Here is a 121,896-nt window from a genome sequence, read left to right as displayed (position 1 = left end):
GATAAGGGAAGGAGACAAAGGCAAGCATTTTGCCTTCCGCCTCTCTATCTCTAGTTCAGATCTGGCTTGTGGGAATAACTCTCCAGGCCTCAGGGGGAAAAAATGGATGCCCAAAGTAAACTGGGGGAGTCATGCACTCACTCATTTGTTCAGTGAGCACTTCAGGACTTTAAATTGAATTCTGGGACACTAGCTTAGAAGAAACTCCAGAGTTGTGTTTGGTGTCTGGGTAGCTCATTTCTAAGCCTCTCAGACCTGTCTTGTTTCAGGGGGGTCTGCTGGCATCTGTGTTATTCATGCAGGAGAGTGTACACTTGGAGACCTACTGTGATGGTAATTCAGCTCTAAAACCATGTAGGAGACAAGACACTGGGCATGTCTATGGGGGTGGGGGTATTTTTCTAGATTGGGAATGTTCTTTCTGTTTTTAAATTAATTTTATTTAAATTTAAAACAATCTTATTTTACATACCAATCCCAGTTCCCTCTTCCTCCTGTCCTCCCATCCCCCCACCAACCGCCTGTCCCACCCCCTATCCACTGCTCAGGGAGGGTGAGGCCTCCCATGAGGGATCATCAAAGTCTGTTACTTTTGGGGCTTGAAACTAGGCCCTCCCCCGTGTACTAGATTGGGAATCTTCTAATTGGGGTAGCAAGATGCCCCCTAAATGTTTGCACCATGCTATGGGTTGGGATCCCAGTCTAAATAAAGAGAATGCCAACTGAGTGCTAGCTCCCATTGCTCTACACTTCCTGACTGAACATGCAAAAGGTCTGCCCCAAGCTGTCTCCATATAGTCTCCACCATGGTGGACAAGACTTTCAAGTCTTGGGCCCACAGCATCCCTTCCTATTCGGAAGATACTTTTGTCCCAGCAACCACCAAAGTTCCCGATATACCTGCCTCCACTTGGGAAGGTTTCCTGGAGAGCCTGAGACCAGAAGGGGCACCTGTGAAGGTCAAGCAAAGGCAGAGGAGAGCTTGGGCTGACTGGGGAGCCATGGAGGTTGGAGACCAAGGTGACTGTGGAAGAGGGATAAGCTGACAGGGGTCTGCATGCTGTGGGAAGTGAGAAAGATGGTCATGTTGGGGAAATTACATCTTAAAAACAATGACATCTGGACCACCTCCGCAGCTGTGGTGCATAGGAGGAGAGAGTGGATTAAGTTGGATTGGAGAGGAAGAAGGAAGTATTTTGTGACTCATCTGCAGGCAGCAGGGACCAACCTCCCCTGGGTTTTGTGGGTTGAGGGAGAGGAGGGCCTTGGAAGTTCCCAGCTTGAGCAGCTGTGTGTCCAGGAAGGATGCAGGTTAGAGGAGGAACTTAATGTTGCATTTGACCTGTGAAGTCACAGAGGCACAGATGTCCCTGCACTTCTAACCCTGCAGTCCCATCAGAATCGTGGCAGTAACATCTTGTCCTTTCTCTGCTTCTCATCTTCCGTTTGCTCTCACTTCAGTTTCTGTGGGACTTAGGAGCCACGCCCCCTATTTAAACCCTACCCTTGCTCACATTTTAAGCTCAGTGTTTACCCAGTGTTAAGGACTCCCACAATTCTCACATCTAAGCCCCAACCCCAGGCACCTGTACAGAAGTAATTAAAATGGGATCACTGAGGGTGGACTCAAATCCAGCACGAGGCATTTTTGTACAAACTGGAAATTAGGTCACAGGCTGTACAGCAGGGACCTCCTCAGCTAACACAGACACAGAAGAAGGGACAGTCTAAAGGCCAAGTGGAGAGGCCACAGAAGGAACCAGCTGTGCAGACACCTTGATCTTGAACTTCCAGCCTCCAGAACTGCAAGACAACAGATTTCCTTTGCTTAAGCCACCCAGTGTGTGATGCTCTGCTCTGACACTGCTAGCAGACAATTACTGACCCAGCTGTGTCCTTTTTCCGGTTTTTGTCTAAGCAGTGGGTGTGGCTGGACAAACACACACTAGCTCACTAACTGGCCTTTCCTTGAACTTTTGACCATTTAATGATACCCTGAGAACTCTTCCACTCCCCAGCCTGATTAGTCCCCATCAGTACATCACTGTACCCACAGGGGCTTTCTTTTCAGCTCATGGGAGAAGCGATCAGGAGAGAACATCCTTGTGTGTCATCACCAAGTCCCCAAAGTCTCAATCTCCAGCTCTTTTTTTTTTTTTTTATGTGAGAGGCTGGAGCTCCCGCCCACACCCCCACCATGCCTTGGATTCCTCTCCCCCTCTCCTGCATTTGTCAAGTGTTACTGGACTAGTGAGTCAGCTTATGAACCTCCAAAAGTGCTGGGATAAATCTAATTTCAGAACAGGATGCTCTTTCCTGAGTCCCAGGGTATTACTTCCTTTCTCATCACTGTGAGAAAATCGCTAACAGAGTCACTGAAAAGAGGAAAATTTCACTTGGGTTTAGATCGAGATCTCTTGGCTTTATGCTTTTGGTAGAATATTGTGGCATAGGGGAGTGATTCGCTTCAGGACCAACCAGGAGGCACAGAACTGAACAGGAAGTTGTCAGGGACAGCATTTAAGACGTTTATCCAGTGACTTGGCTCCTCCATTGTGGCCTCTCCTCCTAAATGCATATAACCTTCCAAAACAGCATCCTGCCCCAGTAACAAGAGTTCAAAGTCAAGAACTTGTAGAGGGTGCTACACATCCAAATTGTAATGCCCAGCATTGTCCACTTACATCCTTTCTCTGTTTCCTCTGCCATTATAAAAACAAACAACAAACAACTCCTCCTTTTAACACAGCTGCACTCTAACTTACTGATACCACACACACATTCTCTTGAACCTTCTGTGCTAGGCTATGTCCTTCTCATTCTCTGAAAATGTTCTCTCTTGTGCATGGGAAGAAGGATCAGCATTTGTGTGTTTGCTGTTCTTGCAGAAGACTGGAGTTCGCTCCTAGCATCTACATGGGGCAGCTTCCAGTCATTTACAACTTCAACTCTGGGGGACCTGATGCCCTATTTGGGCCTGTGTGAGCACACCACATATGAGCATGAACACACACACACACACACACACACACACACACACACACACACACGCACACATGCGTGCACACAAAATGTGTTTTGTTTTTTTTAAAGTTCCCTTTTGTCAAGAAGAACTGAGCTGTTCTTCCTTCTTGTTCAGAAGCCACCCTTCCAAGCTCCCTTTTCTGGGATTCCAGCACTTTTCTGGCTCCTGCCTCAAGCATGTGCCTCTAAACTTTGAAACTTCTGCCTGTTTCACAGTCTCTCTGTGACTTTATGGTCCTTTTTACAAGCCTGAAGCTCAGCTGAAGAAACAGCACGTACCAGGTCGGTCTATAACAGTGGTTGCTTGTCATTCCTCTGTGCTTGTCTCCTTTGACATCTCAAACTTACTGCATCTGAACAAAATTCTCCATGTATGCTTTTCCCCCCAAACTAGAGCTACTTCATCCCAGCTTTCATAATTTTATAGCTGGCAGTAGAATCCTTCCTTCGATCAGTTCTCAGACAGGTGGCTCACTGACCTTAACTGGTTTAATACTGAGGGGTGGGCTGGTGAAATGACCCAAAGGGTACAGTCCTCTGTTGTCAGGCCTGATGACCTGAATTCAACCTCTTGGACACACATGGTATAGGGAGACAAATAACTCCTCAGAGTTGTCCTTTGACCGTCCATTTTTATGCTTTGGTATATGTTCATACACACACACACAGATGCACACCAAATAAATAAACAAAATGGCAATAAAAATTTTTAAGAAATGAAATGCATACACACACAAAAAAAAGTCTTCCTGTCTTACATAGCTACAGAGACTTGCAGCTCACAACTTGCCTCCCTTCCCATTCTCTGGTCTAGCCACAATGACTGCCTTTCTATACCTTAAAAAGGGACAAGGGGCTTTCCAGCCTCAGCTCTTGCATCTAAAAAGCCCTCCGCCTGGAAAAAGAGTGTCCCATGGAACTCCTGTGTTATGATCTGTTATGTAACAAGCCTCTGTTTAAGTAATAGATGTCCTCCTGGGAGGGGAGGTAGGAAAAGCCACTGTATTTTGGGGTTCCCACTTGGGATGAAGCATTACTGCATGAGATGTGTTGCAAATATCCTGGGAGGGGAGGTAGGAAAAGACACTGTATTTTGGGGTTCCCACTTGGGATGAAGCATTACTGCATGAGATGTGTTGCAAATATCCCATCAAGTATAAAATCCCATCAATTCAGCAGCTCTCTTGAGCAAGCAGTAAAAACTTAACATTTGCTGAGCAGTCGCTTATTATGGCATAGGGATTATGCTAAACACCTAGGAGATATCAGCCCATCTAATCATAGCAAGCCATGATGGAATGAATGTGAATAGCTGCTTCAGAGAGGCGGGTTAATTTAACACTTTAACAGCCAGGACTGGGTTTGAAGTGAGACCCTGGAGAGGAGAAACAGACTGAAGCTGCCGTTTTAAAGATGTTGGGACAGGGTTGTATCAAAGTTCAGAAGTAGAGGTAGGGTATTCGTTGCCAGCCATTGGGTGAACTGGAAGGGGGGAGGGGGGAGGAGAGAGAATGAATGTTGGGCAGATCTTACCCTCCAGGGAGCACAGGTAGCCAAAGTGTCAAATGTACAAGTGACAGAAGGTGCTGCCCAGGAGTATGCCCAAGCTGTTTGTGCACCTGAAGAGGCTAAGGTACCGGCTTCGGGAGAAGGAGGCTCTGGGCTCCAGGGTCTGGAAGAAAGCAGCTGGAGTGTCTATTGACATCCTTAAAACCTTATTGGTCCAGTCACCCGCGCAACTTTGAAGCAGGGGTAAGGGGTGGGAAAGGAAACAGATAAAAGGCAAGTGAAAGAAAGGAGGAGGGGCAGGCTTCCACCCAGTCAGCACTGAGCCCTCTTCCCGCCTAGCCTAGGCTGGTCTCCAGGAGCCCCATGGCCAACTATGAATTTAGCCAGGTGTCTGGGGACAGACCCTGCTGCCGCCTCTCTAGGAAAGCCCAGATCTGTCTCGGAGTAGGTCTCATACTTCTGATCGCGTCCATAGTGATCGCGGTCATCTTTCTCTGGCCCCGAGCACCTCTGGTGTGGAGAGGGGAGCCTACCACGAAGCACTTTCCTGAGATCTTCCTGGGACGGTGTCTCATCTACACGCAAATCCTCCAGCCTGAGATGAGGTGAGTTGGCATTTGAGGCACTCACTTGCTGGGCGCGGTGCATAGCTGGACACCGGGGAGGGGAGGCAGGCTGTGACCCAGCTGGAGTTCGCGCGAGGGGTGGGGGTGGAGGGAGCGTCCAGACTGTCCCAAACAAAGAATCGTGTATTGCGGGTCAGCTGGGAGTCCAGAGGCAGCGCTGAAAAGGAGTCGGATGAGCCCTAAGCCCCCTGTGCAAGTTACCAGAACCCTGCCTCCTGGGGCTGTGTGTGGGAGGTTGTAGTGCCTGCAAAGGGGTGGCTGATCCGTGCTGAGTTCTGCCAAGATGCTCCCCTCCCATGGCGGGAGTCTGAGCAGGGACAGAATATGACTAGCAGGCACAGGGACTTTACACTGCCATGTGACTTGTGGTTTCGATCTGCCACACTCCATGCCCAGAAAGTTATGGTCACAGGTCACACTTGACCTGAGCATGCTGTGGGGGTGGAGGGAGTCAGAGAGGACAGATGCCTGCCTGGAGTTCTATTTATCTTTATAAAGTCAGCATCGTGGAGTAGTAGTTCATGCGAGTAACTCCAGCACTAAGGAGACTGGTACAGGAGGATTGCTGTGAGTTGGAGGTTGGCTAGGGCTGCCCTGCTACATTGTAAATTCTGGGACAGGCTTGGGTCGCTCAGGGAGACCAGCCTTAAATTAAATACAGTAATGAATTAAAACACAAACCAAATAAAACACAAGCCCAAACAGCATCCTCATCCTTTTTGTACCTGATATTTAGTAAAACAAACAATCACAGACTATAAAACTGAAATAGTACCCATCAGATAACTGGATCAGCTTGGTGAACCTATGCAGATTCCTGGGAACAGCGCCTGAATCAGCCCATAGAAACCAGCCCTCATACCCACTTGCACCTACTACCTGCCCCAAAGGGAAGGAGGGCGTTTTTGCACCTCCCACCCCCCATCCTAGTATAGAACTGATTTCTGAAGTCAAACAGGAAGCACGACCGGCTGGAAAGGCATGCCCAGAAGCTCAGTTTAACATTCTGCCTTGAGCTGCACAAGTTTCCCGGAAGCTCAGTGGTTTGGGTCTTGGTCTTACTTGAAAATGTTCATGTCAAAACAATCTCAGAGTCCTGATGAATATTTTGCTTACAGATTTTTCAGTGATAATGGCTGTTCAATCATTTTGAGTAAATCCACCATGATTAGCAAACTGGATGTGAGGAATTGGCATGATGTGTGCTTAGAATTAACCCTGTGGAGTGTAGATTGACAGATTGGCAAGCTCTTTTCAAACTGTCCATTCAAATGCATGTATAAGCAGTTAGTAAGTATTTAATTATTTGCATTAGTCAAATCATAATCAATTTGAAGATAACAGGATTAACTGATAACATTGCACGTATTTAATGTGTGTGTGTGTGTGTGTGTGTGTGTGTGTGTGTGTGCGCGCACACACACTCATGTGCTCTCGTGCACATGTCCCACCATATACATGTGAGGGTCATGGAATCAGGTCTGTCCCTCACAATGTACATTCTGGGAATCAAATTCAGGTCCTTGGGTTTGGAAGCAAGCATCCCTACTGACTGGTCCACTTTATTGGCCTAATCTGTTAATATTATAATGTTCATCTTATCAGACGTCACACAACACACACACACATACACATGTGTGCAGGCTCACGTGCATATTTTATGTGAATAGATTAGTGATAGATATTGTGTGCCAGGCACTTAAAAATAACCAATTGTGTAGTCCTTTAGCAGCCACAACAGAGCTGAGCTGTGTCTCAGTGGCAGGGTTCTTGCCTAGTTTACACAGTGCCCAGGGTTCATCCCCAGCATCACAGTAGATGAATGAATGGAAGAGACTAGAACAGAAGACAATCACATAGAGGGAGTTACGACTGATATACCCTCTTTACAGATGAGCAAAATAAACTTTGAGTAAACTGTCTACACGTGGTTGTAGGCACTGAACTCCCAAGGCACTAAACTAACTGCTATGCATGCTTTGTATGTAGAGTGGCTGTGAGGTTTATAGGCCATGTGTAGAGAGACCTTTGAAACAGGAAAGAAACAATAATTATAAGCATAACGAGTCAACAAGTTTAGCCTGAACCCATGGCACTTTTATCCTCCCATGGTTTGAGAATATGAACTCTGAAGCCAGATCATTTGAGCTTGAATCTTGGTTCTGTCACAGTACCATCTTGGAACAGGGCCTCAATGTATATTTGCTCTAGTGTGTTCTCTCCATGTAAAATGGAAACATTAATGACTATAGCCAGCACCTGGAGAAATGAAGAGGACTAAGAGGAATAATCTTGTCATGGTAAATGCTCGAAATGTTACTGCTATGTAAATGTAGTGTTTCAGACACCTCTCCACAGTGACAAACACAGATTAAGTTGGATCATTTGTGTATTAAATCACAGTCCCATAATTGAGTCCAATGCTGAAAGTTACAATGTTTTTAATTTATTGAGCAATTTTGTTAGCCCAACACTTAATAGTTGGGGTCTTTCATATTGATGCACAAAAATCTACCTCATTCTAATATATGGTAGATGTAATCATTTCTGGTTGACAAACATTTAACTTCCAATTTGTAATTACATATCTCTATTACATTTGGGGAGCATGTGGGCAGCTGGAGGGCAACTTGTATGAGCTTTGTCTCCCACACTGTGTAGGTTCTAGAAATCAAACTCAGGTGTTCAGGCTTGGCAGCAATCCCCTTTATTCAGTGAGCCACCTTGCTGGCCCATTTTATAATTTTTCAGTCCCATTCATTCATTCAATAAGTGTTTTTGAGCCCCTACTGTGTTCCAGGCAGTGATCTGGCTACTAATGGCAGAGGAGTAACAGGATTCCAATTCTTGTGCAACCTTCCTTCTGCAATGAACATCCTCAACTTCTGCCTTCACGTTTCTACTGGAGTGTTATGTATGACAGATCCAGAGATTGAATTCCTGGGTAAAATGAGATATTATGACTGTTTTAGTTAGGTTTTCTATTGCTGGGAAGAGATACTATGACGACAACAACTTATTTGTTTGTTTTGTATTTAGAGACAGGGTTTTTTCTGTATTGCTTTGGAGGTTATCCTGAAACTTGCTCTGTAGACCAGGCTGGCCTCGAACTCACAGAGATCTGCCTGCTTCTGCCTCCCAAGTGCTGGGATTAAAGGCAGGCGTGAGCCTGGCTACAGCAACTCTTATAAAGGAAAAAAAGTTTAACTGGGGCTGGTTGAGAGACTTAGTCCATTATCATCATGGTGGGAAGCAGGGTGTCACACAGGCAGACATGGTGCTGGAGAAGGAGCCAAGAATTCCAGGCTTGGCAGGCAGCAGGAAGAGAGAGAGAGACAGTTGGCCTGGTTTGAGCTTCTGAAGCATCAGAGCCCACACACAGTGACACTTCCTCCAACAAGGCTACATCTCCTAATAGTGCCACTCTTCATAAGCCTACGGGGATCATTTTCATTCAGACTACCACAGTGTATATTTTAAGTTTCAGTTGTTTTTGAATTCCAGATGTTTCCAAATCTTTTCTGAAATAGTTTTATTATTTCACACTCCTGTATCAGTTTACAGGGCCTACTTCTCCACAATTTGACCATTATTGAATATCTTAAACTTTTTTTTTTTAGTTAGAAGAATAGAAAAACATTACCTAAGTTTCCCTGTTTGTCAGCAAGCCTTAGTTCTTGTCTGACTTTTGTCCATTTAAATTCTGTTCAGATCTTCACCCTTTCTTTTGAGTTACCTACATATGTGTTTGGGGGTTCTTCATGTTTCTAGATAATATTTACACACACATACACAAAGTGCCTTGCAGCCACATCACTGAGACCTCCGCCCTGCGAACACTTTTTTTTCTGACATTTTCATCATTATCTTGCAGTTGTTTCTTATTTTGATACCCTTATCAAGAAACAGAGAATGGCAATTTTATTTTCAAACCTAGCTGACTGGAAGTGTTTGCTTCAGATTCTGCACTGAGAATCCAGAATTCTTCCCTTGCTGTATCTATGCTTTCTCTTGTACAACTAAAAAGGGGAAAAATAATTTGGCTTTCAATATTCTACTCTAAGGCTTCTGAGGCAAAGCCTTGGGTTCCTGAGGGGTGTCATGCATCTTCACTTTTGCAGTTGACAGGGTTACAACATCTTGTAACACTTCTGCAAGGGGCTGCCTTGTTTCCAGCCTCTAACAACCACTTCCTGTGTGTCCATCAAGTCAGCATGATAGTCTCTCCTTGAGACCTTTTGTCTTCTGTCTGACATCCAGTGTCAGTGCTGATGTCACAGGATCTCCAGAGAAATAAATGCAAGTAGTGTGGGGGAGGGAGTTGGGAAGGGTGAGGTAGAATTGGTCCATGTGATCAAGGAGGCTGGCAATTCAAAACACCTGCGATCTAAAGTGTCAGGTTGGGAGCTCTAGAGTTGCTGATGCTGCAGCTTTAATGTGAAGGAGGTCTGGCTGGATCCCCTTACCTCCTGGAACCTTACTTAGTCTTTTTGCTTAAGGCCTGACAAGATGTGACCCATTCACAATTATGGTGGGTGATGTTATTTCTACCAGGTCTATGTTTTAATGTCACTTCCATGTAATTGAACACATTCATAGTGGCAGGCAGACATGTTTGAGCAAACGTCTGTGTCATGTATGGTGATGACACTTTCAATGACTTGTCTGTCTCCAGATTTTATAAATTCAAAATCTTATTGCTAGACACCATTTTTTTCTATGTCTCTATAATAAACCACCATTTCCCAATTCAATGACTTACACCAAGGATCATTTACATTCCATGCTTCTGTGGGAGAACAGGGATCATCTTGGGGCCAGCCTCATTCAAAGTCATCTGGGTCTGCTATCACTCAGGGCATTATTCAAGATGTCTTGCTTTGACGACTGACATCTTTGCAGAGATGGGATTTTGAAACCTCAAAGCCCACTCTTAATGACACACCTTCTCCAACAAGACCACACCTCCAGCAAGGCCACACCTCCTAATCCTATCCAAACAGTTTCACCGACTGGAGCCTGAGGGGCCCATTTGCATTCAAGCCACTACAGGACTCACAGGTTTAGAGGGTTAGAGTCCATGACCATCATGGTTTGGAGCATGGTACATTGTGCTTGAGCGTTAGCTGAGAGGTCACATCTTGAGACACAACCATGAGGTAGATGGAAATATACACACTGGTAATGGAGTGAGATTTTTTTTTATAAACCTCAAAGCCTGCTCCAGTAACACACCTCCTCCAACAAGGTCTTCCTAATACTTCCCAAACAATTCCACCAACTGGGGTCCAAGTATGCATACATGTGATTCTATGGGAGCCGTTCTCTTTCAAACCATCACAACCTTGCTAAATAACCTAGACTAGCTGGCCAGGCAATCTCAGGCATCTGCCTGTCTCTGCCTCCCTTGCACTGTGTTGCACGCCACCACACTTGGATTTTAACAGTCATTCTGGAGCTATAACTCCGGTCCTTATGCTTGCAAGGCCACTACTTTACCAGTGGAGCCATCTCCTTAACATTGCACCTTTTATGATTTTTATCTTTCTCACCTGCTCTTCTCCTTCCTGAACTTTTTAAAAATCTTCTTATCCTGACAACACTCACCTACCAGTTTATCTGTTCTGGGCAACAGGATTAACTTCCACTATCAACATGACAGGGTTAAGGTTTGTGTATTATAACATTGGTGAGATACACCCTGTTTTCTTTTGTTTGCTTGCTTTCTTGTTTGTTTTTTGCAGTTTCCAGAGAGCTTTAAGGAAGAAGGAAGATCCATCCTAAACATGTGGGAGAGGAGAGGGTGGGACATCACCCTTTGTGCTGGGATCCTGGGCTGGACAACAAGCAGGGAGGGAGGAGAAAAAGAATCAGCCATGTCCTGGCATCACCCTTCCCCTTTCTCTGCTTCTTGGTCAGGGTCACAGATTTAGCTACTCCTGCCTCCATGCTTTCCTTGCTGTGGTGGAGTGAGTGTGCGCCAAAGCAAACCCTTCCGTCCTTTCATCCTCCCTTAAGTTTGGGTTTTGCTTTACTTTGTGCTTTATTTGGTGTGCATGTGTGAATTGTAATGGTTAATAATGAATGTCCACTTCACAGGGTCTAGAAGACAAATTTGTGGGCATGCCTGTGAGGGGCTTTTCAGACTTGGTTAACTGAAGTAGGAAGCCCCAGCATGAATGTGTTTAGTAGCATTCTAAGAGGTTTGCTTTTGGACAGAATAAAAAGGAGAAAGCCAGACAGGTACCCACGTTAATCTCACTATGCTTCCTGACTGTGGAAGCAGTGTGATCTGTCTCTTTCTTGCGCTTCAGCCACCATGATAGACTATGACCTCAAAATATGAGCCACAAGCAAGCCTTCCCCTTAAAAGTACCTTTTGTCAAGTGTTTTCAAAAGTAAGTCAATGAACACATCAGTTATTTGTTTTCAGTGACAAGAAAAGTAACTAATACATGGGGTTTGAACCCAGGCTCTTGTGTGTGCTAAGCACACTCCCCAAAGCTTGGCTTTGAAGATAAAACTCAACTCTCTAAGTTGAACCAGGAACATTGAATGTAGAATATACTTGAAGAAGAATCACCCTTGGTCCCCCTATCTTGAAGGCTACACTTAGGAGCTATCTTCTGACTAAGATGGCCATTGACATGCTGAGAGACACAGCTCCAGGACTTACCAGAGTGTTCACAGGCTGTCAACACTGCCAGCAGCTTCTGGCACTGTGGGAGAGCATTAAATGTTCATGAGACGTTTAGGATCCAGAGTATGTACAGAGATAGGAGAGAGCCTGATGGTGGGTTGCAGATCCAGCACACAGAACAAGATGGGTCTCTAGAGAGGGGCTTGGTTGGTGTGACTTAAGTCGCATGACTCTCCCTTCTTGGTGAAGATCAGCTTCCCCTTGGATTTTGGGGATGTCGGCCACTGGTGACAGCTGAAGACACTGGAGGTTAGGCAAGAGTACATGGGTATAAATAGCATATGAAAGATCCCTCCATCACAGCCACAGGGGATGCTGAGAGCCAGAGAGGTGGGGTTCTAATTCACCTTACCACCCCTATTTACCTCATGTGTTGCTCATCATATTCTGGTCTCTTTGTCAAAGCCTTTCAGATCGAACACACTTATGTTAATATCAAGATGGCTGGACTGTAAATGATTAAAGAGTCAGAGAACACTCCTGTTTTTCTGATTAATTTCTTTTTCACATTTGGCTGACTTTCCTTATTCCTTTGTTTTCAGATGACAATTTTTAAGATTATCCTTTGCTTCTTCTTCTTCAAAATTTCTGGGTTTTCTAGGAGGCCAAGTCTGTGCATTTTACTTCCCTATGACTTCCACTTTGATAGTCTCAGCATTTTATTTAAGTCATGATGAAAGCAGAAAATTGGTACAAACACAGGGTAAAGACTTTGTGATCTGAGATGGAACTGCCAGACCATTGAACCCAAATAAACCCAGCCCCTTTATGTAAGAATGTGTCAGACATTGCATTACAGTGACAGAGAACTGATTAATCAGGGGGAAAGGCTAGAACAATTAACAGATTCAGCAGCAGGTGACCCATGTCATCACAACTTGGGAATATTTTCAAAGTGCAAGTTTCTACAGGAGTGTGACTTTCATAGCTCAGAGATCTACACACATTAGAGGTCTATGTATTCATTTGTGACATGCTTGAAAGAGAGCATGTGAAATGTAATAAGAACAGGACTTGGAGCCAGAGAGACAGGGCTTTAAATATTCCCTTATGAGGGAGTCAATAAAATGATAAATTCACTTCAAAAATATTTTGAGACACTTTGTATCTGCTAGTACTTAAAATAAACATTAGACTAAGATAGCTATGTTAGATATAAAATGAGCTAATGTTCTAGAAGGCAGTATGAGGCAGAAATTCCATGATTATCTTGTTGCCACACACAAAATTATTTGTGTCTCTAAGAGACAAGAATGGCAATCTACCCTCTAACTTAAAAGGTTGGATCTATAACTTCATATGAAAAGGAATGAAGGACATATTCCACGAGGTAGCTGTTCTTTTAGTAAATCTTTCCAACAGTACCTGTCATAGTCTATTGTTACTGGTATAATGAAGTACAGGATGTTTGGAAATAGATGAAGGAAAGAAAAGTTTGGCTCACAATGTCAGAAGTCTAAGAACATAGTGCTGCATCTCCTGGTCTGGTCTGCGGAGAGGACTTTCTGGTTACATCATAGCATGGCAGATGGCATCATGATGATGATAGCTGCAGAAAATATGGCCCAGTCATACAGGAAGCCAGAGACTAGAGAAGAACTGCCCGGTCCTCACAGGAACTAACCCTGCCTTCTGAACAGGACTGATTTATTTGGAGAGTGATTAGCCATGACTTAAGCATCTTCTATGAGGTCCCATCTCTTAAAGGTCCCAACCTCTACACTGTCACATGGTCACGCTCCCATCATAGAAACCTTTGGAGTGCAGGCACAGACCATTGCCAAACTCTGGCGACACTGCAGTATGGCACTGCAAACAAATGATGTCTTTTGGCCCTATTTTAGCTTTCCTTCTCAGTTTTAAGTATTCTGTAACATATTTATCCGTGAAAACTGTCACTCCTCTGTATATACGGGAAGTTGGTCTTAGGATGCCTGGGACTCTCAGAAGGCTACAAAACTCTGTATGCTAAAGTTCTTTCGTAAGACCCTGAGATAGTTGCATTATCATCTTCACTTTGTCACTCATTTTATGTCTTCTGTGGATTTCTAATACAACACAAATGCTACATTAAGTGTTATCATATCACTCAGCCCAGGGAATGATATCAAGGGGACAGAGTGTGTATATGTTTGGTATGGAGGCAACTTATTCTGGATATTTTCAATTGGCAGTGCTTTGGATTCCCAGGTGTGGCAGCCACAGTACAGACGGCCAGCTGTACTTCTGAACTCTTGCAGCTTCTAACAGGGAACAAATCACACAGCACTCTTCCAGACCTTAAATTCTCACAGGCAGAGGTAGGCGGGAAACAAAAGAGTACATACGCCCTCTAGTAAGTGTAAGTGGCGGGGAAAGCTGAAAAGGATGTGGAGGAGAATTTATATTCTCAATTATGGGAGCGGAACAAGGGCAGCCCGTGTTTGTTCTTCCAGGATGTCCATGAAGAAACAATATAACTTTGATTTGTTCTAATGCACAGTCATGTTTTACACTGTATGGGTGTATTATAAGTTTTCTTTCACCTATATCAGTTAGTATATGGAACAGAATGGCCATTTGGCTCAGGATTTTCCACCCTCTGGGTTTGGATGGTTACATTCTTGTGGTGCTCCTTGTTTGTTTTTATGCTTTCATTGATTACTATTGAATGTGTGTGCATGATGCGTGTGAGTGCACATGTGCATGGGTGCACACGTGTTATGGAGCGTGTGTGGAGGTCAGTGTTCTCCTTCCACCTTCATGTGGGTCTCATGGAACACAGTCAGGTTGTCAAGCTAGCTCTGGGGTCTGCTGCGTCCCCTCACTGGGCTGCTTAACACACTCTTTGGGAGCAGTGCTGCCTGTGAACTGACAGCCAGGTTAGAGTCGCCTCGCCTTCGGAATGCAGCGGGAATATCTCACAGAGGCAGCTTTCTTTCTAGCATCACGTCTAAAGCCCCAGGATGCCACGTGGTCCCACCATGTGAAGGTTATTAGAGCTGGGTGCTGTGTGCCTGGGCCCCGTGTTCTCAAGTTCCACACTGACTTTTCATCCTGTCCCTTTGGTAGTATCTGATGATCATGGCCAAGATTAATCAGTTCAGTGGGGGTTATCGAATCAGAATTATTGTACTGGAAAAGTCCTTTGCTGGTGTATTTGCTATACTTCTTCTAAGCAGAAGGCTTTCTTCACTGGTTGTCCTGAAAGAGAGGTCATAAAAAGAAAGGCTTATAAGTGCCCGATTCTTTATTTTTATCAATCAGGTGGCAAACGTATTAGTCAGGGCTCTTCATAGAAACAGAGCCAGTAATAAATGTAGATGGGTAGACAAGAGGGGAATTTGCTAGTAGAACTGGCTCGTGCGATTATGATGACTTTTAAGTCTGGCGACCAAAGGATGCCAGCAGTATTGCTCAGTCCCAAGTCTGGGGCCTCAGAGTCACAGTAGCCAATGATGTCACACTAAATCTGGGACCAAAATCCAGAGGATCAGGCTGGCTGCTGGTATAAGGCCAGGACTCCTAGGACCATAGAACCTGAACCACTGATACACAAAGCAGGAGGGCACACTCTCAGGGCAAGAACCAATCCTCAGTCCTCAGTGTTCCAAACTTACCTTGTACCTGTCCTGCCATAGAGATGGGATTGTCTATGTTGGTAGAAATTTAGAGGGTGTGTTAGAGCCACTCAGTGCAGCCTGGTATGATCTTTCTAGATGATAGTAGATAGTTCTAGAAGATAGTATTTTTAGTATTTTATTTTTTGAAATTGTGTGTGTGTGTGTGTGTGTGTGTGTGTGTGTGTGTGTGTGTATGCATGTGCGCATCTGCACTTGCATGTAAATTCAGGGCCTTTGGAGGTCAGAAAAGATTGTTGGATCCCTTGGAGGTGAACTTATAGGAAGTTTTCAGCTGCTCAATGTGGGTGCTGAGAATAAAACTCAAGTCCTCTGGAAGAGCAGTAAATGCTCCTTAACAGCTGAGCCATCCCTCAGGCCACTGGAAGACATAAACATTATGAGGTCATGTGTATAAATCCAGAAGAAAAGTACAAGGCTTTGATATTATTAATTTTATGTTTGCATTTCATGTCTCTTATACTGAAAGTCTTAGCTCCTTGTAACAATATAATTATGTGTTTGCTTTATTTCTGGCTATGTGATGTATAATTGTTACATATTTATTTTATGCTTATGTCATCATTCTTATTAGCACACTATATTTTAAGTGACATGAGCTATCTTCAAGGTCCTTTTTTGACAAGACAAAATATATGCCACTAATAATGTGTATTGAAAGTACTATGTACTGGCTGGCATGTCACTACATAATTAAAGAAGACATCATGTTAGCTGTCTCACTGAGACTAGATAGTAGCAAGACAAGAAAGTCATTCAGAGGCTGTTGAGTTAATTTTTCTTTAGTCCATTCCAGTATCACTGCTATTCACCTTAACCAATTGTTAGTTTCCCGTCTTCATCTCACTTGACCAATCAGAATCACTAGACAGAACTGATTTCACCCCCTCCTTGTGGAGCTCTCAACACACTGTTTGCTTCCAAATTCATAACCTCACCCAAAACTTCACTGCCCCAAGACTCACACAACCCAACTTCCTATTGCAAAATTCCCACTTAGAAGGCAGTGGGGGGTGGGTTACAAAACTCATTTGTACAAATTCAAATCGCTGGTGCCTTTCTCAATTTGTTTCACTCCACTCTTTCCTCTTTTGAAATAGCAACTTATTCTCTAGTAGTTCAACTAAAAAAGAAAAAAAAAAAAAAAAAAAAAAAACCAAAAAACGTTGGCATCACTTCTCTCTCCCTTTTTCCCCTTCACATTCCACATATAACCACATACTTAATGAAATGGGCTCTACTATCAAAATATATCCAGCTGCTGTGGGTACCTGTGTTCATCACATCATTAAGAAGCTGAGGCTCACTGTTTTAAGGTCAGCCTGGGTTATATGGTGAATCTGAGGTCAGCCTGAGCATGAGTCTTGTCTGTCTCCTGTCCCAAATGTGCCCAGAGTATGTCCACTTCCCACCACATCTGTCACTATCTACCCAAATCACAGTCATCTTTCATCTGGATTTTTTCCGGGAAGAACAAAAATAGGATACAGCTGGTAAGCAAAATGGAAGAAACCAGGGAGTCATTGGAGAGGCTGAACCTTTTAAGTAGGTTGAGAAATCTTCTAAGTGAAGAATGCCTCTAAAAATCCACAATGTTCAATGGTCATTACGATTGCCATTTCAATATCAAATGCAGCATTTTTTATTTTTAGTAGACATTATTTACTGAATATATTTAGTGGTCATTATTTACTGAAACAACCAATTTTCATAGGAAACACAGCCTAATTTACTTACATGCAGTTAAATGGAATTACATAATCAAAAATACAAAACATACATGTATTTACAAAAAAGGTAAATGCACATCCAAGCAGATGAAAACAGAAGTCCTTGCCTGTGCTCTAGAGGTGTCTGGCAGCTGAGGCAAAGACAGTTTCTTTTACAAAGTGTCAGACACGGTATATACACATGGGAGAAGGTGGTGTTGCATATATGATTTCCTTTCTCTGCTTTCTGTTGCTGGGATAAACACCATGGCCCAAAGCAACTTGGAGAGGAAAGGGTTTATTTCACCAAATTGGTGTGGAGTAGGACACGGTTTTCTGGCAAAGTGACTGCAGAATTGATTCTTGTTCTTTGAGAAACTACTTGGAAATTGATCGGGTCAGGATACTGAAAAGATCAGTCTTCTCAAAGGAGAAGTGAGTGGTAAGAATAGATTTAAGATGCTGAGAAAAAAACAAAACAGGAAACAGTGAAGATGAAGAATGGGTCTCCTGTGCACATGTGTTAGGAAGGGTCCAGAAGGGGAGGGTGGTTATATTCATACGCTGATATGGATGGGAATGAGATTGTTTTTTTTTTACTGATAAATACCCACTCTGGAGGAGGTGATGATGAAACAGGAAAGTAACAACTGAAGTCAGAAATATGGAGTCAAGCAAATGAGAGACTAATACTTTCCTTCCCTTTAATGACTGACTTTTTTCTTTTTTTCAAACAATGAAAAGGAAGCCTGCCCATTGTAGAACACTTGCTTAGAAATTTAAAATACAAGATGAAGAATGTTAAACCAATTAATACCCAGTTAGAATCCTAAACAGGGGTAGCCCCACCCTTTCAAAACTGCATAAAATTTAAAATGAACAAAGCAATCCATGCATTGAAAAAAAAAAAAAAAAAAAAAAAAAGGACAAAAGCAACCCATGCCTGCTCAAGCAGATATCTTCAGCACTAAGCAGTTTAAACAAACAATGCACTTAAAATATTTTGTAATGAAAATCATTTTAGTTGTTACAGTGTTTTCTCTTCACCAGACTGTGTCAAATGTGGCATACACACACACACACACACACACACACACACACACACACACACACACACACACCCCTGGGGGAAGTTTGACTCTGCAAATATTACTGTCCTGGTTTGATTTTTGTTGCTATCATAAACACCATGACCAAAAGCAACTGAGTGAGACAGGGGGACTGTTTGCTTTTCTAGGTCACAGCACATTACTGAAGGAGGCAGGAACTCAGAGTCACATCAAGGCAGGGACTGAAGTAGGGCCATTGAGAAACACGGCCAGCTAGCTTGCTCTCTAACTTGTGTGTTCTCATTTACCAAGTTAGCTTTTCCTCACTCTCCTACACCAGCTGATTCTCTCCCTGTTTCATTTACCTCAGCCAGCACCTTCTGTCAATGTCTTAAAGATAAGGACGTTAAATCAAGAACAGTTTAAACACATTAAGATGTCCATGGGACATTAGGAACTTCCCTTTTGGATCAATAACACATTAGAAAAATCAAAGTGCCATACCTTTCTTTCTGTTTTCAAAGAAGTGCTAGTTACAGATGAATAGTTACAAAAACACCTCCCTCAATTTCTTTTCCCCTTTTCTCAGAGACTAACCGTGCCATTTGTTTCCTCTCATAGCTTTCTAGAAACACTCCCAGCACAGGGGCAGCAAGTGCTCTTGTTTTCAACATATTTTCTCTGTGTGTCTTACTTCCCTCTTCCTCTACATTTAACAGTGATCTTGACAAAGAGCATAGTTAACAGAGTCACACTTGACGGATTTACTATACACAAGATTTACATACAGGGACACTTTCAGTTCTTTCGTTTTCCCAATATTTCCTAAGCAATGCTAGAATAAAGTCTGTGTATGTATATGTGTGCTTGTTCAAGATAGAATCCTAGGAGTAAATTAGTTAAGACATATGTTATTTTTTATTTTTTAAAATGCCAATTTCTCTTCTTGGGGCAGCTGTCTTCTTGACACAGGGAGTGTTTCCGTTTTCTCACGCCTTGACTCTGCCTTGTGTCCTCAACTTGCTGATCATCAGTATGATATGAAAAGGTACCAACTCCTCTTCTTAATGTGTGTTTATTGCACACGTTTGTTCTGTGGAATTAACTGTTTTTTCAAGTGAAGGGTGTTTTACAATTTCAATGGCATTTACCTATGCCCAAATATGACTCACGGAATGTACCATGGTTACTTTCACTGTTTTTTTTTTTTTTTTTATTTGCTAGAGCTGCCATAGCAAGGTACTTACTACATGTGTGACTTCAACAACAGAAATGTGCTATCTGACAGTCTGGAGGCAGAAGTCAAAAGAGGAGATCTATTCAGGGGCGGCCCCTGCAGGCTGTGAGGGACTCTGATCCATGCCTTGCTCCTGGGATCTTCAGACATCCTTGGCAGGGTAGGAGGGGTTCCCAGGAGCTCTTCATACTGTGTTCTCTCTGTATATACCTGTTTTTACACCTAACTTTTCCTCTGTGTGTGCGCATGCACATGTGGGCCAGAGAACACTGGGTATCTTTCTCAATTTTGAGAGACAAGTTCTCTCACTGAACCTGAGATTTTGGTTAGAGTGGCTGGCTACTGAGGGCTGGTGATCCTTGTCTCTGGTCCCCATATGCAGCTGTGCCTAGCTTATACAGGGATTCTCAGGTTCTCATGTACTTTACCCAGGGAGCCACCTCCACAGCCTCAATTTCTTCCTTTTTACATCCTCCCAGGCCTATGGGATGTGGGAACTGCCTCGGTGTCTTTATATAAAATTGATCATCTACAAGGATGGTTTTTAGCAGTTCAATTTTTTAGTCTTTATTAAAATGTTTAGAATGAAAATATAATTGTGTCACTTCCTTTCTTTCCTTTCCTCCCTTCTACTCCTCCCTTGTTTCTCCTCTAATCCCTGTCCAGTTGATGGCCTCTTTGGGTGAATTAGCCTTTCTCTTAAATGGGGTCCCTAATTGATTATCCAATACAAAGTGGTCAATCCTGAAATTATTTAGTCCCAAGCCACATGAAATGTACTCAGCAGGATATATATATATATATATCCTGCTGAGGTTCAGAAATACTAGGGTGAAGATTTCAACATCTTTGTGGGGACACAGTTCAACCCATGACACAGGGTACACCAATTAAATGGCTCTGGGCTGCATGCACAAGAGACTCAAAACAGACTTTAAGTGAGGGGTGTATTGTTAAGAGTAGGTTTTCCCGCCATTCTGGTCCTACCACCATGCCAGCCCCAAATAACACACAGAGATGCTGTATTAGATATAAAGCTGTTGGCCTGTTTCTAATGTTTCTTATTGGATATCTATCTATCTGTCTGTCTGTCTGTCTATCTATCTATCTATCTATCTATCTATCTATCTATCTATCTATATCCAGAAGTGAAGTGACCGCAGGGTCAGTAAGAGTCCGGCTCTTCCTTTCTAATCTTTCATCTCCTGAGCTGTCTTTTTATACTCAAGCTTCTTGTCAAAGAACTTCTGTACCAATCCTAGGCATTGCGTCCTCGTATAATTACATCTAGGGAACAAAGATCAGGGAGACAGGACTTCATTTTCAGAACTGTTTCAACAGTTAACAATGTTTCCCACCAAAATCCCTCCATCGTGCTTTTGGTTTCTCCTTAAATTTCATTGGCCAGGAGTGGCCTGCATGGCTAGCCCAAGGTATAAGGAGGTTTGAGAAAGGCTTAATATTTTTAAATCTTCACTGGAGACATGCTATTCACAGAAGAGAGATGAAGGAAGTCTGCTACATCACATGGGGACAAATATTTGCCAAACTTGTAGAGTCAAGTCTCTTTGCATAATCACTTGAACTGTCTTTGAAATCCTGACACTGAGGAGTTTTGACTTCATTTCCCTGATGACACAGGCCAACTGATGATCTTTTATGCATTCATTGGTCATCCCAACTTCTTTGTCCATCTTTCTAGTCTAGTTCCCTGTCCTAATTCCCTGTCACTTATTTGGGTGGCAAACATATTTTCCTAATCTGCAGCTTCATTCTTGACTTTATTTGTGGTACCCTTCATCCTGAAAACCTAAATGTCATTACAATTGTATTTTCTTTCATGCCTGTGTCTTTGTGTCTTACTTAGGAATGTATTTTTTTTTTATGTGACATTATAAACAGTCAAATGGTTTTAAAAATGTTAAGTACTACTTTTCACAGTTAAGTCCTTTAGCGATCTGGAATTTGACTTTGTGTATTGTAAAATTAGAAAATAATTTCATCCCCGTCTTTAGGTGTATAATCAGTTCTATGAATGCTATTTGTTGAATATGTCACTTAATTCAGAGTTGATAATGCCACCTCCACTGCCCGTTTGGGTTCAGATCCCAGTACACATGTGAGAAGCTAGACATGGCTGCACTAGGGCCTATAACTCAGAGCTGTGGGGAGTGGAGACAGAGTCATTGAGGTTTGCTGGTCATCCAGTTCAGTGAAAGACCCTGTCTCAAGAGAATAAAACTAAGAGTCATAGAGCAGGACACACTGTCCTCCTTGAGCTTCTGTGAGTGTATGCAAAAGTGCATACATCTGCACACATGTGCATGCATACACTTCACACACATACATCACACCTGCACATGCACACACACATATGTACACACACACACACATACTTTATCCTAAAGACTGGTTCCTTTTTATTACTAAGCCAACTGTATGTGCATACCATAACTTGTTTATCAACTTACTGGATGGTGGACATTTGGCTTATTTTCACATTTTGAATGTGATAAGTAAAGGTGTCCTAGACATTTGTGTATAAATTAATATATGTGCACACAGTTTTATTCTGGGGGCAAATATCCAGAAATAAAGAACTGGGCCAAATGACAGATGACTAGTTAACTTTTTGAGAAACCACCAAGCCCTTTTCAGTGATGCTGGGGATAGTTTTTAAAGGATAATGCTTTAGAAGGGATAGTGAAGGCTTGAGTACATTGCCCAAGAGCTTGTGCTCTAAGCTTTGCTCTCATTGTGGTGATGTAAGAGGTGGGAAATCCTTTAATAGGTATGGCCCAGTGGAAGGTGACAAAGTCGTTAGGATACTGCTCATAGAAGAGACTCTGCCTATCTCCTCCCAAGGGATAGTTCCTAAGATGATGTTATAGATAGGACAATACTATGGGATAGGGATGCAGCTCTCTTAGAGTGCTTGTCTGATATGCACTAAGCCCTGGCTTCTATCTTTAGCACTCCATAAAAATTGATGTGGTATAATCCCAACACTTGGGATGTTGAGGCTGGAAAATCAGAAGTTCAAGGTCATCCTCAGCTACACCATGAATTCAAGGTCAGCCTGGGCTACATGAGATCCTGCTTCTAAAATAAGAAGGAAAATAGGAAAGGGGTATTTCTGGACTCCTTTCTCAGAATATGATCTTTTCCACTGTTATACTGTACTGATATAGTGTAAGTATAAATTTGCATTTATGACATTGATGAATTGTTGTTGGTTGTGGGTTTTTTTTTCCTTGAGACAGGGTTTCTCTATGTAGCCTTGCCTATCCTGGAACTCACTCTGTAGCTCTGTAGATCAGACTGGCTTCAAACTCATAGATATCTACCTGCCTGTACCTCCCAAGTGCTGGGATTAAAGGCATATGCCACCATTGCCCAGAAGACATTGGGAACTATTAAGAGAAAACGATTGATAGGTTTTAGAAAATACCAGAATTTGAAGAGGTTAGAAATGACTGTCACAGAATTGCCAAGCCTAATTCTTTTGATGCGTCATTCTGATTTACACTTTCAGGAAAATTTCCAACCAAACCGATGAGTGGCAAGGCACCTTTCTTTTTTAATTCTGCCATGTGTTACATCCTCTCTCTCTCTCCCTCCTAATCCTGCCCCCTCCCACACACACTTTCTTCTCCCCCAGATCCACTCCTGTTGCTTTCCCTTCAGAAAAGGGCAGGCCTCCCAGAGGTAATTAGTAAACAAACATGGCATATCTAGTTACAAGAAGACTTGGCACATTCCCTCATAGTAGAACTGGATGAGGCAACCCAGTAGGAGGAAGAGGATCTCAACAAGCAGGCAAAAGAGTCAGAGGTAGTCCCTGCTCCCACTCTTAGGAATCCCACAGGAACACCAAACTACACAGTCATAACATATGTAGAGGAACTAGAGTAAACCTATACAGGCTCCCTGATGGCTGTGAGCCCCTAAAGAGCACTGGATAGTTGATTCTGTGGACTGTTTCCTTCCTTCCTTTCTTTCTTCCTTCCTTCTTTTTAAAATTAATTTTTTCTTATTTTCATATCAATCCCAGTTCCCTCTCTCTCTCCTCTCCCTCCCTTCCATGCCCTCCAACCACTCTCCCATCCTATCCCCCCACCCCCACATACACACTCCACATGTAGGGTGATGCCTTCCAGGAGGGATCAACAAAATCTGTCAAGTCATTTGGAGTAGGGCCTAGGCCCTTTCTCCTGCCTCTAGGTTAAGGGAGTGTCCCTCCATGGGGAATGTGTTCCCAAAGTCCTTTTGTGCATCAGGGATTCATCCTGGGTCCACTGTCTGAGGTCCCTTAGACTGCCCAGGCCTTCTAACTGAGACCCATGTTCAGGGGGTCTGAGTCTGTCCCATGCTGGATTCCCAGCTATCAGTCTGGGGGCCCATTAGCTCCTCCTTGTTCAGGTCAGCTGTCTCTATGTGTTTCTGCAGCCTGGTCTTGTCCTCCCTCTCTGCATCTGGATTCCAGTTCAGCTCAGTGTTTAGCTGTGCATGTCTGCTTCTGTTTCCATCAGCTACTAGATGAGAGCTCTATGATGGTGGATAAGTTAGTCATTGTTATTGTTTTGCTGCAGCTATTGCCTATGAAACGTGGAGTTTATTGAGAGAGGGGAGAGAAGGGGGGTGGGGTAGCTGGTGGCCAACTGAAAGCAGGGGAGAGAGAGAGAGAGAGAGAGAGAGAGAGAGAGAGAGAACAGGGAAGAGAGAGAGCATGCCTAACTGAGTCCCCTGGCATCCAGGTAAAGCTTGAGCAGCCAGGTAAGTCATGGCATAGAGAAGAAATGGCCATGAACACCCTGCCCATCACCAGGGGGCGGGGTCAGCAGACTGCTGGTTCCCAACAGTCATCAGTCTCATTATCAAGGAAGGGCATTTAAGGTAGCCTTTTCACTGTTGCTCAAATTAGTTGGGGTCAGATTTATAGGTCTCTGGACATTTCCCTAGAGTCAGTTTTCTCTTCAAACCAACGGCTCCTTCTTTTATGCTCTCTCTCTCTCTCTCTCTCTCTCTCTCTCTCTCTCTCTCTCATCTCTTCCTCCACTGACTCAATCTTCCTAGTCCGAAATGCTTTCCTCTCCTCCCCTTCTCTTTTTCCTAGCTTTCACTCCACTCACTGCCCCCCCCCCCAACACACACACACTCCCAATATACTCAGGAGACCATTTTCTTAAAACTCCTCCTTGCTTCCTTGAGTCTCACCAATCACCCACTTTGCCCACAAGGTGGCAGTCTTTCCTTTAAATACAGGTTGTGGTGGCCTCAAATTCAAGAATGAAGCAGGTCAGTGAACCTGCTTGGGTTTTTGTTTGTTTGTTTGTTTTGAGCAGGGACAGCTTGACCTGGAGGACCACAGCTGAAAAGTTCATAGAATGTGTATCCCTACCCCTCCAGAGCTAAATGTATGGAAGGGATGGGGGTTTAGGGTGTGTACGCCGCCCATGGGAGCAGCACATGGCAAAGGTAGAAATGTGGTTATTATGGGAAGTGGTACACATTTATAGTGGCGATAGAATCGTTCTGGCTGGCCACATAAAAACTGGGTCTGACAATCAAATACATATGTATGTACCCACTCAGCATAAAACTTGACCTCTTCCTTCTCGACTCATGTTATTCTAGCATCCAGAAATGACTGTTCTAATCTTGAGTTTCTCCGGTGGTCTAGAGACACAACTCTCCTCGGAATCATAACTTTCCTTCTAGAAGCCACTCTATTTGGAACATTAACTGCATCGGTTTTGATTTTCCTGTGGGAGGCAGCATTGTATAGCAAAAAGAAGGCTCTGGCCTGCAAGCCAGTTCTGGGACTGGCTAATTGACGCTGGACAGGGGCTAAAATACTCTGAGCTCTGAGCCCTTTACTTTTTAACTTCGAGGCTAGAATCCCTCTCAGTGGCTGGTGTGAGACTTTGATGTAAGCAGCGAGCGTTACATCTTGTGCAGCATCTGGCTCATAGTAGCACAATGGCATGGTCACGACTGCCCCTCTTGTCCTCGGTTGTTTCTGTCCACCTTGGGCCACCTGGAACCAGCCAACCCTGAGTATCTTAGTGGAAAGGGGAGGGAATTGCTTGTGGTGGACTGAAAGTATTGAAGATGTGGTTGAGGTGTGAGGTCATGTTGTTCAACCTCTCTGAAGTCAGAGCTGCTTCTCCCTCATCCCCTAACATCTCCACAAACAATCTATTCACTTCCTGTCCTAGGCAGGAGGAGCCAAGGCAACCAGCTTGGCACCAATGACTCAGTTTGGGAAGGAGTGTCCCCAAAGGAAAGAAAGAAACCAAGGGGCTTGCCTGGTTTCCTTGTCATCTGGACCCTGCATAGACAGGCTGGCCATTGCAGCCAGAACAGAACCTTATTTCTTTTGCCTTTAAGCAGGATGCCCTTGAGTGTATTATGCTTTAGCATCATTTCAAGAAAATATATTCAGAGCCTGTAAGGCATGGATTTTAGGAAAGTCACACAAAATGAAGAACCCTGGGGGAATAAAATGGGGCCATTTTCTTCTGACAACATGTAAAAAAAAAAAAAAACCCAAACAAAACAAAACAAACAAACAAACAAAAAAAAACAATGTGATCTTACCTTCTATTCCTGCCTAAAATGCATGAACCTTATGTAGGAGGAAAAAAAAAAAGGGGGCGGGGTGGGGTGGGGTGGGGGAACTTAGCAGAGTGGCCCATCTTTTCTTTGTTTTGTCTGAGATGTTCCATCACCCATCTCCTTGACCTTGTTGCAAAGTCTGGCCTTGGAGTTCGTCTGTGGTTTGTGTGTGACTTAGCAGGGAAGCATTTTAATGTTGAAGGGAATAGTTCATTTTGAAAGTCTGCAGGTCGCCATGTTCCTTACGCTGGTTTTCATATCCTTGATCTTCAGGATGAGGGACAGACACCTGTGCTCAGTATTAGCTAATTATGTGGTCCTTAACTGGGTAATGGGTGTGAAGAGATAACGGATTATGGAACCATAGACCCTGTGGTGAAAGCCAACATTCAGGCCAGCATCAAGCATACTTGCTCCAATACTGAGTAGTGTTTTTCCAGTGTATGTTCAAGTGCATCATGGACAGAAATGTTTATCTTGATAGCAGCTGGGACACATTGGGGGGACTTATGGACTCCTTCCAGAAAATATGGGGTAAAAGAATGTATAGAAGAAACAACCTACATGTCCACTGACTGATGAGCAGACAAACTGGTATCGTTCGTTATACATTACACAAGGAGATATTTTGTTTTTAGCCTTTAAAAGGGAGGAAAGTCAATATATACTGTGTGGTGTTTTGAATGGGGATGGCCACCACAGGCTCATATATTTGAATATTTGGTTTTCAGTTGAATGGTGTAGGAATTATTTGGAGGTGTGGCCTTATTGGAGGTACACCTCTGCAAGTAACATTTATGGTTTCAAGACCCAGCCTTGCTCTCTGCCTGCTGCTTACCAATCAGTATATAAGCTCTCAGCTACTGCTCCAACACCATGCCTGCCCACCTGCCACCATGCTCCCCACCATGATGGTCATGGACTCACCCTCTGAAACTCTAAGCAAATCTCCAATTAACAGCTTTCTTTTATAAGCTGCTTTGGCCATGGTGTTTCATCATAACAATAGTAACCCTAATCAATATACAATACAGTTTGAATATCCTAAGATCATCATGCTAAGTAAAGTCAGCCATACATAAAGATTCCACTTGTGTGAGATCCCCTGCATAGTCAAATTGAAACAGAAAGTGTTGTGGTAGCCAGGGGTGGGGTAGAGGAAGGCCAGGGTGTTATTGCTAATGGGTTACAAAACATCATGACTGTATTTATCTGTACATTTAAAAACAGTAAAGGTGGGGCCAAATTTCAATGGTAGAGAACTTGCCTAGCATTTGTGACACTGTGATTTTAATTCCTAGCACCACAAAACCAAAGTGAAGCTACCTAGTGACACTATGGTTGCGGTGTTACATGTCTGTAGTACCAGCTACTCAGAAATTCGGTAATATAACAAAAGTGGAGTTTGCATCTTGATGAGTGCAAACTAAAGACAAACATAGCTGAGCAATAAGGTTGCAGAAAGATTCACTGCAAAGAGCTGGTTCAAGACGGAAAAAGATGGTACACACACACACACACTTGGGGGCATGCTTAGGTAAAGATGATGAAGCATATGTTTGCACGGTTAAAATGGTGGTCAGGAGTGCTTTTGGGCGTGCTCAGCCTGAATAATAAAGATGGCAACAGTAACACTTCTGGGCAAGCCCAACTTTTTAAGAGATAAAAAGGAAAAGAACAACAACAACAACAAAAAAGTTAGTTGATAAAAGGAAAGGACACTTTATTTTTTATATATATTTATTATTTTTCTTATTTTACATATTGATCTCAGTTCCCTCTCCCCCCATCCCATGCCCCCTGAGCCCCCTCCCATTCCATCCCCTCACCACTCCACAGGGAGGGTGATGCCTTCCAGGAGGGATCATCAAAATCTGTCAAGTTATTTGGAGTAGGGTCTAGGCCCTCCCTCCTGCCTCTAGGCTAAGGGAGTATCCCTCCATGGATACTTTAAAAGTGTGTTACTTTAGGAGTTTGTCCCTAAAACTTGAATCCTAACATTATTGTTATTTTGCTACAAGTGAAAAAAATGTGTTAAAAGACTTTAAATAAAAGTAATGTTTGTAATGTATACAATATGATGCGTGTGTTTTTCTCTTTGAATTGCAAACACTTACAAGTAGGACCAACTCTTCCAAGTCAGGCCCAACAATATTGCTCCAGCTCCACTCCAGAACAAAGAACTCCCCTCAGGTTTTAGACTGGGGTTTCCTGAGTCTTTACTATAATTTGAATTGGAGTATAAGACCTAAGGGAAGCATAAAAACAGTTTGGGAGCATTGGGAGGTTTGGAGATTAAATAAGAGCTTGCTGATGAAACATTGTGATGTGTGGCAGGTTCTCAGTGCTGGATAGCTTCTTCCCACCACGCCTTTTTCAAAGTGGAACACTCTCTGCTCTCAGCCTTCCATTGTATGCTTCCTCAGTCTCCCATCTTGTTCTTCCTCAAGTCCTGAAGATTCTTCCAAAGAAAAAGTAGAGGAGCTTTAAACAGTTAGAATTAGAACAGAGTTCTTGAGAAGGCCACTGCATCAATTATTGGAATTAAAGCATAAACTCTACTGAAAGCAAAGTAGCTGCCAAATGTCTATTTTCTAAATTGCCTGTGACTGCACTCCATAAATTTTGATTGACATTAAAGTACATAGCATCATAACTTTTTCTTTTTGTGTATGTAAACAGTATGGAAAGAGAGATGACTAATGGTTTTCTGTCATAGTTTTCAAAGGCAGGTGCTGATGGACTTAAACTACTCTGTCTAGACTTTGGAAGGAAATGCTATTGAATCTTTCAGTTTTCATTTGTATCCACTGATTGTCAAGCATAACCAGGGTCAGAATTGCCTGGGGGCAAGGGAAGCCATGGATGGACAGACTGTTGAACGCCGTCCTCCATTAGTAAGTTCAACTGCAATAGTCCTACTTATTTAAAGTTTTAATTGACACATAGAAATTGGACATATTTATGGGCACAACACTGCATTTTGGTTCATGTATACTCTACTGTATAATGACTAGATTAGAGCAATGGGTATGTCTGTCATCTCAGGCATTCATGACTCCTCTGTGTTGGGAACATCCAGTCCTCTCTACTAAGTATTTTGAAATCTTGTCCTTTCTGAAGGCACTGAGAAACCTTAAGTGATTTTATATAAGATGCAGATGAGAAAGGAAAAAAAACTAGCATTCTTCATATTTTCTTCCTAATTTTATCCATCACTTGGGTCAGTATAGAGGCTGATTTCCATCCCAGAGGAATGTGGTGCACGTGCCACTGAGTATGTGATTTCCAGATGAACAATGTTTGTTGTTATCGATGCTCCAAAATAAGGTTTATTCTTCATTTTATGTGTATCCTTTTTTTTTTTGCCTATATGTGTGTTCATGAACCATGTGTGTGCAGTGCCATGGAGGCCAGGCGAAGGTGTCAGGTCCTCTGGAACTGAACACAGAGTTAGGAGCCACCATATAGGTGCTGAGAATCAAACCCAGGCAACAAGTACTCTTCGCTGATGAGCGGTCTCTCAAGACCCTTCCAAAACATTTTAAAAATCTGTTTCCCATGTTTTCTATTATAGCGATCAGGACTGCAAGAAGATACTGAATACATTCAAAAGAGCCTTCGTGTCCAAGAATCCATGCAACATCACAAGGGAGGACTATGAGCCACTAGTTCAGTTGGTCACTCAAACCATACCATGTAACAAGGTAACAGGTATTCCTTACATATTTGAGAACAAAAGCCAAAGGGAAGAGGTCCCAGGACCAAAGTTAGGATGCAGAAAGAGAGGAAACCTTGGTATTAGACATCATTTGATATGGTTGATGGGGTAGTATTGGTAGAGGGCGGGTGTTGAAGACCTAGGATACCATCAGGGTTTAGGGTATCTGGAGAAGGATGATACCAGACAGATGGGACACAGAGAAAATCTAATATCAACCTTATCCCACACGAACAAAAGTAACTGAGGTTTGTATAATTATGGAACTTTCCCCTAGCTACTGATAGTATTAGGCAAGTAAATGATAATACCAGGCCAATTTACACTCCTAACCCTCACCTTCTTAGTTCCTCAGAGACATCCTATGGAGGAGGCAAAGCAGGAGTCAGAGTCTTTGTTCACCAGTGGGGAAGCTCAGGCTTGGTGAAAAGAAATTGCCTAAGTATATGAGGCTTTAAAGAAACACAAAACAGTTGACATGCAACAAGCTGATTCTGGAGTCAGAGAAGCCTACTTTTCAGTCCATTGAATATACTAGAAAAGGTCTGTCATGAGGTATAGCTCTTCCGGAGTCTGTATTTAAAGCACATTTCACATATGTGAAACTAAGTGAAGCCTTCCAACCCATTCACAGTTATTACCCCTCATCCTATTGGCAGTGAGCTGGAGATTTCTGTGGATCCTCCCCCAGGAGTACCAGTACAGAGCTCTGAACAGAAGGCGTAGATGGTAGACAATAGTCAAACTTCTCTGAAAATTTACTGTGTGTGTGATTTACTCTGATAGTTTCCACTCTATTTTATTTACAAAAGGTTCATTGATTGATTGATGATTGATGATTGATTGATTGATTGATTGATTGATTGATTGATTGAAGTTCTGGGGATAGAACCTGGAGCTGCATGCATGCCAGCATTCATTCCTCTATTGAGCCACATCCCCAGCCCTTGGATTTATTTTTCAGCCTACTAAATTGTGTGTTTATTCCTTCTCAGACTCTCTTTTGGAGCAAGTCCAAACACCTGGCCCATGAGTACACCTGGGTCCAAGGGAAGATGTTCACCCTGGAGGACACTCTCCTGGGCTATATGGCTGATGACCTCAGGTGGTGTGGGGACCCCAGCTCTTCTGGTAAGGATATGAAGCACCTGGGCTGGCTCGGGATGCCTGGGAGTGGAGCTTTGAACTGAACTAAGGACCCTGTAGGCTAATATCCTGATGATCATTGAGGCAGGTAAGGGACCTTGAAAGGTCAATAGGCACATATGCTAATGCCATCAAAGCCCTTAATGACAGGTCACACTCTTAGAAAACAGCAATCCCTGTCCTCTGGAAGAGTAGAAAGTGCACATGTGGAGGAAATGGCTGACTCTGTAAGAGAGGAAGCAGAGAGAGCCAAGAAAGGCTAATTGCTCATTTTTGCCAATCCAGTCCCATGATATCTAATACAGTCTAGAGGAAAATCTCCCATGAATGTCATTAATCCATTCACGAGGATAGAGTCCCTCGTGATCTCAACTCCTCTTAGCGGTCTCATCAATTCAAAATACTGCAATTGAGAATTAAACTCAGTCTGAGTGTTGGAGAAGCAAGCTGTGTCAAACCATAGTGTTACTTTATAATGCTGCTGAGGTAAGACATCCCTCACTTGCCCTCTCTACCCTCCTTCCCTGCCCCTCCCGCTCTCCTTTCCTCCCTCACCCACTCCATCTTCCCTCTCCACTTCCTCTTTCTCTTCCTCTCTTTCTGCAAGGAATGACCCCCTTAACCTTGATATGTCATTTCATTCTGCATTATGAATTCTTGAACATTACTATGAACCACTTTTCAAAAACGTTTTAGAATTATATATATGTATATGGTATGTGGTATAATGTTTACTTTTAAATAGACATGGTGAATTGATTGTTACATTTGAGATATTTAGCATGGGCACCTTAAGGTATTATCCTCACTGTTTATTGGTGGTCTTTCTTTCTCTCTCCTTCATAGCCAATCATCTATTTGCCGAGTGATACATCTATTCTTCATCTCCACTCATACTGCCTGAGTCCAGTGCAATAACACCCTCTCTTGCTGGGAGAATTGTAATGTTATACTGACCACTCTTTACCCCTTTAGGCTGGCCGCCATCTGACACTGCAGACTTTTTCTTTCAGTGAAAATGTGACCGTGCCTGTCTCTTTTTGAAAATCTAACAATCTCTCTCTACCTCTAGGCTGGTTGTCTTGGGTTCCTCTGGTTAGCATGCCTCTGTGTTTCAGGTGCCTCGTCTTCCATCGTTCTCTTTTTCTGATCAGGGTTCATCACAGCTCTTTGCCTCCGCATCTACCCATTTGCACAAGGCGCCCTTCTCTTTAGAGTCTGAAGACAGTGATTCTTGTCCAAAGCAAAATTCAACCTGAAGTTTTTTCCCTGTAATATTGCATAATACAAGTTAATCTTTCTCTGGTTGACTTCCCTGCACGACATGCTACCTGAGGCAGGGCTCTCTCACCTGATTCTACCCTCTACCTCCAGTAAATGTTTATATATTAAGGCAGATAACAGTGTCACAGAAAACTACATATCCACACTCAATGCTTTGTTCCATGCTAAAGGCAGAGAACAGTGTCACAGAAAACTACATATCCACACTCAATGCTTTGTTCCATGCTAAAGGCTGAGCCTGTTTTGATGGGGTTGGCTATAGAAAGCCTGGCCACCCGAGCCCCCAAACTTCTGGAGGATGAGAAGGAAACTCTCCGCAAGAGAGAATTGCCGGGAACCAGAGAAGTGTCCAGTGAATGTGTCTTCTTCCCGAAAAGGCCTGGCCTTCTCTCTAAGTGTTCCTGGACTCCAGGGGAGTGATGGGGGCTGGTCTCTTTAGGGCAAACTTTTGTTGCCATTTCCCAGAATGGTGAGTCGAAACCCATCACACTATTCTTGTCTGGGATCTAGAGGCAACGGCAAGGAGTTAGAAGGAATTCAGGGAACACTTAGTTAAATTTGATTGAGATGTGTCCATTCTCCAGCCTCTGCCTTGGCACAGATGCTACTGGGAAACCCTCCCACTGTGGTTGGACAGCCAAGAATGAGCCAGAATGTACACTTCCTTTTCCACTCTAACTATTTCCTATAAACTATGTGTTTTAGACATGAACTATGACTCTTGCCCACATTGGAGTGAAAACTGTCCCAACAACCCTGTTTCAGTGTTCTGGAAAGTGGTTTCCCAAAAGGTAAGTTCCAAGCAATTCGATTCTAGAGTTTTGACTGAAGATAGATACTCTTTGGTCAATGGTTGGTTGATCTTGAGATTTTTTTGGGTCACACATCCTTGTAGGGGTAAAAGTGTGGAAATCTTCACTGGGAACAAAAGCTCAGAGATAAACGCTAGAAGACTTTGCCACCCAACTTGAGGACCACCCATGGAGGCTTTGCAAGCTCAGAGAAAGAACCCTACACCCAGTGTGAGAGTAACATTCAGTGGCTATGTCTATCAGGAGGAGGCTAGGTTTGGCTTAATCCAAGGACCCAGACATTGGTTGGATTTCTGGAAGAGTTTTAATAATCTGCATTCATAGGCCACTTAATATGTGCCCACCTCTTTGCAGGAGTTAAGATTTCTATCTTCATAACAACCATTCGAAATATCATGAACATCATGGCCACTTTAGAGGTAGCAAGATAGATGGAGGTGCAAGTAGACATGGAAGCTACTAGCTGATTCCAGATCTAGAATCTGGGGTGAGAAACATGAGCTCACTCACCTGCATCTAACTTCACTTGAAGTTCCTTAGGAATTTTTATATTTACTCACTAGTTGTGTCTCTGGAAGAAAATGCCCTTTGTAAGTAGCCCTTTCCCACAGTGGGGAAAGAATGAAAATAATCAGGAAAAACAAGTGAAAGGAAAAGAGAAAAGCACAAACATATTGGTTATAAGTTCGAATTCAATACACATCTGGGGAGGCGTGGCAAATGGAAACTTGAATTTGCCAATGCATGTGCCTTAGTCCATTTTCGATGCTCTAGCAAAAAGCTATGGTCGTGTAATTTAGAAAGGACCTCAGTTAGGATAAGTGCCAGCAGGTCAAAGTGGTAGTGGATTTGATGTCTAATGAGGGCTGTTCAGTGTTTCTCAGATGCCAACTCATTGCTGTGTCCCCGCATGTCAGAAAACAAAGGATGCTTAGAGAACTTCCCTGAGCCCCTTCAGAAGGGTGCCAATGCTATTCATGAGTGCTCTTACCCATTCCCATGATCACAATGGTCCCCGTTTCCAATTTATGAATTAGGGGCGGAGAGTGGAAGAACACACATTCAAACCATAGCAACCCAATGATTTCAGGCTCATTGAGCCCCATGTCTCTATGCCATTCCCATTTCTCTCTCCCAATAGGTAGTATGAGAATTGAACGAACTGTCACATTCGAGGTGAAGAAACTAATATTCTCAGTTTAAGAGACTCATTGCAGAAGAAGGAGAAGAAAGATTGTAAGGGTCAGAGGCAGTGAATGAGTACAAGGAGATCATATCTTCTGCACACAACAGGGCAGATGCACACACAAACTCACAACAGTTGCAAAAACATGCACATGACCTGTACAAACATAAGAACGACCCTGAGCATGGAGATGGGAGGTGGGCACACACTAGAAGGGGATCTCCTGGCAACTGATGGCTGCTTGGAGAGGAGCCCGTTTTCTTTAAGAGGGCTGCCATGCTCTGGGGACAGGCCACACAACCACAAATATCTAGCCAATAGAAGATGGATATGATAGGGAGGGGACAAAAAGAGGACACAAAGTTGGGTGGTGGTGGTGGGTAGATCTGGGACGAGTTGGGCAAATGGTGAATATGGTCAAAACTCATTGCAACAAACTCTCTAAGGAGTAATAATTTTTTTTAAAGAGACTAATCCAAGGTCATTGGCTGTCAAGTAGCAGAGCTGAGACCCTAGTGTAGATCATCCTAATTTTAGAGCTATAGTCTTTACTTCATGCGGTCTGCTTACTGGTTATGTCATTTAAATGACAGGGAATTAGATCAGTGATAGAACACTTGCATAACTACAGGTGTGTTCTTTATTTCCCTGTATCAACTAAATTCCTACCTTAAGGGACTTAGGAGTATAGTGGTGTAGTAAGAAAGAGAATTTACGTGGAAGTGAGGGGACACTTTTTTTTTTTAAAGTAGTAAGTAGTTTTTTTTTTTCATTTTATTGAAAATAGATTCTTTTTTCATCCAATATATCCTGGTTATAGTTTCCCCTTCCTCTGCTCCCCCATCTCCCCTCCTTCCTCTAGATATACTCCCTTTTTGTCTCTTATAAGAAAAGAACAGGCTCCTAAAAGATAGCTATCAATCATGACAAAATAAAATATAAAGGATGAAGCAAAAATCTATTGCACTGGGGCTGAATATGGTAACCCAGTAGAAAGAAAAGAGCCCCTAGGGCAGACAAAGGAATCAGAACCCACTCATTTATATGACCAGAATCCTATTTTTTAAAAATGCTAAGCTGAAAGCTATAATATATACTCAGAGATCTTGATGTAGATTCATGTAGGCCCTGTGCTTTCTGCTTGAGTCTCTTTGAGTTCATGAGCATTACTCAGTTAATTCAGATGGCCTTATTCTTAGAGGACATATTTTAATAAGCTATTTCCTTAGACATTCTGATCATAGATTTCTCATTTCATCTCCATCAAATTTAGATCAACACACACACACATACACACGTAGTATTGTAGGTGCATCTAAATAAAATGCCACTATCTTATTAAGTAACAGAGCCCTTACCTATTGAACAAGTACTTGTTGAACGCTTACTACATGTTTGCCACTAAAGGTGCTAGAAGAACCACAGAGTTCTTCATACTGATGGCTAAAGCTGACAATGAAATGTATTAGACACTGAGCATAGATGTCACAGAAGGAGTCTGGGTCTGTCTCCAGAGGAAGTTGGACAGTACTCTGTTCATATTGTTTGCTCCAGTTCTTAGCAAATTTTCCAGATGAAAGGTGGTTGCATGAAGAAATAAAACTCCTTCCCTGTGAGTTCGAGGACAGCCTGGTCTCCCTTTTCCTTTGAGCCTTTTTAGAGTCTCCAGATCGCTGACTCTTGCCTAAGTTTCTCTTTCAACAATGTTCCTTTTCTCATACCCCTAAATTGTCCACCTTGCTACTAAATAAGATGTGGCCTTTGTGTCCTTCCTCTAGAGATACTCTTTTTCCCATTTTAGACTTTCAACTTCTTCATCGTTTACAGGCTGGCATGGCTGTGTCAAGAACCCACGCAAAGCCAATACTTCCAGTGACCTGGACTATTGGATAGATTCACCATTCCTGTGTTGAAAGTATAGAGACTAGTAAATACTACATACTCTTTTGAATGAAATTACTGAATGGAGAATAATGGTGGACTTCTTTTTTAAGTTTGCAGAAGCTGCCTGTGGTGTGGTCCAAGTGATGCTTAATGGGTCCCTCAGTGAACCATTTTACAAAAACAGGTACGTCTTTCCTTTTTTTGTATCCTGCTTGCAAGGGTTAGTTATTGAGGTTACTGTAGTCTCCTAATGGATATGGCATTCCTAAAAAGGATGTGCCTTTTTTCAAGTCCTGAAGAGCTGAGCTCAAAAAGAGCAAAGATTTTGTATTCTCTGAAAATATTTTTCTTCCTGGGCCAATGTTTGGTCTGGTTTTTCCTTTGTATAAAATCTTGCATCACATGGTTTCTAGCCATCGCTCTTGACTTTTTGAGGTCTCACATAATTTTCTCAGCTCTCTTTCCCCCTCGTATTCTACCCTCCTATTTCATCTGTACTGTCTAGCCTGCCTCCCCAATATATCCTATCTGCATCTTCATCATTCAGGAACGATGGCTCACTCCTCTCTCGCCTGTGAAGAGTGGGAATCCCACTTGAACAATAGAAGTATCACTGGGACATCAAAAGCCATGCTGGGCTCTGATCTTTATCCTCTGTTGGCAGCATTGTCAGCAAAGAACACCAGAGATTGTTACACATACCTTGTGTGACCTTGGGCAGGCATCCACCCTCTGGGAGTCCCTGTATACATAAGTGATAAAGTGAGGAAGCTATAGAGATAAATCACGATATTCTGTGGATGGTACTGAGCTCCATGCCTGATGAAAACTCCCCAGCGCATATCAGCTATTATTTTATCATTTATTCCTCAGAACTGAAATGGCCCACACTCAAGCTTTCCATCTCTGGCTTCCTTTTCATGTTGGTTCTACCACATCCATGGCCTTTGTTCCTTAACCTTCTCTGATAAAAATCTTCTGAAGGCGGAAGCACATATTAATTTTCTCTGGGCACTCTGGGTTCCTCTCTTCTGTTTTTAGTATTTAATTGCACAAAGCAGCATTAACCCTTTTGTCTTCTTCTGACCCTCTTTTCCTATGGCAGTCTGGATGAAAGGGCTAGCACTCAGAATCTAAGTCTCTGCCACATGTGAGGGAGCTGTTCACACTAACAAGGAAGAATTTGAGAAAGGTGTTGGTGAGTGGAGGCTCTGGTTGTAACCAGCTCTCTGTAATGCTACTCTTTGAACATCAAGTGTCTTATTTATAAACATTAGTCAGCACCAAAGTATAGTTAGATTCTTACCATGAGCTGGGCAGTGATGGTGCACGCCCAGCATGGGAAGCAGAGGCAGGCAGATCTCAATGAGTTTGAGGCCAGCCTGGTCTCAAAGAGAGTTCCAGGACAGCCAGAGCTGTAACACAGAGAAACCCTGTCTTGAAAATAAAACTTATTTTTGGACATCTGATAACCAAGAGTCATATTGAATGAAGAAGGGTGAGAGGCAAGGTAGGCTCTATCAGTGGTGTCTGGCTGGATGGTGGCAGGAGGTATGGATGGCCTGCATTTTGGCCTGGGGTCAAAGATGTTATTTATCTCTTCTGTTTTAGCACCTTTGGAAGTGTGGAAGTCTTTAACTTGAACCCAAATAAGATTCATAAACTCCAAGCATGGGTGATGCATAACATCGAAGCAGGTTCCAGGTATGTCACTACTTAGTATAACCCTGTGAAGAAATCCAAGGTCACAAGAACACACTGGGAACAGACAGGCTCAGCAGATGAAAGGGGATTACTTTGCACTTAGCCCTCCTTGTAGAGTCTTAATTCTGTCTCCACAATGGACAGGGAATGCTTCACACCCTCGTTCCTGCTGACTTGAGAACCCCAGAGGTGGACATATGATTCACCTCTATTCAATGCTGTTCCCTGCAATAGTTACACAGAGGAAGTAAGACACTCAGAGAGTGTTTGAAAGATATTATTATTTAAATATTTTCTTTCTTCCCTAGTAACTCATGTTCAGGCTCCTCCTTAAATGAGCTGAAGTTGATTTTGCAGAAAAGGAATATTACTTTTGCCTGCCAGGATAACTACAGGTAACTGATTTTTCTTCTCCTTCTCCTCCTCCTCCTCCTCCTCCTCCTTCTTCTTCTTCCTTTCTTTTTTCTTTTTTTTTTTTTTTTTTTTTTTTTTGCATATAGAGTATTTTTTATTTAATTTTATATAACAAAGTCCAATTAAATGAAAACAAACATTTATACACAATATTTGGGAATTTGGGCGTCGTTCTTTCCAAACTACTTCCTGCTGGTAAGGGGCGCTGTCTTGGGGGATTCGAAGAAGATTCAGATATCCTAGCTGTAGTCTGTAGGGCTGTTTTGTCCAGCTGTTTGGAATGTAGGATCAGCTTGTACTCTGTTTCAGGCGGTCTGGTGTGATCAAACCACATTAGTCTGGAAGGAATCCACATCTTTTCATTTTCTGTGGAAACAAAAATAGAAATACTTTCCCAGTAACTTGTTCTTCAACTCTTTTTTCTTAAAGACTGATTTATCGTGTATACAGTGTTCTGCCTACATGTATGTCCACATACCAGGAGAAGGTGCCAGATCTCATTATAAATGTTTGTGAGCCACCATGCTAGGAACTGAACTCAGGGCTTCTGGAAGAGCATCCTGTGCTTTTAACCTCTTTGCTATCTCTCCAGCCTCTTAAATATATTATTTTTTTTTAAATGTATAGGTATTTTGCCTGCATCCATGACATGTGCCTGGAGGCCAGAAGAGGGTATTAGGTCCTTTAGAGTTGGAATTATAGATTGTTGTGAGTCACCATGTGAGTGTGTGGAATTGAACTTCATCCTCTGAAGAACTGTCAGTGCTCTTAACCACTGAGCCATGTATCCAGGACAGTAGTTGATTTCTTGTGAACAAAACAGCTCTGAGAGCTGAGAGGACTTCGGGGATCCCTCTCAGGCCTTGGTAGTGTGTGATGTATGATGACCTTTGCCCTGCCACCAAACCTAGCTTGTTTCCCTAGCCAATAACTTAAATCTGATTGCCTGACCATTCATCCCCTTCCTCCTTCCTTGCCAGCCCTAAGCAGTGGCTTGCTCTAAAAGCTGACTGACCCTCGGAGGACACGCTTCCTGCTTTACTGCTGGGCTTCAGGGGAACCAAACATGTCTCACCAAGACTTTTCTCCCAAGTTTTAAAATTCTGTGACTGGCTATGACTGGATGTGAGATCTCCTTACTTAGATTCAAATGTAAATGCCTATTATTTGGTAAATTTCCACATGACAGTCTACAAAGATTTATCTTTCAAGATTAAAACCAAAACCAATAATGCAAATTCTTAACCCAAATTTACCATTACTATAGGCAAGTATATATCTTTAAAGCTACCCATTACTTCAAAACTGGGGGCCCCTCATTGTTTTTAATTGGTTATGGTCAATGATACAGACAAAGACATCTGCCTCTACAAAGAATCACTTTTGGAGCTTTTTCTATGAGGACTAGCTTCAACCAAGGCAAAAGCATAGAGAAAAGGCTTTGTAAAGAATGCACAAGCTGAAGAGATGGAATGTTTCTGTGTCTCTTCACATCACCTACCATAGCTCAAAGGCAGGAGGACAGATCTAAAAGATGGATGGCCCATTTCCCAGGTGACCGGAACTTCCCATCAATCAGCTGGCTGTTCTTTGGAAACTGTCAGAAAAAAAAAATCCATCAACATGCTGCAGAAGTTAAATGAAAAAAAAAAACAACAACAACAACAGAAGAAATGACCAACTATAGAAGAAACCCTGTAGACTGCTGACTTGGCAAGTCATTCTAAGTCATTCAAAGATGCTTTGTATGGAAAAGAGTACTAGAGGACTAGGAGAAGGTTGCAGAACACCGTCTCCATGGTTTTGTTAGCTCACAATTACGAAAATGACAGTCTTTTTAATTTGCCAGTTAGATACTGAACGTGTGCTATGTGTACAGGGAGCATGGTCCTCTGACAGTCCATCCAAACCTCTTAAGGACAGTCCCCGAGTTGTGTGCTGTCTCATGCTTTCACCCAAAAGTCATTGGGAAGCTTCCTAATGAAGAAAATCAGAATCCTCAAAAACTGTGGGTGGGCCTGGTCTCAGCGGTCACATCTGCTGTCTCATGAGCATCAGCTGTCATGTACTTGGGACATATTTGAACTACATGTTCTTTTTTCACATCCATACATATTCTGATCACACACCCTCCTTGGTATTTATTGCTATGGCCTTACAAGTGAACTGCAACTAACCTGGGGCATACTTTTGAGTCATTTACTCCTGGGTTAGGCATGCATTTCTCAGTGCTGTTGCTGAGGGGAGGCATGTGTGTGGATGCTCAGTGGTCCATTTCCCTTTGGTTGCCAAGGAAGGTCTTCCTTCATTGATGAGCTGAATAATGGGTGCATCATTCAGTCTCTTTCCTCTTAAATTTTTGTTACATTTTTATTTATTTATTTATTTATTTACTGTATGTGTATGTGTCTGCACATTTGTGCACACACTATAGCTTTCGCCATGTGGGCATATGAGAACAACTTGCAAGACTCAGTGTCTTGCTCTACCACATGAACTTTGGAGATCAAATGCTCAGGTCATTGGGCAAGGCAGTGAGTGCCTTTAGTTCATGACCCATCTTTCCAGTCCTCATCCTGTCCCTTAATTTCCTTTCTTGTTTATCTCCCACAGGCCTGTCAGGTTTATTCAGTGTGTGAAGAATCCTGAACATGCATCATGTAGTCAGATATCTAAACAATTTGGCTCTTAGATCCCCTGTAGCATCATCATGATGAAAGTCTCAGACACTGAAATTCTCAGACGCTACCCTGATGTAAAGCTGACGGTGTCAGGGAGAGCCCTCTATTCCAATGTCAACGCCAGAGATGGAAGAAGTTCCCAACAAATTTTGGCAGCATTACATGGTCAGCTCAACTCTTCCTGTATATGACCATTGCTCAAGAAAAACCTATTCCATACAGCAGTTAAAATTTCATATTGTTATTTCATTTTAACATTCTCATGTGGTGTTTTTATATTTTGTATATTTGCTAACTTCTTTTTTTAATGGAACTAATAGCCTGTATTATTGTCCATCAAATGTTGTTGTATTAAATTGAATGTAATAGAATCTGAAATGTGATTTTTTTTTTTCAAGACAGTGTTTTTCTGTAAAACAGTCCTGGCTGTCCTGGAACTCACTCCACATCAAAGATCTGAATTAGAAGTGGGCCTTCCTACTTCAAATGCTTTAGTTAAGAAAATAAACAAATACCTCAACGATGTGGCCAATCCTTTAGGTTTCATTTAATTCCAGATGTAGCCAATTTCACAACCAAGACTATCCGTCACACTCGTTTCTTTGTCTTCCTCTGGTTAAAGATCCAGTTCTTTTAAGAGCACTCTTTTGCTTTTTAGTGATAGTTTTTGGAAAACCAGTTGTAACTAACCTGACACACTAAGGGGACGTTTGGATACAGGAGAAAGGGAATCAGGAACTTGGGAGTCTGAGTCCGTGCGCGGCCAAAGAAAAGAACCATAGATGTTCTTCTCACCATCCACACTTCCCTGGTTTTTGGATACGGTCTTACTATGTAGCCCAGGTAGGTCTTGAACTCATTGCAAACCCCTGCCTCCTGAGTGCTGGCATTACAAGCATATACAACCCAGCTTTCCTTCCTTTTTGGGATCTGCACTACACTTAGTGTTTTTAACATAGTTCATCTCTCACCGAAGGCAACTGGACTTGAAGCCCCCGTGAGCAGTCCAGTGGTTTGGAGGAAGCGAACGCCTGCACCATTGCACGAGGAAGGTGGGAGCTCGTTAACTTCCCGGTAACAGTTTATCAAAATGTTGCGCATAGTAAGCTGGAATGTCAATGGGATCCGGAGGCCCCTGCAAACTCCGGGATACCAGGTACCCAGTAACTGTTCAAAGGCCTTGCGACACATTTTGGAAGAGTTGGACGCTGATATTGTCTGTCTCCAGGAGACCAAAGTGACCAGAGATGCACTGACGGAGCCTCTAGCTGTTGTTGAGGGCTACAACTCCTATTTTAGCTTCAGCCGCAGCCAGCGTGGTTATTCTGGTGTTGCCACGTTCTGTAAGGACAGCGCTACCCCAGTGGCTGCTGAAGAAGGCCTGAGTGGTCTGTTTGCCATTCAGAATGGGGATGTTGGTTGCTATGGAAACATGACAGAGTTCACCCAAGAGCAGCTACGGGCTCTGGATAGTGAGGGCCGGGCTCTCCTTACACATCACAAGATCTGTATGTGGGAAGGGAAGGAGAAGCCCTTGACCCTTATCAACATGTACTGCCTGTATGCGGATCCTGGGAAGCTTGAGCGGCTGACCTTCAAGATGCATTTCTATCACCTGTTGCAAATCAGGGCAGAAGTGCTCCTGGCAGCCGGCTGCCATGTAATAATCCTGGGGGACGTGAATACAGCTCACCGTCCCATTGACCATTACGATGCTGGCAGTCTAGAGTGCTTCGAAGAAGACCCAGGGTGTAAATGGATGGATGGCTTGCTCAGTGATTTGGAGTACCAGATTGGGCCTTTTATGGATAGCTACCGTTATTTCTATCCAAAACAGGAGAGCCTTTACCTGCTGGTCAATGATCGCTGGTGCCTGCTGTCTCAACTACGGTGCCCGACTTGGCTATGTACTAGGAGATAGGACTCTAATCATAGACACGCTCCAAGCAGCCTTCCTGCTCCCTGAAGTGAAGGGCTCCGACCACTGCCCTGTGGGAGCTGTCTTGAATATGTCCTGTGTTTGTGCCAGCAAAACAGTGCCCCGCCCTGTGTACGAGTTTCTTCCCTGAGTTTTCAGGTACCCAGCTCAAGATTCTTGGTTTCCTAGTCCCTCATAAACAAGAACCTACATGGGGACAGCAAGTCCCGCAGCCCAGCCGTCAAATCCAGGTGCAGAAACAAAAAGCACAGAACCACAGATACTCATCCAGGCTTGAAATACATCAAGGTGGCTCCAGAAGATGCCAGAAAAACCTGATGAATTATTTTCTGCCTTCTAATTGCCTTCCCCGAACTTCTCCTGATGTAGAATTTCCTAGGCTGCCTCTTGTGGGCACTCTTGGTACCCCAAAGACTCCAGAAGAGGATGTGATAGCCACAACAGTGAATCAGCAGACCAAGATCTCTGAGGTCAAAGATAAGAAGGTGGTACAGATCTTGTTCTGGAAGTCTGTGTTGAGTGGGCCCTCACCCTCACCCCTCTGAAGAGGCCACAGGGAGTCATGTGTGATGCAGATTGTGAAAAAACCAGGACCCAATATGGGCCGGCATTTCTACATATGCGCAAGACCACAAGGTCCTCCTAATGACCCCTCATCAAGCTGCAACTTCTTCCTCTGGAGCAGGCCCAGCTGAACCAACTGAGGCCTGAGGATGTCTGGCTTGGTCACCCATACACAGGGTCTGATGCCAGGCCTTCTCCCCCTGAGGCTGGCTCTCTTCCTTCCTGCCTTCCTTCCTTCCTTCCTTCCTTCCTTCCTTCCTTCCTTCCTGCCTGCCTTCCTTCCTTCCTGCCTTCCTTTCTTCCTTCCCTCCTTCCTTCCCTCCCTTCCTTCTTCTGCTTTCTTCTCTTTCCTCCTGCCCTAGCTTCTCTTTTCCCCTAAGACATTCCTCTTCTTGCTCCTCCCTTTCTTCCTCTTGGTCCACACAAGAACCAGCTACCCTGGAAGTTGTCTTTTTAAACTCCCGGTGCCCTTGATGTACAATGTATTTGTTCATGAACAAAGTCTGAATCTTTGTTTCAGTGCTTAAAAGAAAAGTATTGGGTATGGGACTCATGAAATGGCAATCTTCTCTCTATGAGGAAAATCCACTCGTGCGCCTCTAAGGATGCTATACAATTATATATAACAAAGAGGTGGTTCTTGCTAAGTGAGACAAATGTGAGACAGCACTTAAATGCTTGGTGCAAGAGCAGACCAATGGAGAAGAGAGAACTATCAGTTATTGCATGAGGCTCTCAGCAAAGTGTAGCTGTCAGTCATCTCCGTTGTAACAACAGAACTCTTTGAGTGTATATAATTTTTTTCAATGCTATTTGGATTTTATGAGTTCTCCAGGAGGGCAAGGAACAGATTTGGGAGTCACCCAGGCAAACATAACATCCCCAGTTACTCCACTACCCAAGGGTGAGGTAAAAGATTCTGCTTGGCTTCTTGATATTGGTATATCCTTCAGTGCTAGAGAATACACTCATGGCTATGTCTGGAAATAGATTTAACAGAGGAGGACAGCAGGTAATGAATGGTCCTGATACTTAATTGCTTTATCAGTCCCAAAAGTGTTGCATACATCTGTCTGATGTGAAGAACCAACACATCACTCCCTACAACAAGCTCCAATTCTCCTTGTGAAATGGGGGTCATAATAATACCCATTGTCAGGGCCAGCTTGAACTGTGAACTTGACACAGCCTGTAGTTATGAGAGGAGAGAGTTGGTCCAGGAGCTCCCTAGGTCAGATGGGCCTATGGGTATATCTGTGGCAATTGTCTTGAGCAATAATTGATGTAGAAGGGTCTACTCCATTGTGGGCAGCATCAGTCCCTGTGCAGATAGTTCTGAACCATATCAAAAGCTAACTTGGCATAAGGCCTGTCTGTGAGCTACCAAGCGGTGTCCTCTGTGGCTCCTGCCACACTTCTTTGTCTGTGTAGTGGATTCCTTGGTTGACGATAATGTATCATGGAATGGCAAACAAGTATGCCTTCAAGCTCCTGCCTTGAGCTCCTGCCTTGACTTCCCTCAGAAATGCAAGTCAGTTTGGGCCAGAATATTTTATCACAGGAACAGAAAGGAAAGTAGAATACCCGCTCCCTGTTGCACTGTTTTGTGCATCCTACAGGAAGAGATGTGTAAAAGTTTTATGAAACTGTTTAACACTTGTGAGAACTCTACCAGTTCTGTTTTTAAGAATGGTGTTGGGGCTTGAAAATCCCTTGACAAGCACGCTCAGATTAGAAGCTGAGTCCTTGATACCTAAGGACCTTGAAGGGTAGGGTGGTAATAAAAATAGAGTTGTTGGTTCTCTCACCCATCAAAAGGACCAACTACAATCTTTCACAGGCTTTGAGTTAACACTTTCCCACCTAAGGGAGAAATAAATATCCAGCTATATTTTGAGAATGGTTTCTTCACAGTTGGCTCCATCTCAAATGAGATCCCTTCCAAATCCCTCCTCCTTTGACAAAGATGAAGAGGGAACAAACCCTCCGACCCCAAATCTAAGAATTTGTTTTCATTTCTTAAGACAATGAGGACTTCGGCTGCCTGCCTTGGCATTTCCAATCCAGTCCCTGCTCTCCTGACCATGGCTGACCAGTCGGATAACATTAAAGGTCAGGCTGACAGCTCACCTTCACAGAATGAGAAATATCCTCTTTCTTGGACATGAAGAAGGGTGATTAAGATCAATGGTGACAATAGAGGGAAGCTCGTGGCCCTCCCTGTTCATGCCACATTTGATTCTTCCCTGACCTATCATCTCAGTTCCTTAGTACCCACTATCATTCCTAAGCACACAATGCTTGCTGCCTGACATACTCTTGTCTGGCAGTAAAATTCGCTGGTCAAGCCAGGCAGTGGTGGCTCACATCTTTAATCCCAGCACTCGGGAGGCATAGACAGGCAGATCTCCGTGAGTTCGAGGCCAGCCTGGTCTACAGAATGAGTTCTGGGACAGCCAAGGTTATTCAACATAAAATCCTTGTCGTGAAAAACCAGAAACAAAATTCATTGGTCAAGTAAGACTGATTAGGTTTGTATACCAGTCAACCTGTATGTGTGTGATGTTGGCCAATGTACTTAGCTTCTCTGCCCGTTGGTTTTGTTAAGCAGAACGTGCATGATGTACATTGTAAGCCATAAAAATTGGAAAGTGGTGGCTTTGATTGTCATTATTCTCAAGACCTTGTTTTGTCATGCAGTAGGGAAAATATGAGAAGAGAGGCACTAGAGGGCAGCAGAGAACCTTGTGGAGGAGAGCATCAGTGTTAGGTGTGAGGATCACAATGCTTCTGCTGCACAGGCCAAAAGCTTCTTCACCCATTGTAAAATTGTACAGCGCCTACCTTGAAGGGTTTCTGGCATCTGAATGTTAGTTAATAAAGACAAGGGAAAGAAATGTAAAAGGTCATAATTACTGGCTAATACCAAAAAACACTGATGCCTCTCTTACGTTAAAAGGCTCAGAAGCATCTAATTCCCTATTCAATAATAAAAACGGGGAGGAGGGGTGATAGGCTATTTAAGCCATAGAGACCACAGATGTTTCTATTTCCAAAAATATCATTTTAAAGAGCATATGCCAATTCTCTAACAACAGCACAATTTTATTGATCCTTCAAATAGTTTAAAATGCCTGGGTGACTCCTTCGTGAGGATGCCATGTAGGACACACCTTGTCTCGTAAGCTCAAGGAGAGAACTCACTAAGAACAAGAACATTCAGATCAAAGTCCTCCTGGGAAAGTCATACACAGTGATACTGTGTATCTACTTTGTCTGTCTGTCTGTCTGTCTGTCTGTCTGTCTGTCTGTCTGTCTACCTATATCTGTCTACCTATATCTGTCTGTCTGTCTGTCTGTCTGTCTATCTTCTAATAATTAAACCAGGGCTTCTCATATATGATTCCCTGTTAGTCCCTCTAAGAGCCAAGTGCCAAGTGCATGTACCTGGATAGTCATAATGATAAAGCTAATGGGCATCTGTGTATATTTACTCAATAGTGAGAATTCAATGAGCCTGTTAATTTAGCTGTGATGGGAGATGTCATTCTATATATTTTCTCATACTGGTTAATGAATAAAGCACTGTTGGCCAATAGGAAAGAAAGATAGGCGGGACTAGGAGACAAGGAGGAAAGAGGAAGTGGGAGGGAGGGGTCAACATGGAGAGTCTGGAGAGAACAGAACCACAATTCCTCCGCTCTCGGTAAGACCATGTGGAAATACATAGAAATGGGTTAATATTTAAGAAAGAGCTAGCCGATAAGAAACAAGTAATGGGCCAACAGAATTATATCAAATACAGAGTCTCAGAGTGTTAATTGGGGCTGGCGCTGCGGCGGGACAAGACCGAGCAGGAAGAAAAACCGTACTCCTTACATAGCTGTTTTGCAACACTCATTCTCACCTCTGTCTGAAAAATTGGCAAGTTTATCTAGTTCAAAGCAAAGCCATTTGGCCTATTCTCTGACTAAATGAACTCACATGAGTGTTGGTGAATGGGTACCAGAAGAAGCATGCTAGGAAACTTGAGATTCTTCCTTAAGGAACAAGACAGGATTACTCTTTGGTTCTCTGTCTTCCTCTCCCTTCCTTCCTGCTACCTGGATCACAGATGTGACTCTTGGAAATCTATTCTGGACCACAGAAGCAGAGGACAGCTCTGCAGTGGTACTATAGGTAGCTGCATTTCTGAGGATCCTACCTGCCCCAAATCATTGGCAGTGAGAGGATGATTAGGTATCTTATAGCTGACGCCCACATAAGCCATCAACCTGAGCTATCTTATAGTAAATGCTATACTAAACATGGGTTAACCAACGTGTCCCAATTTTCTCAGAACTGTTGTATCCTAGCACTAATGGTCCCATTTTAAGGGAGTACTTTTGGTCAGGTGGAACACTTAGTTACTTAACTCGAGGGCAGTGCTTGATGTGAATTTCCCATTAGCTTGTTGTGGGAATCTGGGTATGTCACCTGGTTTCTTAGGGAGATGGTGACCCTTCTCTCCCAGGGCTGCTGTGAACATCTCACGTGGGAAAGGTGCTCAGGATGGAAGGAGAGTTTGTTCAGAAATTTACATCTATTATTGACCTTCTGGTGTCAAGAAGGGCCATGCTTCCAGGAAGGGCTCTGGTCCACCACTCAGAGACAGGTGTCCTACCCCTCAGATATGTATAATCCAAAGTCTTCTTTTTCTTATTTGACCAAAAAAAAAAAAAAAAAAAAAAAAAACACTAGCCTTGCTGGTTTAAGGCATTGCCCAACCTGAAGCCTGGCATCTGGTTATGCAAGTGAATGAACCTGGTGTTCAGTTATGAGGCTGTGGCATATTTCAATGTATGCAGTCCATATCAGAGAGATTTTTGAGACAGGCTACTGATGCTCAGTCATTTTCAGAGAACCATGCTTTCCAATTACAACACAGGTGTCACCTGATAATCAAGAAAATTGGGAGAGGCCAGACCAAGTCTCAATCTCATGAAGGAAATTGAGATTTTTTTTCATTTTCTGAGTCATTAAAGGCATTGACCTGGGTTCAAGTCATGGGAGAGCCATGACCTGGGAGCCTTGTTCCTGATCTGCTGGAAATACTGGGACCACGTGGAAGGGCAGTTGGCCAACTTTTTTGTATGCTCTGTATTTTGTTTTATTTCTTTGATGAAAACTAATAATTATTTTTCAACAAAAGCATCCAAGGTGGGAACCTGGAAAAGGAGGGGACAAATGAGGTTGGGTAAATGATCAAAACATACCGGGATTTGGCATGAGAACATGTTGGAAAGGCGAACACTTTTTTTTTTTTTTTTTTTTGAGATTTGTGTATTATTCATGCAGTGTTCTGTTCACATGTATCCCCGCAGGCCAGAAAAGGACACCATGTGGTAGTGAGCCACCATGCGGTTGCTAGGAATCGCACTCAGGACCTCTGGAAGAACAGCTAGCGTTCTTAACCTTTGAGCCACTTCTCCAGCCCTGGAAAGGCAAACTCTTACTTCGTTTCTTTAAATCCAAGAAGCTCACCCATATCATATTTCTACTCGGGATATCTTAAGATGATGGTTTCTTTAAATTTATTTATTTTTTTTGAAAAACTTATTATGTATCTAGTAATGAACATGTGGTACCATCCTAAGTATTTCTTAAATACCTTAGTTCTAAAAAGAATTGCTGTGAAATAGGCCCTAACTATCAGCATTTTGCAGGTAAGGTCACTACATTATAGAAAAATTATAGCTTGATGGGGTTTATAGCTAACATAGGGCGTAAAGTGACTTCAAACCTAGTGGGCCCAGTTGTACGTTCAAACTTCTTAGTTTACACGATGCTTCCTATTGCACTTGGTGTTGGGAACCAGCAGTCTGCTAACCCTGCCCCCGATAATGGGCAGGACGTTCATGGCTATGTCATCAATACATCAGGCTTTACCTGGCTGCTCAAGCTTTACCTGGCTGCACAGGGGACTCAGTTACTCATGTGCAAGCCCCCCCTCCTTTTAAAGCAAGTGCACCAAGTGTGCCCCTCTCTCTGGCCCTCTCTCTCTGGCCCTCTCTCTCTGGCCTTCTCTCTGGCCTTCTCTCTCTGCTCTTTCTTTCTTCTCTCTCCCCTGCTTTCGGTTGGCCACCAGCTACCCCCTTTCTCTTCCCTCTCTCAATAAACTCCAGTGGGCGCTGAGTCTCATGTTTGTGTTTCTTAGGCAATAGTTGTATCAAAAGAACAACACTTGGGATTGGGTGGTGCACTCTTTATGAGAGTCCTTGGATATTTTCTATTTCCTCGAATTAGAATGTAAATTCTAAGAAGACAGGGGCTCCTGTTTTCTTTATCCTGTGCTAGACTTCTAATAGCTACAAAAGCCCTAACATGGACTATGTGTTCAGCAAGTGTTTAATTGAATGAATTATTAAAGTAATCAATTAAATTACATACTAAATAGCAAATAAGGACCATGAGGGAGGGGTTGCCCATTAGTGATGAGATCTTAATATCCAGGCAGATGTTTTATCTTGATTAGACTCTCAGCAAGTATTCTTGAACTGGTGGATAGGTTTTGATTTTTGGTTTTCGGGTTTGGTTTTTTTTTTTTTTTTGTATCAGTGAGTAGATCCTGCCAAACAGTACCCTTTCTTTTAGGCCTTTGGTTCCTAGTGAGTGACAATGAATTAATCCAAGGTAGAAGGGCTGTGTCAGAGGAGCATCCATGACTGTGTGGGTTGCATTGTGGGTAGAAAGGGACAAAAGCCACAGGTGATCCAAATGAGATACAGAGATGTATAGTAGGAGTCTGGACAATCTGCTTTACTCCAAGTGCATCTGTTTACACATAAAATGTATCCTCAAGAACACATACTTGGAGTATCCAAGATAATGTTTGACTATATGTGGGTGTTATTACCCAACCAAACAGACACCAAAACAAATCCACTGTCAAATCCCACTATCTCATTCTTGCCAAGACCCAAGGAAATAGATTACTATCATCATCTTAGAGATGAGGAAATTTAAGTTGTGTGAAGTTGGGTGATTTATGCACAGATCCAAGAAGGAACAAAACTGGAATTTAGCACAGTTCAAAACTCATCTTTGTATGGTTTTAAGATATATATATATATATATATATATATATATATATATATATATATTTCTCCTCCAGGGCCTAGATTCCTCCTCCTATTTATTCTCTCTGCCCACCAGCCCCACCTATCCTTCTACTGCCTAGTTATTGGATATTCAGCATTTTATTAGACTAATTAGGTACCTTAGGCAGGCAAATCAACACATCTTCATATTGTTAAACAAATATAACATAAGCAAATGTCACATCTCTACATCATATGTGTGTGTGTATATATATATGTGTGTGTATATATGTGTGTATGTATGTATGTATATATATGTTTTTTGAGACAAGGTTTTTATTGCTTTGGAGCCTGTCCTGGAACTCACTCTGTAGACCAGGCTGGCCTGGAACTCACAGAGATCTGCCTGCCTCTACCTCCCCAGTGCTGGGATTAGAAGTGTGTGCCACCAATGCTGGACCAGTTTTGATATTTTCTCATTCTAGAAATCAGTGTTGTGTCGATGAAGTCCTTGGGAGATGGGTCAGTCTCTAAAGTGTTTACAACCATCAAGGCATGATGTTGGATACCTAGCACCAGGCAAAAATCCAGGAATTATGGCAAATACCTACAATCCCACTACTGAGGAGGATTCCTGGGGCTTGCTGTCAGTCATGCTAGCCAAATACAAGAACCTGCCTCAAAAATACAGTGGAAAGCAATAGGAAAAGATGCCTGACATTGACCTCTGTCCTTCACACACTTGTACTCATATGTGCACACACAAAAAGGATAAGGACTAAGTTGGTGTTAGATTCTAAAACCAGGACAGGTTACAGAAGCGAGGGCTCTTGTGTGGACAAGCATCAAGCACTGCACAAGTGAAATATCAGCATCCAAATCCCATTTCCCTAGACTGGAGCATCGGAGCTGCTTCCTCAGAAACAGTGGTGGGAATGGAAATCGTGTGCCTGTATCTGGAATATTTCAAACTCTGCTTACATTTCCTCCATCAGATTCTGGGTGCTTTGCACATGCAGTCCTAGTACTATGGCTATGGATCTAGTGGTGTGTGGCATCAGGCAGCCATAAGTTGATCAAGTTGGTAGTGACTCTGTTATAGAAGTAAGTACAGAGCTGTTCATGGAGCCGCATGGGCAGCTGGCCTCTGGTTCCCTGGACTCTAAATTCTTGGTATCTCCTTGGATTTTTCTAGCCTTAAAGTCTTGCACACTTTCTACCCTGTTCATAATAAGTATTCAATGAGTGCTGAATGTCTGCATTAGTAATGGCTACATGGAAATTGTATGTCTACACGTCTTTACATTTCCCTAGACTGTGATCTCCTTATGAGCCAGGAAAGTAGCCAGAAACAAGGTCTCAATTTCAACCATCTGATGTGAAATCCTACCTACTCCTTGTGGTAGTATCTTGTTTGTACAAATAAAGCCTGTCTGAAGGTTAGAGAATGGAGCTTGCCACTAGCTAAGCATAGAGGTCTGGAGTTCTATACAGACAGACAGGAGGTGAGATAGCTGGGCAGAAACAGGATATAAGCAGGGAGACTCTAAGGAGATAAGGTGTGAACATGGCTTGATCCTTCTCTCTGATCTCTCAAAAGTTTCCTCTATATCTGACTCCAGGTTTTTATTGCTTAGACCAATTAAGAACTCCATTTACAACTCCTTTTTACTAGATTTGGGCAATGACCTTGCCACAGCTTAGGCTATTCAACTGTGAAAAGGTACTAATCAGGGAGCCCAGTCATGCAGCCACTGAGAGGATAAGTGAGATGATGAAATGAAAATAATTAGTGGAGTGCTGACTACAAACAGTGGGAAGTGACTATAGCATTGCTAAAGTCATAACTAATCTCTGAAGCCTTCCTGGCAAGCACAACATAAATGAATAACGGTGGATATACAGATAGCTGAATGAGCAAAATCATAGGAAGTTACTGTAGCAGGCTTTCTTGGACCACAAGTCCCCCAAATCATGACATGGAGACTTATTAATTATAAATACTTGACCTTAGTTTAGGCCTGCCTCACTAGCTTTTCTAACTTAACCTGTTTCTCCTCTTCTGTGCTTTTCCTTGGGGACTTTTACCTTTCTTTTATTCTGTATGTTTCACACCATGTCTGTCTGTCTGGCCCTGGGCATCTCTCTTTCTCTCTCATTCTTTCTTCTCCTCCAGGGCCTAGATTCCTCCTCCTATTTATTCTCTCTGCCCACCAGACCCACCTATGTCTCTATTGCCTAGTTATTGGACATTCAGCATTTTATTAGACTAATTAGGTGCCTTAGGCAGGCAAATCAACACATCTTCACATAGTTAAATATAGCATAAACAAATGTAACATCATTAAACAGATGCAGCATAAACAAAAGTAACACATCATCAAATAGTTAAAGTAATATTTCACATTTGCCCTTTTTGCCTAAATAAAAAGTAACTGTAACTATCTAGTCTTCAACTCCATCAAAGACCCCAGAAGGATATAACATTACCTGAATAAACAGGAAATGCAATGCAGACCACTCCCAAAACTATAGAAATGGCAGGCATCTGGCTTCCTTGACAGTCACCCAAGGTTTTTCTGCAACATTGGGGCATCTATCTTTAGCCTTCAGGCCCAGAATATTTGACAGGCTTTTGTATGAAGCAGGAATTAGAAGGACTGTCCTACCTTGTTTTTGCAAAGTTTGGTGGTCTTTTTCCTTTGTGTCCTGCTTGTCTACTTTGTATAGTATATTGTCAGCAGTCAAGGAAATGGAAATTTCTTGTCCAAGTGGCTAGCCTTGCTGCAATGAAAGCAAACTCCATATGGAGATTCTCCAATGCCTATCATCCTTTTATGTAGTAGATTGGTGCTGCCAGGAGCAGATGTGCCTCGTTGTCATGAAAAGCCTTAGGTTATTAGACAACTTAAATCCACATTCTGAAATATTTGAAGATCATCTATCCAAAATATATCTATATTTAACTTTGAAAACATGCCTAACATAACTACAAGTTTGATTATTATAAATGAATAACTACTAACTTCCATCTCTTAGTTATGGATTACATTTTAAAGTGAGCTGCATAAGAACAATAATCCAAACAAGAGTAGAAATACACATAAAATAAAACAAAACCTTGTATCAATATACCAGCATCCATACCAATGTAAAATACTTAATGTTAGTAGTTGTCTTTTTGTCCTATATTCCTATATGGCCACTAAATGATGACAAACATCCATAATCCACCAAATGACCAAAACCACCCACCCCACTTCTTTGGAGTGGAGGAAATGTGTTCTTTAGACTGCCTCCTGTTGTCTGGGGTCAATGACATTCCCTGGGGATCCTAGTTGTAGCATTCGTTGTCCAGTCTCAGAACTGTCCCCATGCAGAGGGATCAGCATATATGTCACCTGTCCTGTAGTTTTTCCCTTTTTATTTCTTTATGTCTCTAGCCAAGATTTTTAGGAAGTCTCCTGTAGTGAGATAGTTACTTGGTCTCCTTCTGTGGCACTGACCACGCCCATTGGGAGGGGTGGAGCCATGGGCAGAATTGACCTGTGGAAGGAGGTCCTGAGAAAGAACCAGGAACACTCTCTTGCTGGCGGGACTCGGACAGGAGAGCATCCGGTGGAACTTGCTGGTGTTCATCTGTCTAGGTTGTAAGTTATTTCTCCCTGAATAAGCATCTATTCAGCCTATTTGTTTATCCTGATCCTTATTTAACCGCAACAGTCTCCCCAAAGCAAACCTGATCTCTATTAACCTTGATGGAATCCACAATCCTTCATTTCTTGTGGAAACAAAAGCATAACCTCTTCCCCAATGCAATACACCTCCTGAATTCCATTTTAAAGGTAAGGCATTCCTAAAGTAGCTAAGCTGGTTGAATTCAGCAATGCCCTTTACAATCCCATGTCTTTCAGAAGCTGTCATTAGCTTATCAGCATTCAAAAAAGTTCAATCACACACCACCATACAGGATACAGGCTCCCTATGTACTTCCCACCATTATGTGGCTTTTAAAAAAAAGACTTTACTACTGTTTTACTACCATTTTAATCTATTTACTTTTTTTCACATGACTGTCTATACCCATTTTCTTTGCTTTCTTAAGCCTATACACATTTTTAAACACACTGTAACCTGTCTAGAGGTTTGTTCCATCTGTACTTGTCTTAACTGTGTGTGTCTAGCCTTTTCTGACCACATGAGACAAACCTTAAGCTGCCAAGTGGCTTTGTGCCTGTGACTGGCTCCACCATGCTCATATCCATGAGCCTGGCACAGAGCTGTATTTGCCTGGGAGCTTCATTTAGCCACCCCAGCTCTAGGAAGCTGGTACATGCACTGTGGAAGGTGCTTTTACTTAGCTTGCTGACTACTCAAGTACTTGGTGTACAGCAAAGCCTATTAAAGGAGCCTTATCTGCTTTTTGCTTGTTTGTTTGTTTGTTTTCCTCCCAGCCTTTTCAGGCTCTATTGGGAAATACTGGCCCCATGTTGGGTGCCAAATGTAACAGGCTTTCTTTTGGACCACCACCAGCTCTTAAATCATGACACAGAAACTTAATTAGGAATGCTCAGCCTTAGCTTATGCCTGTCCTACTAGCTCTTATAACCTAAATCAGCCTGTTTCTCACCATTTATATTTTGCCTAGGGACTTTTTACCTTTCTTTGATTCTGTATGTCTTACTCTACATGTAGCTGGCTGGTGGCTGCCTGGCAGGCCCAGGGTATCTCCCTCCCTTTCTACCCCCCCCCTCTCTCTCTCTCTCTCATGCCTAGATTCCTCCTCCTACGTATCCTCTTTGCCTGACAGTCCCACCTATTCCTCTACTGCCTAGTTATTGGCCATTCAGATTTTTATTAGACCAATCAGGAATCTTAGGCAGGCAAGATAAGCAGCAACCAGTGAGTGGAGTTTAGGCTAATTTAGCCCTGTGTGGGAAAGGTCAATCAATGTTCTACTGGTGGTCCCAGCTGAACTTTTAGGCCTTTTGACTTCACAGTAAGATATACACACCTACCAGTTAGGAAATTCCCAAGACAACAACATATGATGTTCAAAATATGTGTAGAAAATTCTAGTTATTCTTTGTTACTCAGATATCTATTTATGCACATTTATGTTTTTATTCCTTGATTTAACTTCTAATTTAGTAGTTAAACAGTCATTTATGCAAACTTACTAATCAGTCCCTTCAGTAAGAGTTTCCACTTTCATTTCTTCTTGCCTCAGGGCTAAATATTGTGAGAGGTCACTAAGCAACAGGATACCACAGCCCTTAAGAGTTCTCTATCAAGGTTTGTTTTCTGCATGTTTAGGACTCTGAAGGATCCCAAAGGCTGTGTTTTACTGTGGTCCTCACAGAGCAAAGCTAAGTGTACATCTGGTATATTTCCAACCCAGAGCATCAACTGTAGGGTGACAATTTATTCTTCACCTGCCTGATTTCCTTGGCTATTTCTCAACCTGGGAGTTATTTCTTGGTACACTAGAACCTATTACTAAAACAAACAAGCTAACAACGCCCCTCTACACACACACTCAAACACAACAAAACAAACAAACTGGAAATCTTGGAGAAACCCAATGTAGAAAAAAGCATCCATAGTGTCTCTCCCCAATGAACTTAGCTTGATATATTTTATTTTAGAATAAGGAAAGAATAATCTTATTTTCTTTATGAACTAGCTTCCTACCATGAACAATCAGAAATATATAATGAAAATAAAATTAACTGTAAATGACCTTTGCTGCCATTTATTACTATTTTTCTATTAATTTCTAAAATTATGTTTGCAAATGTGAGGAAATTACTACACACAATTCTCTGTTTGATTTCTTAAATGCCAGTTATGGATTTTTTTCTGAGTTTATACATATGCACAAGTAGAATTGGGTTTCAAAGCCTTGGAACAAACCAGTTTCCACCTCACAGTCTTCCTTTTCTTGCATACAGAAGTCGGTGTCTTCAGCCTTTCCTTGTGTCTCACAACATATTCTCTTGGAGGTTGCAAGGGAGTTGCACATCAGCAAAGTCTTGCACAGTCAATAATTCCAGGGCTGGGGCTATATTTCAGTTGCAAAATGTGTTCAAAGCCCCTAGTTTGATCCCCAGTACCACATAAACTGGGCATTTAAGGTTATCCTTGGCCACATAGTAAGTTCACGACCATCCTGAAGGATGTGAGCCATTAAGGAAGTGTGTCTTTAATATATCCACCTTTAAAGAGGTGCTTAAAGTGATGTTGTATGAGTACTACTAATGCAATGTGCATGGTTTTCTCCTTAGAAGGGGTAATCAGGGCACAAATGTGTGTGGACATGTAAAAACCCAGAGAGAAGACTTGGGGTCTCAAACAAACCCTAACACAAAGGAGAATAATAACCAAAAACCAAACCTATTAACCAGAAGTTTGGACTTTTATACTCCAGAATTATAAGAAGACTGTTATTGTTTTGGGTACCCATTCTGCAGTACTTCGTTGCAGTAGTCCCAGAAGAGTCGTGCAGTGCCAATTTCTCAGAGGGAACTGCTGGAAACAGAACAGAGCAGAAGTCTTCAGGAGAAGCAGCAGGAACCCTTACGGTGGCTCCCTGAAGTTACTACCCCCTCCCCGTGTTAAGGTTTGAGTGAAAAACATTGCCATAGACTCTTCCACTGAACACTCGATTCCAGGGTGATGGCATTAACTGCTCAGGATGGTGATGGAACTTGGGATGTGGAGACTACACTGGGTGTGGCTCCACTCTCTCCAGCTCACTCTTTCTGCTTTCTGTGTGCTTCCTGAGACGGCTGCTTATTGCCATGCCTTCCTTGCCATTACGGACTAACTCTTTCTTCCATATGTTGCCCTTGATCATGGTATTTTATCACAGCAACAAAGAGTAACTAAGCACTGAGATGTGATTTTCTTAATATAAAGCGGTGGGTCCATAGACTTGGGTAATAGTCATAAGAAAGCAGTGGCATTGGATAAGAAGTAAGAGAAGGAGTAAGTTAAACTGACGTTCTGGATGCTGGGACATTACTCTCAGGCTCTGTTCCTTGCTCCGTGACCAGAATTTCATAGTGGTTTCATAATGACAGTATCTACAGGAGAGGCTGACAGGGTCTTCTCTAGAATATTTGTGAAGCCAAGAACATCAGAGTTATCATCAATAAACAGCCCAGTGAGCTGACTCTCAGTAAGTACCCCTCCTAGGAGCTGGTATTTTTGATACAAACCTGTACTTTCAGCTACTCCCGAGGTTGAGGTAGGTAGACATCAAGTTGGAGGATAGCCTGGGCTACATAGAGACATCATGATTCAAAAATCAAAGTAAAAACATCAGCACCTCCCACCACCTGTGCTGAGAACTCCCACATCACATCCATGAGGGAGGTGGTAGACATTGCTATTATTCATAAGTGAATTTCGAATGCCTCTTCCTGAGGGAGGAGTATGCGTCTCTGCCATATGGAGCCCACATGACTTGCTCAAACAGAATGAGATATGAAAAAATGAAAGGCTTTGGGCTTGGAGATCAAGGATAACACTGGACTGTCCTTTTTAAAGAGATCTATTAGGATAGCCATTAATACTACTGACAGATAACAGCCTGTCAGGGGCTCTGGGGAGAATTCAGCCCTATGTGGTAGAGTGGAGTCTTCTTACAGTTTTCTGTGGGAAGGAGATTGGAAAGTGTCCTTCTGCTGTTGTTCTTTGCCAGGGATAATCAATGAGTGTTCAGTTACAGAATGTTAGGTGATCAAGAAACCTCTCTTCTAGATCCCTACTACTATTGCACCTCTAGCCAACAGAGCTAGGAAGACAGGCATCTAGAAATGAATTACTGTAGTCCTGGAAATCAACTGAGTTTCATTTTTCAGAAATTATTATAGTTCAACCAAAACAGGAACTTCACAAAATGGCATGGCCGTAGCTAGCAGGATGCAGTGTTTATCATTCTACAAAAGAGGCTCTGAAGGCCCATGTGAGCTCTCCTGCCTCTCAGAGCATACAATCATAAGCAAGTGTGGAACATGAAGCTTCTTGAAGCAAAACAAACAAACAAAAAAACCCTTACCAGCTTTTAGGTGTGCCTCATGAGTGAACTTTAAAACTATTAAAGGTCCTAGTTTGTTTAGGAATGTACCCTGAGCTAGTCACCCTGATGGGTAAACAAGATAAACAGAGATCACAGAAAATGTGTGAGGAAACTCCCTAGAACAAAATTCAGACACCTAGACCAGCAGAAAAATACCTGGAAGACAATCAACAAAACATGATTACGCAAAGGGCTGATATAGTCAGATATAGGAAAATAAAGCAATAACAAGATCCTCTGGTGATGGTTAATGCTTGTCAGCTTGTCAAGCTCCAGAGTCACCCCAGAGATAAGCAACTTGGCATGCCTGTGAGCCAGTATTGAGACTGATGTATCTGAGGCAAGAAGACTGAGTCTAAATCGGAACAGCACCACTCCACGATGTGGGGTTCCTAGACTGAATTAGAAGGAGAGCTGAGCCCCAGAATTCTATTTCCTGACTGTGGACACACTGTGACCAGCCACCTCACACCCCTGGCACCATTATGGATAGTACATCAAATTACGAGTCAAAATAAATCAATTTTATTTTTCTTTTCTTTATTTCTTTTAGAGGTGCTTTTATTTGGGTGTTTTGTCACAATCATGAGAAAAGCAATAGACACAGCTAATTTCATAAAGGAAAAATATTTAGACAAAAACAGAGTTGGAAGTAAAAACGTATGAAAATTCAGTGGAAGGAGAAAAAGATCATTAGTTAAATGGGGGGTGGTGGAGTAGGGGTGGGGTGGAGTGAGGCATTGAAAATGAGACAGAAAATAAAATAAAAGGACCAAACCAAAGGTCAACACCTTATCAACAAGGCCTCAGGAAAACAATAACACTTCCAAAACACAATATGGGGGGGGGGCAACAAATGAAGGAACCAAACGTTTTTCTGAAAAGAAAGACATGAATTTTGAATTTCAAAGCCCGAAGAAGCTATGGAGTTCTCCAAATGGAGCAGAAATGGACGTTAGTCAAGGTACAACACTGTGAAATTCTAGAAAGCAGAGAAAGACATGGCAAATTGGAAGAGAGCTAGCCTTCTGAGGCAGGACAGTGTGGGAGGTGGGGAGAAATCTAACCTCCTTGCTTTGAGGACCTCAAGGTCTTGTGACATCTCCTTTTAACCAAGAGAATTGAGCTCTCACTTTGCTCACTGAGGCAGAAGATGAAGGGCCAGCCATTTCCTCCCAATTCAAGACCCAATGAGAAGAGTGGAGGCAGGGTCCTCCCCCATCTCCAGGGCCGCTTCTGTTGTTGATGTTTTGTTTTTGTTCTTGGAACGCCTCACTTTTGGCAAGAAACCAGCTTACCTGGCAATAGATGTTACCAAGAACACGTTTATTGCTGTCGTTCATTTTACATGATCCTGATTACCTGAAGGACCAAAAGGCCGAGCAGTCTAGATTACTGTGGAGTAGCAAAGGATTCTAATTTTAGGGATAACTCTTTTCCCACCTTCTCCCATGGGGATAATAGGGCAAGTGTACTCAGGTACTTTTAGGCCAATACACATTAAATAAAAATAAGGTTTGAACAGTGGATTTTGTATCAGAGAAATGAATGAGCATAGCATAGCTTCTCAGGCACAGAAAAATATATATACACACTTGTGTTCGTATTTATATACACACGTGTGTGTGTGTGTACATATATAATGTTTTTATTCATTCCTTAAGAATTTCATACAATATATTTTGATCCCTTTCTTAATCTTTCTCATCATTTTTAATTTTCTTATTTTATGGAATACCCTATGGAAATTCAAGCCACACATATAATGCTTAATAATCACACAGGATAATAAGTGCCACCATTTCTCCAGCCATTGACCATTTTCACAGTGCCTCTCAGGTTTCATTTTCCACCCCCTCTACATTGGACCCAGAGTTTCCATACTCAATCCAAAATATTGTTTGTAAGCCCAAATTCAAAATCTCCTCTGAGATTCAATGATTCTTAGCTGTAAGACCCTGTTTAAAAAAAAATAAGGGGACTATAGAGTTGGTTCAGGGGTTGGGTACACTGACTGCTCTTCTGGAGAGTCTAGATTCAATCCCTGGAACCCACCTGGCAGTTCAAGGCTGTAACTCCAGTTCCAGGGGACCTGGCAACCATGGCAAAACACTAATGTGAATAAAAATAAAAATAAGCCGGTCCCCATTGAGAGCACCCTTGGAGCTCTGATACACCCCCACCCATCCCCACCGCCAGCCTACCCCCCCTACCCTGTGCCCTACCCCACCCACGGTCCTGCCACTCTGGTTGAGCAATGGGACAGAGGGTGGAGCCAACAGTCCACCCTACTTCGGAGACTTCTCGGAGCAACTCTGAACAAAGGAGACCTGACTATCCACGCGGGACCACCCTTAATTTCCACCGGCTTGGTCTCTGACCCCGCCTCCAGTCCTCTGCTGGAGTTCCGGGCCCCTCCCAGAGATCCGCCTATCTCTGCGGGTCCACTCGGAGTTCCTGTGGGCAAGATCCTTGACCCCCAAATCCGGGCCCCTGCCAAAGAACGAGGTCTCAGCTGGAGAGCGCCAGTTTCCAGTGAGATCCCACTACCCTGCAAAACCTTCTCAAGTTCCAGCTCAGCCCTCATCCTCTTCAGCCAGCTATTGGCCAGAGCTATTGGCCAGAGCTATTGGCCAGAGGACCACTGTGAGTACCTGCTGGCATCTTCTTCTGGATCCTCATCCTTGACCCCATCCCTGGATCCCTCTCTGTGGAGAAACCTCCTAGAGAGCTTGGACCACACAGAGCTACAGATATTGAATCTCAGACCCACATAAGCCCATCGGGGAAGGACCATAGAGAGAGGGGGGAGACACCACCAACACCTATTGGAAGAAGTTATGGGAAGAAGGCAATACAAGAGAACACCTAACAACAGAAAGACAAACATGATACCACCAGAATCTAGGGAATCTACACCAACTAGAATGGAACACAACAACAAAGCAGAGGAAGGAGAAGGGTACAACTTAAAAATTACCATCATAAAAATGATAGAGGCCCTCAAAGAAGATGTGAGAAAATCCCTTAAAGAAATGGAGGAAAAAACAAACAAAAAGTCGAAAAAATGAACAAATTCCTTAAGGAAAGTACAGAAAGCCAAGAAAAAACAATTAACCAGGTGAAGGAAATGATTCAAGACTTGAAAACTGAAATTGAGAAAATAAAGGCAACACAAACGGAAGGAATGCTGGAAATTGAAAAGCTGGGCAAAAAAACTGCAACTACGGACACAAGCATAACGAATAGAATTCAAGAGATGGAAGAGAGAATCTCAGGCGCAGAAGATAAACTAGAAGAAATAGATTTATCAACCAAAGAAAATCATAAATCCAACAAATCCTTAACACAAAACATCCAGGAAATGTGGGACACCATGAAAAGGCCAAACCTAAGAATAATAGGCATAGATGAAGGTGAGGAAGCCCAGCTCAAAGGTGCCGAAAACATATTCAACAAAATCATCGGGGAAAACTTTCCAAATCTGAAGAAGGACATGCCCATGAAAGTACAAGAAGCATACCGAACCCCAAATAGGCTGGACCAAAGAAAAAGACCCCTCGACATATAATAATCAAAACACCTAGCATACAGAATAAAGAAAGAATATTAAGAGCAGCGAAGGAAAAAGGACAGGTAACATATAAAGGCAGACCTATCAAAATTACACCTGACTTCACCATGGAAACCCTCAAGGCCAGAAGGTCCTGGATAGATGTTCTAAAAGTATTAAGAGAACACGGATGCCAGCCTAGGCTACTATATCCAACAAAACTCTCAATCAATATAGATGGAGAAAACAAGATATTTAAAGCAAAACCAGATTTTCCCAATATGTATCTACAAATCCATCCCTACAGAAAGTATTGGAAGGAAAACTCCAACCCAAGGAAGGTAACTACACCCACAAAAATGTAGGCAACAGATAATCCAACTACACCAGAAACCAAGGGTGAAGCAGAACAAATATATTCACAATACCACTGCCAACTACAAACCTAAATCAAACAAGTATCAACAATCAATGGTCCTTACTCACCCTCAACATTAATGGTCTTAATTCACCTATAAAAAGACACAGGCTAATAGAATGGATACGAAGACAGAATCCATCCTTCTGCTGCATACAAGAAACACATCTTAGCTTCAAAGATAGACATTACCTCATGGTAAAGTGTTGGGAAAAGATTTTCCAATCAAATGGAAATAAGAAGCAAGCAGGCATAGCTATCCTAATATCTAACAAGTTAGACTTCAAACCAAAATTAGTCAAAAGAGATGAAGACGGTCATTTCATATTCATCGCAGGAGAAATCCATCAACACAAAGTCTCAGTTCTGAACATCTATGCCCCTAATACAAAGTCACCCACATTCGTAAAAGAAACACTACTAAAACTCAAACCTCATATAAAACCTCACACACTTATAGTGGGAGACTTCAATACACCACTCTCAACACTAGACAGGACCACAAATCAGAAACTCAACAAAGAAAAGAATTAACAGAAGTTATGTCTCAACTGGGGTTAACAGACATCTATAGAACATTCCATCCAAAGACAAAAGAATATACCTTCTTCTCTGCTCCACATGGAACCTTCTCTAAAATCGACCACATACTAGGTGACATAACAAACCTCAACAGATACAAGAGAATAGGAATAGTCCCCTGTATCTTATCGGACCACCATGCTTTAAAATTGGAATTCAACAACAACACAAATAGCAGAAAATCTGCAAACTCATGGAAACTGAACAATGTGCAATTGCACCACTCCTGGGTCAAAGAAGAAATAAAGAAAGAAATTAAGGACTTTCTAATATTCAACGAGAATGAGGATACAACATACCCGAACTTATGGGACACCATGAAAGCAGTGCTACGAGGGAAATTCATTGCACTAAGTGCCCATATGAAGAAAACAGAGGGTAGTCACATAAGAGAATTAACAGCCCAACTGAAAACCTTAGAACAGAGAGAAGCGAATTCACCCTGCAGGAGTAGACGCCAGGAAATAATCAACTTGAGGGCTGAAATCAACAAAATAGAAACCAGGAAAACAATACAAAAAATCAATGCAACAAAGAGTTGGTTTTTTGAGAAAATCAACAAGATAGACAAACCTTTATCCAAATTAACGAAAAAGCAGAGACAGAACATGCAAATTAACAAAATCAGAAACGAAATGGGGAACATAACAACAGACACAGAGGAAATCCAGACAATTTTCAGGTCATACTTTGAAAACCTGTATTCCACAAAAATTGAAAATTCAAAGGAAATGGACAAGTTTCTGGATAACTATCACTTACCAAAATTAAATCAAGAACAGACAAACAACTTAAATAGACCTATAACCCTCAATGAAATAGAAGCAGTCATCGAAAGCCTTCCAACCAAAAAAAGTCCAGGGCCAGATGGATTCAGTGCAGAATTCTACCAGACATTCAAGGGAGAACTAATACCACTACTCCTCAAACTGTTCCACGAGATAGAAACAGGAGGTTCATTGCCAAACTCTTTTTATGAGGCCACAATAACTTTGGTACTCAAACCTCACAAAGACACAACTAAGAAAGAAAACTACAGACCAATATCCCTGATGAACATCGATGCAAAAATACTCAACAAAATACTGGCAAACCGAATTCTAGAATACATCAGAGAAATCATCCACCATGACCAAGTAGGTTTCATACCTGGAATGGAGGGATGGTTTAACATACGAAAATCTATCAATGTGATCCACCACATAAACAAACAGAAAAAGAAAAACCATATGATTATCTCCCTAGATGCAGAAAAAGCCTTTGACAAAATTCAACACCCTTTCATGAAAAAGGTCTTGGAGAGGTCAGGGATAACAGGAACATACCTAAACATAATAAGGGCAATATACAGCAAACCAACTGCCAACATCAAACTGAATGGAGAGAAACTTAAGCCAATTCCTCTAAAATCAGGAACAAGACAAGGCTGTCCTCTCTCTCCATATCTCTTCAATATCGTACTAGAAGTTCTAGCTAATGCTATAAGACAACAAAAGGAGATCAAGGGCATCCAAATTGGAAAGGAAGAAGTCAAACTGTCTCTATTTGCAGACGATATGATAGTTTACATAAGCGACCCAATAAACTCTACCAGGGAACTCCTACAGTTGATAAACACCTTCAGCAAACTAGCAGGATACAAGATAAAGTCAAAAAAATCAGTAGCCCTACTTTTTTCAGATGACAAAGAGGCAGAGAAAGAAATCAGAGAAACATCACCCTTTACAATAGCCACAAGCAACATAAAGTATCTTGGTGTAACGCTTACCAAACAAGTAAAAGACCTATATAATAAGAACTTTGTGACTCTAAAGAAAGAAATTAAAGGAGATACCAGAAAATGGAAAAATCTCCCATGCTCTTGGTTAGGTAGGATTAACATAGTAAAAATGGCAATCTTACCAAAAGCAATCTACAGATTCAATGCAATCCCCATTAAAATCCCACCACAATTCTTCACCGACCTTGAAAGGATAATAATCAACTTTATATGGAGAAACAAAAGACCCAGGATAGCCAAAACAACCCTATACAATAAAAGAACTTCAGGAGGCATCACCATTCCTGACTTTAAGCTCTACTACAGAGCTATAGTTCTGAAAACAGCCTGGTATTGGCATAAAAATAGACAGGTAGACCAATGGAATCGAATTGAAAATCCTGATATTAATCCACGAACCTATGAACACCTGATTTTCGACAAAACAGCTAAAATTGTACAATGGGGCGAGGACAGCATCTTCAACAAATGGTGCTGGCACAATTGGATGAGGGTGTGTAGAAGACTGCAGATAGACCCATGTCTGTCGCCATGCACAAAACTCAAGTCCAAATGGATCAAAGACCTCAACATCAATCCAGCCACATTGAACCTCTTAGAAGAGAAAGTAGGAGGTACCCTTGAACAAATTGGTATAGGAGACCACTTCTTGAACATAACTCCAGGGGCACAGACACTGAAAGAAACAATTAATAAATGGGACCTCTTCAAACTTAGAAGCTTCTGTAAGGCAAAGGACACAGTTGACAAGACCAAACGGCAGCCCACTGACTGGGAAAAGATTTTCACCAATCCTATATCCGACAAAGGGCTGATCTCCAAAATACACAAAGAACTCAAGAAACTAGTCAACAAACCACCAAATAACCCTATTAAAAAATGGGGTACAGAACTGAAGAAAGAATTCTCAATGGAGGAAATCAAAAAGGCTGAAAGACACTTAAGAAAATGCTCCACATCCTTAGCTATCAGGGAAATGCAAATCAAAACAACTTCGAGATACCATCTTACCCCTGCCAGAATGGCTAAAATTAGACACACCAGTGATGACTCATGTTGGAGAGGATGTGGAGAAAGTGGAACACTCCTCCACTGCTGGTGGGAGTGCAAACTCATACAGCCATTTTGGAGATCAGTATGGTGGTTCCTCAGGAAAATGGGAATTAGTTTACCACAGGACCCGGCAATCCCCCTCTTAGTCATATACCCAAAGGATTCACATCCATGCAACAAAGACATCTGTTCAACTATGTTCATAGCAGCACTATTTGTAATAGCAATAACCTGGAAGGAACCTAGATGCCCCTCAATTGAAGAATGGTTAATGAAGATGTGGCACATAGAATACTACTCTGCAGAAAATAATAATGGTATCTTGAAATTCGCATGCAAGTGGATGGCACTTGAAGAAACTATCCTGAATGAGGTAACCCAGTCTTAAAAAGAGGAACACAGTATGTACTCACTCATATATGGATTTTAGACCTAGATCAAATGATCACCAGCCTATAATTTACATCACCAGACGAACTAGGATACAAGGTGTATTCTAAGAGATTCATATAAAGTCCCTCACAGAACTGGGAAGGAACAAGTCTCCCAGAGCTCAGGTGAAGTGGGGGAGGACAGAGAATGGAGAGAGAAGTAGGAGAAAATGAGGGGGAGGAAAGGAAAACATGTGCAACCAGGAAGACTGAGCCTGGTTAGGAATAGAAGATAGGAAAGAGAGAGAGAGAGAGACAGAGACAGAGACAGAGAGAGAACATAAAAGAGGGAGCCAATATTGGTTTGAAGATAAAATTGAACACAAAGAAAGGTCGAGAGAACTATAAGACTGCTCCCAACTAACAATCTCAGCTTCCGTGGAAAGGCTATCATAAATCCCCTTCCGGGAGAGTGAGATCAACAACTAACTTCTCCATGGAGCCCTCAACTAATGCCTGTTGAAAATAGGAGCAAACACCCATACATAAACACTGAGTCGAACTAGAACCCAGAACCAGATGGAGAGGACAAGACCATGCGGCAGAAGCACATAGAGACAGCTTTCCTGAACGAGGAGTAGCTAACGGCCACTAGACTGATAGCTGGGAAGCCAGCATGGGACTGATTCAGGCCCCCCTGATTATGGGTCTCAGCCAGAAGGACTGAGCAGTCTAAGAGACCTCAGACAGTGGAGCCAGGATGTATCCCTGGTGCACAAAAGGACTTTGCGAACATATCCCCCATGGAGGGATAACTGCCTTAATCTAGAGACAGGAGAGAAGCCCTAGTCCCTACTTCACAGGAACTGTCAGATCTACATGACCCCAACTGGGTGGCATTCCCCTACATTGTGGTGTGGGGATGGGAGGGGAGGGTGTTTAGAGGGCATGTGAGAGGGCAGAGAGGGTAAAAGGGAGGGAAGGAGGGAGGGAGGGCTGGGGGGAGGGAGGGAGGGAGAGGGAACTGAACTCAAAATTTTAAGTTGAAGGACAAGTTACTGGGGAAAAGGGTTTCTATTTTTGTTTCCACAGAAAATGAAAAGATGTGGATTCCTTCCAGACTAATGTGGTTTGATCATGCCAGACCACCTGAAACAGAGTACAAGCTGATCCTACATTCAAAACAGCTGGACAAAACAGCCCTACAGACTACAGCCAGGACATCTGAATCTTCTTCGAATCCCCCAAGACAGCGCCCCTTACCAGCAGGAAGTAGTTTGGAAAGAACGACGCCCAAATTCCCAAATATTGTGTATAAATGTTTGTTTTCATTTAATTGGACTATGTTATATAAAATAAAATAAAAAATAAATAAATAAATAAATAAATTTAAAAAATTTTAAATCATTATTACCCAATACACAATGCCAAAAAGTTCATATTTCTATCTCAAAAAAGGAGAGGGGGAAATTAACCTAGAAAACTTGGACTAAGTCAAGACCAAACCCCAGAATGGCAAACACCAAATTGTGTAGCTCCATGCGCATCATCTGGGGTGTGGGATGATACATACTGTGAACTCCAATGGGCTTTGGCATTCTGGCCCCTAAGTCCTTGTTATTCTCAGCTCAGATGGCTGTTTATCTATTCACTTCCTATGTTGTTCATCAGCAGATGTTCCACATTCCTAGTGTTTTTTTCACATCTCCATTACATCACCGTCTTCATCCTGCTTTCTGGCATTACAGACTCGGAAGCTGTCTGCAGAGATCCTGACTCTGCTACACATTTCCTGGTCTCATTGGTTTTCTTTTTGAAAACCAATTCTTCTTACGTGCAACACATCCTGACCACAGTTTCCCCTCCTTCCTGCTCCCCCTGCCCAATCCCCTCTCCCCAGATCTGTTCCACCTCCATCTCCTTTCAGAATAGAGCAACAACCAAATAGGACAAACAAGATACAATAAGACCAGGCAGAAGCCCTCTTCCAGGCTCTACAAGGTAACCTGGTAGGAGGAAAAGGGTCCCAAAAGCAGGCGAATGAGTCCGAGACACACCTGTTCCCACTGTCAGGAGTCCCACAAAAACATCATACTAAGACTCATAACATATATGTAGAGGATGTGGTGCAGACTCATGTGTCAGTGCCCATAAAGGTGGATGCACTCCATCTTGGCACAAGGGCAGAGAGTTCAAAACTGTCCTCAGCAAGTCATAACACCTAAAGGACAAAGGTGTGGCTACAGTAGGGTGTTTGTCTGTCTTATGCTAAATAACAACAGAGCTGGTCTGAGGTGTGGCTACTCCGGACCCTCAAGGCTAGGGAATGAGAAGTTGAACCTAAGGAGTGGTTACTGAACTCCTAGAGAAAGGAGGAAGAAAAGTCTGTTTGTTCTATATACATGATACCATGTTCTCCTTTTTGGTTAAGGTATGTAAGAGTGGTGAAAAATAAGCTCCTGGCAATTCAGTATTGACTGTATCTGCCCCCCTGATTTTATTCTGTGCCTCTGTCTTTTCTTTATCATCCGTAGTTAGCCTTTTCCTCATCCACCCCCCCCCACACACACACTCAGGTATGAGCTTGGGGCTGCTCGACTGGTTCCAATTGCAGCTGCACAAAGACGGCTTCCAACACCCATGCTTACCCGTGCTTGCTACTTCAGTCTCTGTGAGCCCACGTAAGTCTGGTTTAGTTAATTCAGTGGGACATGTTCTCCTAGTTTCCTTCATCCTAGCTGATTCCTACAATCTCTCCTCCCCCTCTTGTGTGGCATTCCCCACTCTCCAAGTGGAGGGACCCCATGAAGGCCTCCAATTTAGACTCTTGGCTGTATAATGTTTGACTGTGGGCCTCTATACATACTCTCATCTGCTTCCCCAGGAAGTCTCTCTGATGACAACTGGAAATGGCACTTAATCTATGAGTATAGCAGAATACCATTAGGAATCATTTCACTGCCCCCCACCCCAGTTTTTTTTTTTTTTTTTTTTGGTTCTACCTGAGATCTCTAGACTATCCAGTCTCAAATTCCTGGCCATCCAGGCAGTGTTGGGCACGTATCCCTCTTGTGGAGTGGGCCTCAAGTCAAGCCAAACATGAGTTGACCACTTCCACAAGTTCTGCAACGCCGTTGCCCCAGCACATCTCACAGTCAGGACAGACTGTAGGTTGCTGGACAGGTTGAGGGTATTCTGGCTTGGTTGCTGTCCAGGTTTCTCTTTTGGTAGCTTGCAGAGCACCTTCTCACACCAAAGAGACTAGAACGTAGGGGTGAAGGCTCCATGAAGGTGAAAGACCCCAATGAAAGACCCCCACTATGTTTATTGCCTGTTTGAGCTGCTCTCATTAATTGCCAAGGTCAAGTTATGAGAAAAGTACAGGAGGGAACCAGGTACTGCTCTCATCCAATGCCAACCAGATATCTGTGGTCTGCAGCTTGGACTAAAGCAAGGTCAGCAGGATGGTATCTGGGATGCTGAGAGAGTCATAACTGAATTCTTTGTATTCTTTGTGCCCAACCTGAATAACCAACTGTCCTTGTTTAACTACAACTGCTACATTTAGATGAAACAATGAAATCCCTGTAACCATGCTTCTGCTTCTGTAAGCCTGCTTCTTGTCACCCCAACCCTATATAAACTGCCTGAGTTTTAACCTTGGCATGCTCAGTCCCCCGAAAGACTGAAGCGTCCACAGGTACCTGTGTAAACAATAAATAACCTCTTGCACTTGCATCCAGTGGTCTGGTCTCATCTCTTGGGGGCAAGGGCCTTCCCCCCTTCCAGGCTCCAAACTCTTGGGGTCTCTTGGGGGTCTTTCAAAGGCACCAGCTCAACTTCTCTACATGCAGAGTGTGGATGTTGTTCTTGCCAATGGGGCCCTGCTGTCAGTTTTCAGAGAGTGACTCTCTGTAATAGCAGCAGCCTGAGTTTTTGGTGCTTCCCCCTCTCTTCTGGGGATATATAAAGCTGATTTTCTATTGTTGTTTAAGGCATGATCCTATCTAGCACAAGCTGGTCTCAAACTCACTATGCAGTCAAGGATGATTTTGTACTTCCAATCCTCCTGTCTCTGTTTCCCACTTCCTTTAGCCATCAAAGTTATTCAGTACAACACGGGGAAATGTATATGAAGTTATGAATGAATATGGAATTTCCTGGTGGGCAGAGGTTTGATAATTTGTCTTCATGTTCCAACACATTCAATATGCTGGATTACTTGGTACTTCCCTCTACATTTCCTAAACAGGGAAGTTTCCATAACTCAATGATCATCTATAGAACAATAGACCTCCGACGGAACATCTGACTCATCCTTATATGTCAGAGCACTGTGATTCTGTGAATAGTGATGTATGGATTGACAAACACTTGGGAATGATGAGGACTCTGCCACCATGCTCTGATGCAGCTGCCGAGTCACACCTCTGGTGCATGCACTAGCAAGCAAGTAATCATCCTTCCATGTCTCATGGAGGATGTGATGGGACCAGCTCTCCACACATCCTGCTGCCTTGCCTTTGCCACCAGGATGGACTGTCCATTGAACTGGGAGCCAAATTAAACCCTTTGTCCCTTAAGGTGCTTTGTCACAGAAACAGAAAAATAAAAATAAAGCAATGACGTTTTGTTAGCTCCTGATACTGGGAAGATCCAACTCAGTCTTGGCTAGACCCACCGACTCCCACTGTTAATATGTACAATTAGAGAAAGATGTCACTTTGCTCAGCCTCTGATATAATTGTCAGGTTTCCTTCTGATCCGCTGGAGTATATCATGAGCTCTTTTACTCTAACTACCCACATGCCTTTCAGCCATATTTGATGGATACTCCCTGTACCTTACTTCCTATGGTAGCTGTCAACTTTAATAAACAACCTAGAGTCAACTGGAAAGAGACTCATCTTCTAAAGGATCACAGCCTTCAGGAGGACAGCAACTCGGCTTCCCCCATTGTGAGACCACAGTGAATCTACAGCCTTGAGAAACTCCTGACACGGGCTAGGAGTGACCAGAGCATGGTAATGAATGATGTGGTGTGCTCTGAAAGATGGTTGGTTTTTGGATCGAAAGCCCCTGCTGGTGAAGCCTGGGATTACATCTCAGAGCCACCAGTATGGAAGTGAGGAGCTAGTTCCCATGTCTTTTCTTATTCTTTTGCCAGCCAGAAACACAAAGATCTCTTCTGTTGTGCTCTACTGTAACCCAGAAATGGACCTCCACCTTGGAGGCCTGCCTGAATTCAGAGAAAGTGTCATCTGAGTGTTTGCTTGCCCTGCAGAGAGCTCCCTTCCTGTGCTCTTCTAGGGCTAGCATTAAGAATTCTATGAGGAGGAAGTAATCAACATATGTTGATGAGTGTATGATGGAATAATAAAGAAGGAGCAAAGACATAAACAAGAGGTTCTTTTTTGAGCTAACACCTAGGTGCCAGCAGGCCATACCCCTTTCTGGAAACTCTGAAGAACCTTACCTTCTGTCTTCCAGCAGTTCTCAACCTGTGGGTCATGATGCCTTTGCGATGGTCCAATGACCTCTTCATAGGGGTCGAATATCAGCTATTCTGCGTATCCGGTATTTGCAGTATGACTCATAATAGTAGCAAAATTACAGTGATAAAGTAGCAATCAAATAATTTTATGGTTGGGGGTCACCATAACATACAGGGTCTCAGCATTAGGAAAGTTGAGAACCACTGGTTTAGAGGCTGACCACATTCCTAGCTGTGGCCCCTTCATCTTCAAAGCCTGCATCTCTTTCTGGCCACTCTTCCATAGACATATTTAGCCACAGCTGAGTATTATGTCTCAATCTCATGTGATTGGCTTGGGCACTGCTGGAATACTACCTTTGTATCCAGAATGCCATTTCCATCTTGTGGTTTTAACTTTCATCTGTGCACAGATCCCAGGAAGAAGACATGGGCTCCTTGGGATGAAGAGGGCTTTTCTACTTCAGATCCTGTGTGTTACCATGTCAAGTTCTGTAGGAAACCAGCCCTCTGTTAGTGAAACTTAAGTCTCAGAGAGTTAAAAGGGAATTTGAAGAGGAAAGCAGTCAGCAAAGCTATATGCCTCAGAGGTTCTTTACTGCAGGGCAAATGTTACAGCTGTCAGAGATTCTCATTCACTGGCTGAGCCTGGCAGCCACCTTAGGTCCAAGACTATGAAACTAGGGCTTGAATAGGAAAATTCTCCCACAAGTATATATGTTAAATCTTTAGTCTCAAGGTGAAGAGAGTGTCTAGAAACTTCAAGACATGGAGTCTACCTGGAAAATGTAGGTCAATGCAAAGTGGCTCTTTAGGTGTATCTCTCTCTCTCTCACTCTCTCTCTTTCTCTCTCCACTACAATATCTTGATATTCTGTCCAAATACATGGGGTCAAATAACCATGTATTGAACCCCATGAAACTGTGAACCCAAAATAAATTATGTATTCCTTAAGTCCTCTTTTCCAAATATTTGATTTAAAAAAAAAAAAAAGGCAATTCAGAAGTTGCTGATTCACACTTGTAGGAGCTCAGGGCTTGGCCCTGAGGAAAAGACAAGAGATGACACGACTGGCCTCCCACAGACATCAAAGTGGTAGACTCACTTGTCCACAGTTACCAGCAAGCACTCATATGCAGATGGCAGTCACATGGGTGAGTTCCTTTAAGGAACAAACTACTGACAGATTTCCCCCATTGGTGGTGTCCAGTCTATTCATCCTGTCCAAGTATGAAGGAAAGACTCAGCAAGGATTCTTTGCCAGAGTCTGTCCCAGCCTCCTCCCCCAATATTGAGCATTTGAATTGTATGATTATAATTTATTAATGTTTAATAAATGCATAATACATAAAAAAGATCGAAAAATACCAATATGTACAATATGTGTACCTTACAGGTCCTTTGTGTATATGTTATGGCTTCTGGTTTGGGGTTTTGATAGGATTCCTGTATGTGCAAATGGTGTATCTGTGTCTATATGCATTTCTTGTGCCTTTGGTTCTTTTTCTTGTTTGGGTGTTTTGTCCTACTTTGATGTGTTAATTTTTTATTTATCTTATTTTACTTTATCATTATTCCTTAGATGCCTGTTTATTTTCTAAGGAGAGACAGAAATGGGTATGGACTGGAGGGGAGGTGTGGAAGAACTGGTAGGAGCAGGGGAAGGGGAAGCCGTAATCAGAATATGTTGTATGGGGAAATATATCTATTTTCAATAAAATAAAAACAATATATATATATATGTATATATATATATATATATAGAGAGAGAGAGAGAGAGAGGGCTGGAGAGATAGCTCAATGGTTAGGAGCACTGGCTGTTCTTCCAGAGGACCTGGATTGGATTCTCAGCACTCACATGGCAGCTCACAATTGTCTATAACTTCTGTTGGGGATCTCCAACTTGGGATCCCCTTCCAACCCCCTTCCTCAGTGAACCAAGCAGCAGCTCTCTGAACCTGCCCTTTCCAGAACCCACCCATGAGAAAGCCCACCAACCATCGCCCCCCACCCCAGCCAGGATATGTAAGGCCCCTTCCTCAGAACCAGCCTTATGGTTTCCCCTCATGGTTTCTCCTATTTCATGGGATCATTCTGGAATGTTTTGCTCAAATTGAACCTGAATATACTAATTTGGCCTGATCTGATTTATTACATCTGCGGAGAAACCCAATACTGAGGTATGGAAACTTTTTAACTCCCAAGGGATCCGATGCCCTTTTCTGGTCTTCCAGAGTAAGAAACTTGTTTTTATGCTAACCCCGCCCCCTAATGATGAGCAGGATATGTATGCCCGGAGTGGCCAGGCCTTAGGAATTAAGGGGCTATGACCTCCACCTGTTTGCTGTGATGAGTGCACACCCACACTCACATATATCACCCCCTACACACACCCATGCACAATGACAATAAATGATAATAAACATTTTTAAATTAAAGTATAACTCTATAGACTCTGAACATAGCTTTCAGAACGTCTATGAAGCACTGGGTTTGATCCCGAGAAACTCATAAAACACCACACGATGGCCCATGCTTATAATCCTAACCCTGAGAAAGACAGGGAGGGATGAAGAAGGTCAAGATCATCCTCAGCTACATGGTAAGCATGAGGCCACATTGGGCTAGGAGAGACATTGTCTCAAAGATGAATAAATAAACCAGGTGTGTTGAATCATGCTTTTAATCCTAGCACTCAGGAGGCAGAGGCACTTACACCTTTGTGAGACCTAAACCAGCCTGGTCTATATAGAAAATCCCAGAACACTCTACCCACCAGTAACAGAACAAGTACTTTTCCTAAGGTAACATAGAATCTTCTCCACAATGTGACTTATTTCCGTTAATACAAGACAGGAACATTCACAAGGTCAACATAGATGAAGAGCTACTGACAGTTTAGTAACTACTGAGAGGGAATCAGTCTTCCCCAGGGAAGAGCCTCTAATTGCTTATCCAGTACCAAGTAGTCAGCGCAAATACATATATATGAGCAATGCTGAGTGGACTCAGCAGGTTGTATTTAAGTATTAATTGTGTGTGTGTGAAACAATAACAATTAAGAGAAGGAGGCCGTGAATGTGGGAGAGAGTAGGGGAAGATGGGAAGATACAGGAAGAGTTGGATGGGAACGGGGGAGGGGGTTTGTGTGATGTAAGTACAGTATACGTATATGAAAATATATTAAATAAAGTAAGAAAAGTAATACAAAATTTAGAAGACTGAAATTATACCAAGTGTCTTTTGATCACAATGATGTGAATCCACTATGAATCAAAAGCAGAAAAAAAAAACCCTAGAAAAATCTAAAAATATGTTGAAATCATATACTGTTGAACAACCAATGAGTCGAAGAAGAAACCAAAAGACAATTTAGAAAACACTTTAAAACAAACAAAAAAGTAAGCATAACACACTGTCTTAGTCAGATTCTTGTTGCTGTGATAAACACTGACCAAACACAACTAAGGAGGGAGGGTAAGAGTCCGTCATGAAGGGAAGTCAGGGCAAGAACCTGAAGGTGGGGACTAAAGCATGGGCCATGGAGGGCGCTACGTCCAGGCTTGTGCCCTGTGTCTTCTTTAGCCTGCCTTCTTATACCACCAAGGACTGCTTCCTAGGGAGTGGGGGGGACCCCGCCACCAAGGGGCCTTCCACATCAATCATTAATCAAGACATGGCATTACAGTTTACTTAGAGATTGACCCAACGGAGGATTTTTCTCATCTGCTATTCCTTTTCTAGCTTGTCTCTACCTAGGGAAAAACTAACACAGGACACCTGGCCATTTTGGCCCTGGCCCTTATGGCCCTGGCCCATATGGCCCCGGCCATTATGGCCCTGGCCCTTATGGCCCAGGCCCATATGGCCCTGGCCTTTAAGGCCCTGGCACTTATAGCCCGAGGCCCTTAAGCCCCAGCCCCTATGGCCCAGGCATTTTTGGCCCCAACACTTATGGCCCTGGCCCTTATGGCCCTGGACATTATGGCCCTGGTCATTATGACCCTGGCCCTTATGGCCCTGGCCATTATGGCCCTGACCTTTATGGTCCTAGACTTTATGGCCCTGGCCATTATGGCCCTGGCCTTTATGGTCCTGTCCTTTATTGCTCTGGCCATTATGACACTGGTCATTATGGACTTGGCCATTATGGCCCTGAGCATTATCTCCCTGGGCATTATGGCACTGACCAATATGGCCCTGGCCATTATAGCCCTAGACCTGGCCTTCATGGCCCTGGCCATTATGGCCCTGGCCCTTATGGCCCTGGCAATGATGGCCCACCCCTGGCCATTAAGGACCTGGCCATTATGGTCCTGGACATTATGGCCCTGGCCATTATGGCCCTGGCTCTGGCTTGTATGTCCCTGGCCATTATGGACCTGGCCATAAAGGCCCTGGTCCTGGCCATATCACCTTGGCCATTATGGTGCTGGCCATTAAGGCCCTGGCCATTATGGCCCTGGCCCTGGCCATTATGGCCATGGCCATTATGGTCTGGCCATTATGACCCTGGCCATTATGGCCCTGGCCATGGTCATTATGGCCCTGGCCATTATTGCTCTGGCCCTGGCAATTATGTCACTGGCCATTATGTCTCTGTCCCTGGCCTTTATGGACCTGGACATTATAGCCCTGGATTATGGCCCTGGACATTATGGCCCTGGACATTATTGCCCTGGCCCTGGCCATTATGGCTGTGGCCATTATGGCCTTAACAATTATGGCCCTGGCCCTGGCATTATGGCCCTGGCCATTATGTCCCTAGCCATTATGACCCTGGACATTATGGCCCTGGATATTTTGGCCCTGGGTTTTATGACCCTGGCCATTATGGACCTGGCCATTATGGCACTGACCATTATCTCCATGGCCATTATGGCCCTGGCCATTCTGGCCTTGGCCATTTTGGCCCTTCCCATTATAGCCCTGGCCCTGGCCCTGGCATTTAAGGCCCTGGCCATTATGGCCCTGGCCCTGGTATTTATGACCCTGGCCATGATGACCCTGGCCCTGGCCATTATGACCCTGGCACTTATGGCCACGGCCCTTATTGCCCTGGCCCTTCTGGCCCTGGCCTTTGTGGCCCTGGCCTTTATGGCCCTGGCCATTATGGCCCTGGCCTTTATGGCCCTGGCCTTTATGGCCCTGGCCATTATGACCCTGGCCATTATGGTCCTGCACTTTATGGTCCTGCACTTTATGGCCCTGGCCATTATGGCACTGGCTTTATGACCCTATCATTTATGGCCCTGCTCATTATGGCCCTGGCCATTGTGGCCCTGGTCTTTATTGTCCTGGCCATTATGTCCCTGACATTTATGTCCCTGGTAATAATGGCCACGGCCACTATAGCCCTGGCCCTGGCCATTATGGCCCTGGCCCTGGCAATTATAGCCCTGTCCCTGGCCCTGGCACTAGCCATGGCCCTGGCCATGGCCACTATGTCCCTGGCCATTATGACCCTGGCACTTATGGCCACGGCCCTTATTGCCCTGGCCATTATAGCCCTGGCCCTGGCAATTATAGCCCTGGCTCTGGCCCTGGCCCTAGCCATTATGGCCCTGCCCCTGGCCTTGGCCCTGTCCATGGCTTTGGCCATTATGGCCCGGATCCTGGCCCTGGCCCTGGCCCTGGCTCTGGCCCAGGCCCTAGCACTTGCCCTGGCCCTTGCCCTGGCCTTTATGGCCCTGGCCCTTGCCCTGGCCTTTATGGCCCTGGCCCTGGCCATGGCCATTATGGCCCTGGCCCTGGCCGTGGCCATTATGGCCCTGGCCCTGGCCCTGGCCATTACGGCCCTGGCCATTACGGCCCTGGCCATTATGACCCTGGCCATTATGGCCCTGGCCATTATGGCCCTAGACCTGGCCTTTATGGCCCTGGCCTTTATGGCCCTGGCCTTTATGGCCCTGGACATTATGGCATTGGATTTATGACCATGTCATTTATGGCCCTGGTCATTATGGCCCTGGCCATTGTGGTCCAGGCCTATATAGTCCTTGCCATTATGTCCCTGGCATTTATGTCTCTGGCAATTATGTCCCTGGCCATTTTGGCCCTGGCAATTTCGGCCCTGGCCATTATGGCCCTGGCCCAGGCCAATATGGAACTGGCCATTATGGCCCTGACCATTATCTCCCTGGGCATTAAGGCCCTGACCAATATGGCCCTGGCCATTATGGCTCTAGACCTGGCCTTTATGGCACTGGCCATTATGGCTCTGGCCATTAAGGGCCTGGCCATTTTGGCCCAGGCCATTATGGCCCTGGCCTTTATGGTCCTGGCCATTATGGCCCTGGCCATTATGGTCCTGGCAATGATGGCCCAGGCTCTGGCCCTTAAGGACCATTATGGTCCTGGACATTATGGCCATGGCCATTATGGCCCTGGCCCTCTCTTGTATGGCCCTGGCTATTATGGACCTGGCCATAATGGCCCTGGCCATGGCCATATCACCTTGGCCATTATGGAGCTGGCCATTATGGCCCTGGCCATTATAGCCCTGGCCCTGGCCATTATGGGCACAGGCCATTAAGGCCCTGGCCTTTATGGCCATAACCATTATGGTCTGACCATTATGACCCTGGCCATTATGGCCCTGGCCATGGTCATTAGGGCCCTGACCATTATTGCCCTGGCCATTATGTCCCTGGCCATTATGGCTCTGTCCCTGGCCTTTATGGACCTGGCCAATATAGCCCTGGACATTATGGCCCTGGATATTATGGCCCTGGCCATGGTTATTATGGCCCTGGCTATTATTGCCCTGGCCCTGGCCATTATGGCCCTGACAATTATGGCCCTGGCCCTGGCCATTATGGCCCTGTCCCTGGTATTTATGGCCCTGGCCATGATGGCCCTGACCCTGGCTATTATGACCCTGGCACTTATGGTCACGGCCCTTATGGTCCTGGCCCTTATCGCCCTTGCACTTATGGCCCTGGCATTTATGGCCCTGGCCTTTATGGCCCTGGCCATTATGACCCTGGCCATTATGGTCCTGGCCTTTATGGTCCTGCACTTTATGGCCCTGGCCTTTATGGCACAGGCTTTATGACCCTATCATTTATGGCCATGGTCAATATGGCCCTGGCCATTTTGGCCCTGGCCTTTATGGTCCTGGCCATTATGTCCCTGATATTTACATTCCTGGCTATTATGGCCCCGGCCATTATAGCCCTGGCCCCGGTCATTACAGTCCTGGCCCTGGCCATTATGGCCCTGGACCAGGCCATTATGTTCCTGGCCCTGGCCATTATAGCCCTGTCCCTGGCTATAGCCATTGCCCTGGCCATGGTCATTATGGCCCTGGCCCTGGCCCTGGCCCTGGCTCTAGCCTTAATGGCCCTGGCCCTGACCCTGGCCATTTTGGCCCTGGTCCTGGCCCTGGCCCTGGCTCTGGCCCAGGCCCTAGCACTGGTCCTGTCATTATGGCCCTGGCCTGGCCCTGACTCTGGGCATTATGGCCCTGGTCCTGGCCATTTTGGCCCTGGTCCTGGCCCTGGCCATTATGGCCCTGGTCTTGGCCCTGGCCATTATGGCCCTGGCCCTGGCCCTGGCTCTGGCCCAGGCCCTAGCACTGGCCATTATGGCCCTGGCCCTCACCATTATGGCCCTGGTCCTGTCCCTGGCCATTATGGCCCTGGCCCTGGCCATTATGGCCCTGGTCCTGGCCCTGGACATTATGGCCCTGGTCTTGGCCCTGGCCATTATGGCCCTGGCCCTGGCCCTGACCCAGGCCCTGGGCTTGGCACTTGCCATTATGGCCCTGGCCCTGGCCCTGACTCTGGCCCTGTCCACTATGGCCCTGCCCCTGGCCCTGGGCATTATGGCCCTGGCCCTGGCCATTATGGCACTGTCCCTGTCCCAGGCTCTGGGCTTGGCACCTGCCATCATGGCTCTGGCCCTGACCCTGGCCCTGCCCACTATGGCCCTGCCCCTGGCCCTGGCCCTGGGCATTATGGCTCTGGCCCTGGCCATTATGGCCCTGGCCCTTTCCCAGGCTCTGGGCTTGGCACCTGCCATCATGGCTCTGGCCCTGACACTAGCCCTGTCCACTATGGCCCTGGCCCTGGCCCTGGCCCTGGCTCTGGCCATTATGATCCTGGTCCTGTCCATGGCCCTGGCCCTGGCCATAATGGCCCTGGGCATTATGGCCCTGGCCCTGGGCATTATGGCCCTGGCTCTGGCCCTGGCCCTCGCCATTATGACACTGGCCCTGGCACTGGCCCTTTCCCTGACCCTGGCCATTATGGCCCTGGCCCTGACCCTGGCCCTGAATCAGGCCCTAGCTCTGGGCCTGACCCTGGCTATTATGGCCCTGGCCTTGTCCCTGGCTCTGGCCATTATGGTCCTGGCCATTATGGCCGTTATGGACCTGGCAATTATGGCCATATGGCCCTGGTCATTATGGCCTTTTTGGCTAGGGCCATTATGGCCCTGGCTATTATGGCCATTATGGCCTTGTATATTATGTGCCTGGCTATTATGGCAATTATGTCCCTGGCCATTATGGCCCTGCCCATTATGGCCATTATGTCCCTAGCCATTATTGCCCTGGCAATTATGGCCATTATGGCCCTGGGCATTATGGCTCTGGGCATTATGGCCATTATGTCCCTGACCGTTATGGCCCTGGCCATTATGGCCATTATGGCCCTTGCCATTATGGCCATTATGGCCCTAGCCATTATGGCTCTGGTCATTATGGCCATTATGGCCCTGGATATTATGGGCCTGGCAATTATGTGCCTGGCAATTATGGCCATTATGGCCCTGGCCATTATGTCCTTGGCAATTATGGCCCTGGATATTATGGGCCTGGCCATTATGGTCCTGGCAATTATGGCCATTATGGCCCTGGCCATTAAGGCCTATATGGCCATTGCCATTATGTCCTTGGCAATTATGGCCTTGGACGTTATGGTCATTATGTCCATTATGGCCCTTATGGCCCTGGCCAATATGATCATTATGGCCCTGGTCATTATTGCCATTATGGCCCTGGGCATTATGTCCCTGGCCATTATGGCAATTATGGCCCTGGAAAATATGGCCATTATGGCCCTGGCTGTGAAAGCAATTATGGCCCTGGCCATTATGGCCCTGTCCATTATGGCCATTATGGTCATTATGGCCCTGGTATTTTGGCCCTGATCATTCTGGACATTATGGCCATGGCCATTATGGCCCTAGCCTTTATGGCCATTATGGCCATTGTTGCCCTGGCCATTATGGCCCTGGCCATTATGGTCCTGGCAATTTTGGCGCAGGACATTATGGCCATTATTGCACTGGCCATTATGGCCCTGGCCATTTTGTCCATTATTGCCACAGTAAAGGCCATTTACTGGCAAGTATTTCCTTTTGATGGTTAGTAATAGGACTTTACTGGCCAGCATGGCCTTTTGGTGGCTAGTAAGAGTCCTTTACAGGCCAGTAATGGCCTACAAGTATAGGTCTTTACAGGCCAGTACTGGCCAGTATGGAATTTTGCTGGCCAGATTAGGCCTTTACTGGCCAGTATGGCCTTTTACTGGGCAATATGACCTTTTACTGGCCATTGTAGGCCTTTAATGGCCAGTAAAGGCCTTTTACTGGCCAGTATAGGCATTTACTGGCCAGTAGAGTCCTTTTACTGGCCAGTATGGCCTTTTTTACTGGCCAGTAATAGGCATTTACTGGCCAGTAAAGGCCTTTCAGTATAGGCCTTAATGGTCAGTACTGGAGAGTATGGCTTTTGCTGGCCAGTTTAGGCCTTTACTGGCCAGTTTATGCCTTTTATTAGCCAGTATGGCCTTTTACTGGCCAGGATAGGACTAACTGGCCAGTGTAGGCATTTACTGGCCAGTATGAACATTTACTTGTCATACTGGCCAGTAAAGGCCATTTACTGGCCAGTACAGCCTTTTTTTACTGGCCGGTAATAGGCCTTTACTGGCCATTAAAGGTCTTTTACTGGCCAGTATGGCCTTTTCCTGGCCAGTATAGGTGTTTACTAGCCAGTATGGCCTTATGCTGGCCAGTAAATTCCTTCCAGTATAGGCCTTTTCAGGCCAGTACTGGCCAGTATGGCCTTTTGCTGGCCAGTATAGGACTTTACAGGCCAGTAAAGGACTTTTACTGGCCACTATGGCTTTTGTGGCCAGTACAGGCTTTTACTGGCCACTAAAGTCCTTTTACTGGCCAGTATGGCCTTTTTCTGAACAAGAATGGCATTTTGCTGGCCAACACAGGTCTTTACTTGCTAGTAAGGGCCTTTTACTGGACACTATGGCCTTATTCTGGCTAGTATAGGCCTTTACTGGCCATTAAATGCACTCCAGTAAAGGCACTTTCCTGGCCAGTATGGCTTATTGCTGGACATACTGTCCAGTAAAGGCCTTTTAATGGCCAGTATGGCCTTTAGCTGGCCAGTAGTAGGCCTTTACTGGCCAGTAAAGGCCTTCCAGTATAGGACTTTAATGGCCAGTACTGGCCAGTATGGACTTTTGCTGGCCAGTTTAGGCCTTTATTGTCCAGTAAAGGCATTTTCCTGGCTAGTATGGCCTTTTGATAGCCAGTAATAGGGATTTACTGGCCAGGAAAGGCCTTTTACTGGCCAGTATGGCCTTTTGCTGGCCAGTAATAGGCCTTTACTGGCTAGTATGGCCTTTTATTGGCCAGTATGGACTTTTGCTGACCAGTAATAGGCCTTTACTGGTCAGTATGGCCTTTAACTGGCAATTATGTCTGCTTGCTGGCCAGTATGGCCTTTTGCTGGCCAGTAGTAGGCCTTTTTGACTAGTAAATGCTTTTTACTGGCCAGTATGGCCTTTAGCTGGCCAGTTTTAGGCCTTCACTGGACAGTATGGAATTTTACTGGCCAGTATGGCCTTTACATGGCCAGTATGGCCTTTCGATGGCCAGTAATAGGCCTTAACTGGCCAGTTAAAGCCTTTTATTGGCCAGAATGGCCTTTTGCTGGCCAGTAATAGGCCTTTACTGGCCACTATAGACTTTACTGGCCAGTAAAGGACTTTTACTGGCCAGTAAAAGCCTTTAATGGCCAGTATGGCATTTACTGTCCAATATGGCCATTTACAGTTCATACTGCCCAGTAAAGTCCTTTTACTGGCCAGCTGGCCAGTATAGGACTTTACTGGTCAGGATGGCCTTTTACTGGCAAGTATGTCCTCTTCATGGCCAGGATGGCCTTTTGCTGGCCAGTATGGCCTTTTGCTGCCCAGTATGGCATTTTGCTGGCCAGTAATAGGCCTTTACTGGCCACTATACACTTTACTGGCCAGTAAAGGACTTTTACTGGCGAGTATAGGCCTTTACTGGCCAGTATGGCATTTACAGTCCAGTATGACCGTTTACTGTTCATACTGCCCAGTAAAGTCCTTTTACTGACCAGCTGGCCAGTATCGGCCTTTACTGGTCAGTATGGCCATTAACTGGCAAGTATGTCTGCTTTCCGGCCAGTATGGCCTTTTGCCGGCAAGTAGTAGGCCATTTCTGGGCAGTAAACGTGTTTTACTGGCGAGTATGGCCTTTTGCTGGCCAGAAGTAGGCCTTTTTTGGCCAGTAAAGGCCTTTTACTGGACAGTTTGTCCTTTTGCTGGCCAGTAGTAGGCATTTACAGGCCAGTAAATTCCTTTTATTGGCCAGTATGGCCTTTTGCTGACCAGTAATAGGCCTTTACTGTCCAGTAACAGCTTTTTATTCTCCAGTTGGCCAGTATAGGCCTTTACTGGCCAGTATGGACTTGTACTGGCCAGTATGGCCTATTAGTGGACAGTATGGCATTTGCTGGCCAGTATGGCCTTTTGCTGACCAGTAATAGGCCTTTACTGTCCAGTAAAGACTTTTACTGTCCAGCTGGCCAGTATAGGCCTTTACTGGTCAGTATGGCCTTTAACTGGCAATTATGTCTGCTTGCTGGCCAGTATGGCCTTTTGCTGGCCAGTAGTAGGCCTTTTCTGGCCAGTAAACACCTTTTAATGGCCAGTATTGCCTTTTGTTGGCCAGAAGTAGGCCTTTTTGACTAGTAAATGCTTTTTACTGGCCAGTATGGCCTTTTGCTGGCCAGTATTAGGCCTTTACTGGACAGAATGGAATTTTACTGGCCAGTATGGCCTTTAGATGGCCAGTATGACCTTTTGATGGCAAGTAATAGGCCTTAACTTGCCAGTTAAAGCCTTTTATTGGCCAGAATGGCCGTTTGCTGGCCAGTAATAGGCCTTTACTGGCCACTATAGATTTTACTGGCCAGTAAAGGACTTTTACTGGCCAGTAAAAGCCTTTAATGGCCAGTATGGCATTTACTGTCCAATATGGCCATTTACAGTTCATACTTCCCAGTAAAGTCCTTTTACTGGCCAGCTGGCCAGTATAGGTCTTTACTGGGCAGTATGGCCTTTTACTGTCAAGTATGTCCTGTTCATGGCCAGGATGGCCTTTTGCTGGCCAGTATGGCATTTTGCTGGCCAGTAGTAGGCCTTTACTGGCCAGTATGGCTTTTACTGGACAGTATGGCAATTTGCTGGCCTGTATGCCCTTTTGTTCGTCTGTAGTAGGCCTTTACTGGACAGTAAAGGCTTTTTACTGACAACTAAGGCCTTTTGCTGGCCAGAAGTAGGCCTTTTTGGCCAGTAAATGCCTTTTACTGGCTAGTATGGCCTTTTGCTGACAAGTAATAGGCCTTTACTATCCAGTAAAGGCCTTTTACTGTCCAGCTGGCCAGTATAGGACTTTACTGGCTAGTATGGCCATTTTCTGCAAGTATGGCCTTTTGCTGGCTAGTATGGCCTTTTGATGGCCAGTAGTAGGCCATTACTGGCCAGTTAAAGCCTTTTACTGGCCAGTACGGATTTTGCTGGCCAGTAATAGGCCTTTACTGGCCACTATAGACTTTACTGGCCAGTAAAGGACTTTTACTGGCGTATAGGCCTTACTGGCCAGTATGGCATTTACAGTCCAGTATGGACATTTACTGTTCATACTGCCCAGTAAAGTCCTTTTACTGACCAGCTGGCCAGTATAGGCCTTTACTGGTCAGTATGGCCTTTAACTGGCAAGTATGTCTGCTTGCTGGCCAGTATGGCCTTTTGCTGGCAAGTAGTAGGCCTTTTCTGGCCAGTAAACGCGTTTTACTGTCCAGTATGGCCTTTTGATGGCCAGTATGGTCTTTTGATGGCCAATAATAGGCCTTAACTGGCCAGTTAAAGCCTTTTACTGGCCAGAATATCCTTTTGCTGGCCAGTAATAGGCCTTTACTGGCCACTATAGACTTTACTGGCCAGTAAAGGACTTTTACTGGCCAGTAAAAGCCTTTAATGGCCAGTATGGCATTTACTGTCCAATATGGCCATTTACAGTTCATACTGCCCAGTAAAGTCCTTTTACTGGCCAGCTGGCCAGTATAGGACTTTACTGGTCAGGATGGCCTTTTACTGGCAAGTATGTCCTCTTCATGGCCAGGATGGCCTTTTGCTGGCCAGTATGGCCTTTTGCTGCCCAGTATGGCATTTTGCTGGCCAGTAATAGGCCTTTACTGGCCACTATACACTTTACTGGCCAGTAAAGGACTTTTACTGGCGAGTATAGGCCTTTACTGGCCAGTATGGCATTTACAGTCCAGTATGACCGTTTACTGTTCATACTGCCCAGTAAAGTCCTTTTACTGACCAGCTGGCCAGTATCGGCCTTTACTGGTCAGTATGGCCATTAACTGGCAAGTATGTCTGCTTTCCGGCCAGTATGGCCTTTTGCCGGCAAGTAGTAGGCCATTTCTGGGCAGTAAACGTGTTTTACTGGCGAGTATGGCCTTTTGCTGGCCAGAAGTAGGCCTTTTTTGGCCAGTAAAGGCCTTTTACTGGACAGTTTGTCCTTTTGCTGGCCAGTAGTAGGCATTTACAGGCCAGTAAATTCCTTTTATTGGCCAGTATGGCCTTTTGCTGACCAGTAATAGGCCTTTACTGTCCAGTAACAGCTTTTTATTCTCCAGTTGGCCAGTATAGGCCTTTACTGGCCAGTATGGACTTGTACTGGCCAGTATGGCCTATTAGTGGACAGTATGGCATTTGCTGGCCAGTATGGCCTTTTGCTGACCAGTAATAGGCCTTTACTGTCCAGTAAAGACTTTTACTGTCCAGCTGGCCAGTATAGGCCTTTACTGGTCAGTATGGCCTTTAACTGGCAATTATGTCTGCTTGCTGGCCAGTATGGCCTTTTGCTGGCCAGTAGTAGGCCTTTTCTGGCCAGTAAACACCTTTTAATGGCCAGTATTGCCTTTTGTTGGCCAGAAGTAGGCCTTTTTGACTAGTAAATGCTTTTTACTGGCCAGTATGGCCTTTTGCTGGCCAGTATTAGGCCTTTACTGGACAGAATGGAATTTTACTGGCCAGTATGGCCTTTAGATGGCCAGTATGACCTTTTGATGGCAAGTAATAGGCCTTAACTTGCCAGTTAAAGCCTTTTATTGGCCAGAATGGCCGTTTGCTGGCCAGTAATAGGCCTTTACTGGCCACTATAGATTTTACTGGCCAGTAAAGGACTTTTACTGGCCAGTAAAAGGCCTTTATTGGCCAGTTAAAGGCATTTACTGTCCAATATGGCCATTTACAGTTCCTACTTCCCAGTAAATTCCTTTTACTGGGCAGATGGTCAGTATAGGTCTTTACTGGTCAGTATGGCCTTTTACTGTCAAGTATGTCCTGTTCATGGCCAGGATGGCCTTTTGCTGGCCAGTAGTAAGCCTTTTGCTGGCCAGTAGTAGGCCTTTACTGGCCAGTAAGGCTTTTACTGGCCAGTATGGCCCAGTCAAACCTTGCTGGCCTGTATGCCCTTTTGTTGGCCAGTAGTAGGCCTTTACTAGCCAGTAAAGGCTTTTTACTGGCCACTAAGGCCTTTTGCGGCCAGTAGTAGGCCTTTTTGGCCAGTAAATGCCTTTTACTGGCCAGTATGGCCTTTTGCTGACCAGTAATAGGCCTTTACTGTCCAGTAAAGGCCTTTTACTGTCCAGCTGGCCAGTATAGGTCTTTACTGGTCAGTATGGCCTTTTCTGGCCAGTATGGCCTTTTGCTGGCCAGTATGGCCTTTTGATGGCCAGTAGTAGGCCATTACTGGCCATTAAAGTCCTTTTACTGGACAGTACTTTTGCTGGCCAGTAATAGGCCTTTACTGGCCACTATAGACCTTTACTGGCCAGTAAAGGACTTTTACTGGCCAGTATAGGCCTTACTGGCCAGTATGGCATTTACAGTCCAATATGGACCTTTACCGTTCATACTGCCCAGTAAAGTCCTTTTACTGGCCAGATGGTCAGTATAGGTCTTTACTGGTCAGTATGGCCTTTAACTGGCCAGTATGTTTGCTGGCCAGTATGGCCTTTTGCTGGCAAGTAGTAGGCCTTTTCTGGCCAGTAAAGCGCGTTTTACTGTCCAGTATGGCCTTTTACTGGCCAGTATGGTCTTTTGCTGGCCAGTAATAGGCCTTAACTGGCCAGTTAAAGCCTTTTACTGGCCAGAATATCCTTTTGCTGGCCAGTAATAGGCCTTTACTGGCCACTATAGACTTTACTGGCCAGTAAAGGACTTTTACTGGCCAGTATAGGCCTTTAATGGCCAGTATGGCATTTACTGTCCAACGTGGCCATTTACAGTTCATACTGCCCAGTAAAGTCCTTTTACTGGCCAGCTGGCCAGTGTAGGACTTTACTGGTTAATATGGCCTTTTACTGGCAAGTATGTCCTCTTCCTGGCCAGTATGGCCTTTTGCTGGCCTGTATGGCCTTTTGCTGGCCAGTAGTAGGCCTTTTCTGTCCAGTCAATGCCTATTACTGGCCCGTATGGCCTTTTGCTGGTCAGTAGTAGGCCTTTATTGGCCAGTAAAGGCCTTTTACTGGCCAGTTTGGCCTTTTGCTGGCCAGTAGTAGGCATTTACTGGTCAGTAAATTCCTTTTACTGGCCAGTATGGCCTTTTGCTGACCAGTAATAGGCCTTTACTGTCCAGTAAAGGCCTTTAATCTCCCGCTGGCCAGTATAGGCCTTAACTGGCCAGTATGGACTTCTACTGGCCAGTATGGCCTTTTGCTGACCAGTAATAGGCCTTCACTGGCCACTATAGATTTTACTGGCCAGTAAAGGACTTTTACTGGCCAGTATAGGCCTTTACTGGACAGTATGGCATTTACTGTACAATATGGCCATTTACAGTTCATACTGCCCAGTAAAGTCCTTTTACAGGCCAGCTGGCCAGTATAGGACTTTACTGGTCAGTATGGCCTTTTATTGGCAAGTATGTCCTCTTAATGGCCAGGATGGCCTTTTGCTCACCAGTATGGCCTTTTGCTGGCCAGTAATAGGCCTTTACTGGCCAGTATGGCCTTTTATTGGCAAGTATGGAATTTTGCTGACCAGTAATAGGCCTTTACTCTCCAGTAAATTCCTTTTACTGGCCATCTGGTCAGTATAGGCCTTTACTGGTCAGTATGGACTTTTACTGGCCATTATGGCAATTTTCTGGCTTGTATGCCCTTTTGTTGGTCATTAGTAGGCCTTTACTGGCAAGTAAATGTCTTTTACTTACTACTAAGGCCTTATGCTGGCCAGAAGTAGGCCTTTTTGCCAGTAAATGCATTTTACTGGCTAGTATGGCCTTTTGCTGACCAGTAATAGGCCTTACTGTCTATTTAAAGGCCTTTTACTGTCCAGCTGGCAAGTATAGGACTGTACTGGCTAGTATGGCCATTTTCTGGCCAGTATGCCATTGTCTGGCCAGTATGGCCTTTTGCTGGCCAGTAGTAGGCATTTTCTGTCCAGTAAACGCCTTTTACTGGCCAGTATGGCCTTTTGCTGGCAAGAAGTACGCCTTTTTGGCCAGCAAATGCCTTGTACTGGCCAGTATGGACTTTTGCTGTCTAGTTTTAGGCCTTTACTGGACAGTATGGAATTTTACTGGGCAGTATGGCCTTTTGCTGGTGATTATGGCCTTTTGATGTCCAGTAATAGGCCTTTACTGGCCAGTTAAAGGCCTTTTACTGGCCAGTATAGGCCTTTACTGGCCAGTATGGCATTTACTGTCCAATACGGCCATTTACAGTTCATACTGCCCAGTAAAAACCTTTACTGGACAGCTGGCCAGTATAGGACTTTACTGGCCAGTATAGCCATTTTCTGGCCAGTATGCCATTGACTGGCCAGTAAGTCCTTTTGCTGGCCAGTAGTAGGCCTTTTCTGGCCAGTAAACGCCTTTTACTGGCCAGTGTGGCCTTTTGCTATCCAGACGTACAACTTTTTGTACAGCAAATGCCTTGTACTGGCCAGTATGGACTTTTGCTGTCTAGTTTTAGGCCTTTACTGGACAGTATGGAATTTTACTGGGCAGTATGGCCTTTTGCTGGCAATTATGGCTTTTGATGTCCAGTAATAGGCTAAAACTGGCCAGTTAAAGCCTTTTACTGGCCAGTATAGGCCTTTACTGGACAGTATGGCATTTACTGTCCAATACGGCCATTTACAGTTCATACTGCCCAGTAAAGACCTTTTACTGGACAGCTGGCCAGTATAGGCCTTTACTGGCCAGTATGGCCATTTTCTGGCCAGTATGGCCTTTTACTGGCCAGCATGGATGTTTGCTGGCTAGTAGTAGGCCTTTTCTGGCCAGTAAAATCATTTTACTGGCCAGTATGGCCTTTTGCTTGCCAGTATAGGTGTTTACTAGCCAGTATGGCCTTATGCTGGCCAGTAAATGCCTTTTACTGGCCAGTATGGCATTTTACTCGCCTGTATGTCCTTTTGCTGGCCAGTAGTAGGCCTTTATTGGCCAGGAAATGCCTTTACTGGACTGAAAGGCCTATTGCTGGCCAGTAGTAGGCCATTACTGGCCAGTAAAGTTCTTTTGCTGACCAGTAATAGGCCTTTACTGGCCACTATAGACTTTACTGGCCAGTAAAGGACTTTTACTGGCCAGTATAGGCCTTTACTGGCTAGTATGGCATTTACTGTACAGTATGGCCATTTACTGTTCATACTGCCCAGTAAAATCCTTTTACTGACCAGCTGGCCACTATAGGCCTTTACTGGTCAGTATGGCTTTTAAATGGCAAGTATGTCTGCTTGCTGGCCAGTATGGCCTTTTACTGACCAGTAGTAGGCCTTTCTGGACAGTAAACACATTTTCCTGGCCAGTATGGCCTTTTGCTGGCCAGAAGTGGACCTTTTTAGCCAGTAAATGCCTTTTACTGGCCAGTATGGCCTTTTGCTGGCTAGTTTTAGGCCTTTACTGGCCAGTATGGAATTTTACTGGCCAGTATGGCCTTTCGCTGGCCAGTATGGCCTGTTGATGGCCAGTAATAGGCCTTAACTGGCCAGTTATATCATTTTATTGGCCAGTATGGACTTTTGCTGGCCAGTAGTAGGCCTTTACTGCCAGTATGGAATTTTACTGGCCAGTATGGCCTTTTGCTGGCCAGTATGGCCTTTTGAAACCAGTAATAGGCCTTAACTGGCCAGTTAAAAATTTTACTGGCCAGTATGGCATTTTGCTGACCAGTAATAGGCCTTCCTTGGCCACTATAGACGTTACTGGCCAGAAAAGGACTTTTACTGGGCAGTATAGTCCTTTACTGGACAGTATGGCATTTATTGTACAATATGGCCATTTACAGTTCATACTGTCCAGTAACGTCCTTTTACAGGCCAGCTGGCCAGTATAGGACATTACTGGTTAGTATGGGCTTTTACCTGTAAGTATGTCCTCTTCCTGACCAGCATGGTATTTTGCTGGCCAGTATGGCCTTTTGCTGGTCAGTAGTAGGCATTTTCTGTCCAGTAAACGCCTTTTACTGGCCAGTATGGCCTTTTGCTGGCCAGTAGTAGGCCTTTACTGTCCAGTAAAGGATTTTTACTTTCAGCTGGCCAGTATAGGCTTTCACTGGCCAGTATGGAATTCTACCGTCCAGTATGGACTTTTGCTGGCCAGTATGGCCTTTTGTTGGCCAGTATGGCCTTTTGCTGACCTGTAACAGGCCTTTACTGTCCAGTAAAGGCTTTTACTGTCCAGCTGGCCTGTATAGGCCTTTACTGGACAGTATGGCATTTTCTGTCCAGTATGGCCTTTTGCTGGTCAGTATTCGGCCATTACTTGCCAGTATGGCTTTTGCTGGTCAGTATGTCCCTCTGCTTGCCAGTAATAGGCCATTTTTGGCCAGTAATGGCATTTTTGGCCAGTGTGGTCTTTTACTGACCAGTAATAGGCCTTTACTGTCCATTAAAGACCTTTTAGTGTCCAGCTGTCCAGTATAGGCCTTTACTGGCCAGTATGGCCTTTTACTGGCCAGTAAGGCCTTTTGCTGGCCAGTAAAGCCTTTTACTGGCCAGTATGGCCATTTACTGTTCAAACTGGCCAGTAAATACCTTTAACTGGCCAGTATGCCCTTCTGCTGGCCAGAAGTAGGCATTTTTTGGCCAGGTAAAGCCTTTAACTGGCCAGTATGGCCGTATTCTGGCCAGTAGTATGGCTTTACTGGCCAGTAAAGGCCTTCCAGTATAGGACCTTAATGGCCAGTAGTGGCCAGTATGGAGTTTTGCAGGCCAGTTTAGGCTTTTAATGTCCAGTAAAGGCATTTTCCTGGCTAGTATGGCCTTTTGCTGGCCAGCAATAGGGATTTAGCTGGCCAGTCAAAGGCCTTTACTGGGCAGTATGGCCTTTTGCTGGCCAGTAATAGGACGTTATTGGCCAGTAAATGCATTTTACTGGCCAGTATGGCTTTTGCTGGCCCAGTAATAGGCCTTTCCTGGCCAGTATGGCTTTCATTGGCCAGCATGGACTTTTCCTGACCAGTAATAGGCCTTTACTGTCCAGTAAATTCCTTTTACTGGACAGCTGGACAGTATAGGCCTTTACTGGTCAGTATGGCATTTTACTGGCCAGTATGGCATTTTGCTGGCCAGTATGGCCTTTTGCTGGCCAGTACTAGGCCTTTACTGGACAGTAAAGTCCTTTTACTGGACACTAAGGACTTTTGCGGCCAGTAGTAGGCCTTTTTGGCCAGTAAATGCCTTTTTATTGGCCAGTGTGGCCTTTTGCTGACCAGTAATAGGTCTTTACTCTCCAGTAAGGCCTCTTACTGTCCAACTGGCCAGTATAGGCCTTTACTGGCCAGTGTGGCGATTTTCTGGACACTATGGCCTTTTACTGGCCAGTAAGGCCTTTTGCTGGCCAGTATGGCCTTATGCTGGCCAGTAGTAGGCCATTACTGGCCATTAAAGACCTTTTCCTGGAGAGTATGCCCTTTTGTTGGTCAGTAGTAGGCCTCTCCTGGCGAGTAAAGGCCTTTTACTGGCCAGTAAAGGCCTATGGCTGGCCAGCAGTAAGCCGTGCTGGCCAGTCAAAGGCCTTTACTGGCCAGTAAAGGCCTATTGCTGGCCAGCAAAAGTCCGTGCTGGCCAGTCAGAAGGCCTTTACTGGCCAGTAAAGACCTTTGACTGGCCAGCAAGGCCGTCTGGCTGGCCAGTCAAAGGCCTTTTGCTGGCCAGTAAAGGCCTATGGCTGGCCAGCAAAAGTCCGTGCTGGCCAGTCAAAGGCCTTTGCTGGCCAGTATGTCCTTCTGCTTACCAGTAATAGGCCATTTTTGGCCAGTAACGGTATTTTACTGGCCAGTATGGCAGTTGCCAGCCAGTCCGTGCTGGCCTGTCAAAGGCCCTGGCCAGTAAAGGCCTTTGGCTGGCCAGCGCGGACTTTTGCTGGCCAGTAAAAGGCCTTTACTGGCCAGTAAAGGCCTTTGGCTGGCCAGCAAAAGTCCGTGCTGGCCAGTCAAAGGCCTTTACTGGCCAGTAAAGGCCTATGGCTGGCCAGCAAGAATTAGTCTGTGCTGGCCAGTCAAAGGCCATTTACTGGCCAGTAGGATGGCTGGCCAGCAAATAGCCGTGACTGGCCAGTCAAAGGCCTTCTATTGGCCAGTAAAGGCCTTTGGCTGGCCAGCAAAGTCCCTTACTGGCCAGTCAAAGGCCTTTTCTGGCCAGTAGAGGCCTTTGGCTGGCCAGCAAAAGTCCGTGCTGGCCAGTCAAAGGCCTTTACTGGCCAGTAAAGGCCTATGGCTGGCCAGCAACTTTCCGTGCTGGCCAGTCGAAGGCCTTTACTGGCCAGTAAAGGCCTCTGGCTGGCCAGCAAAGGCCGTGCTGGCCAGTCAAAGGCCTTTTCTGGCCAGTAATAGGCCTTTAGCTGGCCAGCAAAGTCCGTTGCTGACCAGTAATAGGCCTTTACTGGCCAGTATGGCAATTTTCTGGCCTGTATGGCCTTCTACTTTCCAGTATGGCCTGTTGCTGTCCTGTGTGGCCTATTGCTGGCCAGTAATCAGCCATTACTGGCCAGTATGGCCTTTTGCTGGCTAGTATGTCCTTCTGGCTGGCCAGTAAAAGGCCTTTCTGGCCAGTAAAGGCCTTTCTGCTGGCCAGTATGGCCTTTTGCTGGCCAGCCATAGGCCTTTACTGGCCAGTAAAGGCCTTTACTGGCCAGTAAAGGCCTTTGGCTGGCCAGCAATAGGCCTTTACTGCTGGCCAGTCAAGGCCTTTACTGGCCAGTAAAGGCCTTTGGCTGGCCAGCAAAGACTCTTGCTGGCCAGTCAAAGGCCTTTACTGGGCCAGTAAAGGCCTTTGCCTGGCCAGCGTGCCCTTCGTGCTGGCCAGTCAAATAGGCCTTTACTGGCCAGTAAAGCCTTTGACTGGCCAGCATGGCCGTGCTGGCCAGTCAAAGGCCTTTACTGGCCAGTAAAGGCCTTCCAGCATAGGCTATGGCCTGTCCAGGCCAGTATGGCTTGCTGGCCAGTCAAAGGCCTTTACTGGCCAGTAAAGGCCTTTGCCTGGCCAGCAAAGGCCGTTTGCTGGCCAGTCAAAGGCCTTTACTGGCCAGTAAAGGCCTTTGGCTGGCCACTATGCCCTTTGCTGGCCAGTAGTAGGCCTTTTGCTGGCCAGTAGTAGGCCTTTTGCTGGCCAGCAAAAGTCCGTGCTGGCCAGTAGAAGGCCTTTACTGGCCAGTAGAGGCCTATGGCTGGCCAGCATGGCCTTCGTGCTGGCCAGTCAAAGGCCTTTTGCTGGCCAGTAAAGGCCTTTGGCTGGCCAGCAATCGTCCGTGCTGGCCAGTCAAGGCCTTTGGCCAGTAAGGCCCTGGCCAGCAAAGTCCGTCTGCTGGCCAGTCAATAGGCCTTTACTGGCCAGTAAAGGCCTATGGCTGGCCAGCAAGGTCCGTGCTGGCCAGTCAAAGGCCTTTACTGGCCAGTAAAGGCCTTTTACAGGCCAGTGTGGACTTTTGCTGACCAGTAATAGGCCTTTACTGTCCAGTAAATTCCTTTTACTGGCCAGCTGGTCAGTATAGGTCTTTACTGGTCAGTATGGCCATTTCTGGCCAGTAAGGAATTTTGCTGGCCAGTAAGGCCTTTTGCTGGCCAGTAGTAGGCCTTTACTGGCCAGTAAAGGCCTTTTACTGGCCAGTAAGGCCTTTTGCTGGCCAGTAGTAGGCCTTTATCCGGCTGCCAGTAAAGGCCTTTTACTGGCCAGTGTGGCCAGCAAAAGTCCGTGCTGGCCAGTCAAAGGCCTTTACTGGCCAGTAAAGGCCTATGGCTGGCCAGCAAAAGTCCGTGCTGGCCAGTCAAAGGCCTTTACTGGCCAGTATAGGCCTATGGCTGGCCAGCAAAGTCCGTGCTGGCCAGTCAAAGGCCTTTTGCTGGCCAGTAAAGGCCTATGGCTGGCCAGCAAAAGTCCGTGCTGGCCAGTCAAAGGCCTTTGGCTGGCCAGTAAAGGCCTATGGCTGGCCAGCAAAAGTCCTCTGCTGGCCAGTCAAAGGCCTTTTACTGGCCAGTAAAGGCCTATGGCTGGCCAGCAGAAGCCCGTGCTGGCCAGTCAAAGGCCTTTACTGGCCAGTAAAGCCTCTGGCTGGCCAGCAAAAGTCCGTGCTGGCCGTCAAAGGCCTTTTGGCCAGTAAAGGCCAGTGGCTGGCCAGCAAAAGTCCGTGCTGGCCAGTCAAAGGCCTTTACTGGCCAGTAAGGCCTATGGCTGGCCAGCAAAAGTCCGTGCTGGCCAGTCAAAGGCCTTTGGCTGGCCAGTAAAGGCCTTTGGCTGGCCAGCAAAAGTCCGTGCTGGCCAGTCAAAGGCCTTTACTGGCCAGTAAAGGCCTATGGCTGGCCAGCAAAGGCCGTGCTGGCCAGTCAAAGGCCTTGGCTGGCCAGTAAAGGCCTATGGCTGGCCAGCGTAGTCCGTGCTGGCCAGTCAAAGGCCTTTACTGGCCAGTAAAGGCCTATTGCTGGCCAGCTGGCCAGTAAAGGCCTTTACTGGCCAGTATGGCCTTTTGCTGGCCAGTAAGGCCTTTGCCTGGCCAGTATGGATATTTACTGTTCATACTGGCCAGTAAAGGCCTTTACTGGCCAGTAAAGGCCTTCTGCTGGCCAGCAAGAGGCCTTTCTGGCCAGTAAAGGCCTTTAACTGGCCAGTAAGGCCGTTCTGGCCAGTAAAGGCCTATAGCTGGCCAGCAAAAGTCCGTGCTGGCCAGTCAAAGGCCTTTACTGGCCAGTAAAGGCCTATGGCTGGCCAGCAAAAGTCCGTGCTGGCCAGTCAAAGGCCTTTACTGGCCAGTAAAGGCCTATGGCTGGCCAGCAAAAGCCCGTGCTGGCCAGTCAAAGGCCTTTACTGGCCAGTAAGGGCCTATGGCTGGCCAGCAAAAGTCCGTGCTGGCCAGTCAAAGGCCTTTACTGGCCAGTAAGGGCCTATGGCTGGCCAGCAAAAGTCCGTGCTGGCCAGTCAAAGGCCTTTACTGGCCAGTAAGGGCCTATGGCGCTGGCCAGCAAAAGTCCGTGCTGGCCAGTCAAAGCCCTTTACTGGCCAGTAAAGGCCTATGGCTGGCCAGCAAAAGTCCGTGTGGCCTTTTGCTGGCCAGTAAAGGCCTTAACTGGCCAGCAAAGGCCTGTTACTGGCCAGTCAAAGGCCTTTACTGGCCTGGGCCTATGGCTGGCCAGCAAAAGTCCGTGCTGGCCAGTCAAAGGCCTTTACTGGCCAGTAAAGGCCTATGGCTGGCCAGCAAAAGTCCGTGCTGGCCAGTCAAAGGCCTTTACTGGCCAGTAAAGGCCCATTGGCTGGCCAGCAAAGCCCGTCTGGCCAGTAAAGCCCTGGCCAGTCAAAGGCCTTTACTGGCCAGTAAAGGCCTATGGCTGGCCAGCAAAAGTCCGTGCTGGCCAGTCAAAGGCCTTTACTGGCCAGTAAAGGCCTATGGCTGGCCAGCAAAAGTCCGTGCTGGCCAGTCAAAGGCCTTTACTGGCCAGTAAAGGCCTATGGCTGGCCAGCAAAAGTCCGTGCTGGCCAGTCAAAGGCCTTTACTGGCCAGTATTGGCCAGCAAAGGCCTGGCCGCTGGCCAGTCAAAGGCCTTTACTGGCCAGTAAAGGCCTTTGCCTGGCAAGTAGTCTGCGTGCTGGCCAGTTAAGGCCTATGGCTGGCCAGCAAAAGTCCGTGCTGGCCAGTCAAAGGCCTTTACTGGCCAGTAAAGGCCTATGGCTGGCCAGCAAAAGGCCGTGCTGGCCAGTCAAAGGCCTTTACTGGCCAGTAAAGGCCTATGGCTGGCCAGCAAAAGTCCGTGCTGGCCAGTCAAAGGCCTTTACTGGCCAGTAAAGGCCTATGGCTGGCCAGCAAAAGTCCGTGCTGGCCAGTCAAAGGCCTTTACTGGCCAGTAAAGGCCTATGGCTGGCCAGCAAAAGTCCGTGCTGGCCAGTCAAGGGCTTACTGGCCAGTAAAGGCCTATGGCTGGCCCGCCAAAGTCCGTGCTGGCCAGTCAAAGGCCTTTACTGGCCAGTAAAGGCCTATGGCTGGCCAGCAAAAGTCCGTGCTGGCCAGTCAAAGGCCTTTACTGGCCAGTAAAGGCCTATGGCTGGCCAGCAAAAGTCCGTGCTGGCCAGTCAAAGGCCTTTACTGGCCAGTAAGGCCATTTGGCCAGCAGTCGTGCTGGCCAGCAAAGTCCTTTCTGGCCAGCTGGCCAGTCAAAGGCCTTTACTGGCCAGTAAAGGCCTATGGCTGGCCAGCAAAAGTCCGTGCTGGCCAGTCAAAGGCCTTTACTGGCCAGTAAAGGCCTATGGCTGGCCAGCAAAAGTCCGTGCTGGCCAGTCAAAGGCCTTTACTGGCCAGTAAAGGCCTATGGCTGGCCAGCAAAAGTCCGTGCTGGCCAGTCAAAGGCCTTTACTGGCCAGTAAAGGCCTATGGCTGGCCAGCAAAACGTCGTCTGGCCAGTCAAGGCCTTTACTGGCCAGCTGGCCAGCAAAGGCCTGGCTGGTCAGTCCCAGTAAGGCCTATGGCTGGCCAGCAAAAGTCCGTGCTGGCCAGTCAAAGGCCTTTACTGGCCAGTAAAGGCCTATGGCTGGCCAGCAAAAGTCCGTGCTGGCCAGTCAAAGGCCTTTACTGGCCAGTAAAGGCCTATGGCTGGCCAGCAAAAGTCCGTGCTGGCCAGTCAAAGGCCTTTGGCTGGCCAGTAAAGGCCTATGGCTGGCCAGCAAAAGTCCGTGCTGGCCAGTCCAAGGCCTTTACTGGCCAGTAAAGGCCTTGGCCTGGCCAGCAAAGTCCGTGCTGGCCAGTCAAAGGCCTTTACTGGCCAGTAAAGGCCTATGGCTGGCCAGCAAAAGTCCGTGCTGGCCAGTCAAAGGCCTTTACTGGCCAGTAAAGGCCTATGGCTGGCCAGCAAAAGTCCGTGCTGGCCAGTCAAAGGCCTTTACTGGCCAGTAAAGGCCTATGGCTGGCCAGCAAAAGTCCGTGCTGGCCAGTCAAAGGGCCTTTACTGGCCAGTAAAGGCCTATGGCTGGCCAGCAAAAGTCCGTGCTGGCCAGTCAAAGGCCTTTACTGGCCAGTAAAGGCCTATGGCTGGCCAGCAAAAGTCCGTGCTGGCCAGTCAAAGGCCTTTACTGGCCAGTAAAGGCCTATGGCTGGCCAGCAAAAGTCCGTGCTGGCCAGTCAAAGGCCTTTTCTGGCCAGTAAAGGCCTATGGCTGGCCAGCAAAAGTCCGTGCTGGCCAGTCAAAGGCCTTTACTGGCCAGTAAAGGCCTATGGCTGGCCAGCCAAAGCCCGTGCTGGCCAGTCAAAGGCCTTTACTGGCCAGTAAAGGCCTATGGCTGGCCAGCAAAAGTCCGTGCTGGCCAGTCAAAGGCCTTTACTGGCCAGTAAAGGCCTATGGCTGGCCAGCAAAAGTCCGTGCTGGCCAGTCAAAGGCCTTTACTGGCCAGTAAAGGCCTATGGCTGGCCAGCAAAAGTCCGTGCTGGCCAGTCAAAGGCCTTTACTGGCCAGTAAAGGCCTATGGCTGGCCAGCAAAAGTCCGTGCTGGCCAGTCAAAGGCCTTTACTGGCCAGTAAAGGCCTATGGCTGGCCAGCAAAAGTCCGTGCTGGCCAGTCAAAGGCCTTTACTGGCCAGTAAAGGCCTATGGCTGGCCAGCAAAAGTCCGTGCTGGCCAGTCAAAGGCCTTTACTGGCCAGTAAAGGCCTATGGCTGGCCAGCAAAAGTCCGTGCTGGCCAGTCAAAGGCCTTTACTGGCCAGTAAAGGCCTATGGCTGGCCAGCAGTAGTCCGTGCTGGCCAGTCAAAGGCCTTTTACTGGCCAGCAAAGGCCTATGGCTGGCCAGCAAAGTCCGTGCTGGCCAGTCCAAGGCCTTTACTGGCCAGTAAAGGCCTATGGCTGGCCAGCAAAAGTCCGTGCTGGCCAGTCAAAGGCCTTTACTGGCCAGTAAAGGCCTATGGCTGGCCAGCAAAAGTCCGTGCTGGCCAGTCAAAGGCCTTTACTGGCCAGTAAAGGCCTATGGCTGGCCAGCAAAAGTCCGTGCTGGCCAGTCAAAGGCCTTTACTGGCCAGTAAAGGCCTATGGCTGGCCAGCAAAAGTCCGTGCTGGCCAGTCAAAGGCCTTTACTGGCCAGTAAAGGCCTATGGCTGGCCAGCAAAAGTCCGTGCTGGCCAGTCAAAGGCCTTTACTGGCCAGTAAAGGCCTATGGCTGGCCAGCAAAAGTCCGTGCTGGCCAGTCAAAGGCCTTTACTGGCCAGGCTGGCCAGTAAAGGCCTACTGGCCAGTCAAAGCCTCTGGCCAGTAAAGGCCGTGCTGGCCAGTAAAGGCCTTTCTGGCCAGCAGAGGCCTTGGCTGGCCAGCCTGGCCAGTCAAAGGCCTTTACTGGCCAGTAAAGGCCTATGGCTGGCCAGCAAAAGTCCGTGCTGGCCAGTCAAAGGCCTTTACTGGCCAGTAAAGGCCTATGGCTGGCCAGCAAAAGTCCGTGCTGGCCAGTCAAAGGCCTTTACTGGCCAGTAAAGGCCTATGGCTGGCCAGCAAAAGTCCGTGCTGGCCAGTCAAAGGCCTTTACTGGCCAGTAAAGGCCTATGGCTGGCCAGCAAAAGGCCGTGCTGGCCAGTCAAAGGCCTTTACTGGCCAGTAAAGGCCTATGGCTGGCCAGCAAAAGTCCGTGCTGGCCAGTCAAAGGCCTTTACTGGCCAGGAAAGGCCTATGGCTGGCCAGCAAAAGTCCGTGCTGGCCAGTCAAAGGCCTTTACTGGCCAGTAAAGGCCTATGGCTGGCCAGCAAAAGTCCGTGCTGGCCAGTCAAAGGCCTTTACTGGCCAGTAAGGAGGCCTTTGGCTGGCCAGCAAAGGCCGTGCTGGCCAGTCAAAGGCCTTTACTGGCCAGTAAAGGCCTTTGGCTGGCCAGCAAAGTCCGTGCTGGCCAGTCAAAGGCCTTTACTGGCCAGTAAAGGCCTATGGCTGGCCAGCAAAAGTCCGTGCTGGCCAGTCAAAGGCCTTTACTGGCCAGTAAAGGCCTATGGCTGGCCAGCAAAAGTCCGTGCTGGCCAGTCAAAGGCCTTTTCTGGCCAGTAAAGGCCTATGGCTGGCCAGCAAAAGTCCGTGCTGGCCAGTCAAAGGCCTTTACTGGCCAGTAAAGGCCTATGGCTGGCCAGCAAAAGTCCGTGCTGGCCAGTCAAAGGCCTTTACTGGCCAGTAAAGGCCTATGGCTGGCCAGCAAAAGTCCGTGCTGGCCAGTCAAGGGCCTTTTACTGGCCAGTAAAGGCCTATGGCTGGCCAGCAAAAGTCCGTGCTGGCCAGTCAAAGGCCTTTACTGGCCAGTAAAGGCCGTATGGCCTTTCTGGCCAGTCAAAGGCCTTTACTGGCCAGTAAAGGCCTATGGCTGGCCAGCAAAGTCCGTGCTGGCCAGTCAAAGGCCTTTACTGGCCAGTCAAAGGCCTTTACTGGCCAGTAAAGGCCTATGGCTGGCCAGCAAAAGTCCGTGCTGGCCAGTCAAAGGCCTTTACTGGCCAGTAAAGGCCTATGGCTGGCCAGCAAAAGTCCGTGCTGGCCAGTCAAAGGCCTTTACTGGCCAGTAAAGGCCTATGGCTGGCCAGCAAAAGTCCGTGCTGGCCAGTCAAAGGCCTTTACTGGCCAGTAAAGGCCTATGGCTGGCCAGCAAAAGTCCGTGCTGGCCAGTCAAGAGGCCTTTACTGGCCAGTAAAGGCCTATGGCTGGCCAGCAAAAGTCCGTGCTGGCCAGTCAAAGGCCTTTACTGGCCAGTAAAGGCCTATGGCTGGCCAGCAAAGTCCGTGCTGGCCAGTCAAAGGCCTTTACTGGCCAGTAAAGGCCTATGGCTGGCCAGCAAAAGTCCGTGCTGGCCAGTCAAAGGCCTTTACTGGCCAGTAAAGGCCTATGGCTGGCCAGCAAAAGTCCGTGCTGGCCAGTCAAAGGCCTTTACTGGCCAGTAAAGGCCTATGGCTGGCCAGCAAAAGTCCCTGCTGGCCAGTAAAGGCCTTTCTGGCCGCTTCTGGCCAGTCAAAGGCCTTTACTGGCCAGTAAAGGCCTATGGCTGGCCAGCAAAAGTCCGTGCTGGCCAGTCAAAGGCCTTTACTGGCCAGTAAAGGCCTATGGCTGGCCAGCAAAAGTCCGTGCTGGCCAGTCAAAGGCCTTTACTGGCCAGTAAAGGCCTATGGCTGGCCAGCAAAAGTCCGTGCTGGCCAGTCAAAGGCCTTTACTGGCCAGTAAAGGCCTATGGCTGGCCAGCAAAAGTCCGTGCTGGCCAGTCAAAGGCCTTTACTGGCCAGTAAAGGCCTATGGCTGGCCAGCAAAAGTCCGTGCTGGCCAGTCAAAGGCCTTTACTGGCCAGTAAAGGCCTATGGCTGGCCAGCAAAAGTCCGTGCTGGCCAGTCAAAGGCCTTTACTGGCCAGTAAAGGCCTATGGCTGGCCAGCAAAAGTCCGTGCTGGCCAGTCAAAGGCCTTTGGCTGGCCAGTAAAGGCCTATGGCGGGCCAGTCAAAGGCCTTTACTGGCCAGTAAAGGCCTATGGCTGGCCAGCAAAAGTCCGTGCTGGCCAGTCAAAGGCCTTACTGGCCACAGTAAAGGCCTTGGCTGGCCAGCAAAAGTCCGTGCTGGCCAGTCAAAGGCCTTTACTGGCCAGTAAAGGCCTATGGCTGGCCAGCAAAAGTCCGTGCTGGCCAGTCAAAGGCCTTTACTGGCCAGTAAAGGCCTATGGCTGGCCAGCAAAAGTCCGTGCTGGCCAGTCAAAGGCCTTTACTGGCCAGTAAAGGCCTATGGCTGGCCAGCAAAAGTCCGTGCTGGCCAGTCAAAGGCCTTTACTGGCCAGTAAAGGCCTATGGCTGGCCAGCAAAAGTCCGTGCTGGCCAGTCAAAGGCCTTTACTGGCCAGTAAAGGCCTATGGCTGGCCAGCAAAGTCCGTGCTGGCCAGTCAAAGGCCTTTACTGGCCAGTAAAGGCCTATGGCTGGCCAGCAAAAGTCCGTGCTGGCCAGTCAAGGGCCTTTACTGGCCAGTAAAGGCCTATGGCCTGGCCGCAAAGCCGTGCTGGCCAGTCAAAGGCCTTTACTGGCCAGTAAAGGCCTATGGCTGGCCAGCAAAAGTCCGTGCTGGCCAGTCAAAGGCCTTTACTGGCCAGTAAAGGCCTATGGCTGGCCAGCAAAAGTCCGTGCTGGCCAGTCAAAGGCCTTTACTGGCCAGTAAAGGCCTATGGCTGGCCAGCAAAAGTCCGTGCTGGCCAGTCAAAGGCCTTTACTGGCCAGTAAAGGCCTATGGCTGGCCAGCAAAAGTCCGTGCTGGCCAGTCAAAGGCCTTTACTGGCCAGTAAAGGCCTATGGCTGGCCAGCAAAAGTCCGTGCTGGCCAGTCAAAGGCCTTTACTGGCCAGTAAAGGCCTATGGCTGGCCAGCAAAAGTCCGTGCTGGCCAGTCAAAGGCCTTTACTGGCCAGTAAAGGCCTATGGCTGGCCAGCAAAAGTCCGTGCTGGCCAGTCAAAGGCCTTTACTGGCCAGTAAAGGCCTATGGCTGGCCAGCAAAAGGCCGTGCTGGCCAGTAAAGGCCTTTACTGGCCAGTAAAGGCTATACTGGCCAGTCAAAGGCCTTTACTGGCCAGTAAAGGCCTACTGGCCTTGGCCAGCAAAGTCCGTGCTGGCCAGTCAAAGGCCTTTACTGGCCAGTAAAGGCCTATGGCTGGCCAGCAAAAGTCCGTGCTGGCCAGTCAAAGGCCTTTACTGGCCAGTAAAGGCCTATGGCTGGCCAGCAAAAGTCCGTGCTGGCCAGTCAAAGGCCTTTACTGGCCAGTAAAGGCCTATGGCTGGCCAGCAAAAGTCCGTGCTGGCCAGTCAAAGGCCTTTACTGGCCAGTAAAGGCCTATGGCTGGCCAGCAAAAGTCCGTGCTGGCCAGTCAAAGGCCTTTACTGGCCAGTAAAGGCCTATGGCTGGCCAGCAAAAGTCCGTGCTGGCCAGTCAAAGGCCTTTACTGGCCAGTAAAGGCCTATGGCTGGCCAGCAAAAGGCCGTGCTGGCCAGTCAAAGGCCTTTACTGGCCAGTAAAGGCCTATGGCTGGCCAGCAAAAGTCCGTGCTGGCCAGTCAAAGGCCTTTACTCTGGCCAGTAAAGGCCTATGGCTGGCCAGCAAAAGGCCGTGCTGGCCAGTCAAAGGCCTTTTACTGGCCGGGCCTATGGCTGGCCAGCAAAAGTCCGTGCTGGCCAGTCAAGGCCTGTACTGGCCAGAGGCCTATGGCCAGTCCGTGCTGGCCAGTCAAAGGCCTTTACTGGCCAGTAAAGGCCTATGGCTGGCCAGCAAAAGTCCGTGCTGGCCAGTCAAAGGCCTTTACTGGCCAGTAAAGGCCTATGGCTGGCCAGCAAAAGTCCGTGCTGGCCAGTCAAAGGCCTTTACTGGCCAGTAAAGGCCTATGGCTGGCCAGCAAAAGTCCGTGCTGGCCAGTCAAAGGCCTTTACTGGCCAGTAAAGGCCTATGGCTGGCCAGCAAAAGTCCGTGCTGGCCAGTCAAAGGCCTTTACTGGCCAGTAAAGGCCTATGGCTGGCCAGCAAAAGTCCGTGCTGGCCAGTCAAAGGCCTTTACTGGCCAGTAAAGGCCTATGGCTGGCCAGCAAAAGTCCGTGCTGGCCAGTCAAAGGCCTTTACTGGCCAGTGAGTGAGGCCTGCTGGCCAGCAAAGCCCGTGCTGGCCAGTCAAAGGCCTTTGACTGGCCAGTAAAGGCCTATGGCTGGCCAGCAAAAGCCCGTGCTGGCCAGTCAAAGGCCTTTACTGGCCAGTAAAGGCCTATGGCTGGCCAGCAAAAGCCCGTGCTGGCCAGTCAAAGGCCTTTACTGGCCAGTAAAGGCCTATGGCTGGCCAGCAAAAGTCCGTGCTGGCCAGTCAAAGGCCTTTACTGGCCAGTAAAGGCCTATGGCTGGCCAGCAAAAGTCCGTGCTGGCCAGTCAAAGGCCTTTACTGGCCAGTAAAGGCCTATGGCTGGCCAGCAAAAGTCCGTGCTGGCCAGTCAAAGGCCTTTACTGGCCAGTAAAGGCCTATGGCTGGCCAGCAAAAGTCCGTGCTGGCCAGTCAAAGGCCTTTACTGGCCAGTAAAGGCCTATGGCTGGCCAGCAAAAGTCCTTGCTGGCCAGTCAAAGGCCTTTACTGGCCAGTAAAGGCCTATGGCTGGCCAGCAAAAGTCCGTGCTGGCCAGTCAAAGGCCTTTACTGGCCAGTAAAGGCCTATGGCTGGCCAGCAAAAGTCCGTGCTGGCCAGTCAAAGGCCTTTACTGGCCAGTAAAGGCCTATGGCTGGCCAGCAAAAGTCCGTGCTGGCCAGTCAAAGGCCTTTACTGGCCAGTAAAGGCCTATGGCTGGCCAGCAAAAGTCCGTGCTGGCCAGTCAAAGGCCTTTACTGGCCAGTAAAGGCCTATGGCTGGCCAGCAAAAGTCCGTGCTGGCCAGTCAAAGGCCTTTACTGGCCAGTAAAGGCCTATGGCTGGCCAGCAAAAGTCCGTGCTGGCCAGTCAAAGGCCTTTACTGGCCAGTAAAGGCCTATGGCTGGCCAGCAAAAGTCCGTGCTGGCCAGTCAAAGGCCTTTACTGGCCAGTAAAGGCCTATGGCTGGCCAGCAAAAGTCCGTGCTGGCCAGTCAAAGGCCTTTACTGGCCAGTAAAGGCCTATGGCTGGCCAGCAAAAGTCCGTGCTGGCCAGTCAAAGGCCTTTACTGGCCAGTAAAGGCCTATGGCTGGCCAGCAGAGGCCCCAGCACCGCTGGCCAGTCAAAGGCCTTTACTGGCCAGTAAAGGCCTATGGCTGGCCAGCAAAAGTCCGTGCTGGCCAGTCAAAGGCCTTTACTGGCCAGTAAAGGCCTATGGCTGGCCAGCAAAAGTCCGTGCTGGCCAGTCAAAGGCCTTTACTGGCCAGTAAAGGCCTATGGCTGGCCAGCAAAAGTCCGTGCTGGCCAGTCAAAGGCCTTTACTGGCCAGTAAAGGCCTATGGCTGGCCAGCAAAAGTCCGTGCTGGCCAGTCAAAGGCCTTTACTGGCCAGTAAAGGCCTATGGCTGGCCAGCAAAAGTCCGTGCTGGCCAGTCAAAGGCCTTTACTGGCCAGTAAAGGCCTATGGCTGGCCAGCAAAAGTCCGTGCTGGCCAGTCAAAGGCCTTTACTGGCCAGTAAAGGCCTATGGCTGGCCAGCAAAAGTCCGTGCTGGCCAGTCAAAGGCCTTTACTGGCCAGTAAAGGCCTATGGCTGGCCAGCAAAGTCCGTGCTGGCCAGTTAAGGCCTATGGCTGGCCAGCAAAAGTCCGTGCTGGCCAGTCAAAGGCCTTTACTGGCCAGTAAAGGCCTATGGCTGGCCAGCAAAAGTCCGTGCTGGCCAGTCAAAGGCCTTTACTGGCCAGTAAAGGCCTATGGCTGGCCAGCAAAAGTCCGTGCTGGCCAGTCAAAGGCCTTTACTGGCCAGTAAAGGCCTATGGCTGGCCAGCAAAAGTCCGTGCTGGCCAGTCAAAGGCCTTTACTGGCCAGTAAAGGCCTATGGCTGGCCAGCAAAAGTCCGTGCTGGCCAGTCAAAGGCCTTTACTGGCCAGTAAAGGCCTATGGCTGGCCAGGTCCGTGCTGGCTGCCTTTACTGGCCAGTTAAGGCCTATGGCTGGCCAGCAAAAGTCCGTGCTGGCCAGTCAAAGGCCTTTACTGGCCAGTAAAGGCCTATGGCTGGCCAGCAAAAGTCCGTGCTGGCCAGTCAAAGGCCTTTACTGGCCAGTAAAGGCCTATGGCTGGCCAGCAAAGCCGTGCTGGCCAGTCAAGGCCAAAAAGTCCGTGCTGGCCAGTCAAAGGCCTTTACTGGCCAGTCAAAGGCCTATGCTGGCCAGTAGCCAGCTGGCCAGCAAAAGGCCGTGCTGGCCAGTCAAAGGCCTTTACTGGCCAGTAAAGGCCTATGGCTGGCCAGCAAAAGTCCGTGCTGGCCAGTCAAAGGCCTTTACTGGCCAGTAAAGGCCTATGGCTGGCCAGCAAAAGTCCGTGCTGGCCAGTCAAAGGCCTTTACTGGCCAGTAAAGGCCTATGGCTGGCCAGCAAAAGTCCGTGCTGGCCAGTCAAAGGCCTTTACTGGCCAGTAAAGGCCTATGGCTGGCCAGCAAAAGTCCGTGCTGGCCAGTCAAAGGCCTTTACTGGCCAGTAAAGGCCTATGGCTGGCCAGCAAAAGTCCGTGCTGGCCAGTCAAAGGCCTTTACTGGCCAGTAAAGGCCTATGGCTGGCCAGCAAAAGTCCGTGCTGGCCAGTCAAAGGCCTTTACTGGCCAGTAAAGGCCTATGGCTGGCCAGCAAAAGTCCGTGCTGGCCAGTCAAACTGGCCAGTAAGGCCCTATGGCTGGCCAGCAAAGGCCGAGCTGGCCAGCCAAAGGCCTTTACTGGCCAGTCAAAGGCCTTTACTGGCCAGTAAAGGCCTATGGCTGGCCAGCAAAAGTCCGTGCTGGCCAGTCAAAGGCCTTTACTGGCCAGTAAAGGCCTATGGCTGGCCAGCAAAAGTCCGTGCTGGCCAGTCAAAGGCCTTTACTGGCCAGTAAAGGCCTATGGCTGGCCAGCAAAAGTCCGTGCTGGCCAGTCAAAGGCCTTTACTGGCCAGTAAAGGCCTATGGCTGGCCAGCAAAAGTCCGTGCTGGCCAGTCAAAGGCCTTTACTGGCCAGTAAAGGCCTATGGCTGGCCAGCAAAAGTCCGTGCTGGCCAGTCAAAGGCCTTTACTGGCCAGTAAAGGCCTATGGCTGGCCAGCAAAAGTCCGTGCTGGCCAGTCAAAGGCCTTTACTGGCCAGTAAAGGCCTATGGCTGGCCAGCAAAAGTCCGTGCTGGCCAGTCAAAGGCCTTTACTGGCCAGTAAAGGCCTGGCTGGCCAGCAGTCCGTGCTGGCCAGTCAAAGGCCTTTACTGGCCAGTAAAGGCCTATGGCTGGCCAGCAAAGGTCCGTGCTGGCCAGTCAAAGGCCTTACTGGCCAGTAAAGGCCTATGGCTGGCCAGCAAAAGTCCGTGCTGGCCAGTCAAAGGCCTTTACTGGCCAGTAAAGGCCTATGGCTGGCCAGCAAAAGTCCGTGCTGGCCAGTCAAAGGCCTTTACTGGCCAGTAAAGGCCTATGGCTGGCCAGCAAAAGTCCGTGCTGGCCAGTCAAAGGCCTTTACTGGCCAGTAAAGGCCTATGGCTGGCCAGCAAAAGTCCGTGCTGGCCAGTCAAAGGCCTTTACTGGCCAGTAAAGGCCTATGGCTGGCCAGCAAAAGTCCGTGCTGGCCAGTCAAAGGCCTTTACTGGCCAGTAAAGGCCTATGGCTGGCCAGCAAAAGTCCGTGCTGGCCAGTCAAAGGCCTTTACTGGCCAGTAAAGGCCTATGGCTGGCCAGCAAAAGTCCGTGCTGGCCAGTCAAAGGCCTTTACTGGCCAGTAAAGGCCTATGGCTGGCCAGCCAAGTCCGTGCTGGCCAGGCAAAGGCCTTTACTGGCCAGTAAAGGCCTATGGCTGGCCAGCAAAAGTCCGTGCTGGCCAGTCAAAGGCCTTTACTGGCCAGTAAAGGCCAATGGCCCGCAAAAGTCCGTGCTGGCCAGTCAAAGGCCTTTACTGGCCAGTAAAGGCCTATGGCTGGCCAGCAAAAGTCCGTGCTGGCCAGTCAAAGGCCTTTACTGGCCAGTAAAGGCCTATGGCTGGCCAGCAAAAGTCCGTGCTGGCCAGTCAAAGGCCTTTACTGGCCTGGCCAGTAAAGGCCTATGGCTGGCCAGCAAAAGTCCGTGCTGGCCAGTCAAAGGCCTTTACTGGCCTGGCCAGTAAAGGCCTATGGCTGGCCAGCAAAAGTCCGTGCTGGCCAGTCAAAGGCCTTTACTGGCCAGTAGCCGTAAGGCCGCTGGCCAGCAAAAGTCCGTGCTGGCCAGTCAAAGGCCTTTACTGGCCAGTAAAGGCCTATGGCTGGCCAGCAAAAGTCCGTGCTGGCCAGTCAAAGGCCTTTGCTGGCCAGTAAAGGCCTATGGCCGGCCAGCAAAAGCCTTGCTGGCCAGCAAAGGCCTTGCTGGCCAGTCAAAGGCACTGGCCAGTAAAGGCCTATGGCTGGCCAGCAAAAGTCCGTGCTGGCCAGTCAAAGGCCTTTACTGGCCAGTAAAGGCCTATGGCTGGCCAGCAAAAGTCCGTGCTGGCCAGTCAAAGGCCTTTACTGGCCAGTAAAGGCCTATGGCTGGCCAGCAAAAGTCCGTGCTGGCCAGTCAAAGGCCTTTACTGGCCAGTAAAGGCCTATGGCTGGCCAGCAAAAGTCCGTGCTGGCCAGTCAAAGGCCTTTACTGGCCAGTAAAGGCCTATGGCTGGCCAGCAAAAGTCCGTGCTGGCCAGTCAAAGGCCTTTACTGGCCAGTAAAGGCCTATGGCTGGCCAGCAAAAGTCCGTGCTGGCCAGTCAAAGGCCTTTACTGGCCAGTAAAGGCCTATGGCTGGCCAGCAAAAGTCCGTGCTGGCCAGTCAAAGGCCTTTACTGGCCAGTAAAGGCCTATGGCTGGCCAGCAAAAGTCCGTGCTGGCCAGTCAAAGGCCTTTACTGGCCAGTAAAGGCCTATGGCTGGCCAGCCAAAGTCCGTGCTGGCCAGTTAAGGCCTATGGCTGGCCAGCAAAAGTCCGTGCTGGCCAGTCAAAGGCCTTTACTGGCCAGTAAAGGCCTATGGCTGGCCAGCAAAAGTCCGTGCTGGCCAGTCAAAGGCCTTTACTGGCCAGTAAAGGCCTATGGCTGGCCAGCAAAAGTCCGTGCTGGCCAGTCAAAGGCCTTTACTGGCCAGTAAAGGCCTATGGCTGGCCAGCAAAAGTCCGTGCTGGCCAGTCAAAGGCCTTTACTGGCCAGTAAAGGCCTATGGCTGGCCAGCAAAAGTCCGTGCTGGCCAGTCAAAGGCCTTTACTGGCCAGTAAAGGCCTATGGCTGGCCAGCAAAGTCCGTGCTGGCCAGTCAAAGGCCTTTACTGGCCAGTAAAGGCCTATGGCTGGCCAGCAAAAGTCCGTGCTGGCCAGTCAAAGGCCTTTACTGGCCAGTAAAGGCCTATGGCTGGCCAGCAAAAGTCCGTGCTGGCCAGTCAAAGGCCTTTACTGGCCAGTAAAGGCCTATGGCTGGCCAGCAAAAGTCCGTGCTGGCCAGTCAAAGGCCTTTACTGGCCAGTAAAGGCCTACTGGCCGGCCGCAGCCTGGCCAGCAAAAGTCCGTGCTGGCCAGTCAAAGGCCTTTACTGGCCAGTAAAGGCCTATGGCGGCTGGCCAGCAAAAGTCCGTGCTGGCCAGTCAAAGGCCTTTGCTGGCCAGTAAAGGCCTATGGCTGGCCAGCAAAAGTCCGTGCTGGCCAGTCAAAGGCCTTTACTGGCCAGTAAAGGCCTATGGCTGGCCAGCAAAAGTCCGTGCTGGCCAGTCAAAGGCCTTTACTGGCCAGTAAAGGCCTATGGCTGGCCAGCAAAAGTCCGTGCTGGCCAGTCAAAGGCCTTTACTACTGGCCAGTAAAGGCCTATGGCTGGCCAGCAAAAGTCCGTGCTGGCCAGTCAAAGGCCTTTACTGGCCAGTAAAGGCCTATGGCTGGCCAGCAAAAGTCCGTGCTGGCCAGTCAAAGGCCTTTACTGGCCAGTAAAGGCCTATGGCTGGCCAGCAAAAGTCCGTGCTGGCCAGTCAAAGGCCTTTACTGGCCAGTAAAGGCCTATGGCTGGCCAGCAAAAGTCCGTGCTGGCCAGTCAAAGGCCTTTACTGGCCAGTAAAGGCCTATGGCTGGCCAGAAAAGTCCGTGCTGGCCAGTCAAAGGCCATACTGGCCAGTAAAGGCTGGCCAGCAAAAGTCCCTGCTGGCCAGTCAAAGGCCTTTACTGGCCAGTAAAGGCCTATGGCTGGCCAGCAAAAGTCCGTGCTGGCCAGTCAAAGGCCTTTACTGGCCAGTAAAGGCCTAGGGCCGGCCAGCAAAAGTCCGTGCTGGCCGGTCAAAGGCCCTTACTGGCCAGTAAAGGCCTATGGCCGGCCAGCAAAAGTCCGTGCTGGCCAGTCAAAGGCCTTTACTGGCCAGTAAAGGCCTATGGCTGGCCAGCAAAAGTCCGTGCTGGCCAGTCAAAGGCCTTTACTGGCCAGTAAAGGCCTATGGCTGGCCAGCAAAAGTCCGTGCTGGCCAGTCAAAGGCCTTTACTGGCCAGTAAAGGCCTATGGCTGGCCAGCAAAAGTCCGTGCTGGCCAGTCAAAGGCCCTTACTGGCCAGTAAAGGCCTATGGCTGGCCAGCAAAAGTCCGTGCTGGCCAGTCAAAGGCCCTTACTGGCCAGCAAAAGTCCCTGCTGGCCAGTCAAAGGCCTTTACTGGCCAGTAAAGGCCTATGGCTGGCCAGCAAAAGTCCGTGCTGGCCAGTCAAAGGCCTTTACTGGCCAGTAAAGGCCTATGGCTGGCCAGCAAAAGTCCGTGCTGGCCAGTCAAAGGCCTTTACTGGCCAGTAAAGGCCTATGGCTGGCCAGCAAAAGTCCGTGCTGGCCAGTCAAAGGCCTTTACTGGCCAGTAAAGGCCTATGGCTGGCCAGCAAAAGTCCGTGCTGGCCAGTCAAAGGCCTTTACTGGCCAGTAAAGGCCTATGGCTGGCCAGCAAAAGTCCGTGCTGGCCAGTCAAAGGCCTTTACTGGCCAGTAAAGGCCTATGGCTGGCCAGCAAAAGTCCGTGCTGGCCAGTCAAAGGCCTTTACTGGCCAGTAAAGGCCTATGGCTGGCCAGCAAAAGTCCGTGCTGGCCAGTCAAAGGCCTTTACTGGCCAGTAAAGGCCTATGGCTGGCCAGGTCCGTGCTGGCCAGTCAAAGGCCTGGCCTAGGCTGGCCAGCAAAAGGCCGTGCTGGCCAGTCAAAGGCCTTTACTGGCCAGTAAAGGCCTATGGCTGGCCAGCAAAAGTCCGTGCTGGCCAGTCAAAGGCCTTTACTGGCCGGCCAGTAAGGCCTATGGCTGGCCAGCAAAAGACCGTGCTGGCCAGTCAAAGGCCTTTACTGGCCAGTAAAGGCCTATGGCTGGCCAGCAAAAGTCCGTGCTGGCCAGTCAAAGGCCTTTACTGGCCAGTAAAGGCCTATGGCTGGCCAGCAAAAGTCCGTGCTGGCCAGTCAAAGGCCTTTACTGGCCAGTAAAGGCCTATGGCTGGCCAGCAAAAGTCCGTGCTGGCCAGTCAAAGGCCTTTACTGGCCAGTAAAGGCCTATGGCTGGCCAGCAAAAGTCCGTGCTGGCCAGTCAAAGGCCTTTACTGGCCAGTAAAGGCCTATGGCTGGCCAGCAAAAGTCCGTGCTGGCCAGTCAAAGGCCTTTACTGGCCAGTAAAGGCCTATGGCTGGCCAGCAAAAGTCCGTGCTGGCCAGTCAAAGGCCTTTACTGGCCAGTAAAGGCCTATGGCTGGCCAGGAAAAGTCCGTGCTGGCCAGTCAAAGGCCTTTACTGGCCAGTAAAGGCCTATGGCTGGCCAGCAAAAGTCCGTGCTGGCCAGTCAAAGGCCTTTACTGGCCAGTAAAGGCCTATGGCTGGCCAGCAAAAGTCCGTGCTGGCTGGCCAGTCAAAGGCCTTTACTGGCCAGTAAAGGCCTATGGCTGGCCAGCAAAAGTCCGTGCTGGCCAGTCAAAGGCCTTTACTGGCCAGTAAAGGCCTATGGCTGGCCAGCAAAAGTCCGTGCTGGCCAGTCAAAGGCCTTTACTGGCCAGTAAAGGCCTATGGCTGGCCAGCAAAAGTCCGTGCTGGCCAGTCAAAGGCCTTTACTGGCCAGTAAAGGCCTATGGCTGGCCAGCAAAAGTCCGTGCTGGCCAGTCAAAGGCCTTTACTGGCCAGTAAAGGCCTATGGCTGGCCAGCAAAAGTCCGTGCTGGCCAGTCAAAGGCCTTTACTGGCCCAGTAAAGGCCTATGGCTGGCCAGCAAAAGTCCGTGCTGGCCAGTCAAAGGCCTTTACTGGCCAGTAAAGGCCTCTGGCCAGCAAAAGTCCGTGCTGGCCAGTCAAAGGCCTTTACTGGCCAGTAAAGGCCTATGGCTGGCCAGCAAAAGTCCGTGCTGGCCAGTCAAAGGCCTTTACTGGCCAGTAAAGGCCTATGGCTGGCCAGCAAAAGTCCGTGCTGGCCAGTCAAAGGCCTTTACTGGCCAGTAAAGGCCTATGGCTGGCCAGCAAAAGTCCGTGCTGGCCAGTCAAAGGCCTTTACTGGCCAGTAAAGGCCTATGGCTGGCCAGCAAAAGTCCGTGCTGGCCAGTCAAAGGCCTTTACTGGCCAGTAAAGGCCTATGGCTGGCCAGCAAAAGTCCGTGCTGGCCAGTCAAAGGCCTTTTCTGGCCAGTAAAGGCCTATGGCTGGCGCAGCAAAAGTCCGTGCTGGCCAGTCAAAGGCCTTTACTGGCCAGTAAAGGCCTATGGCTGGGCAGCAAAAGTCCGTGCTGGCCAGTCAAAGGCCTTTACTGGCCAGTAAAGGCCTATGGCTGGCCAGCAAAGGCCCGGGCTGGCCAGTCAAAGGCCTTTACTGGCCAGTAAAGGCCTATGGCTGGCCAGCAAAGTCCGTGCTGGCCAGTCAAAGGCCTGGCCAGTGGCCAGCAAAGGTCGGTGCTGGCCAGTCAAAGGCCTTTACTGGCCAGTAAAGGCCTATGGCTGGCCAGCAAAAGTCCGTGCTGGCCAGTCAAAGGCCTTTACTGGCCAGTAAAGGCCTATGGCTGGCCAGCAAAAGTCCGTGCTGGCCAGTCAAAGGCCTTTACTGGCCAGTAAAGGCCTATGGCTGGCCAGCAAAAGTCCGTGCTGGCCAGTCAAAGGCCTTTACTGGCCAGTAAAGGCCTATGGCTGGCCAGCAAAAGTCCGTGCTGGCCAGTCAAAGGCCTTTACTGGCCAGTAAAGGCCTATGGCTGGCCAGCAAAAGTCCGTGCTGGCCAGTCAAAGGCCTTTACTGGCCAGTAAAGGCCTATGGCTGGCCAGCAAAAGTCCGTGCTGGCCAGTCAAAGGCCTTTACTGGCCAGTAAAGGCCTATGGCTGGCCAGCAAAAGTCCGTGCTGGCCAGTCAAAGGCCTTTACTGGCCAGTAAAGGCCTATGGCTGGCCAGCAAAAGTCCGTGCTGGCTGGCCAGCCCAAAAAGTCCGTGCTGGCCAGTCAAAGGCCTTTACTGGCCAGTAAAGGCCTATGGCTGGCCAGCAAAAGTCCGTGCTGGCCAGTCAAAGGCCTTTGCTGGCCAGTAAAGGCCTATGGCTGGCCAGCAAAAGTCCGTGCTGGCCAGTCAAAGGCCTTTGCTGGCCAGTAAAGGCCTATGGCTGGCCAGCAAAAGTCCGTGCTGGCCAGTCAAAGGCCTTTACTGGCCAGTAAAGGCCTATGGCTGGCCAGCAAAAGTCCGTGCTGGCCAGTCAAAGGCCTTTACTGGCCAGTAAAGGCCTATGGCTGGCCAGCAAAAGTCCGTGCTGGCCAGTCAAAGGCCTTTACTGGCCAGTAAAGGCCTATGGCTGGCCAGCAAAAGTCCGTGCTGGCCAGTCAAAGGCCTTTACTGGCCAGTAAAGGCCTATGGCTGGCCAGCAAAAGTCCGTGCTGGCCAGTCAAAGGCCCGTGCTGGCCAGTCAAAGGCCTTTACTGGCCAGTAAAGGCCTATGGCTGGCCAGCCAAAGTCCGTGCTGGCCAGTCAAAGGCCTTTACTGGCCAGTAAAGGCCTATGGCTGGCCAGCCAAAGTCCGTGCTGGCCAGTCAAAGGCCTTTACTGGCCAGTAAAGGCCAATAAGGCTGGCCAGGCTGGCCACCAAAAGTCCGTGCTGGCCAGTCAAAGGCCTTTACTGGCCAGTAAAGGCCTATGGCTGGCCAGCAAAAGTCCGTGCTGGCCAGTCAAAGGCCTTTACTGGCCAGTAAAGGCCTATGGCTGGCCAGCAAAAGTCCGTGCTGGCCAGTCAAAGGCCTTTACTGGCCAGTAAAGGCCTATGGCTGGCCAGCAAAGTCCGTGCTGGCCAGTCAAAGGCCTTTACTGGCCAGTAAAGGCCTATGGCTGGCCAGCAAAAGTCCGTGCTGGCCAGTCAAAGGCCTTTACTGGCCAGTAAAGGCCTACGGCTGGCCAGCAAAAGTCCGTGCTGGCCAGTCAAAGGCCTTTACTGGCCAGTAAAGGCCTATGGCTGGCCAGCAAAAGTCCGTGCTGGCCAGTCAAAGGCCTTTACTGGCCAGTAAAGGCCTATGGCTGGCCAGCAAAAGTCCGTGCTGGCCAGTCAAAGGCCTTTACTGGCCAGTAAAGGCCTATGGCTGGCCAGCAAAAGTCCGTGCTGGCCAGTCAAAGGCCTTTACTGGCCAGTAAAGGCCTATGGCTGGCCAGCAAAAGTCCGTGCTGGCCAGTCAAAGGCCTTTACTGGCCAGTAAAGGCCTATGGCTGGCCAGCAAAAGTCCGTGCTGGCCAGTCAAAGGCCTTTACTGGCCAGTAAAGGCCTATGGCTGGCCAGCAAAAGTCCGTGCTGGCCAGTCAAAGGGCCTTTACTGGCCAGTAAAGGCCTATGGCTGGCCAGCAAAAGTCCGTGCTGGCCAGTCAAAGGCCTTTACTGGCCAGTAAAGGCCTATGGCTGGCCAGCAAAAGTCCGTGCTGGCCAGTCAAAGGCCTTTACTGGCCAGTAAAGGCCTATGGCTGGCCAGCAAAAGTCCGTGCTGGCCAGTCAAAGGCCTTTACTGGCCAGTAAAGGCCTATGGCTGGCCAGCAAAAGTCCGTGCTGGCCAGTCAAAGGCCTTTACTGGCCAGTAAAGGCCTATGGCTGGCCAGCAAAAGTCCGTGCTGGCCAGTCAAAGGCCTTTACTGGCCAGTAAAGGCCTATGGCTGGCCAGCAAAGGCCCGTGCTGGCCAGTCAAAGGCCTTTACTGGCCAGTAAAGGCCTATGGCTGGCCAGCAAAAGTCCGTGCTGGCCAGTCAAAGGCCTTTACTGGCCAGTAAAGGCCTATGGCTGGCCAGCAAAAGTCCGTGCTGGCCAGTCAAAGGCCTTTACTGGCCAGTAAAGGCCTATGGCTGGCCAGCAAAAGTCCGTGCTGGCCAGTCAAAGGCCTTTACTGGCCAGTAAAGGCCTATGGCTGGCCAGCAAAAGTCCGTGCTGGCCAGTCAAGGCCCTTTACTGGCCAGTAAAGGCCTATGGCTGGCCAGCAAAAGTCCGTGCTGGCCAGTCAAAGGCCTTTACTGGCCAGTAAAGGCCTATGGCTGGCCAGCAAAAGTCCGTGCTGGCCAGTCAAAGGCCTTTACTGGCCAGTAAAGGCCTATGGCTGGCCAGCAAAAGTCCGTGCTGGCCAGTTAAGGCCTATGGCTGGCCAGCAAAAGTCCGTGCTGGCCAGTCAAAGGCCTTTACTGGCCAGTAAAGGCCTAGGGCCAGCAAAGTCCGGGCTGGCCAGTCAAAGGCCTTTGGCTGGCCAGTAAAGGCCTCTGGCTGGCCAGCAAAAGTCCGGGCTGGCCAGTCAAAGGCCTTTACTGGCCAGTAAAGGCCTATGGCCGCAGCGCTGGCCAGCAACCGCAAAGTCCGTGCTGGCCAGTCAAAGGCCTTTACTGGCCAGTAAAGGCCTATGGCTGGCCAGCAAAAGTCCGTGCTGGCCAGTCAAAGGCCTTTACTGGCCAGTAAAGGCCTATGGCTGGCCAGCAAAAGTCCGTGCTGGCCAGTCAAAGGCCTTTACTGGCCAGTAAAGGCCTATGGCTGGCCAGCAAAAGTCCGTGCTGGCCAGTCAAAGGCCTTTACTGGCCAGTAAAGGCCTATGGCTGGCCAGCAAAAGTCCGTGCTGGCCAGTCAAAGGCCTTTACTGGCCAGTAAAGGCCTATGGCTGGCCAGCAAAAGTCCGTGCTGGCCAGTCAAAGGCCTTTACTGGCCAGTAAAGGCCTATGGCTGGCCAGCAAAAGTCCGTGCTGGCCAGTCAAAGGCCTTTACTGGCCAGTAAAGGCCTATGGCTGGCCAGCAAAAGTCCGTGCTGGCCAGTCAAAGGCCTTTACTGGCCAGTAAAGGCCTGCTGGCCAGCAAAGGGCCGTGCTGGCCAGCCAAAGGCCCTTGCTGGCCAGTCAAAGGCCTTTAGCTGGCCAGCAAAGGCCGTGGCTGGCCAGCCAAAGGCCTTTACTGGCCAGTCAAAGGCTTTTACTGGCCAGTAAAGGTCCGTGCTGGCCAGCCAAAGTCCGTGCTGGCCAGTCAAAGGCCTTTACTGGCCAGTAAAGGCCTATGGCTGGCCAGCAAAAGTCCGTGCTGGCCAGTCAAAGGCCTTTACTGGCCAGTAAAGGCCTATGGCTGGCCAGCAAAAGTCCGTGCTGGCCAGTCAAAGGCCTTTACTGGCCAGTAAAGGCCTATGGCTGGCCAGCAAAAGTCCGTGCTGGCCAGTCAAAGGCCTTTACTGGCCAGTAAAGGCCTATGGCTGGCCAGCAAAAGTCCGTGCTGGCCAGTCAAAGGCCTTTACTGGCCAGTAAAGGCCTATGGCTGGCCAGCAAAAGTCCGTGCTGGCCAGTCAAGGGCCGTAAGGCCTTTACTGGCCAGTAAAGGCCTATGGCTGGCCAGCAAAAGTCCGTGCTGGCCAGTCAAAGCCGCCTTGCTGGCCAGTAAAGGCTACTGGCCAGTAAAGGCCTATGGCTGGCCAGCAAAGTCCGTGCTGGCCAGTCAAAGGCCTTTACTGGCCAGTAAAGGCCTATGGCTGGCCAGCAAAAGTCCGTGCTGGCCAGTCAAAGGCCTTTACTGGCCAGTAAAGGCCTATGGCTGGCCAGCAAAAGTCCGTGCTGGCCAGTCAAAGGCCTTTACTGGCCAGTAAAGGCCTATGGCTGGCCAGCAAAAGTCCGTGCTGGCCAGTCAAAGGCCTTTACTGGCCAGTAAAGGCCTATGGCTGGCCAGCAAAAGTCCGTGCTGGCCAGTCAAAGGCCTTTACTGGCCAGTAAAGGCCTATGGCTGGCCAGCAAAAGTCCGTGCTGGCCAGTCAAAGGCCTTTACTGGCCAGTAAAGGCCTATGGCTGGCCAGCAAAAGTCCGTGCTGGCCAGTCAAAGGCCTTTACTGGCCAGTAAAGGCCTATGGCTGGCCAGCAAAAGTCCGTGCTGGCCAGTCAAAGGCCTTTACTGGCCAGTAAAGGCCTATGGCTGGCCAGCAAATGTCCGTGCTGGCCAGTCAAACACGGCCAGTAAAGGCCTATGGCTGGCCAGCCAAAGTCCGTGCTGGCCAGTCAAAGGCCTTTACTGGCCAGTAAAGGCCTATGGCTGGCCAGCAAAAGTCCGTGCTGGCCAGTCAAAGGCCTTTACTGGCCAGTAAAGGCCTATGGCTGGCCAGCAAAAGTCCGTGCTGGCCAGTCAAAGGCCTTTACTGGCCAGTAAAGGCCTATGGCTGGCCAGCAAAAGTCCGTGCTGGCCAGTCAAAGGCCTTTACTGGCCAGTAAAGGCCTATGGCTGGCCAGCAAAAGTCCGTGCTGGCCAGTCAAAGGCCTTTACTGGCCAGTAAAGGCCTATGGCTGGCCAGCAAAAAGTCCGTGCTGGCCAGTCAAAGGCCTTTACTGGCCAGTAAAGGCCTATGGCTGGCCAGCAAAAGTCCGTGCTGGCCAGTCAAAGGCCTGGCTACTGGCCAGTAAAGGCCTACTGGCGTGGCCGCTGGCCAGCAAAAGTCCGTGCTGGCCAGTCAAAGGCCTTTACTGGCCAGTAAAGGCCTATGGCTGGCCAGCAAAAGTCCGTGCTGGCCAGTCAAAGGCCTTTACTGGCCAGTAAAGGCCTATGGCTGGCCAGCAAAGAGTCCGTGCTGGCCAGTCAAAGGCCTTTACTGGCCAGTAAAGGCCTATGGCTGGCCAGCAAAAGTCCGTGCTGGCCAGTCAAAGGCCTTTACTGGCCAGTAAAGGCCTATGGCTGGCCAGCAAAAGTCCGTGCTGGCCAGTCAAAGGCCTTTACTGGCCAGTAAAGGCCTATGGCTGGCCAGCAAAAGTCCGTGCTGGCCAGTCAAAGGCCTTTACTGGCCAGTAAAGGCCTATGGCTGGCCAGCAAAAGTCCGTGCTGGCCAGTCAAAGGCCTTTACTGGCCAGTAAAGGCCTATGGCTGGCCAGCAAAAGTCCGTGCTGGCCAGTCAAAGGCCTTTACTGGCCAGTAAAGGCCTATGGCTGGCCAGCAAAAGTCCGTGCTGGCCAGTCAAAGGCCTTTACTGGCCAGTAAAGGCCTATGGCTGGCCAGCAAAAGTCCGTGCTGGCCAGTCAAAGGCCTTTACTGGCCAGTAAAGGCCTATGGCTGGCCAGCAAAAGTCCGTGCTGGCCAGTCAAAGGCCTTTACTGGCCAGTAAGGCCTATCTGGCCAGTAAAGGCCTATGGCTGGCCAGCAAAAGTCCGTGCTGGCCAGTCAAAGGCCTTTACTGGCCAGTAAAGGCCTATGGCTGGCCAGCAAAGTCCGTGCTGGCCAGTCAAAGGCCTTTACTGGCCAGTAAAGGCCTATGGCTGGCCAGCAAAAGTCCGTGCTGGCCAGTCAAAGGCCTTTACTGGCCAGTAAAGGCCTATGGCTGGCCAGCAAAAGTCCGTGCTGGCCAGTCAAAGGCCTTTACTGGCCAGTAAAGGCCTATGGCTGGCCAGCAAAAGTCCGTGCTGGCCAGTCAAAGGCCTTTACTGGCCAGTAAAGGCCTATGGCTGGCCAGCAAAAGTCCGTGCTGGCCAGTCAAAGGCCTTTACTGGCCAGTAAAGGCCTATGGCTGGCCAGCAAAAGTCCGTGCTGGCCAGTCAAAGGCCTTTACTGGCCAGTCAAAGGCCAATAGGCCGTGCTGGCCAGCAAAGTCCGTGCTGGCCAGTCAAAGGCCTTTACTGGCTGGCCAGCAAAGGCCTTGGCTGGCCAGTCAAAGGCCTTTACTGGCCAGTAAAGGCCTATGGCTGGCCCGTGCTGGCCAGTCAAAGGCCTTTACTGGCCAGTAAAGGCCTATGGCTGGCCAGCAAAAGTCCGTGCTGGCCAGTCAAAGGCCTTTACTGGCCAGTAAAGGCCTATGGCTGGCCAGCAAAGTCCGTGCTGGCCAGTCAAAGGCCTTTACTGGCCAGTAAAGGCCTATGGCTGGCCAGCAAAAGTCCGTGCTGGCCAGTCAAAGGCCTTTACTGGCCAGTAAAGGCCTATGGCTGGCCAGCAAAAGTCCGTGCTGGCCAGTCAAAGGCCTTTACTGGCCAGTAAAGGCCTATGGCTGGCCAGCAAAAGTCCGTGCTGGCCAGTCAAAGGCCTTTACTGGCCAGTAAAGGCCTATGGCTGGCCAGCAAAAGTCCGTGCTGGCCAGTCAAAGGCCTTTACTGGCCAGTAAAGGCCTATGGCTGGCCAGCAAAAGTCCGTGCTGGCCAGTCAAAGGCCTTTACTGGCCAGTAAAGGCCTATGGCTGGCCAGCAAAAGTCCGTGCTGGCCAGTCAAAGGCCTTTACTGGCCAGTAAAGGCCTATGGCTGGCCAGCAAAAGTCCGTGCTGGCCAGTCAAAGGCCTTTACTGGCCAGTAAAGGCCTATGGCTGGCCAGCAAAAGTCCGTGCTGGCCAGTCAAAGGCCTTTACTGGCCAGTAAAGGCCTATGGCTGGCCAGCAAAGGCCTATGGCTGGCCAGGCCAAAAGGCCTACGGCTGGCCAGCAAAAGTCCGTGCTGGCCAGTCAAAGGCCTTTACTGGCCAGTAAAGGCCTATGGCTGGCCAGCAAAAGTCCGTGCTGGCCAGTCAAAGGCCTTTACTGGCCAGTAAAGGCCTATGGCTGGCCAGCAAAAGTCCGTGCTGGCCAGTCAAAGGCCTTTACTGGCCAGTAAAGGCCTATGGCTGGCCAGCAAAAGTCCGTGCTGGCCAGTCAAAGGCCTTTACTGGCCAGTAAAGGCCTATGGCTGGCCAGCAAAAGTCCGTGCTGGCCAGTCAAAGGCCTTTACTGGCCAGTAAAGGCCTATGGCTGGCCAGCAAAAGTCCGTGCTGGCCAGTCAAAGGCCTTTACTGGCCAGTAAAGGCCTATGGCTGGCCAGCAAAAGTCCGTGCTGGCCAGTCAAAGGCCTTTACTGGCCAGTAAAGGCCTATGGCTGGCCAGCAAAGGCCTATGGCTGGCCAGCAAAGGCCGTGCTGGCCAGTCAAAGGCCTTTACTGGCCAGTAAAGGCCTATGGCTGGCCAGCAAAAGTCCGTGCTGGCCAGTCAAAGGCCTTTACTGGCCAGTAAAGGCCTATGGCTGGCCAGCAAAAGTCCGTGCTGGCCAGTCAAAGGCCTTTACTGGCCAGTAAAGGCCTATGGCTGGCCAGCAAAAGTCCGTGCTGGCCAGTCAAAGGCCTTTACTGGCCAGTAAAGGCCTATGGCTGGCCAGCAAAAGTCCGTGCTGGCCAGTCAAAGGCCTTTACTGGCCAGTAAAGGCCTATGGCTGGCCAGCAAAAGTCCGTGCTGGCCAGTCAAAGGCCTTTACTGGCCAGTAAAGGCCTATGGCTGGCCAGCAAAAGTCCGTGCTGGCCAGTCAAAGGCCTTTGCTGGCCAGTAAAGGCCTATGGCTGGCCAGCAAAAGTCCGTGCTGGCCAGTCAAAGGCCTTTGCTGGCCAGTAAAGGCCTATGGCTGGCCAGCAAAAGTCCCTGCTGGCCAGTCAAAGGCCTTTACTGGCCAGTAAAGGCCTATGGCTGGCCAGCCAAAGTCCGTGCTGGCCAGTCAAAGGCCTATGGCTGGCCAGCAAAAGTCCGTGCTGGCCAGTCAAAGGCCTTTACTGGCCAGTAAAGGCCTATGGCTGGCCAGCAAAAGTCCGTGCTGGCCAGTCAAAGGCCTTTACTGGCCAGTAAAGGCCTATGGCTGGCCAGCAAAAGTCCGTGCTGGCCAGTCAAAGGCCTTTACTGGCCAGTAAAGGCCTATGGCTGGCCAGCAAAAGTCCGTGCTGGCCAGTCAAAGGCCTTTACTGGCCAGTAAAGGCCTATGGCTGGCCAGCAAAAGTCCGTGCTGGCCAGTCAAAGGCCTTTACTGGCCAGTAAAGGCCTATGGCTGGCCAGCAAAAGTCCGTGCTGGCCAGTCAAAGGCCTTTACTGGCCAGTAAAGGCCTATGGCTGGCCAGCAAAAGTCCGTGCTGGCCAGTCAAAGGCCTTTACTGGCCAGTAAAGGCCTATGGCTGGCCAGCCAAAGGCCGTTGCTGGCCAGTCAAAGGCCTTTACTGGCCAGCAAAGGCTGGCCAGTAAAGGCCTGGCTGGCCAGCAAAGGCCTGCCGTGCTGGCCGGTCAAAGGCCTTTACTGGCCAGTAAAGGCCTATGGCTGGCCAGCAAAAGTCCGTGCTGGCCAGTCAAAGGCCTTTACTGGCCAGTAAAGGCCTATGGCTGGCCAGCAAAAGTCCGTGCTGGCCAGTCAAAGGCCTTTACTGGCCAGTAAAGGCCTATGGCTGGCCAGCAAAAGTCCGTGCTGGCCAGTCAAAGGCCTTTACTGGCCAGTAAAGGCCTATGGCTGGCCAGCAAAAGTCCGTGCTGGCCAGTCAAAGGCCTTTACTGGCCAGTAAAGGCCTATGGCTGGCCAGCAAAAGTCCGTGCTGGCCAGTCAAAGGCCTTTACTGGCCAGTAAAGGCCTATGGCTGGCCAGCAAAAGTCCGTGCTGGCCAGTCAAAGGCCTTTACTGGCCAGTAAAGGCCTATGGCTGGCCAGCAAAAGTCCGTGCTGGCCAGTCAAAGGCCTTTACTGGCCAGTAAAGGCCAATGGCTGGCCAGCAAAAGTCCGTGCTGGCCAGTCAAAGGCCTTTACTGGCCAGTAAAGGCCAATGGCTGGCCAGCAAGTGTCCGTGCTGGCCAGTCAAAGGCCTTTACTGGCCAGTAAAGGCCTATGGCTGGCCAGCAAAAGTCCGTGCTGGCCAGTCAAAGGCCTTTACTGGCCAGTAAAGGCCTATGGCTGGCCAGCAAAAGTCCGTGCTGGCCAGTCAAAGGCCTTTACTGGCCAGTAAAGGCCTATGGCTGGCCAGCAAAAGTCCGTGCTGGCCAGTCAAAGGCCTTTACTGGCCAGTAAAGGCCTATGGCTGGCCAGCAAAAGTCCGTGCTGGCCAGTCAAAGGCCTTTACTGGCCAGTAAAGGCCTATGGCTGGCCAGCAAAAGTCCGTGCTGGCCAGTCAAAGGCCTTTACTGGCCAGTAAAGGCCTATGGCTGGCCAGCAAAAGTCCGTGCTGGCCAGTCAAAGGCCTTTACTGGCCAGGCCAGTAAAGGCCTATGGCTGGCCAGCAAAAGTCCGTGCTGGCCAGTCAAAGGCCTTTACTGGCCGCAGTAAAGGCCTATGGCTGGCCAGCAAAAGTCCGTGCTGGCCAGTCAAAGGCCTTTACTGGCCAGGAGAGGCCTATGGCTGGCCAGCAAAAGTCCGTGCTGGCCAGTCAAAGGCCTTTACTGGCCAGTAAAGGCCTATGGCTGGCCAGCAAAAGTCCGTGCTGGCCAGTCAAAGGCCTTTACTGGCCAGTAAAGGCCTATGGCTGGCCAGCA

General features: G+C 47.2%; 1 protein-coding gene and 1 pseudogene across 1 annotated transcript; both read left to right on the top strand.

Moving 5' to 3' along the window:
- Positions 1-4,695: 4,695 nt before the first annotated feature.
- Cd38 (CD38 molecule) lies at positions 4,696-41,450 on the top strand. Its single transcript, XM_051200238.1, has 8 exons — positions 4,696-5,138; positions 29,673-29,802; positions 30,812-30,947; positions 32,952-33,037; positions 36,239-36,312; positions 37,740-37,832; positions 38,141-38,227; positions 40,860-41,450. Exons 1-8 carry the CDS (start codon positions 4,897-4,899, stop codon positions 40,936-40,938), a joined length of 927 nt encoding a protein of 308 aa, XP_051056195.1. The 5' UTR covers positions 4,696-4,896; the 3' UTR covers positions 40,939-41,450.
- Positions 41,451-42,010: 560 nt separating this feature from the next.
- On the top strand, positions 42,011-43,598 carry LOC127233715 (DNA-(apurinic or apyrimidinic site) endonuclease 2-like; annotated as a pseudogene).
- Positions 43,599-121,896: the final 78,298 nt, after the last annotated feature.

The sequence above is a fragment of the Phodopus roborovskii genome, unplaced genomic scaffold (assembly GCF_943737965.1).
Source record: "Phodopus roborovskii unplaced genomic scaffold, PHOROB, whole genome shotgun sequence".
NCBI classification, from domain to species: Eukaryota; Metazoa; Chordata; class Mammalia; order Rodentia; family Cricetidae; genus Phodopus; species Phodopus roborovskii.
The sequence above is the reverse complement of the archived record's forward strand: the minus strand, read 5'-3'. Positions and strand labels throughout refer to the sequence as shown.

Bases quoted from the DNA above. Each gene is read 5' to 3' on its own strand.
- Cd38 (XM_051200238.1), top strand. From the start codon at position 4,897: ATGGCCAACTATGAATTTAGCCAGGTGTCTGGGGACAGACCCTGCTGC. The intron at 33,038-36,238 runs GTAAGTTCCAAG...TTCTTTTTTAAG, and splicing joins GGAAAGTGGTTTCCCAAAAG to TTTGCAGAAGCTGCCTGTGG. The intron at 36,313-37,739 runs GTACGTCTTTCC...CTTCTGTTTTAG, and splicing joins GAACCATTTTACAAAAACAG to CACCTTTGGAAGTGTGGAAG.